This window comes from Tripterygium wilfordii, chromosome 13 (genome assembly GCF_013401445.1).
Source record: "Tripterygium wilfordii isolate XIE 37 chromosome 13, ASM1340144v1, whole genome shotgun sequence".
Classification (NCBI taxonomy): domain Eukaryota; kingdom Viridiplantae; phylum Streptophyta; class Magnoliopsida; order Celastrales; family Celastraceae; genus Tripterygium; species Tripterygium wilfordii.
Window position 1 is genome coordinate 10,577,047 of NC_052244.1, and position 134,132 is coordinate 10,711,178.

General features: G+C 37.0%; 12 protein-coding genes and 2 pseudogenes across 23 annotated transcripts; 7 read left to right on the forward strand and 7 right to left on the reverse strand.

Moving 5' to 3' along the window:
• Positions 1-1,882: 1,882 nt before the first annotated feature.
• Positions 1,883-8,128, forward strand: LOC120012562 (MLP-like protein 34). Its single transcript, XM_038864004.1, has 8 exons — positions 1,883-2,149; positions 2,471-2,750; positions 2,884-2,920; positions 3,666-3,735; positions 4,443-4,483; positions 5,147-5,375; positions 7,009-7,206; positions 7,538-8,128. Exons 1-8 carry the CDS (start codon positions 1,963-1,965, stop codon positions 7,816-7,818), a joined length of 1,323 nt encoding a protein of 440 aa, XP_038719932.1. The 5' UTR covers positions 1,883-1,962; the 3' UTR covers positions 7,819-8,128.
• Positions 8,129-12,160: 4,032 nt separating this feature from the next.
• On the reverse strand, positions 12,161-12,598 carry LOC120012563 (zinc finger A20 and AN1 domain-containing stress-associated protein 1-like). The gene has a single exon (XM_038864006.1). It carries the CDS (start codon positions 12,596-12,598, stop codon positions 12,161-12,163), a length of 438 nt encoding a protein of 145 aa, XP_038719934.1.
• Positions 12,599-14,441: 1,843 nt separating this feature from the next.
• Positions 14,442-17,668, forward strand: LOC120012741 (annotated as a pseudogene).
• On the reverse strand, positions 17,514-22,361 carry LOC120012743 (30S ribosomal protein 3, chloroplastic-like). 3 transcript variants are annotated; one of them, XR_005471277.1, is made up of 6 exons: positions 22,005-22,361; positions 21,132-21,409; positions 19,358-19,511; positions 18,496-19,264; positions 17,949-18,051; positions 17,514-17,851 (listed from the first exon to the last, which is right to left on the reverse strand). XR_005471277.1 is itself a non-coding variant. In XM_038864209.1 (5 exons), exons 1-3 carry the CDS (start codon positions 22,284-22,286, stop codon positions 19,448-19,450), a joined length of 624 nt encoding a protein of 207 aa, XP_038720137.1. In that variant the 5' UTR covers positions 22,287-22,352; the 3' UTR covers positions 17,514-18,051; positions 18,496-18,668; positions 19,358-19,447. The 3 variants fall into 3 exon arrangements, 2 of the variants coding, with proteins under 2 accessions (XP_038720137.1, XP_038720136.1); XM_038864209.1 differs by having other exon boundaries at positions 17,514-18,051; positions 18,496-18,668; positions 22,005-22,352; XM_038864208.1 differs by having other exon boundaries at positions 17,514-18,051; positions 22,005-22,352.
• Positions 22,362-22,611: 250 nt separating this feature from the next.
• LOC120012742 lies at positions 22,612-24,415 on the forward strand (annotated as a pseudogene).
• A 567-nt stretch (positions 24,416-24,982) lies between these two features.
• LOC120012740 (protein SWEETIE) lies at positions 24,983-54,784 on the reverse strand. Of its 4 annotated transcripts, XM_038864204.1 has the most exons (49): positions 54,536-54,784; positions 53,650-53,857; positions 51,854-51,960; positions 50,971-51,207; positions 50,774-50,863; positions 50,616-50,703; positions 50,101-50,165; positions 49,553-49,657; positions 47,646-47,735; positions 47,483-47,563; positions 46,167-46,235; positions 45,563-45,688; positions 44,834-44,937; positions 43,324-43,456; positions 43,141-43,247; positions 42,189-42,299; positions 41,861-42,028; positions 41,678-41,764; positions 41,344-41,437; positions 40,231-40,299; positions 40,021-40,143; positions 39,863-39,931; positions 39,675-39,779; positions 39,389-39,477; positions 38,938-39,094; positions 37,991-38,140; positions 37,823-37,872; positions 37,618-37,717; positions 37,441-37,497; positions 37,266-37,333; positions 36,839-36,932; positions 36,080-36,297; positions 34,712-34,856; positions 34,549-34,617; positions 32,668-32,724; positions 32,462-32,548; positions 32,252-32,380; positions 31,940-32,143; positions 31,318-31,767; positions 30,377-30,442; positions 29,536-29,633; positions 29,350-29,446; positions 29,104-29,248; positions 28,136-28,446; positions 27,913-28,047; positions 27,492-27,656; positions 27,255-27,380; positions 25,244-26,229; positions 24,983-25,138 (listed from the first exon to the last, which is right to left on the reverse strand). In XM_038864204.1, coding segments are annotated over exons 1-49 (6,855 nt in total). In that variant the 5' UTR covers positions 54,701-54,784; the 3' UTR covers positions 24,983-25,137. The 4 variants fall into 4 exon arrangements, with proteins under 4 accessions (XP_038720132.1, XP_038720133.1, XP_038720134.1 ...); XM_038864205.1 differs by having other exon boundaries at positions 24,983-26,229; positions 29,104-29,245; XM_038864206.1 differs by having other exon boundaries at positions 24,983-26,229; positions 53,650-53,892; positions 54,536-54,672.
• A 3,502-nt stretch (positions 54,785-58,286) lies between these two features.
• On the reverse strand, positions 58,287-59,699 carry LOC120013757 (probable carboxylesterase 17). The gene has a single exon (XM_038865690.1). The coding sequence runs from the start codon at positions 59,602-59,604 to the stop codon at positions 58,567-58,569; it is 1,038 nt and encodes a 345-aa protein (XP_038721618.1). The 5' UTR covers positions 59,605-59,699; the 3' UTR covers positions 58,287-58,566.
• Positions 59,700-62,191: 2,492 nt separating this feature from the next.
• On the forward strand, positions 62,192-70,167 carry LOC120013857 (T-complex protein 1 subunit zeta 1-like). Of its 4 annotated transcripts, none has more exons than XM_038865816.1 (16): positions 62,192-62,504; positions 62,595-62,658; positions 63,004-63,139; positions 63,945-64,096; positions 64,188-64,235; positions 64,353-64,445; positions 65,629-65,735; positions 66,912-67,026; positions 67,122-67,208; positions 67,832-68,036; positions 68,143-68,237; positions 68,932-69,000; positions 69,082-69,189; positions 69,289-69,407; positions 69,673-69,796; positions 69,833-70,167. In XM_038865816.1, the coding sequence occupies exons 1-15, from the start codon at positions 62,371-62,373 to the stop codon at positions 69,746-69,748; spliced, it is 1,608 nt and encodes a 535-aa protein (XP_038721744.1). In that variant the 5' UTR covers positions 62,192-62,370; the 3' UTR covers positions 69,749-69,796; positions 69,833-70,167. The 4 variants fall into 4 exon arrangements, with proteins under 4 accessions (XP_038721744.1, XP_038721743.1, XP_038721745.1 ...); XM_038865815.1 differs by having other exon boundaries at positions 69,839-70,167; XM_038865817.1 differs by having other exon boundaries at positions 69,673-69,774.
• Positions 70,168-72,901: 2,734 nt separating this feature from the next.
• Positions 72,902-76,924, forward strand: LOC120012969 (14-3-3-like protein A). 2 transcript variants are annotated; one of them, XM_038864549.1, is made up of 5 exons: positions 72,902-73,058; positions 74,154-74,641; positions 74,750-74,872; positions 76,238-76,354; positions 76,585-76,924. In XM_038864549.1, the coding sequence occupies exons 2-5, from the start codon at positions 74,159-74,161 to the stop codon at positions 76,645-76,647; spliced, it is 786 nt and encodes a 261-aa protein (XP_038720477.1). In that variant the 5' UTR covers positions 72,902-73,058; positions 74,154-74,158; the 3' UTR covers positions 76,648-76,924. The 2 variants fall into 2 exon arrangements, with proteins under 2 accessions (XP_038720477.1, XP_038720478.1); XM_038864550.1 differs by having other exon boundaries at positions 72,922-73,058; positions 74,147-74,641.
• A 22,154-nt stretch (positions 76,925-99,078) lies between these two features.
• Positions 99,079-100,550, reverse strand: LOC120012066 (membrane protein PM19L-like). The gene is made up of 4 exons (XM_038863311.1): positions 100,167-100,550; positions 99,883-100,060; positions 99,750-99,798; positions 99,079-99,457 (listed from the first exon to the last, which is right to left on the reverse strand). Exons 1-4 carry the CDS (start codon positions 100,297-100,299, stop codon positions 99,266-99,268), a joined length of 552 nt encoding a protein of 183 aa, XP_038719239.1. The 5' UTR covers positions 100,300-100,550; the 3' UTR covers positions 99,079-99,265.
• Positions 100,551-100,698: 148 nt separating this feature from the next.
• LOC120012065 (RHOMBOID-like protein 9, chloroplastic) lies at positions 100,699-105,691 on the reverse strand. The gene is made up of 8 exons (XM_038863310.1): positions 105,627-105,691; positions 105,491-105,549; positions 104,093-104,629; positions 103,440-103,656; positions 103,164-103,329; positions 102,561-102,731; positions 101,365-101,519; positions 100,699-101,103 (listed from the first exon to the last, which is right to left on the reverse strand). The coding sequence occupies exons 3-8, from the start codon at positions 104,607-104,609 to the stop codon at positions 100,866-100,868; spliced, it is 1,464 nt and encodes a 487-aa protein (XP_038719238.1). The 5' UTR covers positions 104,610-104,629; positions 105,491-105,549; positions 105,627-105,691; the 3' UTR covers positions 100,699-100,865.
• A 10,756-nt stretch (positions 105,692-116,447) lies between these two features.
• LOC120012188 (protein OPI10 homolog) lies at positions 116,448-119,666 on the forward strand. 3 transcript variants are annotated; one of them, XM_038863497.1, is made up of 2 exons: positions 116,448-117,031; positions 117,160-117,394. In XM_038863497.1, the coding sequence occupies exons 1-2, from the start codon at positions 116,561-116,563 to the stop codon at positions 117,175-117,177; spliced, it is 489 nt and encodes a 162-aa protein (XP_038719425.1). In that variant the 5' UTR covers positions 116,448-116,560; the 3' UTR covers positions 117,178-117,394. The 3 variants fall into 3 exon arrangements, with proteins under 3 accessions (XP_038719425.1, XP_038719424.1, XP_038719422.1); XM_038863496.1 differs by adding an exon at positions 118,448-118,835 and having other exon boundaries at positions 116,452-117,161; XM_038863494.1 differs by adding an exon at positions 118,878-119,666 and having other exon boundaries at positions 116,454-117,161.
• A 3,839-nt stretch (positions 119,667-123,505) lies between these two features.
• LOC120012050 lies at positions 123,506-126,880 on the forward strand. The gene is made up of 3 exons (XM_038863289.1): positions 123,506-123,941; positions 125,398-125,635; positions 126,393-126,880. Exons 1-3 carry the CDS (start codon positions 123,660-123,662, stop codon positions 126,542-126,544), a joined length of 672 nt encoding a protein of 223 aa, XP_038719217.1. The 5' UTR covers positions 123,506-123,659; the 3' UTR covers positions 126,545-126,880.
• A 701-nt stretch (positions 126,881-127,581) lies between these two features.
• Positions 127,582-131,115, reverse strand: LOC120012564 (transcription repressor KAN1-like). Its single transcript, XM_038864007.1, has 6 exons — positions 130,245-131,115; positions 130,070-130,146; positions 129,472-129,517; positions 128,948-129,122; positions 128,061-128,160; positions 127,582-127,701 (listed from the first exon to the last, which is right to left on the reverse strand). Exons 1-6 carry the CDS (start codon positions 130,897-130,899, stop codon positions 127,582-127,584), a joined length of 1,173 nt encoding a protein of 390 aa, XP_038719935.1. The 5' UTR covers positions 130,900-131,115.
• Positions 131,116-134,132: the final 3,017 nt, after the last annotated feature.

Below are 134,132 nucleotides of genomic sequence, written 5' to 3' on the forward strand. Positions count from 1 at the left end.
GTGTTGTATTTCGTCATTAATTTCTCAAGAACCGTGTAACAAAGAATTGATTTAGGGTTTCAAAAAGTGCCTTTTCACTTTAAAATCAGTTTTTTCGTGCCAATATCCTCTTTAGTTCACGTCATTATTCTGCAATGGAAATGGTACACATCATATTTCCATAGTGCCATGTCACGTATATATTAAACGCTTTCCGATCTGTCAACGGAGCACATCAACGCGTTGATTGATCAGGACTCTTTAAAACGTAACAGTTGATCTTTCAATGACTAAGGGTCCGTTTGGTAGAGTGGAAATATTAATTTTCAATGCTAGTGGAAAAACTGTGGGAAAAAAAAATTAGCTTAAAGCTGTGTAATATGTTGTAAGGTGTTTGGCGAACTAAAAATTGATGCTAGCAGAAATGCTGTTGAATTAAAGTATTATAAAATTAGATTTTATGATTTTTATACTAAATTTTGTTATTAAATTTAATCTAATAAAGATACTTTTTATTAAAATTAATTTTAAGTATTAAATTATTAAATATTTTTATATCAAATGCTAAAATGATTATTTTAAAATATTAATTAAATGATTTATTAATAAAATGTTAATTAGATTTTTTTAAAAAATATTAATGATTTATTAATAAAATGACTTTTTTTTATTAAATGACTTATTTTGTTGTTAAAAATGTTAAAGTAGAATACTAAATTAATAAACTGTATAATGATTAACTTCAGTGGGGCCCACTTATTTTTAAAAGAAAATTGATAAACTTTAATATCATGATGCGTGGGCCCATGTGATTTGTAATTAAAAAAACCACACAATTCAACCACCAATTCATAGCCATACAACCCAATAACCATATTTTTAACCACTCAACCCAACAACCACAAAATAACCACACAATTCAATCACCAATTCATAACCATACAATCCAACCACAAAATAGCCACACAATTCATCAATATTTTTTTAAAAAAATTCAAGAATCAGATATTATTAAAATAATTATTATAACTATTAAAATTAATGTCAATCAATTCTAATTTAATATAGTAATTTATTATGTTATAATAATTGTAAAAAGTATTAACTTTAAATTAATAAAAATTGATTGTAGAAATGAATATTTAAATGGTTTGAATTTAGAGTGTCTGCTGTGTGGTGGTACTGTAAAAGAAACTATAAATCTGTGAAAATTGTACTTTTACTGTAAATTTAGAATTTTTGTTAAGAGTTTCTGCTATGGATGGCCTAAGTTGTAACTTGTAAAAATGGGTTTTCTGTCATGAATGTAGAAATTCTGGGCCCCCATTGTCTTCCCCCTAAAAGGCCTATTAGAGGGAAGGAAGGCTTGCTATTATATACAAGATTTTTGCTGGGTTATTACCCGATGTGGGTTAAAAAACCCCCTCGCACTCGTGGACTGGGTATCTCTGTGCAAGGCCCAACGAGTGGACTTCTTATCGAGGACGAGTGCACACCTGCTCCGATACCTTGTAGAAATTCTGGGCCCCTATTGTCTTCCCCCTAAAAGGCCTATTAGAGAGAAGGAAGGCTTGCTATTATATACAAGATTTTTGTTGGGTTATTATGCGATGTGGGACTTTTGTCCAACAATGAAAAATGACATTTACCCGAAAAGTAATGGATGAAACAATTAATGTAAAAAAAAAAAAAGAAAAGAAGAAAGACGTCAAATTAAAAATACAAAAAAGTGAAAAAAAAAAATCGCAGCGAAGCAATGAATCAGGTGTGACAATAACAGCTTTTAGAAAAATAATAAAGAAGTAATTGATGTCAAAAAAACCTGCAAAATGGGTTGTATCAATAATTACAAGGTCATAGATCTTGTCCTATAAAAGGATCAAGAACAAGATGGTCTCTTGCATACCATCCTCCCTCAGAAAATTTAGCTTTTCAAGGTTATAAGTTAGAAGCTTAGCAATCACAAAATAAGATTTTCTGAAAATGTCAGTTCATGGTAAGATGGAGGCCGAACTAGAAGTCAAGGTTTCTGCAGCCCAGTTTCATGAAGTGTTCAGCTTCAGACCACACCATATCTCCAACATGACACCTGATCACATACAAGGTGTTGATCTTCATGAAGGCGAGTGGGGAAAGCAAGGCAAAGTCATCTCCTGGAACTACGTCCACGGTAATTATTCATATATATCTATATATCAAGACCACATAATATTATTATTCAACAAATATGAACAATAATCCTGCAGTCTGCAGATCAGATTCTGCATTATTTCATATCGTAATTGATTAACTACAACCAATAATCTCTAATTTCTGGGTTCAATCCCACGTTTTGCAGTCCATCTGGACAGTTTTTCTAATAATAAAGAACATATCATCACTAGATTACGTTTTTTTTTACAACCGAGAACGACATAATGTAAATTTGTCCTTGGTTAATTTTATACTAATTATGAGGTATATATGTATTAACGCTGTGGTGTTGTGGTAGATGGGGTTCCAAAGGTAGCGAAGGAGAGAGTGGAAGCGATAGATGATGTGAATAACTCAACATCATTTAGAGTGATTGAAGGAGATATATTGAACGAGTACAAGGACTTCTTGATAACAGTTCAAGCTACTCCAAAAGGCCAAGGAAGCTTGGTGAAGTGGACTTTTGAGTATGAGAAGCTGAAGCCGGATGTTCCAGATCCACAATCCTTGCTCAACTTTGTAGTTACTGTCTCCAAAGGTATTGATGATCACCATACCACCACCACCGCCGCTGCCTAGCTAAGCCAAATAAAAGCACCCACTACTACTTGTGTGAAAGAAATAAGAGGTTCATTGAGCCCTAGACTGCTTTTATGTGTATGTATTGGTTGTATTATGTGTGTAAATAATATGCATGTGCGCATCTTTCAGCATAAATGGGGCTTTATTGGCACCTCACTCTGTCAGAGTAATGATGTATCTATATATGTATTGTAAGAGTTTGTGTCAGGGTTGTATTATGTGTGTAATTAATATGCACGTGTGCATCTTTCAGCGGGCTTTATTGGCACCTTACTCTGTCAGAGTTATGATGTCTCTATACATGTATTGTAAGAGTTTGTGTCAGTCCATGTTAAGCAATTGCGACAACAAACATTTGTTGGCCCATGGAGCATATATTTTAACAATCTATTGGCTCATGGACAAATTTCACTATCCAACAATACAATTGTATTGGCTTCAATTTGGTGGGCCAAGCATGGGAGAAGGTAGTTTGGATTGCCCCATGCTGGCCTACTTTTATATAACGTGGTCCACACCAATCACTTTTCCTCCATCGTAAAGTTAATGCTAGAGAGAAGGTACTCGCGAAAGTGAAATCGCGTTCGACTCCGTCGTTCTCCGTGTACAACTGATCTACCATCTCCGATCGAACGACCGCCGTCCACCTTTACGGTCACTCAATACACGGACTCACTTATTTAGGGTTTGTATATCTTTTCTGGATATTTAACCACAATGCGCGGCTCTTCCTCGATTGGGTTTTGTTCTCTTCCTTCTTTCATCAGGTGCAATTCCTTCTCTTTTTATCTCTGCTTTTTGTACATCTGCTTCAATCTGGTCATCATGCTTCATTCACGGTGTTTGATTCGTGTGATTTTGATTCACCATCTGTGATTTGTTTTATTGAATTTCGAATTCATTGATGTTAGATCGTGAATCTAGCTACGATGATATTGGATTATCGTTCTACCAATGTCAATTGTGTTCTTGTGTGTGATTGTATGTAAAATTTGCGACTTATCTGCCATTGTTTCATTTATTGCTCTCAGATAAGTTTTTTTCTTGATTGAATGAAATAAACTTTAATGGGAAAGCAAAGTAGTGTTGCCTCGCTGAGTGATGTGGTAAACCAAATGGCTAGATACTCGATGTCGATATAATTTTGGTGCGAATTTATTGGTCGAGAATGTGGTACCTGAACTAGTTGTAGAGCACTTTATATAAAATACTCATATGCGCTTATTTTGACTGGAATGGCACATGAGCTGGCTCTTCTTGTCGAGTACGAAGCAACCCATGCTTTGATGAATTTACAAAGATTGACAGAAATCATAGCGATTGTTACAGAGTGGGTGTTATGTCAATTGATAATTGCTATATTGCACTAAGTGGATGATCTCATTCTGCAGCTCTAGAGAAAGCCAAATCAAGAGTCTTCTTGTACTGGGTTTGTCGAAAGCATGTGGATGTGGTTTCATGTTTATCTTCTATTCCTTTATGCATTTGTGGATGAATAAATAGACTGCAACGACTACTACAAGTCATCCTCTGTCACACCACACAATTAAGCAGACAATAACAGGTCCTGTAATCCATAGAAGATTGATATTTAGTATTATGGATTCTAAACTTGTATTGGCTAGGTTGGGAGCCAAACCCACACTAATTAAGTTCCTTAATATTTGTGTGTCACTATTGGTATGTAGGGAACACTCTATATTCAACACAAGTGGTTATGGACATTGAGGTTTGTTCACCAAAGTATGGCCAATATTATAGATTACGTTTTGTCTATGTATATGTTGGTTTCTGTGGATTGTGATGCGTGACCTTGGTTGAATTGATGCTGCAGCCACAAGTGTGGGAAGCATCTCGCTAATATATTGATGATCTCCAATCCTTCATCAATTTCATCGGCGTCATGATTCCTGCATCTTGATGGAATAGCCTCCATCGTCTCCTAGAGGAGTTGTCCACCATTTCTAGAATGAAGGTAAGTTCGGATATTTTGGTGTGAAATAAATTGGAAAGATGATGAACATATATATATATGCATGTAGTTAATCCCGTGAACCGTCCACTGGTTTGTCTGGAAATAAACATACATGCATGAGATTTATCAAGACTTTACTGTGCACATGTGATACACATGTAAACAAAATTAATGTCGGCAATGGTTTTTGGCAAGTAATGTTTTGGAGTGACTTGTGTCAAAAAAAAAAAAAAAAAAAAGCTTGACTACTTTTTTTTTGTCAACAACTATTTCAGTACATGTAATGTAATACACATGTAAAAACAAAAAAACAAAAAACTGTCGGCAAAGGTTATTGGATTGTATAATTTTGGAGTGACTTATGCAAAATAAAATAAAAGGCTTGAATATGGTTTTTTTTGTTAAAATATTTGGTAGTTAATGTTGCCGCCTAAAAATGAGCCCAAAATGAAGCCATTAGATATAACCCATTGTAGAGAAGACTTTTCCATTTGTGGCCACTTCACACATGCACAACTCTCGAGGAGGTTTGTTGTCCCCAACAATGCATGCCCATTGGAAGGGCAAAGGATTTACTGGAATTATTCCAGCAATTCTACCTCATCTCCACCATTGAATGCATTAAGTGTAGTATTGTTAAATCAATGTATTATTGCATTGGATGGTGGAGATGGGTGAAATTGCTGGAATAATTCCAGCCCCCTTATCATTGGAAGTGCTCTTAAATCGACATTCGTATTTTCTAAAACAATTGCAAGTGGCTTATACATATATATACATATATATAAAAGGTTCATATATAAATATTAGCCCATCATCTTAGTCCGCTCGTGGGTGTTAGGCAATGTCCTCGAGTTTGGGGTGTTTGGCTTGGACAACTAAGCCTGACACTCCTCGTTGGAAGGTTATGGATCTATTTTGCAGGATCTTATTACATATTGTCGGTCACAGGCCTTAAATGAGAAAAATATAATTAATGGGACCTAATAAAAACTTAGTGAGTGTATACTAAGGTGTTTGGAGAGGATACAAAACTTCAAACACCCAAAAGTTTATAATCAATATCATCCCAATTTTTATCTAAAAAATTTTGGGTCCGCTATATGAATATATGAGAAAATTAACGAGAATTCAATCCGTGTACTGTCATGATCAAGAAATCTGAGACAAAATCCTATCTTCTGTCATGATTGACCATGTAGTCATGACTTGGGGAAGCTAGAAAACCAAAAATATAATATTAAAAACACATTAAAAAATAAATAATATTATATATTGCACTGATATACATGATTTATATATTTTGAATTGTTATAGATCTTGTCAACTTTCATGACAGTTCAATGCTATATTAATCTATTGAAAAAATAAAATAAAATAAATCATACGTGATTCCTATATATGAAGCTCCATTATTGACATTATTAGATTAATGGCATGATTGATCATCTTAAAGATAAACTAAATTTCATAGTAGGAGTTGTTTCATTTTCTTGGGTTTCTATTTAAAGATAAACTAATTCTCAAATTTGGGTCCAATGACAATAAATTAGCTCTCAATGATTCTCTTTAAATTAATATGATGATTGATGACAAATATTAAATTATTAAATATTTTTATATCAAATGCTAAAATGATTATTTTAAAATATTAATTAAATGATTTATTAATAAAATGTTAATTAGATTTTTTTAAAAATATTAATGATTTATTAATAAAATGACTTTTTTATTAAATGACTTATTTTGTTGTTAAAAATGTTAAAGTAGAATACTAAATTAATAAAGATGCGTGGGCCCATGTGATTTGTAATTAAAAAAAAACCCATAGACGCCTCAAAGGAAGCTCCGATTTAGAGTTTCTTTTGAGATAACGGTTCCGCTGGAGTTTAGCATGCGTTTGGCAGGCGCTAAGTTGTAACTTGTAAAAATGAGTTTTCTGTCATGAAAAATGACATTTACCCGAAAAGTAATGGATGAAACAATTAATGTAAAAAAAAAGAGTTGAGAATGACATCAAATTAAAAATACAAAAAAGTAAAAAAAAAAATCGCAGCGAAGCAATGAATCAGGTGTGACAATAACAGCTTTTAGAAAAATAATAAAGAAGTAATTGATGTCAAAAAAAACTGCAAAATGGGTTGTATCAATAATTACAAGGTCGTAGATCTTGTCCTATAAAAGGATCAAGAACAAGATGGTCTCTTGCATACCATCCTCCCTCAGAAAATTTAGCTTTTCAAGGTTATAAGTTAGAAGCTTAGCAATCACAAAATAAGATTTTCTGAAAATGTCAGTTCATGGTAAGATGGAGGCTGAACTAGAAGTCAAGGTTTCTGCAGCCCAGTTTCATGAAGTGTTCAGCTTCAGACCACACCATATCTCCAACATGACACCTGATCACATACAAGGTGTTGATCTTCATGAAGGCGAGTGGGGAAAGCAAGGCAAAGTCATCTACTGGAACTACGTCCACGGTAATTATTCATATATATATATATATATATATATCAAGACCGCATAATATTATTATTCAACAAATATGAACAATAATCCTGCAGTCTGCAGATCAGATTCTGCATTATTTCATATCGTAATTGATTAACTACAACCAATAATCTCTAATTTCTGGGTTCAATCCCACGTTTTGCAGTCCATCTGGACAGTTTTTCTAATAATAAAGAACATATCATCACTAGATTATCTTTTTTTTTTTACAACCGATAACAACATCATGCAAATTTGTCATTGGTTAATTTTATACTAATTATGAGGTATATATGTATTAACGGCGTGGTGTTGTGGTAGATGGGGTTCCAAAGGTAGCAAAGGAGAGAGTGGAAGCGATAGATGATGTGAATAACTCAACATCATTTAGAGTGATTGAAGGAGATATATTGAACGAGTACAAGGACTTCTTGATAACAGTTCAAGCTACTCCAAAAGGCCAAGGAAGCTTGGTGAAGTGGACTTTTGAGTATGAGAAGCTGAAGCCGGATGTTCCAGATCCACAATCCTTGCTCAACTTTGTAGTTACTGTCTCCAAAGGTATTGATGATCACCATACCACCACCACCGCCGCTGCCTAGCTAAGCCAAATAAAAGCACCCACTACTACTTGTGTGAAAGAAATAAGAGGTTCATTGAACCCTAGACTGCTTTTTTGTGTATGTATTGGTTGTATTATGTGTGTAATTAATATGCATGTGCGCATCTTGCAGCATAAATGGGGCTTTATTGGCACCTTACTCTGTCAGAGTAATGATGTATCTATATCTGTATTGTAAGAGTTTGTGTCAGGGTTGTATTATGTGTGTAATTAATATACACGTGTGCATCTTTCAGCATAAATGGGGCTTTATTGGCACCTTACTCTGTCAGAGTAATGATGTATCTATACATGTATTCGGGTGCCAGGCCTATGCTGTAATAAAAATTACAGCAGACTCCACTGTAACTTTTTCGGAGCACAAAATTTTTTTTATTTAATTTTTAAAAATCATAAATGTGTAGCATTTGATCTAATGAATCCAACGACATATTTTTTATTCGAAAAAAAAATCAAATTCATCTCGATCGAAACATCGAATGTTTTGTGTTTATATTCGATGGTCTAAAATTGTCATGTATTTTTCATGTTTAATATGATTTTTGTTTCGAACATAAAATATACCGTTGGATTGTTAGGAAGAATACTACACATTTATTATTTTTAAAAATAAAAATAAAATTTTTTGCTAACTTAAAATCATATTACAACGGGACCTGTTATAATAAAAATACAGCAAATCCCCACCACCCATATGTATTGTAAGAGTTTGTGTCAGTCCATGTTAAATCGACATTCGTATTTTATAAAACAATTACAAGTGGCTTATATATATATATATAGATAAAAGGTTCATATATAAATATTAGCCCATCATCTTAGAGTCCGCTCGTGGGAGTTAGGCAATGTCCTCGAGTTTGGGGTGTTTGGCTGGGGCAACTAAGCCTGACACTCTTCGTTGGAAGGTTATGGATCTATTTTGCAGGACCTTATTATATATTGTCAGTCACAGGTCTTAAATTATAAAAATATAATTAATAGGACCTAATAAAAACTTAGTGAGTGTATACTATGGTGTTTGGAGAGGATACAAAACTTTAAACACCCAAGAGTTTATAATCAAATATCATCCCAACTTTAATCTAAAATATTTTGAGTCCGCCACATGAATATATGAGAAAATTAATGAGAATTCAATCTGTGGACTGTCATGATCAAGAAATCTGAGACAAAATCCTATCTTCTGTCATGATTGATCATGTAGTCATGACTTGGGGAAGCTAGAAAACCAAAAATATAATATTAAAAACACATTAAAAAATAAATAATATTATATATTGCACTGATATACATGATTTATATATTTTGAATTGTTATAGATCTTGTCAACTTTCATGACAGTTCATTGCTATATTAATCTATTGAAAAAATAAAATAAAATAAATCATACGTGATTCCTATATATGAAGCTCCATTGACATTATTAGATGTAATGGTATGATTGATCTTCTTAAAGATAAACTAAATTTCATAGTAGGAGTTGTTTCATTTTCTTGGGTTTCTATTTAAAGATAAACTAATTCTCAAATTTGGGTCCAATGACAATAAATTAGCTCTCAATAATTCTCTTTAAATTAATTTGATGATTGATAACAAATATATATTTATATATCTAATACCTTTTTCCAGGAATTATATGATCTCCTATTCATGATTTATCACTTTTTTATTTATTTTTGAATAAGATATATAATATAGAATGGCAGGTATTGGTGAGTGAGTTGACAATAGGAGTTGTTGTTTCGGTATTATACCTTATCTGCAGATTAATGGGGCTACATCAAACATCAACTGTACCATAAATTAAGCCATACATTGATCCTCCCCCCCAAAAATAGCGATAAATTTATTGTGTGACATTATTGACATGCTTACCACAATAAAAAAAATAATTGATTGACTCAAGAATTGATCTTTCTAGAATAAGTATCCAGGCCCAACATGATTTATTTCTTACTTTAATTTGTACAAGAAGTAGGTTTGTAAGTTAGAACACATTCTTAAAATGAGAAACAACAGTGCTAGACGTCTTAGCAATTAGGATTTCAATGATCTCAGTTACTGAGGTGTATGGATATTATTTAAAATGCATGTGAAACCCATCACATACACTTTAATTTTTGTCCATACACTTCAGCAATTAGGATCACTGAGATCTCAATTGTTGGAACGTTTATCTTTTTATATGCCCCCTTTGATTAAAGGTGTTGATTTACAAGAGGGAGAGTGGGGAAAACAAGGCAAAGTCGTCTCTTGGAACCACGTTCATGGTAAGTAATTTATTAAACCATGTCTAATTTAATTACTCACTAAAATTCACCATATACATATACATCACACCATGTTAGAATCACAGACGAGTAGTTCGAGCTACATTGAGAGAAGTTTGGTGCAGTGGACTATGGAGTATGAGAATGAAGCTTAGCTAACCCAGATGTTCCCAGACCCATATGAGATGCTTGAGTATGTAGTCCATCTTGTTAGCATCATTGATGAAAACCGTTGTTTCTTTATTTCTTCAAACGCTGTCGTTTTATTACTCTTGGAACGACTTCGTCGTTTTGTTTCATTTTTATCAACTTGTAATATTGTATTGTTTTCTTTTGAAAGTTGATGACATGCTTATGTATACTATGTTGTCTTCTTCCCTCTCTGCAAGAAGCTTATGAATAATATTCTTACCAAATACATTGATGATCACCCTACCAAGTACTCCTAGACCTTGAATTGAGGCATGTCATACTAATTACTAGTGTTAAAAATAAGCGGTCTAGCTAATTGGGCCGGAGATCTAACCAGTGGAGTGTTTCTTGTATGTCTTCTAATGTCTTGGATTATGTTGGGGCACAATCAAAGAACAACAGTTGACAATAAACCCAACCGGGACAAAGGCTGTGCTATCTAACAAGTAATAATCAAACAGAAGTAAAGCAAGTAGAGAAGAGAGGAGCACATAGAGATTTACGTGGTTCGACTAGAACAAGCCTACGTCCACGGGGTCCACGGGGTTGAAAGAGTATTCTACTAGATGAAGAACCAAGCCTCTTGAACACCTTCCAAGTTTGCTTAAACAAGCTTTGATTACACCTCTCAAGATTCACACAAGAAATCTCACTCTTGTTTACTCAAGAAATTAATCTCTCAAAACTCTCTTCATGTGTTGAGTGCTTCACGTGTCCGGACAGCAACTCCACCTAGATAGCCTGCTCTCTAACATGTTGAGTGCTCCACCTGTGACTTGTCCAGATAGTAACTCCACCTATCCGGACAGCTTGCTCTCTACATGTTGAGTGCTTCATCTGTGCGCCCAACAACACCACCTAACCGGACAACTTTCTCTCTAACAAGCTCTCTGATTACACAGGTATTTTGTTTAAAATTTTTTTGGGTAACAAAGTGAATTTTCAATCATGTTCTTATAGACTCATGTAGCTGACTTCAAAATTTTAGGATAAAGGCTCGGATGATAATGATGATTTTGGGTAACAAAGTTATCTATACGCTTTTGATTTCATGTAAACTTCAAGTTATTTGAAACATTGTTTTGACTTTTGAGTAGAACGCACTTGAGTCTTTTGGTTTAACATATTTATACCACTTAACTCCACGATACCTCATATTTATAGCATTGGGTGATCCATGCTGTTGTTCTTACTTGTCATCATTGATGATTGGATAATTGTATGTATAAAAAAGTAAACAAATCTCGTACACAAACTAGGTTCTTGCAATAGATGGGGTCAGGGATATTGTGTAATTATCTACTCAAATTGTTAGTAGCGGCAAGTTATGAGGATAAACAATTCTTGTAAAAACAACATAGATTGAAAATCTGTGATATGTTAGCCAAAATTTATGAACATATAAGTCGTCATTGAGTCACACAAGTATAAAGACAGCCTTAGAATGAGAAGAAACGATTTAGAATGAAAAAAATGGGCATTGCTCGTGCCACCTTTCTCTATCGTACCACTTTTCGAAAACAATACCTACATGCATTTTAATTTAATGCTTTGATTCAATCTCTAATTGAAAGGTCATGAAGATTGGAGGTGAATATATCATGAAGATTTATATTGGTTCTCACCAGTTGAGTTTCTTGCTATTTGAAGTAATTTTATATGCTAAATTGGAGGTAAATATATCATAAAGATTTTGGAATCAAACACATAAAGGTAGCACAAGAGAGGAGACTTGACTAAAATCTTGTGGCTCCACAATTGGTTTATAGCCTGATTAAGAAAGAAATCGTAATTAATACAATGCTCATTAAATAAAGTGCAATAATTTCTAAGTCTAGCTATAAAGAGTGATGTACTTCTTCAAACTCTGCCTTCCAATTTATCAGCTTTGACGACCGGATTTTGCGAAACCAGAACTTTACGAGCAGGTGTCATCCAATCGACGGTGCAACAGTGCTCTTCCGGGTACCGGTGGCTCCCGCAGAATACGTCCTTGCAGCGGCACTGAAACCCCAATAAACCCACCTTCTTGTTGCACTTCTTGCACCTCTGCTTCTTTGCTCCATCTGCAGCTTCTGTTACAGCACCACTTTCAAGAAGTGGTGACGATGATGATGATGATGAAGGATTTGGAAAAACAGTACTACTAGTTGGGATAGTTGGTGAAAGGGAATGGAGTGATTTAGTAAGACATTGTTTGAGAGAATCTGTATAACACTTGGAGCACATATTGTTGTTCTCTAGAGAGGCGTAGAAGCCACATCCTTCGACACAAAGTGGTGGAGACTGTGAATCCATCTCTTCTTCTTTTTCTTCTTTGTTTGAGGACTGACGATGATGTTTGAGTATGTCTTTGCGGGTGTGTGCTTGTTATGTATGAACTTTGGATGGTATGCATATATATAGAGGGGTTTTTGTTGGACGCGCGTCTTCATTACAAGTAGGATTCCGAATAATAGTAGGAGAAAGTGAAAGGGGAAATATCTTCGTGGCCCACATTCGGCCCCATCATCTTAAAAAACCAAATTCAATGCTTTTCCTATGACAGAACTAATTCACAAGTTTCACACTTCATTTTTTTTCCTCTGAACAGAGAAAAATTGGTTAACTGTTATGCATGTTCACATGAATTTGCAAGTCTAACAACTAACAGAACCAATATGCTTAATCTCAAAGCGCAGCAAATCTTGTTTTCTTCAGAACAATGTATCAAAATAATACTTGGTTCAGCAAAAGGAGTTTCTGATGAGATACTCCATGACAGACTTATTAACGCATAATACAGCGCATTGTGAGCCATAATCCAACGGCTTTTACCCTTAGGTATCCACACGCATTCAAGAAGATGATTCTTTGCCTAAACGACCGTGGTGGTAATGGATATCTTACACAGTTAACCTTTTGATCCCTAATAGTCTGGCCTTGGTATTGAAATTTGAAAAGATGCTATTTCCAGCAAAAAGACCAACACAACAAAGGTAAAAAATTTAAGAAAATCAACAATCTACACAAGATGTATAAAATAAAGAAATCCCAATATATAACCTTGAAAAAAGCACTGTTCCAAAGATTGATACATGTTAAATCTTGATTTTCAATCCCAAAAAGCACAACTCACTTGATTTTCTTCTTCTGAATAAACAAAGAGACCAACTACAGCAAAAGGAAAAAATTATTGTCCGAACAAACCCACACACATCTACATGTACATGACCAAAGACGCACATTAATTCACAGAAATATATGACATACAAAAATAAATGGACAAACGGAGTAAGCGAGATTAAATATAGATCACTTTGGGTGGTGCGATAGGGATAGTGGAATCATCAGCTGGCGACGTTCCTTCTTCTTCTTCGTCAATCGCAACTACTGAAGCTGACACCCTCAAATTGTTTTTCCTTTTTCGACTAGGTCTCAGTTCACGCAGAGCAAGGGACTGCGAATGTAAAGAAGACGGTTCTGGTCTGAGACAGATTGGGGTCTTCAAGGGTGTGTAGTGGAGGAAGTTTCGAGTAGGTACCATTAAGGGATTGATTGTGGCGCTAATGCCTGCTTGAACTACCATTGGAAGCATTTCTGTGTTCAAGAGACACAGAGACAGAGACAGAGTCTCGTATGGAGCGATCGAATTTCACAAACCTGCATGTTGGGTTTGTTACTGATAATCCCTTAATGGGCCTTAGAGTCAAGCACGGCCCGCCCAGCATTTCCTTTTCGACATCTCTCGAACAACATCATGTGTTTATGAAATATTTACATATTTGGATCCAAATTCGGATTGAATTTCTTACGTACTTAATTGACCAACCCTAAATTGGTTTAAATTCAAATAAGTAAATTGGACAATAACCTTATTCGGGTTACGGTCTGAACAAGTAAATTAGACAATATTTTTATGTTTCTATTCGGATTCAATTTTCAACCGGGCAAAATTTTTTGTATTTGAACTCGGATTTCGAACATATAACTTATATCGAATTTTGTTTAATTCGAGTCGGACAAATTTGATCATCCGAATCGGATAAAGATTTCTCACCCCAAGTTCTACATCTGTAGATGGGCTGGACTTAAATCCGCTCTTTAAAGATAGTGTGACCAGCCCACCATTGCAAGCCCAACTAGTAGTTCACACTTCACACAATCAAACTCGATGACCTAATTTAACTCACGGATCCATTACCGCATCAGCTTCTACTGAAAGTCTGAAAGAAAGCGAGAAGCTAGAAATGGAGAAAGTGAAGATGACGATGATGCGGACGAGTAGAAGTGTTTCTAATGCTTTTCGTCTTGGAAAAACAGGTAATTGTACGAAACGTCTCTCTTTGTCTTCTCAAGATTTAACCCCCAAGTTCGCCGTAGAGAATCGTTGCAGTGAATTGAATACTATAGATGACGCTGTTGCTTTGTATAATCAAATGGTTCATATGCATCCCCAACCTTCCATTGTCGAATTTAATCGATTATTGACCGCGATTGTGAGAATGGAGCATTATTCTACTGCGGTCTCTCTTTTCAAAGTATGGAACAGCTGGGAATACGACACAGTGTTCATAGTTTGAGTATATTGATTAATTGCTTCTGCCACCTAAATTGTGTGGATTATGGTTTCTCTGTTTTAGGTAAAATAATTAAACTAGGTTTGTCACCTAATATCATAACATTAGCGACCCTTATCAACGGATTGTCTGTGTAAGGTAAACTTGATCGTGCCTTTAGGCAGTTTGTTGACATTTTGGATAAGGGGTATCAACCTGATCCAATTACATACAACTTGCTTATAAATGGCTTGTGTAAAGTAGGCAGGACCAATGATGCTCTTCATTTGCTTGAGAAGATGAAACATAGAGGTCATATGCCTGATGTGGTAACATATAATACAATCATTGATAGCCTATGCAAGGATAATTTGCCTATAGAGGCTTTGGATTTGTATTCTAAAATGGTGTGTAAAGGCATTTCACCTACAATTTTCACTTTCGGCTCCTTAATTGTGGGTTTCCGCAACTCAGGCCATTGGAAGGAGGCTGTAAAATTGTGGAATAAAATGTTGGGAAGAGACATCAGCCCAGACGTATTGACTTTTAATATATTGGTTGATATGCTTTGTAAAGAAGGAAAGTCTTTGGAGGCTCATGGTGTTTCTGAAAAGATGATTCATTTTGGGTGAGAGCCTGATGTTGTCACATACAATTCCTTGATGGACGGATATATTTTGCAGGAAAAAATTGACGATGCAATGAAAGTGTTCAATTTAATGGTTCAGAGAGGTTGTCAACCTGACGTGTTTACTTATAATATTTTAATTAATGGATATTGTAAGAGTGAAAAGGTTGATGAGGCATTCAGGCTTTTTCATGAAATATCTCAAAGGGAATTGTGCGCTGACGTTGTTACATACAATACTTATAAGTGGATTATGCCAAGTAGGCAAACTTAGGTCTGCTCAAGATCTTGTCAAGGAGATGCTTGCTCAAGGCCAATGTCCTGACGTGGTTACTTACTTAACTTTGCTTGATTGCTTGTACAGAATGGGAAAGTTTAATGTTTTCAGGGTGTTATTTTCTAACTTCTTTATCAGAGGTTTACAGCCTGACGCACATGTGTTCACAGTAATGATTAAAGGACTTTGCAAGGAATGGTTTTGCAGGGAAGCATATACATTGTTCAGAAAAATGGAAGGGGATGGTTTCTTACTAGATAGTCACACTTGTAATACAATAATTCAAGGTTATCTTGAAAACAACGATATATCAATGGCAAAGCAACTTCATAGGGAAATGGTTGGTAAAGGATTCACAGCAAATGCCATCACTGCAGTCATGTTTGAAGGTATGAGATCCAGTGATCCAGTCAAATCATAGTAGTGAAAACATTGTTAGTTGATTTGCAATTTATCTACAATGTTGTTTATATATGTAGTGCTTACTTTCCTCCTACATTTGACATCTTTTTTTTGAGCTGGAAATCAAATGTATCATGCTTTTGTGGGTTACATTCTATCTATCAACTGTCGACATTAGTGAGGTTTATATACGTAATGCTAGCTGTAGTTTACTACCACATTTTACAGATTTTACGTCTATGAGCTTTTGCACTCTCTCTCTCTCTCTCTCTCTCTCTCTATTTTTAACTTGATTTGACATAATTCTCTGTAGCTTTATCATAGACTATCCATATCCATGCCCCAGGTCTGATAATTGGATTAATGACATGCCTTGGACAGTTGCGTTGGACTTGCTATTGCGTACAGGGTCGTTTAATTGAAACTTCTCCAGTATATTGCGCTGTTATTTGATATAATTATCTGGTTGACAAAGTTGCTATAGTTTTGATTAAGTGGTTTTGTGCATTAAAACTTAAAAGTAAGATAATCTCCAATGGTCGGAGTTTTAGTTTAGCAACTGATGTCTGTTACTCAATGGTATTTAAAAAAAAAAAAAAAACTGATGTCTATTCTTCTAGAACAAGCTATTTTAGCCATTACCATGCGGTTGATTTGGCAAAGACGGAATAAGTTTGTCCATGCGGGTGAATTTTTGCATCCAAGCCAAATTGCCAAGCAAGGAGTGTGTATGGCAGATGAGTTTCTCCTAGCTCAGGTTGAACAAGGTGATAGTGTGTCTGTGATGCCCAGTACTGAGATGGTTTCTCAAGGTTGGAGGAGGCCTCCGCAAGATTTCATTAAGGTTAATTGGGATGTTTCTGTTGATAGTAGAGGTAAGTGTACTGGTGTAGGAGTGATTTATAGGGATTGTATAGGAGATGTGATGGCATGTAGTACATTTGTGCGTCCGACGGATCTTGAACCAACACTTGCCGAGGCTTTGGGGGTGTTACATGCTACAAAGTTAGCGGCAGAGTTGGGTTTTTATAAGCTTGTTCTAGAAGGGGATTCTTTATCTGTGGTTGAAGCTATCAAAGGTGGTGAGTTGCCTCCGACGACATGGAGGGCTGTAATTTTGGAGATTCAAAAGACTTTTGTCTAACTTCGTTGCTTGGTCTATTTGTCATGTGAAACGAGATATTAATATGACAGCTCACTTGTTAGCAAAAGTTGCTGTTCAGAGCCAACAATTCAAAGTGTGGATTGAAGATGCACCAGGATTGAAGATGCACCATGTCAGATATTATCAGGAATTGAGGAGAAGTTATCGTGCAATGGAGAGTTTGCTTAGCCAAATTGAGCATATTTAAGTTAACTCATTTGTTGTTTTAATTAAAGTATTTGTGTTCCTTTGTTTGGTAGCTTTCCTATTGTAATCCACCTAGTGGTGGCGCGAGTGCCCTTTTTTGGCCTTCAGTTCAGATCCCAGATTGGCTGGATTATTGAATATATTCAGGTCTACAGACCTTTTCAAAAACAAACAAAAAAAAACCTTCCCCTTCGTAATGTTTGCACCCCCTTCCTTGTTGCCTCTTTAACAAGTTTCTTTCTTCCAATTCGTAAAAAGACGTGCAAAGAGCGGGCATATTCTGCAATTACTTGTTTGATTGAATTGTTGACCCAACTCCTTGTTGTTTGAAGAAACCCTCCACCTCAATTGGTATCTGTTTTGGGACTCCGAAAATCGGCTTTGGCTGTATATTTGTTAGCATATTCTCATCAGAAAAGCGTCAAAACTTCGTTCAGTGAGCTTGCCCTTACCCAAGAGTAATACATATCCAGAAATTTGTGCAAACCCGTATCTTACACTTCATATTTTCAACAATATAGAAATCTCTAAACATTACTCTTCTCGGTCTAAACTCTGCAAAAAAAAAAAAAAAAAAATCATTGCAATGAAAATGAATTCTTATGATCACTACATGGGGCGTTCATCATTCATAAAAAATTAAAAAAAAAAAAGAACAAGACAATTATCAGATTAAAACATATAGTTGTTACTTTCACTGTTATTGAAAATAAACTCCCTTTCCCTGAACCTTGGTAAATAACAAACAAAAGCACATACTCCAGTGTATTATTCCATGGACTTGGATTCTAGTTTAGTGCCATCACCCTGGTCTTTTGGTAAATCCATACCATCAAGGGTATCTGAGTGTTTGATAGTGCTTGTATTTTTCATTTTCTGTTCAGCATCTTTACCATCCTCAATATGTTGTTCTCTGCCAGTCTTATTCTCATGTTCCTGTTGAATTTCACGTTGAGGCAAAACTCTGTGTGTGTGTGTTTTTGTGCACAGAATACTTACCATATCAAACCTACGTGGGTCGTGCTCATGTTTATGTAGGGAATTCCCGGAGGAGCTGAAGGAGACGATGTCAAGCTTAATCTTTCCATCTTCAAGATGTGGCGAATTCCCGAAGCAGCAAGAAATTCCTGGCATTTTCTCATCACAGTTCAGCAAAGATTTTGCGTATCAACCTGAATAAGAAGCTACTGTATCTCAGAGGAGTTAAAAGCTCTCTAAATCAATTAGACCATAGAAGGACTACAGATATGTAGCTACAGCAGCAGAAGAGGCTTTCGAATCCGCAGCACGAGCTGCTGTTGAACTATCAGTCAAGATTCTCACGAAATGACTCAGATAATCATGGCAGTCCAAATCATCGCCAAGGAAACAAGAATGTTTTTGATGATAGGTTGCAGACACCTAAACACCAAATCAACGATTATAAAACTCTAGAAGTTATCAAGAACTTAAGAAACAAGTTAGGAATTGAAAATATTCATCCTATTGAGAAATGAGAACTTGAGCTCAGAATCAGAAGGTGAAGAAACAACTGAATTCTGCAGCCAACTCATCTGGAAGATGGCAACAGCATAGCAGGCATAGCAAGGACAATAATCGATTCAAGTTCAGATTCAGAAGGGGACATCATCTTCAAGAGAAGACAGTCGCCAGCGCCACAGCACTAGAATGAACCAAAGGTTTACTCAGTAGTTTCTGATGGAACTGACGACAGTGCTTGTAAGGGACATGAAATCATTCCATGGACAAAGCACCATCCATTTGATTCCTGCCTCAAATGCAAATAATCACCAAAATTTTCACCAACACAATGGAACAGCAGACAATGTTTCAGAGGGTGGAAATAACCTTGGCTACTTACCTCAAAAGTGGATTCCACTAAACACTCGTGCTGATGCCATGGCAAAAGAGTATGGAAGCACGTCATCCAGATTTTGTAGAGCACTTAAAATCACCGCATCAGACACAGACAAAAACCATTTGCCAGTGAGCACAAGGCGACCACCACGTTGGGACTAAGAGGTCAGGATAGTAAAGTTAGTTTCAAAAATGCAGTTACTGCATAGCCAGAGTATATGATTTGTTTTCATCCCCCATTTTTATATGACAGAACTAATTAACAAGTTTCACACTTCTTTTTTTCTCAGAACAAATAAAATTGATAGGCATCTATGCATGTTCACATGAATTTTAAGTCTAACTACTAACAGATCCACTATGCTTAATTCAAAGTGCAGCAAATCTTGTTTTGAACATGTACTTGAGACAATCAATTAAAGTTCAGGTGCCAGAGAGCCTAACTAAGATGTTTCTCAGGATAAAGTCATAAAACTGAATGGGGATTAATATTCATGTAGCCCCCTCCAGCAAGCATGGGATGAAAGACTAAATGAACCCTAATTTTGCAAGTGCAGTTTCCAAGGACATCAAACAACACTATATAACCAAAGATGGCATTTGGTCGCCCATCACCATAGGTAAGAAACTGTCAACCATCATCTCAAGAAATAAAAGGAATGAACATTTTGAAACAGAAAAATCAGATAAGATGATGACTGATATTCTGAACTAAACTTGTGATGAGATGTTAGAGTCAGGTCTCACAAAAAAATGTTCCAACAATAGTCAAGACTCAAATATAGCATTCAGTCAGCAGACATGCTCTAGATGTGAAGACCAGAAATTTGTGCATCTCAAAGCAACTAAAATAAAATATTTTAATCAAAACAGAACTCTATGGTCGCATAAGCAAGCAGAAGATAATGAGATTAACCCGTTAACATCTCATCTTAGTACCATGTTGGATTTGAGTCTTACTTAGGATTGGATTCAGTCTGACTACGTTTGTAAGATCGATTTATTAGGGACAATTTAGAGTTGTAAGAGAAAAAGAAAAACATGGATTTCCCATACTGCAATCAAATACATTAGGGAGTATACAACAATCCGCCGAAAACTAGTCTATACTCTTTTAAAGCAATTGAAATAAAAACAAAAAACCTATTTCCACTATCTCAAAATTCTTTTAAGTACATGATCCTAAAGAATTACGGAAGAATTGATCCCAGAAAAAATCTATAACAAAACTTGAGAGAAATAATACATGATTCAGCACAAGGATTTTCTTATGAGATACTCCACCATAGACTTATTAATGCATAATTGATAATACAGTGCATCGTCAGCCATAATCCTACAGCTTTTACCCTTGGGTATCCACATGCATTCAAGAAGATGATTCTTTGCCTAGATGACCGTGGAAATGGATATCTTACACCAGCAAAAAGACGAACATAACAAAGGTGAAAATTTTAAGACAATCAACAATCTACATAAGATGTACTGATGTAGTAGTATATAAAATAAAGAACTCCCATTATATAACCTTGAAAAAAGCACTGTTTCTAATGTTAAATCAAATCCTGATTTTCAACATAAATAATTTCTCACATCTAGCACCAATATGAACTCACATCAACAAAATGAGTAATACAACCCAGATTCCATTTTTACAAGACTGAAAGCTATTCGATGGGTCCAAAAAGGAACAGCTTACAAGGAGGCAATACTAACATTTGCAAGGGACATAACCGAACCGAATAAGTCTTAAATCCCTTATAATCAATAGAACTTACGACAAATTGCCACCACTCGCCTGCCACAAATTAATGATATCGGTAGCCTGATTCAGAAGGAGAATCATCTGCTTCTGGGATATCCAGGGCTTGCTTTCAAGCAACACCTTGAGCTCTTCCCAAGCATCTTTCCTCGGCCAAAAGTAGTAAGGGCTGAGTGGGATTGTTCCATGCCCAGGTATACTCTGGTCAAGGCCAATGCCAATGTTCTTCTCCATCCAAATAAATTTTGATACAAGCCGTGGTTTCTCCATTGGCTTTACAACCACTCCAAGCTTCTGCAGAACCAAGAGAGCATAAAAGTTTACAAAAATGTGGAATGGTTGTTCCAGTAACTGAGAAAGCATAAGAGAGGAAAGGAACCCAAACACACAGAGAAGTTATATTTTTGAAAAATGAAAAGCTCACACCCAAGAAATTTTATAAGCTATATGAGGCTCAATGAAGTGCAACTTCCTGCGGTTCTTCATCCCAAAAATCAAAGTTCATTTTATTTCAAATTACATTCCACTTAACAGGGAACCCCATAAAGTTAATTCAAAGTAAGTTTAGGGAAATAAAATCTAAAATCTTTCTTGACAAAACATTTGAAGCCTGAAGTAAAATGAATCAAATTCCCAGGCAGAATTGCATTCAATAAATACATACAAATACACAAACACAAATCGCTGAACAACCTATCAACCCCAAAAAGCACAACTCACTTGATTTTCTTCTTCTGAATGAACAAAGAGACCAACTATAGCAAAAGAGAAAATATTATCTTCCCAACTAACCCACACAAATCTACATGTACATGACCAAAGATGCACATTAATTCACAGACATATATGCATAAATGGACAAACGGAGGAAGCGAGATTAAATTTAGACCTCTTTGGATGGTGTGGTAGGGATAGTGGAATCATCAGCTGGCGACGTTCCTCCTTCTTCTTCGTCAATTGCAGCTACCGAAGCTGACACCCTCAAATTGTTTTCCCCTTTTCGACTAGGTATCAGTTCACGCAGAGCAAGGGAGTGCCAATATAAAGAAGACGGTTTTGGTCTGAGACAGATTGGGGTCTTCAAGGGTGTGTAGCGGAGGACGTTTCGTGTAGGTACCGGTAAGGGATTGATTGTAGCGCTCATGCCTGCTTGAATAGACATTGGAATCATTTCTGTGTTTATACTTTATAATAGAGAGACAGAAATGGAGCGAGGCTAAGGAGATGATGATTAATGGATCGGATTTCACAAACCTGCATGAAGTTGGGTTTGTAACTGATAATCCCTTAACGGGCCTTAGAATTGGGGTTCACCAAACGGCCGTGGATCGACTAGAGCACACTGGTCAAAATCAGACGCCAGCTCAAAAGGATGGCAGGTCTGGGCCTAGACTTAAATCCGTTCTTTAAAGATAGTGACCAGCCCACCATTGCAAGCCCAACTAGTAGTTCACACAACCAAACTCGATGACCTAATTTAACTCACGGATCCATTACTGCATCAGCATCTACTGAGAGTCTGAAAGAAAGCGAGAAGCTCGAAATAGAGAAAGTGAAGATGACGATGATGCGGACGAGGAGAAGTGTTTCTAATGCTTTTCGTCTTGGAAAAACAGGTAATTGTACGAAACGTCTCTCTTTTTCTTCTCAAGATTTAACCTCCAAGTTCGCCATAAAGAATCGATGCAGTGAATTGAATACTATAGATGATGCTGTTGCTTTGTATAATCAAATGGTTCATATGCATCCCCAACCTTCCATTATCGAATTTGGTCTATTATTGATTGAGATTGTGAGAATGGAGCATTATTCTACTGCGGTCTCTCTTTTCAAAGTATGGAACAGCTGGGAATACGACACAGTGTTCATAGTTTGAGTATATTGATTAATTGCTTCTGCCACCTAAATTGTGTGGATTATGGTTTCTCTGTTTTAGGTAAAATAATTAAACTAGGCTTGTCACCTAATATCATAACATTCACGACCCTTATCGACGGATTGTCTGTGGAAGGTAAACTTGATCGTGCCTTTAGGCTGTTTGTTGACATTGTGGATAAGGGGAATCAACCTGATCCAATTACATACAACACGCTTATAAATGGCTTGTGTAAAGTAGGCAGGACCAATGATGCTATTCATTTGCTTGAGAAGATGAAACGTGGAGGTCGTATGCCTGATGTGGTAACATATAATACAATCATTGATAGCCTATGCAAGGATAATTTGCCTATAGAGGCTTTGGATTTGTATTCTAAAATGGTGTGTAAAGGCATTTCACCTACAATTGTCACTTTCGGCTCCTTAATTGAGGGTTTCCGCAACTCAGGCCATTGGAAGCAGGCTGTGAGATTGTGGAATAAAATGTTGGGAAGGGACATCAACGCAGACGTATTGGCTTTTAATATATTGGTTGATATGCTTTGTAAAGAAGGAAAGACTTTGGAGGCTCATGGTGTTTTTGAAAAGATGATTCATTTTGGGTCAGAGCCTAATGTTGTCACATACAATTCCTTGATGGATGGATATATTTTGCAGGAAAAAATTGACGATGCAATGAAAGTGTTCAATTTAATGGTTCAGAGAGGTTGTCAACCTCGCGTGGTTACTTATAATATTTTAATTAACGGATATTGTAAGAGTGAAAAGGTTGATGAGGCATTCAGGCTTTTTCATGAAATATCTCAAAGAGAATTGTGTGCTAACGTTGTTACATACAATACTCTTATAAGTGGATTATGCCAAGTAGGGAGACTTAGGTCTGCTCAAGATCTTGTCAAGGAGATGCTTGCTCAAGGCCAATGTCCTAATGTGGTTACTTACTTAACTTTGCTTGATTGCTTGTGCAGAATGGGAAAGTTTAATGTTTTCAGGGAGTTATTTTCTAACCTCTTTATCAGAGGTTTACAGCCTGATGCACGTGTACAGAGTAATGATTAAAGGACTTTGCAAGGAAGGGTTTTGCAGGGAAGCCTATAAATTTTTCAGAAAAATGGAAGGGGATGGTTTCTTACTAGATAGTCGCACTTATAATACAATAATTCAAGGTTATCTTGAAAACAACCATATATCAACGGCAAAGCAACTTCTTAGGGAAATGGTTGGTAAAGGATTCACAGCGAATGCCGTAACTGCAGCCATATTTGTAGATATAGGAACCAGTGATCCAGTTGAATCATGGTAGTGAAAACATTGTAAGTTGATTTGCAATTTATCTACAATGTTGTTTATATATTTGTAATGCTTACTTTCCTCCTACATTTGACATCTTTTTCATCTATGGACTCAGCTTCTTATCTTTGAGCTGGACTTGTTATTGCGTACATTGCACTGTTATTTGATACAATTATCTGGTTGACAAAGTTGCTATAGTTTTGATTAAGTGGTTTTGTGCATTAAAACTTAAAAGTAAGACAATCTCCAATGGTCAGAGTTTTAGTTTAGCAACTGATGTCTGTTACTCAACGGTATTTAAAAAAAAAAAAAAAGAACTGATGTCTGTTACTTCTTTTAACTTCCCCTTTGTAAGGTTTGTACCCTCTTGCTGCCTCTCAACAAATATCTTTCTTCAAATTCGTAAAAAGATGTGCAAAGAGCGAGCATATTCTGCAATTACTTCTTGTTTGATTGAATTGTTGGTCCAACTCCATGTTTGAAGAAACCCTCCACTTCAATTGGTATCTGAAACTTGGTTTGGGACTCCGAACATCGGCATTGGCTGTATATTTGTTAGCATATTTTCATCACAAAAACTTCGTTCAGGAAGCTTACCCAAGGGCAATACATATCCAGAAATTTGTGCAAACCCCGTATCTTAACACTTCATATTTTCAACAATATACAAGCCTCTGAACATTACTTTTCTTAGTCTAAACTCGCAAAAAAAATTTCATTGCAAAGAAAATGAATTATTAAACACGAATCATTCTTATGATCGCTACATGGTGCTCTCATCATCATAAAAATATTAAAAAAATTAATAAGACGAATTATTCTAAGTAAATGGTCTATCTACATCAACCGCATTTATCAGATTAAAACATATAGTTGTTACTTTCACTGTTATTGAAAATAAACTCCCTTTCCCTGAACCTTGGTAAATAACAAACAAAAGCATATACTCCAGTGTATTATTCCATGGACTTGGATTCTAGTTTAGTGCCATCACCCTGGTCTTTTGGTAAATCCGTACTATCAATGGTATCTGAGTGTTGGATAGTGCTTGTATTTTCAACCATCATTTTCTGTTCAGCATCTTTACCATCCTCAATATGTTGTTCTCTGCCAGTCTTATTCTCATGTTCCTGTTGAATTTCATTATGAGAAAATTCTGGAAGAGCAGTTGCACTACCAAAGCTCTCCATTATCTTCATATCCTGTCCCCTCACACCTACTTCGATCAAATCTTCAACTTTGAGAGGATCATTTGATGATACTTGATTGGAATCTGCACTCTCCTCTCTCAGCTTTTGGTTTTCCACTAAATTTACTTCAATTGCTTTTCCTGTACCTTCAACAATATGAGGTTCAGAGGAGATGCCAATATTATCTTGCCTTGACACTTGTCCTTCAATTTCTTGCCTTGTCCCCACTTTCTCTTCTTTCTCTTTATCTGACTCGTTACCATCACCTGTTTGGAAAACACTAGGATCCTTATTTTCATTTTTGGCACCTGGGCTATCAGAAGTTGCTTCCTCTTCATCAGCCTCTTGACGCTCCCACTCTTCCATGTCTTTCATGTTCTCAAGAGATTCGGATTTGCGGTAGTCTTGAAATGTGGTATCCTGGGTGCTGATTTCGGAAGCAGGTGATTCAACAAGATCAGGTCTTTCTGCAGCTCCTTCCACTTTTGACTCGGTCCCTGCAGCATTCGCAGTGGCAGGAAAAGATTGGAAAGCATCCCAATCATCATCATCTTCATCCTCTTCCATGCTTTTACTATCATGTTGCATTACGGATGGTGTTGGAGATTCTTCTCTTGTAGTTACCTCTGTTGGTGCTAATGGATTGACTGATGGTAGAGGATCTTTCGGCATGGGTAACTTTATCTCAAATGGTGTCACAGGTTTTGTCTGTGTTGAGCTATGATCTTGTGTTACCGAAGCACGAATGACCTCCTGGAAGTAGAAAAGCAAAAAGTTAAATAGAGAGTTCATTGATAAGCATTGGCCAAGAACTATCTGAGGCATGCATAAGCAACCCAATAAGATAATATGCCAACTGTTTAACCAAATCTCTGCCCCAGTTATCAAACGATCTTAAAAATCAAACAAAGAATATCGACAGAATTTGATTCATGTAAAAGAAAATTCCAATTTGATACAACCCTCTCTGCAGCAAAGCAGAAGTTATTGGCCACACCATAATGCTTCAGAGAAGCACAGAATTTGCCAAATCAGGTAAACCCCAATGAAAAAGACAACTATTATGGTGTCATGTTATAAGCTGATGTAGGAAGTTTTCTTTTTGAGACCGTGGAACCTCTCCGATTTGGTATTGTTGGACCCAACCCCGTAGAGTAAATCCCAAACACTTAAAACACCTGCAAACCATTAGTGTCACTTTAAACTCAACATGTGCCAGTTGACTGCAAAACCAAGACCTCGTCTATGGCTGGTCCAGTGGTCCCAGATTCCTGTTCCCATTCCACTGGGCTACCCTGTTTGGGTTACTGTAGGGAGTCTTTAAGGGGCAGAATTGGACAAAATACGTAAACCAAAGGCACCAAAAAGACAATGTAAGGGAGTGCTTGTCATGAGCCACTGTACTGTATCTTCCATGTGATTATGCATGGTGATGATATATATATTTCCACGAGGATGAAAGAAAGTCTAATTACCAGATAAAAGACATAACGATTTATTAATCACAAAATATGTAGTCATCGATTTTAAGGTAGAACCAGGAGCTTTACGGTTATGGATAATAATCTGGACAATTATGATAATCAGGCTTCAGTTAAAGACATGGCAACTGCCCAACAAAATATGACAGTAAAATTAGCACCTCTCTTATGGTTTTTTCCTTTCACCTCAATGCAAAATGGATATTATATATCAGGAAGGAAAAAAGAAAAAGCACAGTGTGAGTGCGACCAGCATAATTTAACCACGCAAATGAAGAAATACAGCTAAAACAGCACCTGAAGTTGCTGCCTTTGAGTCACAGGCATTGATAACAGGGCATCTTTGAAGTGAAGTGCCGAGGATGGAATTTGAGCAAGCTGAGAAACGAGCCTTATGGCAGTACTCTTTATATCATTAACTTCCTGACATTGCCAAAATAACCATAGAAATATCAAAATAGTGAGCAAAAATAGATAAAAGAAGACAAGTTATGATTTCAGTTTCGACTTTTCAGGGCCTTCAGAAGATATTACCTGAGATAGATCATTTTCTGACACCGAGAAGACCATCAGAATGGCTTCCAGAAGTAGATTCATAAATCCTCTCTGACCTTCACTATCTTTTGGTTGTGTCTGCAGAAGTACTAAAAACCTCAAGCATTCACCAGCAACTGCTACAGATTCTTTACAAACAGGTTTCTGCCAACAGTACAACAAAGTAAGTCCTTCATAATCACTAAACATTGAGATTAACAGAAAGGGAATTTTGATAATTTCTAAGTGATGCAAATAATAAAATTACATAAACATTTATGCATTGCAGGCATAATAATGACATGTAATGATAACTTGATAACATGATTTCCTTCAAGTGAACAGCTGAGGAAAGGGACTAATTGAACTGAAAAGATAAAATTGGGAATAAGAATCTAAACGAACAAAATGATATAATCACCTTCAACATCATCTGCATTACTGTGAAAATATCCCCAACAAGTTCTCCATTAAAGAACATGAGGAAGCTATTGTCTTCAATATTTGTGCTTCTCTGCACCATGTTTTTAAGAACTTGTAACCCGATAGCTTGGACCTGTCAGAAAAAAATTTCATCAAATGTTTTCATGTGGTGATCAAAGGTAAATAAGCTTTCACAGGTCTTGCAGGATAGAATTCATTACCTGCATATTTGAATCAGTAATTACAGTTTGGATATATTTAGTGCAATTTCTAACAATACTAAGACAGATGGGGTTTCTGCCTTTGATGTCTCCTTGAAACTCAATTTCATGAGCTAGCTTGGCAAACGTTACGATATGTTCAAGACAGAATGCAAGCTTCATATGTAGTAATTTGCGTGACTCCAATCTTTTTTTCTCCAGCAGATGAATTCCCTTGATATTATCCTTGGTCAATCCATAAACTACTTTCAGACAAGTCCCAAAGAATGTTCTCAAATGGGGATCAGCATCTGAACCATGTTCAGGAGCACCTAGAATACAAAGTTCAATCAGCTCCCATCATGCGATTATTATGTAAACTTAAAATTACATGTCATGGGTTAAAAAGCAGCAAAAAACTCTTCTTTTATTTTTTACTATTTTTTTATCATAACTGATACTGTAATGTCTTCCAAAAACAATTGTATTTCTCGAGATGGAAATGGAACAACATTGCTGACTTGGGTTTGCCTGAAATATGTGCTAAATTTAAACTAATCACTGTTCACTATGATTCATTCTCTAGACTTACACGGATTGACATCACAAATATTGAAATATATGTGAGAAAGCGACAAAAAGTTGGCCTACTATTTCTTTATAAGATACATTTATTAATTATTATTCATTTCTGGTGTGGGACACTTTCAACTCCCGGCCATGCTTGGATTAAGCCTCAAATTAATTGACCATGGAGAATTATAAGTTGGCCCTTCCATATCGCTATCATTCAATATGTCCATTGCTGGGCTAAGTGTGCTAGGTTGAGAGGGCTGCGTGCCCTTATGTACTAACTAGGAAATTCGTTCATATTCTTATGAATTAAATAAATACTAGATGAGGAGAAAGATTCAGCTATTCTTATTAATAAAGCACTACCCAGGGAAATTAAAACTGAATAATGAACATAATCCATAATAGGTTCTCACCGTCAACAATTTCATTCAATAAGGGACTAGTAGACTTGACAAAATCAACAACTTTTGAAAAGCATAACTCAGTTGAAGCTTCTCTGATGCACTTGTAACCCATTAACATAAAAGCCAATGCCACCGACTTCAATTGCTTTGGCTTCTTAAGACATGCAATTCAATGAGAAGGAGAAAGTCATCACTTCATAAAGACCATGCTCAAGAGAAGATAACAGATTCATTATATTGATACTGAAAACCCACCTTCGATTCAAACCGCTTCACAAGTGTCTTTGCTGTAGTAAACAACGGAGATACCAACTCCTCCCAGTTTGGTTGTTCTTCTAAAATAAAATCAGTCCTGCACTCAGCCAAGGCAACACTAAGAACGCACTTCATAAAATAAATCTGTACTATAATAGCACCAATAGCATAGGTAAAGCATGTCACCTTCGAATAATTTTGAACATATAAGCCAAACAAAGATCCACAGCTAGATAAGAAAAATTTTCCATTTCAAAAAAATCTTCTGGGCAGTTCTGGAGAACCTGTAAAAGAAATTAAAGATTTAAAAGAATCCTCCACAAAAAAAGTTATTCGGTTCTGAATCATGCAAATACTCAAATACTTTCTAGACAGAACTAAAAGTCAGTACACAGCAGAATCTACATTGCAGTCCTCATAGAAAGTGTAACCAATCCAACAAGAACATGGAAATCGAAAATCTGTGACATTTATCTGTTTAACTGTGGATAAAATTTTCGCTGTTATATTGCAAAAGCAAATGGGTACAGTACATGGAATTGGTGGATACCGCACTTTCTGATACATCTCTAGAAATTTTCTTTAGCGGAAGCAGTTTCCCATTTACCAGTTCATGAAATTAGACACAGAGTATGATCTATTTATTGATAAATATTAAGTTAATTGGAATTTGAAGAATTACTTTCAACTAACACATTGCAATCACTAGATATTTCTTTTCTTTTCGCTCTTGTTATGTCTAATTTCATTGTGTCAAACAAGAGAGGACTATCCAAAGGACCAAAGCATTGCCCTCTCAAAATCTAATTTGACCATTTGTCTGCATCTTTAGTATCGTAGATTTGAAATAATTTGTCAAAGTCTAAATTTTTGTTGACATTAATATGGGAAAATTTTCCGCAAGAGGCCTTTAAAATTTCACTGAACCTATAGCTCCACAACTGTAAGCACTCTAAAACAAATTGGACTTGGTCATCAACTCAAAAAGGGAACTTCAAATATTTCAAAAGAGCTTCTAGATATTTACCTGAGATAAAATTGATAACACGAGACTATTCCATGAATGGTCCATGAAAATACAATACGAGAAAATCTGCGTTCATCAAGCAAGAGAAGACACCGTAAGATGAATAAAGATTCAAAACCATAGCCAAAGATATATAGCACATAGGAAAAGGCAGTCATCTTGGCATCAACAATCAATGTAACATCCCTCCTATTCAGTCTTAACTAAAGACATGGTAGAAGGAAAATATATCTAATGAGACCAAAAGCACAGAGGCTATCATATTTGCAGTTATTTGAAAAGCCATGCTAGAATTGACATGAACAGTGATCTATTATTATGCAAGAATAAGCATGGACCTCTATCATGCTCTCTGAAAGCAGAAGTCTGAGCAGCAAGCCAACAATATTTTTATTTAAAACTAAAAAATACATAGCAAGAAGGTTTAAAAACAAAACCACGACACAGTTTGACCAACAAATTTCATAAATAGTTACTTTAATATTGAGCAGTAAGCCGTGGAAAGACATAAATTATAAAGGGCAGAACTCTTCAGCTAGAAGAATTTATTAAAGATGAATGCCAAGGAGAAGAGATGGGAAGAGAAATAAAGGAAGACCAATGTGTCTCAAAACTAAAAATAACAGGGATTTGCACAGGTGGTCAACCCTGAATAAGGTTTAGATATCTCCAATGGTGGTCAAAATATTTTGAAGCAATTTCTATTGCATAGTTTATCATATTCAATCGGACAAGAGTCGCAAGGAAATGAAGCGAATTTAAGTTTCTTTAAAACTACCACAAGCAATATTCTCAATACATAACAATTGCTAAGCTGTTGAATTATACTCTTTTTTATGTTCTCTAAACTCTAAAAATCAAATAACAGAGATAATTTACACACCGAAAGAATCATCATTCATACGGGCTCCAAGAACAAAAAAATATAGATAGATTACTACCTCCAGCAATTCTCGGCAATTATCTACAGTGAGAAACCCGTGAGCGAAAAATTGTTTGCTTGAAAAAAACTGGAACACTGGTAACACTATTTCAAATAACTTCAAGCCTGGAGGATTTGTTTCTTCAATTGGGGAGTCACCACCAAATATAGCTTTAGCAGAGCCAAGTGGTATAATTTGCCTATTAAGGACAGGATGTTTGGCCTGGAACAGAACATGTAGAGAAAAGCCCCATAGAAACCGATAATCTTCAAACTCCAGTTCAACCATGCTGTATCCAGATATTAAACTAGTTTCTGATGTAACTTCAACACATGTTTTGGAGCATCCAATTACTGGAACTGCATCCAAAGCAAGTGCTTGCAAGATCACTGGCCATGCTGCATCTAAACTGGGGCACAACTTCGATGAAACTACAGGTGACTGGATTCCATCAAGGAATGGATTCCACTTCAAGAGAAAATAAAAAAAAATAAAAACTAATAAGAAAAGGCTCATGAACAACAGAAAGTTTACTTCTGTCAAATTAACAGATGCAGCATTAAAGAAAACAAGGGAGAGAGGTGGGGGAGTGGGGTGGGGAGGGAGAGGGAGACAACGAATGACATTTCATAAAGCTTACATTTTTCTTAGTATTCAAGCGCAAGCAAATATAACTGTAGTCCTTCAAAACAGAGATCCAGTACTTCCCCAGAATACTTGAACTTCTTGAAAATAGTGGTAATAGTGCAAGATACTCATCAGGAACCCCACTATGATGTCTCCTCAAGAAAGCATATGTGTAACATTTGAGAGACGCATGTGCAGCCAAAAGTCTTATCTTGATCTGTTACACAAGAAATCAACAATAAAGTTTTTAGACCAAAAAACACCAATTCAAACAGAAGAAGCTAACAAGATATTTTGCTACCTCCATAGTGAAAAAAGAAATTACCTTGCTTGTGACCCACTCGGCAAATGAAGGGTAATATAGATCCTTGAATTCATTTAGTGGACGAGAAATTAATGAAAATATACGTTTCACTGCAACTTGATCACCGCCAAGTATTCCACTTGTCATTATCTGAAAATGTAGCAGGTTATCCCTCTGCATCAATAAACAACAACCAATGCATACAGAATACATTCATATCAAACTCAGAACCTTTGTTGCCAAGTGCAGGCCCGCCTCCAGCAGAATAGGACCAGAGGACACATCTAATGCGGTACGAACAGCAGATATGAGTTGAGCCTACATATTATACAACATCGATTAATTAAAAAATATCCACTCTTGAAGATAACAATTGTTTAGCAGTGTATAACTTATATAGGAATCAGAAAAAACTTGCACTAAATCCATCAATTTACCTGGTATTGTTCAAGCAGAAGGTGCCCAGGAAGCTCAGGGTCAGCTACCGTTTCAAACTGTATTCCAATTTACACGGTAAACAGTTTTACAGTGAACATGGCCCAGGAAATCAAGTACAGAAGTGGATGAGAGCTATACCGCAACGAAAGTAACAGATACTTTCCACACAATAAATGCCACAAAACATAGAAAATCAATTGAACATAAAAAACACCATAGGAGAGCAATACTTGATTTAACAAGCAGCTTGCTAGTCTGAAACATAGTGGAAGCTTCAAGCCTAAATGCTCAAAATGTCCAGTTTGAGCAACGAATGGTTTTTCCCATTCAGTTATGAGTTAGAACTTTCACCCACTGATTAATTACAATTTAAGTTGCAGCACACACCGTAGCACAGATTTTAGGAGAATCTCATCCAGGAAGAAGTACGGAATTCAACTTGGGTGATTAACCAATGGAATATGATGAAGATTTAAGCTCAGAAGCACATCATGCTAGAACATTTCCATTGCTAGGGCTAGAAAGATATAGTACAACATGACTAAAATTTCCCGGCCCAGGTGAAAAATAGTAAAAAGTCAATACATTCGTACATGACCCTGAATTGGTGTAACTAAAAATTTCTTCCAGACGCTAGTTTTGGCCCCAGCTGCCTGTTCAAAGGCACAATTGAACATGGTGGTCCCTTTTTCAAGCCTTCAAAGTTCAAACTCAACTTACTAATCAGATTCAAGTGAGATGGAAAATTTAAAGCCACACACCTTTATTTTTCCAAACAGCAATGGAATTAGAAAACAAATATATGAGATCAAGCAAGGATCAGGGGGCGGCCAAGTTCAAGGGAGACCCATCCTTCTTCTAGTATAAGGAAATGTCTTATTTTTTGCGATCAGCAATAAAAATTTTTACAAAAAAGGAGCTTATGACCGAGCAGTAGCCAATTCCTTACACTTGCACAAGGTGTAAGTTTCAGTTCCTCTTTCTGTCAAAAAAAATTAAGAATATAACCCCATAAATAAGAGCAAGCATATTCTTACAAATAATTACAGTATTACTCCCTGGTGCTAACTAAGTTGTTCTTCCTGTTGCTTGCAGGCTTACTAACTACAACCTCCTCTACCTTTAAGACAAAGAAAACAAAAAAACTAAACTAAACTAGCACCAAAAAGGGTCATGTCCAGATAATTATCTACGGTTCTGAATGCTTAGTCTATTAATCTAGTCGATATCTGAAGTTCAGCACGTAGTGCTACTAACTACTAAGAAGGGCCGCAGCAGCAGTATGAGTGCTGCTAGGCTGCTAGCTATCAAATAGTCGCAAAAAGGATATGTTTGGGGTAGAATCCTAACAATGGATAATTTGCAAAGGAAAGGCATTTCTCTGGTGAATAGATGTTGCCTCTGTAAAGCAGACTTCGAATCTATTAGCCATCTTTTCTTGCACTGCCTGTGGTCTTCTAAAATTTGGGCAAATGTTCTGATGATGCTGGCCATTTCTTGGGTCTCTAGCTCTTCAGTGGATAAGGAATTACTGGCCTGGAAGGCTACAGGCAGGGACAAACAGCAAAGGAGCTTCATTCAATTGATTCCAATGTCTGTGATGTGGATGCTTTGGCTGGAAAGGCATAACAGAGCGTTCAACAAGAAGGAATCTTCCATAGACACTTTCTTAGTTAGTTGGTTTGGTTGCCCTAGGTTTTGGGGCTCTAATATTTCCCCCTTTTAATCTGTTTGGGCTGCACCCACTTGGTGCTTGAATAAAAAAATTTCCATTCAAAAAAAAAAAGGATAAGACATTTCCTCAAATTAGATCCCCGTACACAACAAAAAGAAATACACATGATAAATTATCTCTGCTAGCAATTCTCACACATGGTTACCTTGTCAACAATGGTACTTAGAAGTTCCACACCAATCGGCCTCATGTTTTCAAACTGGATGGTGCTTATCTACAAGAGATTCCATAAGAAATGATGTCAGTTTATGTTTCATAACTATGATATTATTTGGACTGGTACAGCTGTATAACTTCATATTCAGAACCTGATAGGCAACCGATATCAATTCTTGTAGATGGAGCACTAGCCAATCTCCAGATGGCTGGCCGTTAGAGGTTCTTTTCCTTGCTAGAGAGAGATCAAAGTGACCGGCATTGTTCCCCACGGCTGTAGGTAGATTACTCAAACACCTGAACAACAAATGACTAGGCTAAAACAATCTGATAACCATAAAATCAATCAACTTATCAAAAAAAAAAAAAAACAATAAGCTCAATCCTGATTATTTATGTTAAGATTAGTTACTTTGTCATTCAACCCAATAAGTTAACTTGTTGGGTTAGGACATTTCACGTCATTTATACATATTGACATATTCAAACACTCCTCGTCACGTGTGGGCTGGCAAGGCACATGTGCACAACAAATGAGGCCCAACACTAGGCTACTCTCACAAAGGCCTACACTTGGGGCAACAACAAATGGGGGTTTAAATTGTAGAAGCTACGATACCATACTAAGATTAGTTACTCTGGCATTCAACCGAATAAGTTAACTTGTTGGGTTGGCGCATTTCACATCATTTATACATATTCTAACAATTTGTAATGTGACTTCTGAATACTGAATACTACATGTCAAAAAGGGCTTAATCAATGTTGCTTAAGTTAATCTAGAGGAGTTGCAGAGCATCAAGCATAAAAAGCAGGCCTTCGAATTTGACATATAGCCGTTTCATCAGCTTCTTTTGTCACATTCTTGTGTATAATTCCAATGCTCCCCTCTGAATAACTTTGCATGGGACAACCATATCAGTGCTTGTGTAGATACTTCATACAGTAAAATATGATAAATTTGTCTATCACAATTCTCCTTACAGAAATGGATAATGCAGCTTCTACATTGATCCTACAGGTTATGTGTTATCACCTTGGAAGCCTTATGTCTTTCTAAATTCCAGCCCTAGGACATTATGGACTGGTAACATACTGATAGCCAAACTGTCAACGCTATGCTGTCAAATGACATCATATCATCATGATTTAGTGCAGTAAATTAGGGATTTCATATCACCCTAATTTAGGCTGTAAGTAGGGGATTGATATCTATGTCCTTTCCATGCATAGAAGATACTGTCATTATTTTGTGCATAAATTAGGGAGCCTTAGTAGCTATAGGTTGACTGATTGTAATCTATTTGAAGGGGAAGCCCCAATGAGGAGAATATTGACACAATCAACTCCCATGCACAAAGCTCCAGCATTGGAGATGGTCTCAGGCAAGAGCCATTGTGCTACGCAACAGGCCTTTGGTAGGTAAGTTGGTTTAGAGACTCTTGAGAATAGGTAATATGAAGGGAAAGAAAAGTGTATCCAAACTAGAAAAGTGCAGCGACACGGGTGCTGCCACGTACTCAGCAGCAAAAACTCTTGTTCGATATCTGAGATGCTTCTCTCTATTAGGTTTTACAATGGAGGATTGAAGTGCATAACCCTGGACTGGCATGCCCATAGAGGTAGAGACCATATTTTCATCATCTTCTCCAAAACTAGTGCTGCCGACTGGACCATTCGAAGGATCATTTTCTGAGTTACTAATTTCAGCATTTCTTCTTGATGACACAGCAAGCACCTGGAGGAAAAATTTTAAATAATTTATTCAAACATCAATTGCACTTCCATGGGAAATAAAAAACAATTTTCTTAATTAATGGCAACTTCTATATTTACATTGGCCAAAAGTGAACACCACCATAGAGCCTACTAGAATTGGCAGAATGTATCAGTTATCCAGAGATTCTTGGTGCTCTAAGTCAGGTTTCCACTATAGACCCATCCTCACTACTGGGGTGCAAAAGGGTTAAAATTCCTATTGCAAGGGAAAAGAAAGCTTTAAACCTCAGCCAAAAGGCATAAATACTCAAAACCCAGTCCAGACAAGCAAGCAAATCAAACCAGATCCTGAATAATAACAGAGAAAATGAACCATAATGTTGATATCAATACCCTTGACGCTGGAAATTGACAGTTATATTGTGAACTTTCTTTTCCAGGGTGTCAATTGTCAAACCTCTCGAAGGTTGGGCCTCAATGGACCCACCTAGCAGAGAATACTCCAAAAATTCTAACCATCAATATTAAAAGGTTGAAAGAAAGAGGGGCAAGGTTCTCACCATGTTACGACATATCAATATCCAATGTGAAGGACATAAAGGGCATGCTGCATAGAGCAATCGCATGATTGTGGTGCGTATGAGATTTCCAATCCTACAACAACAGCAGTTCAAAGCCTAATCATTCCAATAGAAAAGTAGCATACAATAAGTAATTTCTCTTAACACAAAAATATAAACAAACAAGCTGTTCAAAACACAAGTCAAAATCAATGCTGCAAGCTAGCTACCTAAAATTGTCCAATAGCATATCTAGACATCATTTAGAGTGAAACAAAAGAAAAGTTCTAACTGGAAAATGAGATGAACAAGAAAAGAACAGTTGAAAGTGAGAGAGGGAGAGAAGGGTATAGCAGTGTTGTAATGGCAGTTTTCTACCAAAACACAAGGTCTGCCTAAATTCATAATAAAACAAAAATTGGCATACTCTGAATCAGTTTCCTCATCCAGCATGTGGAATAAGTTATCTTCAATTTGTTCATCAACAATGGAAACCTGCAAATCATACTAACATAAGCACAAGGATATGACGCAATATGATGAGGCTTCGCTGGTTGTAAGATGTCGTAAGAGAGAAGAAAACACAAATTCCAGTTACTCACTGGGTCTTTTTCAATGAGATGCCGCATTGTGGAGACTGCAAGATGCCTTAACGTTGGCTGTTTTACGAAGAAGAAAAATTAATTTGGATTAGGAGAAGCAAGTGAAATGTATATTTGCTCAAAAAAACGGTGAAATGCATACTACTTCAACAATATCATAATGTATACAAAGAATACCTGTCTTGAGGACAGAGTAGAGAGAAGAGTTTGCACGTGGGAGTGCACAGAAACAGCTTGCGGGGCAAAAAGAACAAGTTGCTGTGCGAAACGGACACTCCTAACCAATTGGTATTCAAGGAGCAAAAACAATCAAAAACCAGTATTGTTGAAGAGAGCCCAAAAATCAAACAAATCAAAGCGACAAATGAACTGGTCATCATACTCGAGCATTGTTGCAGTTTCCTGTGATGAGCTTATCTCTGCAACAACTGCCTGCAACATAACAAGATGAGATTACGATATTTTTTCTCGTTTTCTTTGGTCATGCCCTACAATGTCTATGAGTCTAATCAAAACTTGACAAACAGTACGAGAAACTGCAAAAAAACACCTTGCAGCGTGAGAAGAAAATGCTGCCAGGGGCAAGCTCAGGACCAAGAACAGCTACAATTGCATTTACAAGGCGTCCTACTCCCTGCTGAAGGTCAACGAATCCATGCTCCTCGGACAAGAGAATGTCCATAACGAGGCCAAGTGTCGCCTGTTAATTGGCAAAGATTTAGTTGAGTACAAAACTACAATAGCAATTCCTGTGCATAAGGCTGCCATAGGGGACAAGGGGTTAGGGAGGTCAATATGTACGCAAAAATGCCTAATAAACAGGAACCTCCAATAACTTAATATCACGCGATACCTCATCAAAAACAGTTATGTTACTTCCAGTAACTGGTCTGTGTAAACATAATGAAGAGGAAACATAAATATGTCAATCAAAGTTTGAGATTGGTAATGAAAATCCATGCAGATTCAAAGAAATTTGGACATCAAGTAACAACTTCATGTTAAGCATGCATGTGGATCATGCCTAAATCAAAGCTCTGCTACAATTACAAAGCACCTCTTTTGCTTTGTGACAATTATCACATGTATGACTTCAAAAGGGGACGTTTTCTGCCAGTCCTGGTACACATTCAGAGATTCAATTTCCTAGAAAATGTGTCAACACACTGAAATGCCAGCATACAAGCGGTATAGTAATTGGTAAGGAAACACATGTACTCTCAGTATATATCGGCACCCATCTCGACCTCATGTAACAAAGTTTCCAAGCCACTGAAATACTTGGCATATTGAAAAGATCAAATTCTCACAAATAAAACAAGGAGTAAGCTGAGTAAAAGAACTGGGGTCAATAACGATCTGGCTTGACCAATAACATTAGGGGGAAAAAGACAGTAAAACAGAAACACAAAAAACAATTCTGAAGGCACTACAATGACCAAAATAGAGACATGGAAACAATTTTGAAGGCACTGCAATTGCCATAAACTGGAATACCTGAACATGAGACACATAAGAGAAGCCAGCAGATTCAATGGTCAAAAGCAGCCCATGCAGAGACCAAATCTGTAAACCAGTGATCGAGCTTTTAGCCAATGAAGATATTGAAGTCACAGTTGCAGGCACCAAACTTGACAATGCCATTCCTCCTGCACTGCAGGTAAAAGATAAAGATCAAATAGGATATAGTACTACAATATCACCAAATTCAAGGTCATGCATAATCACAGGTTTCATTTTGCAAATTATCTGTTACCTGTGTAAAAAGTAAGGAAACAACTAGACCATTATGCTGCAATTGGGACTCTAAACAAAGGAAGAGGCACTATACATACATATATTACCCTACATATCACTTTTCCATGAAATTAGTAAGACTTTATCATCACAACTGATCAAAGAAAACAAACAGAAACAATAATTATAAAACATAAGTTTGATGATTCACCTGCGATGAATACAGCCAAGTGCAAGGGCAAGAGACCCCGCATAACATGAATCTGTAGATCCAGTGAGGTCACCAAGCAGCAATCGAGTCTGTATAACATTGTAACCAAGAGAGAGATACAGAGGCATCATAGCCAATTAAAAAGTCAATATGAGAGTAATCTTAACAGACGTCAGAATGAAGTAAACTACACAATTTCAGCATTCTCAACGAGATACAAGCCATCGAATATCCATAATCACAATCATATACATTTTCTATATACACATCAAATTACATGACTAACCATTCTGGCAGTAAATACATCATTTCCAAGGCGAGCTAGAAGACCAAGACCTTCTGATGATGCTCTACGATGTGATGCACAGATATCTCCCTCTGCAAGTATGCTCTGTCAAAATAAAAAGAATTAGTCCTTATCATATATTGTGACCAACCACGTATTCAATGCAAGGAATACTATAGATTTAACACCAGAAAAATAGCCTGAGCTGAATTTAGTATCTCCATTCCCAATGGTTGGCGATGTAAAGCAAGCAAAGCCTGAGAAAGTTCATGTAATCACATATAAGAGGCTTAAGTGCTTAACCCATAACAGAACTTTCAACAGGGCAAAGAAAGGTGGCAAGAACCTTCAAGCCAGCAAGTAATCCCACACAAATATTGGAGATACTAGCTGTTCTCCATGGTTGCTTCTTCCCAGACTTCAGGCAATTCTCAACAATTCCAAGAAGTGACAACATTCCCCTCGCATCCTGTTTATACAATTACGAGACAAGGTGGTAATAATGAGAAACTCCCAATTTTGAAGGAATCCCAAGGCATATAGGGCATTATTCTACCTGGGAAGCAAACATGACCCCGAAACAAAGGAGCATCTGGTTCACCACTGTCTTGTTTATTGTCTCCGGCTTCAAGATCAAAGTCAACATTACTCCCTAGAAAACTAACTCTATCGAAACAAGCATGGGGTAAAGAGAAAGAGAAAAGGAATATTAAAAGAACAAACAGAAAAGACCACAGAAAGGGAACACATAGTTTTGCTTCTAAAATTCAAGTTTGAATTTTTCTTCATTTAGAAAGAGACAATGTTCTGAAGAAAGAACTCTATTTTGAGTCTAATACAAAAGGTCATAAGACGGCCAATAAACCCATTACAATTCAAAATTCAGTAGTTCATTAACAAAAAAAATTCAGAATCCTATATTACATTTAGGTTTTCAAGGCTTCCGAAATAGTAAAGGCAAAGAAAACTATGTTTGAGGAAGGCTCTAACATAACATTTTTTGTAAGTTCAAAGTGATTGAGTGGTGTCTGATTTACACACTAAGCAGTCCATGCACTTCTCAGTGAGGTAGCTAGAATTGCAAATTACAAAAGAAATCATGACGGGAAAAAAAAGGAACTAAAAGAGCTATGGTGAGCATAAAATGGTGAATGTTAAAATGATATTGCCTGATTGCAGCTTTCACAGTCCAGAAATTTCATAAAAAACCTGCATTTGATGTGATCACAGCTACACAGCTAAAGATAATATCTTTAACCGTTTCTAGACTGTTATCCAAGTCTTTAACCAATAATCATGTTCTCTCTCCTCTCTCTCTCAAAACACACACACACACACAGAGTGACATAGACAACCCTAATACTGTTGTTTATTGTTGAAAATTTCCATTCCACTATTTTCAAAATAATCCTTTCTAGAAAAAATTCTTCAAACATCTTCTGTCTGTAGCTGAATCCACTGTTATTCCTAACCTTCATAAAATGTCGATGATAATTTGATCCGCCTTACATTTATTTTTAGTAGAGAAAAATACCATTAAAGCACCACACAGGGCGCAGATTAGACATTAGGAGGCAAATATCCACTTTACATTAATGGACATACAAAGCAACATGGTATCTAAGGATGAAACTAAGAGGCAAATGGAAAGGAAAACAGCAATCACTACCTGAGGGAAACTAGAAAGCTCATTGGTCCATACACAGGGCATAAGCCCATCTTTTCCACCTTGAAAAGCACGGAGCTCATCCTCTAACCAGTCCCTATAAAAGACATTAAGAAGAGATAGTTAATCACTAATTTATGTATTTTGTAAGAAAATTACTATGATGTAAAAAACACTTCTTAAGACACATCATAAAGGTGAAAGTCATAAGGCAAATGCACTAAGCAAAACTGTCAAACAGCTTTAGAAGAAAACCCATTAACTTAGGCATACAGCAAAATATAACAATTTTCAGGGAAAAAAAATAGGAATTTTACGAAATGGAAAGATTTGACACCTTCCAGGGATCCAAGGACCCAGCCATGAATCTCGTTTGTCTAACAGGAACCTCAAGCATGAACTTTCTTCACATCCCGAAGCATCCCTTGAGAAAAATTGAAAATCAAAAAGGTTTACATTAACCATAGAAGGATGTACACGATAAACACAAAATAATATAACATTAATATGCAAAGTCTACCTGTATGGAGTGGTGCAAAGCTGAATGATCTGGGGATGGTCACTTTTATATGCCACTGGATCAGGAAGGGACTGATAAGCAATTAACGTTCTGATGATGAGTATGTCAATTGCAGGCTTCGTATTTGGAAGTGCTTTGGCTTGTATCATTGATATATACGACAATGCCCTGCTTACCATTGATAAAATACTAGTAAAGTAAACTATAGTCTGGAGTCTAACAAACTGTAAGCCAAGATAAAGATTTAATACAAACACCACAAGAGGGAAAAAAAAATAAATACAACTTTCCAGTGGAATTAATAGGGAAAATCATGTTGGTACCATACCTACTCAAGTATACCATCACTGGTTGAAGTAAAATGCCATAGTTTAGAGCATCACCAGAAACAAAGCATCTTATGAATGTTGTGAGTGCATCAACTGCAGCAGACCACACACTACAAAGGGCAAATAGAATAGATCAAAAGGAAATTAATGACAACTCTTTGAATCAGATTCAAGGCACCCACTCCTTACGACAACAAATGAAGTGCCTTTGCACTGTTCATAGAACCCTAACAGTATAACTCGACTCAAGTAGACCAAAAGATACAAAATGAATCATATTACATTAGAGAAACAGTACATGAGTTAGAGAACTTAATCATAAAATATCGCTAGCAACATACTTTCAAACCACTTTTCAGTCAATCCCATTGAAATTCGGAGAATTCTCTTCCCCCACTTGTCGAATTGAAGAAATTAACAGGACTGATGTTGGTAATCACAAAGAATGAAGTATAAGATGTGCATTTACCAATCCATAAGCACCATCAATGGCCAAAAACAATTATCTCCAAGAGATACAGAAAAAGTTCCAAACTGACATGATTGAAAGCTTTTACATGTCCATCGCGAATTCTTTTTTGAGGAGGTCATTGTCATTACTTCAGGATCAAAGAGGCAGATGTTTGCAATTAATTACAAATTAATAACCCATTTACTTTTGATTAAGTAATTCAGGCACAAAGTGCATACTCAAGGCTAAGCATATAAGGGCAGCACAGAGGACTAAAAAATACATGAAACTCTAATTATCTCAGGATTACAACATTCATGGTTCTTAAATATGTGAAATTCGTTCAAATTACCTTTAGGTTTTATAATATCACAATTATTTTGTATAAGCATCGAGTCCCATCATCTGATTCATCTCTCCGTGCGAGATTGAGATGCAATAAGGTTCAATTGATTAAAAAGATACATCAAATCAATTAATCCTTTTATATGTAGGCTTACCATATCCTAGATGTCAAATCTCCTATTTGCTTAATTTCATGTTCTGGATTTCCACTAAACAGGGCAGCCCACAAAGAAAGAATATCAAAGACCCCGTCTTCAAGCTCCTGCGGGAACCAATAATAGTAACGTGACAAACATTTATTAGCCATACTTATTGGAAAAATACAGATCCTTGAATACCTCCTTGGCCATGGAAGCTAACAGAGAAGATAAAAGTAACCATCCAGCTTCTTCTTCAATTGTTGCAATAGCAGGATTCCGACTAGATTCAGTCAGCAATTTTTTTAAAATATCAAGCACTGATCTAGGCAACCTGTTAAAGACAACAAAAATGATGTTATGAGTAGGAATTGGAAAAATCATCGTATAGCAAATATTAAATCACAGATCATGCGACATCATTCACAAAAGAAATCAAAGCAAACAATTTGAGTTATTGAACTAGGAAATGCATAAAAGAGAAAATGCGAAGAAAGCCAAGGTTTTTGGCATATGCATAAAGGGCATATATGTATGCAACATGGGCATCCGCAGTGTCTATAGTGTAATGTTCTTTTATCGAATGGTTACCATGCTAAAGCTGGGAGACCTGGTTTGAGACTCCATAGCAACAATGAGCGGAACCTTACTTATGCTTGGAGCAGGGCCATTTCAAGTGTTTGGAGTGATGCACATAAAAGGGAGGAAGAAATTCAAAATATCCATATGATTTTGAGTTAATAATCATTGGGTCAGTTATAATTAAATTTCAGAAGTGGGGTATTGTTAGAATTTCAAGGTTTGCAAGAAATTAGAGAGTGGAAGTTTCATGTTTCAAGAAGCAAAAACGCAAAATCCAAGCAGAAAATATCAACTAATAAAACCTGCTTTGAGCTCTCACAAATGAAGTGAACTTAGTTCGGTTTAAGGCAGAGAGGTAGCAATCAAGTTCAGCATTGATTTGTTTCAAGCCTAAACTTGTAAGCTACCACTAAGGTCGCACAAGGTAAGCATAAAGCTCTAACCCAAAAGGAACAGGAGAGAAGAAAAAAAAAACAAATTCAGTACCTTCTTAGCCCGAGCAAACTCTAACTCCTACCCACCACCCCCAACCAAAAAAAACGGACAAACAAACAGAAGGGGGGGGGGATGATTTTCAACTAAAACATTTCCTAACCCATACTAGACAGTTATAATTCCAGCAAACATTTCTAAATTAGCATTCGGCAGGCATGACATAAAAGCACACGAGGTTGTCTCAAAAAGGAGACAATATACACATACATGACAAGGGCCTTCTCAAACCTATACTAAGCCCACTTGCAATGCAAAAGTTCGAGTTCCATCCAAGGCATACTGCACCTTGGAATCAAGAAATTTCAACTTGTGCTCAATTTCTATAGAGGGAAGGAGATGCACATCCACCACTATGAAATCCCTGCTTCTTAATGAGCTGCTTCTCAATATCTATGAATTTTGAGTTATACTTATTTTGTTCAAAGTCTCGGCCCAAAGAGCCAAGATAGGAGCTTGGATTCAATCTTATCTGTAGCTCGCGAAAAGCTTGGCCCATTTGAACCCCTCATGCGAGAGAAAATACAAAAATATCTATATGCATACCAAAAAAATGCAAAAATCATGCATTTATATACCTTAAAAATGAACGCAAAAATAAAACGGATCTGAAGTAGAAAATAGATACAATGATTACCTAGTTGGATAGCCAAGAGGTAATTTTGGTGAAATGGACACCAATGCGGCCAAAACTATAGCTTGCCCACGCAAGGAATCAAGATCAACATTCAAGTTGCTTCCCTATAAATAATACCATATAATTAAAAGCTATACTTCAAAAACTGGATGCTAAAAGCAAACTAATGATCCACTAGAATTGGATATACAATTTCTATTGCCTTTTGCTAGGACAATAATTGTGGCTATGATACTCCATGAGAAAAAACCAGGAAGACAATAGTTAAGACAAAAAAAAAATGATTGCCAACATTTATAAAAAATGTACTATTCAAGTAATACTCTTCGTATTTCTATAGTGCTTCCTCTAAAAGCTCTAATATTCAATTAATATAATCGTAACTGCAACAGTGATTAAAAGGCTACAAGTGATAGAAACATAAAAAACACATCATCCAAGGCATAACCGTAAACAAATGGTTGAGGCTTCTGAAAATAGATTCCTTAAAAAATATAGCATGTGATTGCAAAAGGGGCATACAAAATAAATTTTGGAATGGTTAAATACAAAAGATTTGCTTGACCCTTACTACACATACGGTCAAAATCTTTGTCCCCCAACGACCAGCAGCATTTATATAAAGGAAATGGCATATTCTACAGTCTACACTACTAATGAAACCTACAATCTGAGACAAATGGAACTCAAACTGAAACTTCCGAAAAAATGAAGGAAGTTTACACTTACCTTTCCAAATGAAACACTCTCCCTCAAAGCATTTAGAGTGGTTAAACCATAAGAAATCAAGCCACCAATACACGTGGGATCAACCTCAGCTAACACTCGTAATGTCAGAGCTGCCTCAATACGTACCTAACCATGATAAAAGTCAACAACTTCAGAGAACCACGCCAATGCAGGAAGCATAATACTTATGAAACTACAACCGTATGATTTATAACATACAAATTAGTGTCATGTAAAATATGAAATATCGAGTCGAAATCACCATCAATTGAGTAATTAGGTGTCCGTGTCAGTAGCAGGAGGCTAACTTGGCTTAACCATCATTCTTCTTTTCAAGTTATCCATCAATTTATTTGGCCTCCAATTTTCCTTGTTTCCAAGGATGTGACAATACATAATATACGGGGATGAATGTGAACCCACTGGTTATTCCAGAGCCTCAATCCCCTTCAAAGAACAAAACTAGCATGTATTTATTCACATATTTTGTAACCCTACCCAACTCTCAACCACCAAAAGATTTTCCACATCTTATACCAATAAATTTCATAACTAGTTTGTAGGGATATCTTTAATTACAGTCAAAGATGTTTAAGCTTCTTACAAGTTGTGAAGGGTGAGATATCGAAGCAACAACAGTGTTATCAAACTCTTCCTTGAACTCAAGCGGAACCTGCATATAGACAGATCCAGTGTCTTAATTACGATAAGAATTGACAAAAATAGATGTAGTTGTATGTATGCATTTACATAGTATTTATAATTGCAATGATGTTCAAACATCAAATTATCAAACAAGCTCATCACGAAAAGAAACTATACAAACTAATGGTATAGAGAATGTGTACAACAAAAACTGATGATGACTTGTGGCCAAAAAAAGGAAAACAAAAACAAAAGGAATGATGACCACAACGCCAAAAAAAAAAAAAACAAACAAACAAACGAAAACGCCCAAGAAAATACATTGGTATTACTCATATAGAATGGATAACTTTATTCTTTCCTCTGAATGGACCAGAACAAAATCAAATCATTTCCACCAAAGCCTTAGGAAGGACAATGACCCCATGATCTACTCAAACAAGGGATTTCCACCATGGCCATAATTTCAGTTCGCGTCGGAATTTTGGCCTACTTGCTAAGATGCATAACATGAGAACCAGTGTTTCAGAGTTCTCTCTTAAATTCCTCGTGAAGAAAATTTTCATGTCAATTAAACACAGTAATAAAGTTAACAATGCTGCAAAGCCACAAGAATTAAGTTACCTGTTTTCTGAAATCTTTTTAAGTTTTTGACCTTTTAAACAAACAGAAATCTACTTCCTAAGAAAGGCACCAACCAGCCGAAAAGGGTACGAGGAAAACAAAGCAAGGACATTTCAACAAATGTTAAAGTGCCATAAAAATCCACAACGAAACTTTTTCATGATCTAATATCACTCACATCCTGCTCTAAGAAGAAAGTAAAACACAAGACGCACAAGGCTCCTGCTGTGAGGGCGAGTCTGGGTAAGGGCAGTAGTATGTAGCCTTGCCTGTGCCTTGCAGAGTCACTATTTCCATCATTTTAACTGACGTTTTGCTTGAAATGAAGCAACTTTGACACTATATCAAGGTTAGAACCTTGATGTATTCTGTTTAAAATGCAAGGAAGGAAGCCAAATTGCATTCTCAAGATGTGGCCAACATAATAATAAGAAGTTTTTTTTTTTTGGGGGGGGGGGGAGGGGGGGGGAACAAATTTCTGTACAAATCATGTTGACACAGAAAGGGAAAAAGCAAACAATGTGCATATATTACAACAGCTGTAGTTTTACAAAGATACACAAATATATGGATATATATATATATATTCTTTCAAGATTACATTATTATTGCAGCCAAGAAATATATCAGAAGCTTGTATAATTGTCTCACCTCCCCAAGTGTTTTCAAAGTATATGACAAGGTACGCAAAGCGGCGATTTTCATGGAAGGACTGGCATCAAAAGATTGAAGCTGCAATTTATAAGGATATCAAGGTCAAGATAACAACAACTTTCACTAATACTAGAAATCCATCCTAATAACTATAACAAACCTGCTTTCCCAAAAAAACTAAAAAGCTCCTTTGAGTAGGTTCTGTCATCTGATCAGTAATGCCAACCCGTAGAATATAGAGAACACATGCCTTCAAAAAAAATGATGCAATAATAAGAACCTCAACGTTTTCAGCACCACAATCAGTGCATTCAATATGCCTTCATTCATCTCCAAAAGATAAAATCAACTATAAATACTTCACTATTTGAGGAACTTAATATTGTGGTGCCAATTTTAAAAAAAAATACCAATGCACCAGTGTTATAAAAGCCTGATGCTTAAACGCTATCAGACCAGAAAGCAGTATTTGTAAAAAGGGTGTGGAAGCTATATCAAAGCCTCCTAGCATCTCAAAAACACATGAATCTCGTACATGCAGAATAATTGGAAACCATTGCCTTAACAAGCCCAAATTCTGAAACTGGTGGGACCTACAATGATACAAGCCAAAATTATTCTCTAGCCTGAATACTAAACTTTCCAAAGCCAAAGGATACTCTGGCTCATACGGAATAAGTAAGAGACAGTTTTCAAACAAATGAGTTTTAAGGCACATCGCATCAACTGACAGAAGTGGAAGTGGATAAATATATTTCATTGAGTAATATCCATAATTGCACCGCCTAATGGCTAGGAAGACAAGGGCAAAAGAAGAAGCAAACTTTCCTCAACCCTAGCAATCAGTCTGTCTGCTTAAAAGAAAAGAAATGCTGGAGTCTATGAGAAGGAAAACACCGTGATACTTATAAAGGTCAGTTTTTTTTTTTTAAAGGAAAAGAATTTTTTTCAAAGGCACCAAGAAAGTGCACCGAATTACAAGGAGGAAATACAAATAGCCTCAAGAAGGCTGTTGCAGGAAAACCAAAGCTTTATAAAGGTCAGATTGTTGCACACAATAGGCTTTTAGATACAAGTGTTTATGACCCTCTTGAGGTAACAGAGCTTCTTTCATGTCTATTTGTACTTTCAGCCAGCACCCCCTTGATGCCTTTGTTCTGAGTGGGCAACAACAAACGCCCACAGTTGGGGAAACAACAAATGGTGGTTTAAATTGCATAAGCTAAGGTTTGAATCCAAGATCTCCCATTGTGATACGATGTGAAAATTAGTTACTTTCCAATCATCCCAATAAGCTAACTACTTGGTTGGGACATGTCACATCATTCATACATATTCCAACAAACTTTTTGTTATATTTTTGTAATTGTATTTCTCAATTATCCACTTTTTTGCGTGGATTTTGCTTTAGCCCTCCATTTGAATTCATCAAATAAATGGAGATTGCACCTTCTTTCAAATAATGTTAAGTCATCATTCGAAATAAAACAAGAAAAGGGGTGATATTAAAGCCAATTTAAGCAGATATCAATACATGACGAGAGGCTCGGCAACATAAATATCCAGACGAAATTATTAGAGGAGGCTACAGATTTGATGGTGCTTATTACCTCTCCTCATAATCATGCGATGATATCAAGTTGGAAGGCATAAATCTCAAAGAAACATAACAAAAGTATAATGGTTAATGCTCTTTAAAAAGAAACAACTTTGCTATGTTCATTTATTTAAAACCGAAAACATGACACTGACCGAACAAATCATGACAAAAACACTCAGAAATCTAGCAAATTCAAAATGCTTTCAAGCACATGAGACTGCAAACTGGTGTAGGAGTATATGAACGGAATTAGCCACAGGTATACACCAACCCTTAGTTCAGCTTTCTTGTTTGATATATTTACTGGTTCATTTACTCTAATACCTCACAGATATATATAAGAATGCAAAAGGATACATTAACTCCTTAAGTCATCCCATTCTCAAATATCTCATCCCAGAAAATAATTAAGCTAAGTTAAAAAGAAAACTAAAGTTAAACAGCCATGGATTTGTTAAATAAAATACCAGTGCATGGGCATCAACGGAATTATCGGCATGAAGCATTTCCATAACCAGCAATGCATAGTTTTGAAGCTCATTGTCTGGATGCAGATACTTTAGACGGACAGCCTGCCAAAAAAGAAGAAAGAGCAAATCATGGAATAACTAAAACATAGCCTCAACTTTGAAAAAATTAATACATCTATCTAAAAAATTGACAGAAGCTGTCCCTTCAAATCATTATAGCAGCAAGTTGTAAGAGAGATGTGAGACAACAGAATTTTTTTGAGGAACTAGTACGCAGCTAAACTAGTTAATCACAAATTAGAACTTAATCAATTCGGCCAATCTCTTGAATATAACCATATGCTTTAATTCCCATGCATTTCTATGATAGAAGAATCTAGCTAACTAAATCCAACCCCCTTGCAGCGTCGGCATAAGAGATGCTTTTAAAGCCAAGTGCTTTCCAGCTACAATAACAATAGCAAAGCAAAGGGTCTCAAATAGGGATTTCTATGGGAGCTGAGAAAGCAGAGAGGGTGACAAATCAGAAACTGTAAGCAGTTTACCTGCAAAAGGAATACCCATGATAGTGTTAGGCCCATCCGTATATCCTTTGACCGAGCACCACTAGCTGCGATTGAGAGATTTTTCATTAACAGTTATGATGGAAAAAAGCAACCACAACTCGCTGTACAAGAACCATCAAAGAAAACTTGTGCCAGTGAATAGGCCACATTTGCCAGCATAATTGCATAAAGAAGCTAAAATGAAATAAAATTATATAGTAGATAATTCATGATATGCACATAAATCAACGTGACATCCACAACTCAGAATTCAAAATGGAAAGTGGTGTAAAGTAACCAACACATAAGGGACGTTGTATGCAGTTCCCAATGAAGTTCAGATTAGATGTGTAGGAGAGGACACATGAGCACTGCTCATGGAAAGTGGTGTAAAGTAACCAACACATAAGGCAAGCACTAAGATAAAGAACAGTATGCTAATAATTCAAACTCAATAACATGAAAATTGAATGACCAACAAATTTAGTCATCCAAACATGAATATACCATTTTACCTTTTGTAAAAGGCGAAGCTAAGTGCCTTTGCAAGCCACCTTCCAGTTTTCTTGCTGGTGGAAAAGGACCTTTTCCCCTTGGTTGAACCTTATAGGAGCAATAACCAATGAGACTGCATATTCTTTGTAACTTTCAACAAAAAAAGACATGTCGATACCTGTGCCTCTGGATTCAACGCAAGAGCAAGCAATGAACCTAATGCTTCCGCAAATGCATCCCTAACAGATGCTAGAGGATCCTCGAGGGCCTAGATCGGCATTAGTAATATGGATAAATAAACCATGATCATCTCAAAAAAAAGAGAAGAATAATGAGCAAAGAAACAAGCAAAACTTGGCATAAAAGAAAACTTGCCTTAACACAGTAAGAGGCTGAATTGTCAAGTTCTCCCATCCCTAAACCTGGCCCTCCAATAATTGCAAATGCCTTCAAGCACCGTGCAGCAGCTATTCTAACAACAGATGATTTATCACCAATTGAAACCTTTGTGATGAGACGAAATGCCTCAGTATATGCAGAAGCAGCTGCATTTCCACTAGACCCTTCCAAAGCATTCTGAAGCATAAGAAGAGCCTCTCGTCTCACAAAATCCTGAAATAGATAATAAGTTAGAGGTCATGGGTGGGAAGAAATAATAAACAAGTAACTGTCTTTTTAACATGTTGCAACTCGTCCTTCAGTTAAGACAGGAATGCCCCAAAGTTCACTCATCATAAACGACAAGTATCCAGTTACAAATGAACTCAAGAAATAGAAACCAACGTCTTAACTTCAAACTTGAAAACCTAATAAACCCTGCGATTTTGAACCAAACATGGCGAGTAGAAAGCTTATTGAAACTTGTTGCATCACAAAAAACCTAAACTGCTGGAGGAAAATAACTTCCCAAGTTGCTGAGACAGTTGCGCAACCTCGATAGGCAATGCAAAGGATAATTTAAACTTTGAGGCAAGCATACCTTCCCTGGCCTTTTTTTTTTTGCAAATGCATTACACAATATCATCAAGGGATTGCACATGTCCCAGCAGATGACATAATAATCTAAACATTCACTTTAAACTTTAAAGATATTTAGATAATTACACATCCTTAATCCTCTTGCCTTTCAGAGGCCAAATGACGTCAACAAAAGATGATGCGAGGATTTTTATGACTCTGCTTGCTAATGGTATATCTTATAAATGAGAAAAGAGACAGAAACAAACATGCAGAACATAACATGATAGGATTGGATTACCTCTAGAAACTTCATAAGTTTTGTTGCAATGATTGTTGTTTCAAGCAAACCCGAAGTGATCCGTCTCCCAAAATGCCGATACAATTCTCCTAAGCATTGTGCAGCACCTATAGATTCAAATTCCAGACGGTGAATAGAGGAATAGAATAGCCAAGACAATGCTTAATGTATAAAGAAAATTGAAGTATGCAAGGCAATACAGTGATAGTCAACATAAACAAATCTGCCTGCCACACCACTCATACTTCATGCCAAATAAAAATGTGGTGCCACATGCAAGCAAAGGGCCAAATGAGAAAAACTGCTTCTAATATTATAATTGCAGCAATTTAAGTTTGAGCTCTAGCACTATCTTTAGTAAAACTAATTTGACAAGGCTGGGAAAAGAAACATGGAGATAAGGTTTTTGATTGGTAAGGAAATATGATTTAAGTTTTCCTTTTTTCATGGTAAAGAGTTTGTTGATATTTCATTATTCCATTGGTTTTCGAGTGAATTGGTTCACATGAGATGATTCTGTGAAGTACCACAATTCTAGAAAGCTCTGTAATTTATTTTTTTGTTCAGTAAAAACTTAATTTTCTGTTCTGGGATACTTGTATAATACTCAAATGCTAAGGTTGCACCGCCTTCTTGCAGTTATTTCTTTTAGTACAATTATCACCTATCCAGAAACTGAGAGGTTGAGAGAGTTTACTTGACAGCCATGCCTCTAGAGTAAGCTAAACACTTGATAGTTCATTCTCATAAGAAATATGAAGTATTAGAAGTACATAAATAAATAAATACAGTTAAATATTCCTAAAACTGATAGCAAGTGCTTCCTAATAAGAGAGTAATAGATTAGGATTACTTGGTTTGCAGTAACTAATTAAAGCCTCGCTAATCAAACAAGACCCAAACTCAAACCCAATGAACTAAGGTCCGTTCCTACAAAAGGTTTACAGAAAACCCCTTGATGAGTCATTCATAAAAATAGAGTGAAACTGCATACGTTAAGACTTAAATAACAATGGCATTGAATCACAGGCATAAAGTAATTATTTTATTCAACCCATTTATGAACTTGGCATAGATAGAAAAGAATTTTTATAAAAAAAAAAAAAAAACCTTCATTTTTATACTACAATTTCCCATTCGAATCTTGAGCTCAAAAATTAGTCATCCCTAAATGAATATATGCAACAACTAGCCCGTCCCCACATGTGAAAATAAGGGGGGTTTTTTCAAGTAGATGATTTGCAACAAAACAAGTAAGGTATACTCACAGAACCACTTGAGAGGAGAATACTTGGAATGGTTAAACTTTAAAGAAGGTACACTAGCTTGAAGAACTATAAGCCTGGAACCCATAATAATTCTTGTTAACCAGACCCTCATGACAGTCTGACAAGTATCAAATTCATTCAGAACACTCTGAGCATGCATAAAGAGTAGGACATTGATTCCCCATACTTTACACTATTAATTCCTAACAGACACTACTACACAAGTTAATTTTGTATATTGGGAGGAACAGAAAAGTTGACTGACTGAAGAAAACACGTTCACTTAGAAAACAACTAGTAGTTTCTGTTCATCTCAACTCGAAAGTTAATTTCATATATTGAGAGGAATTGAAAGTTGACCGACTGAAGAAAATACATTCACATAGAAAATGACTAGTTTTTAAATTTTGTATTTTTTAAAATTTTGTATGATAATGATACAAAGTGAAAAATCTATAGCAAAGCACATATGTCATAAACAGTGGATAAAAATGAAAGTTTCAATAAGTTCTGATGCTTTTGACCAACCAGCAACTTTCTGAGGCTCGCTCTTCTTCCCATCAGAGAGAAAACCTTGGAGACTGCTTGCTCTGGAGTATATCGAAATGCTATCTCCCTTAGATATAGTTTTTGCCATTGCCACTGAGGCCAAATGGCGTACAGGCCGCCTAGCACCATGAGTGAGCAAAGAATAAAGAGCATCCTCACATTTTCTTTGCCACAACAAAATTGATTCCTGAATTCACCAATGTGCACACACAATGTGAATATCTACACTTCAGGAAGAAAAAAAAAATGACAAATAAATTAGTAAATCCACCTCAAGAACAACGAAAAAGAAAAATGAAATTATAACACACTGCAGAGCCCATTCGCACGGGTAGTAGGTACTGAAAATTTCACTTATGTCCAAATGCAATGTTAGATAAAACATCACAGAAACCAAACTCTGTACCTTGTAGCCACAATTCAGTCACTCCCATATCAAAATATAACCACAAACTACCCATTTAAAAATAAGGAGTAAACCAAAAATATAATTACAAGGAAGGAAATCATGTACACTTATAAAAATAACAAACTCACGTTGCAAAATAGAAAAAGAATTGTAACAAAGACATAACCATTTTTAAGATCAGACAAATAACCACAAACCATGCCCTTCATCTACCCAAAAAAAAAAAAAACATATGGGAAAACCAAAAAACTTTGAAAGAAATGGAATGTAATCATTCAATAGGTTTCCAATGAAAAATAACAAATCAAAGGAAGGATAATTAGAGCAAACTAACAAATTCACTAATCGCAAAATATAAATAATTGCAACACAACCATGCAAATCAAGTCAAGAACCGTCATAAAAATTGGCACCGTCAACAACCATGCAAATTCACTAATCGCAAATATTGCTCACCTTTGGCTCCTCGTCTATGGCAGAAATGAGATCGGAGAGCAAATCAAAGCATAGGAGAGGATCAGGGGACTGCTGCGAGGCGGACGCGACTATGGACTCCAGCTGCGCCACCAAGACCCCGAAACGCGATAGCGGTATGTTCTGTCTCGCTACGTTCCTCGCCATCAGAGAAGAACGACTCCAGATTGGAAAGACTCGCGATTTGTGCTTTTGCTTTAGTATTCTGGACACACTGTTCTTGTATCTTCCCTCCTCAGGGGTCTAATTGTATAATATTAATATCTAATTTAATTTTTTTTAAATCTATTAGATACACCATTCCTTTTCCGCAAACATAAGCATTGGATATCTTTTTGTATATTTTTTATTTGATAACCCACGACAACACCATACCAACTTCCGCATCATTTTTATTTTTTATTTTTTTGTTTTAGTTTTCAAAAAATAGAAAATAAAAATAAAAATATTGTTTGGTTGTATTTTCTGTTTTGGTTTTTATGAAAACCAAAAACAGGTTTTCAAAATTTTTGAAAACAAGAAAAAAAGTTTTTAAAAGTTTTGGAAAGAGAACTAGTTACATTTATTATAGATTGCACTTTTTTTAAAATTTCAGATCGTAAATTACATAGAGATATAAAGACAATGATCAAATATACTTTGACTTATTATTTTATTTCTTATCTTTTTTTCTTTCTGCTAATGTTTTCAATGGTGAAACACGCTAATGTTTTCAATGGTGAAACACGATAAAAGCTGTCATTTTAAAAAATATAGTGGTGTGGATATATTTCATTACTATGAAAATAAAAACATAAACACATTTTTTTTTTCATTTTTATGCTTTCAACTTTTGTTTTCAATTTTTGTTTTCAGTTTTAAATGTTCAACCAAACAAGTTTCAATTTTATGTTTTGATTTTATGTTTTATGTTTTGTGTTTTTGTTTTTTATTTTTGTTTTCAAATTTTTGGAAGTGATACCAAACACAATCTTCTTTTTTTTCTTTTTGAGAAGTGACCATTCACGTACACAAAGTTTCTCGCACGCCAAATTTATGATATGATGTTGCATGTGTTTGACAGTGTGTTTGCATAGCGTTCAGGTGCACCACACCTCTCAGCATCACAATTTTTTATAACACGCCAAACGTTTTTACAGCAAAACTCACCTCACAGCATCACAGCCTTTTACCTCACAACACCTCACCTCACCTCACCACACTCTCAAACACTTACAATATATGTTGAATTGTCTCACGTAATAAAATTAGGTCAATTATTTTATTTTAAATTAATATACAATGTTAAGTAATTTTATATTAATATTATTAGTCATCCAATATAACTGTATTTTAGATAAACCTAACGCACCTCACAACACCACAGTTTTAAAAGTGATGTGCCAAACAACTTTTGCGTTCCAACTCACCTCACAGCACCATAGTTTTATAACTCATAGCACTTCACAACAGTTGACAGGACTCCCAAACATGCTTATAATAGTTGAACCAAAGCACTGCAAGTGGCAAAAAAATACTACTTATAGCACTCTGGTGAAGGCCAAACTTTGCCACAGCGTGCGACTTGAACCTTAGCCACATGTTTGGCATTCCGGTGCGATGGGATACACCCCACTAATGAGTGGTAGGTGAAAAACGAGTTTCACAAAACTCTGTTTCAAAAATAAAACATGGGAATTTTTAGGCGTATAACCTCAATTGTTCCAATTATTTATAATGGTATCTTGGACAAAATTAAACCTAAATCGCAAACACCTCTCTCATCTACTCATCTACACCACTTCCATTAGAGAAAGGCATCTCAGGTTTGCCCTCTTCTTCACCAAATCTCGTTTGTTCTGTCAAATCGAACCAAATCTTTGTCCATATTGAGGATGGAAAAACGTGTCTTCATGAATATAATCTTTGCTAGATTGCTAGGCATCTCATATTTGTTCTCTTGCGTCTTCGTATATACAAATTGGTGGGGTCTTTGTCCATCCTCGTATCTCAAGTGAAGATTGTAGTTGCCCTTGCACAACTTCAGACAAACATAGGAAATTGAAGATGAAGATTTTATGACATATTGGTGACAAATCTATGGTCATTGCAAATGATGACAACATTGCTAATGAGATCGACATTGAGGAGCCTTCTTCCGTGTATAGGTCAAAACAAGAACTTCAGATCATGACACATTTGATTTTCAAACATTCAATTTTACCGGCGACTCGCTAGCTCTTTCTCTCCCAGATCTTCGCAATGGGGTTGACCCACATCTTCACTACGATGGAAGCAAAAGAGACAAAACCAGATCTTTGCAATGGTAACCTGGAAGCAAAAGGGTAATCTTTGCAGTGGTAACATTGGCACTTGCTTTTCAACCTTGGTCCTCGGCAACATGTTCTAGGTCTTCTGTACTCCATATCTGTATCATCTTACAATCAATTCATCCAAACACTCTCAATACCTCTACCAACACATCGCATACGACTTTGAGTGAAGCAGTCGCACAGGACATGCCACAAACTCAAGCAATACAACAGAACAACCATGCATACAGGAGCTAAGGTATTACTGTTTATTAATCGCCACATTAGAAGCTATTCATATGCCCAACTAGACCATGAATCAGAGTAATTGAGAAAAAATATAAAATACGTGTGTCTATATATATATATATATGTATATGTATATATAGTCTCCTGGACTTCTATTTTACAGAAAATTCTCACATAAAGGTGTAAAATAAGGGTTTATGTTTGCACCATTGATTTGAAACATGTGAAACCCAACACAGTAGACCCCACTTATCATCTCACTCATCCACACCATTAAACATAAACTCTTATTTTACACCCTTATTTTATATTCTTATGTCTAGTGCTTTACAAGTGCTTAGTTTTTGTTCTTTTAAGTTGCTGTAGTTTCCTTTTCTAACATAATTCTGCACTAATTACACTTGGACTCCATTTGGTACATGAGAAGCACATTCCATTTTTGGGAAAACTCATGTAAAAGGATTGGATTGTTTTGGTTGAAGATCCTTGGACAGATATGGAACTTTCCGTTGTTTCTCATCCAGCTTTTGAACAAGAAAGTAAGGCTACTAGTAGTAGTGTAGTATCTTTGCTTTGCTTTGCTTTTGTTTTTTGAGTGTGGTATCTTTTAACATTTAAAGTCATGAATACCAATAGGCTTTAAACCATGCAAGTTGAGCATATCAGAACATCTTTTTATCGGATCCGGGTAGCACAAGTGCAAGCTCCTTCAATCGGTGCACCAAAAAATTTTAAATTTTTTTTTGTAAAAATCATAAATGTATGGTATTTAGCATGATGAATGTAATGGTATATTATTTGTTTGAAATAAAAATCAAATTCAAAATGAAAAAGGCATGACAATTCTAGATTGTCGGATATAAACTCTAACATTCGATCTTCCATCGCGATGAATTTGATTTTTAGTTTGAAATATATATATATATATCGTTAAATAATAAATACTACACATTATGATGTTTCCCAAAAAAAAATTAAATTTTTTCTCTCTTCTCACCAAGACACACACATAACCAAACTAGCTATTACAAGAGTAAGATGTACAATACAACACATAAAACAAATTTCTTGAACCTAAAACATCAAAACAATAACAAATTTCATTAATGGTAGTTTTTTTTTTTTGGGTAAAGATTATATATATTGAACGAAGGAAAGTAAACAAGAGGGCATCAAAACGGATGGTCCGAAAGGGGAACACAAATTACAGAGAGGCTAAAAAGAAGGAAAAAAAAAAACAGAAAGCAAAATCAGAACTATATGATTTACATAAAAGCTAAAGTTTTTCCTGTATCCAAACAATAGGTTGTGATCAATGGACTTGATGATGCAGAAGGAAGTTGAGAGGAAGAGGGAGGACTTAGAGCTGCAGATTGAACTTTATAGGTTCTCCCTGCAATTTTGAATGTGAGGAGAAGATGCTCTTGACTACAATCCATTGCCTTGACTGCTGAATGCCCTAACGGTAATACTTCATTGGTTCTTGTTAATGAAGGACTTCAGATGAGACACCATCTCTTGGGTTCGAGCTTGTGAGGGTGGAGAGTTATGCAGAATTTGAAATGCATGACCAACTCCTTTGTGCATCACAACTTCAACCCTCTTACCAGCACTAGCCAAAGCATTGCTAAACCCCATATTCCTATCCTTCAGTATATCCATCTCTGATATACACATTAGCATTGCAGACGGAAGCACCAAACCGTGCAATTTCGAAGCACCATTAGCTAGAGGGTTGCACCATGGATGATCCCGGTTAGCCCCTATGGGCAGTGACAAGCGCCAGTATGTATCAGAAGCTGGTAGAGTTAGTGCTGAATTTGGTGGTTGTTTCAAGTTTTTCTCAGATCTTGTTCGCGCCTCTCCTCCGAAGAAAGGCTGAATCAAAATGGTTCCCTTAAGACGCAATGGATTCGTATTGGATGGTTCCAATGTGCCATTGGTTCCTAGCCTTGTGGTCACATGATAAGCTATATTTGCACCTGCACTATCACCAGCTAAAAGCAAGCTAGAAAAATTGCACCTACTCAACCACCACTTGTGCTCACCTGAGCCATTCAGAGCTTGCTGTTTCAGCCAAACAATAGCTGTGGTACCATCCTCATAAGCAGCGGGAAGACGGTTTTCCGGGGCGAGACGGTAATTGATGGACAAGATCACACAGCTTGCTTTAATAGCAAGATTGGCTAAGAAATCATGGTAACAGCTCCAAGCAGCAGAACCAACACAAAATCCACCTCCGTGAAAGTAAACAAGCACAGGCACCCTCCCGTGGCAGCTCGGAACATAGATACGTGCCCATAAGTTTGTGAAACTGTCAATAACTACATCTCTTGTTGTCACACCAGCACCTAATGCTGAAGTACAAGAGACATTAGAGATAATTGGAGGCCTCTCGACGTTTCCGTCCTTGTAAACTCTAATTAGCCCTTCAATTTCTTCAAGAACCACTCCATGATTGTTCTTCCCTACTTGATGGTTAAGCCTTGGATCAAAGGAAATGGTGGCCATTCTCTTGCAACTCAATCGTATATATACTTTATGTGATTGGATTGTACTCGTTTACTTAAAATGTCTGGACAATGGAGACTCTTTATAGGGGAAAAAAAAAGAGTTGACAAGTGAGGAACCTCCCTTTTAGCTCACAATTATGCAAGGAAGTAACCACATGCGGTCATACAGATTCTCATATATGCTAAAACTGATTCTTATACTTTTCAAACCCTATAACTATCATATATACCTTCTTGGCATTAAAATCAATTCCTAACAGAAATCTCGTCCGGATCCAAATATATATATGGTGTCATGGTCGAACATCTTAGCTAGATATGCCACTTGAAGATATGAGATTGTCTTGCAAATTAAGTTGCTTGATATATAGCTTTCTGGGCTGATAGATAATGTAGGTATGAACAGCGTGGATTCGTCGATGTGAAGGGATGACAGAAGAAACAGATTTTTCTGCAAATATGGTTTGGATCAGATAGGAATTGTTCTTGCAAAGGAATTAGTACAAGAAATAAAAGCAATAAACATGCACAGGTGTGTGGGGGAGTTTGGGGTGTATTCACGTGAGATGGGAATTCTGATGAAGATATTTGATTCTTTGTACGTACTTGCCTGATCAGAATCCTTATCTTCCGTCCACCTTGCAATAGTTCAATAATATTATTCGTCAACCCTCAATGGCTGAGGTGAAGCTGACATTTTATTCACTTGTTACCAATTGTGGCAAATAAAGGGAAAAGCTTGTTTCTTTTTTGAGAATGGACTTCATAGGTATCTGTTATCTTCAAGAATAATTGAGTGAGCTGCTAAACATGCATGGCTATGCAATGCATTTTCATTGATTAATCTCTTATTAGTCTCCACAATAGTTATCAATTTCAATAACAAAAATATACATTATTATTTAGTGACAGAAAACATTTTGATACAAATGAATTATAAGAGAACATCATTATCAAGTTTGATTGTTATTTTATCTCTTAACATTTTTAATCGGTCCCATTTGAAAGATTTTATAAGAAAATCTGTGTAACAAAATGAACGAACTGCCATCTCTTATGAAGGTCTGAAATTTGTAAGATTCTTTTGTCATCCTCAAATTCCACAAGAAACAAATTAAGTCTTGCAAAACCCCACGGTTCGTATCATCTTTGTTCTTTGAAATGGTATTCCCTCGCTCCTTTTCTACTTCTTCTTTTTGACCACTACTTCAGCATCCATACATTTGAAATTCTTTATCGTGAGCTCATCAGAACAAATTATTTTCAAAAGAAATTTTACTTCAAAGCTCAATAACCATTAATACTTCAGCTTCATTAAGCTTTTCAGGGAAATATGGATGAGGAACTACAACTAAATATTTCAAATTCAGTCTGTTAAAAAAAAAAACTAAGTTGGATTGATCATGACAAGGCTTTCTAGGTATGGTTGGGGCTTATGCATTACGACCATCCGATAGTCAAAAATAATTTATGCCAATGACCATGAGCTCTGTTTGATAAAGCGGAAAGATTGATTTTCAATACTAGCGGAAATATTGTAAAAAAAAGCTGAGTTTGAAGCTATGGAATATTCTGTAAGGTGTTTGGTGAACTAAAAATTGATGTTATATTTTAATACTGTTGAATTAAAGTATTATAATATTATATTTTATAATATTTATATGAAATTTTGTTATTAAATTTAATCTAATAAATATAATTTTTATTAAAATTTAGTTTAAGCATAATTATTTTTATTAATAAAACTAATAAAATAATTATTTTATTAAATATTAAATATAATGATTTCATAATAATTTTTTATTTTTATTAATCTTATATTTAATTTAATAAATAAAATTTACTAATAAAATTAATGTTAAGTATGAAATGTAAATATTTTAAATAATAAAATATCTTACAAACAGTGGGGCCAATGTGGACCCCACGTTTATCTTTTGAAACAAAAAATAATTGAGAGCGAAAACCGATTTATAAGCTTTATAAGTTAAAGCGTCAACGGATCCGCTGTGCTGTTTGGCATAGCGGAGAACGGAAGCGGCTTCGCTTCCACTTCTGTTGTGCCAAACAGGCAGCTTAATATATGTAAATGGGACTGTCCTTAAGGAGAATAATGCCATTGATGTTAGCGTTATTCTTCGCGACAACGAGGGACATGTTTTTTTGTTTTTAACAGAGTAACGAGTATATCCAGATGCAGACTATGAAGGAAAACTTTAGTCACACCCCACTTTTTACTAAAGACACCCCGTCAATTGAGTTTTACAAGGGATGGTCAACTCAAATTGGGGTGTCTTTAGTAAAAGGTGGGGTTTTCCGACTATGAATTCATCATTGCAGAAGATTTTTAGGCCTTTGTTTTATGGGTTAAAGGCCCATACTTGACAAGGATGTGTTTGGAAATGACAGATAAAACGAGGACGTTTTGGGCATTTTATATTATGGAGGGATGCCAGATTTATTTTATGGGCATTTTAGGTTATAGGCATTTTTCAGGCCTTTGTTTTATGGGTAAGGCCCATACTTGACAAGGATTTGTGTTTGCGAATGACAGATAAAACGAGGACGTTTTGGGCATTTTAGGTTGTGGAGGGATACCAGATTTAGCAGGTGACATTCAAACCCCCATTAAACACAAAACAAGCAGTTCGAGAAAGCCCTAAAACCCTCGAGTTCCACTCTCTAGTCTCAACTCAAGTAACACCGATTCTCTCTCTAGAAATCGGAACGAAGTTTCTGTGTCTGTTGAAGCGTCCGGAAGAAGATGTCGTTGAGAGTGCTAAACCCTAATGCGGAAGTTCTGAACAAATCGGCGGCTCTGCACATGAACATCAATGCCGCCAAGGGCTTGCAGGACGTGCTTAAGACAAACCTCGGTCCGAAAGGAACTATTAAGATGTACATCCACATTTTACGTTGTTCTGATTTTTGATTTTCTCTTGTTCTTACTCGCTTTCGGTCTCAATTTCACCTTTTACTGCTTTTCAGGCTTGTTGGTGGCGCGGGCGATATCAAGCTGACCAAAGATGGCAACACTCTCTTGAAAGAAATGGTCAGTCTCTCTCACTTTGTAGCAAAAATCATCGATTTCAAGTCCACAACTGATTGATTGGCGACGTGTTTAGCTGATGCGTGCTTAACATTGCATATAGCTACGAGGGTTATTTTTTGAAAGTTATTCTCTTTTCTTCTTTGGATGATGAGCCAGAGAAGTAATCGAATGAAACTGCAACTGAATCTAAATTATTGCAAGTCTTTTTTTTTTCTCAGTACCGCCGAAGATTTGATGTTTGTGGCATTCTTGTATTAGTTACAGCATCTGCTGATGTTTATGCTACAAGCCTTCTTCTTTTGTTGATTGAGATGCATTTTTTTGGGGTTTTGATCTCTTTTGCAGCAAATCCAAAACCCAACAGCAATCATGATTGCGAGGACTGCTGTTGCACAAGATGAAACGAGTGGAGATGGGACAACTTCTACGGTGCTCTTCATTGGTGAGCTTATGAAGCAATCAGAACGTTACATCAATGAAGGTTGGCACTTTGTGAAGCTTCTATTTACATACTTCTTAGCTTTTTGTTTGAACCTTGTATATTTTTATATTCTCATATTTATTCATTATTTATGTGTTTTAGTAGTTTTTCATCATTACGTTTTCTTTACTAATTATTTTGTTGATTTCACCAAAAATTGTGGATTGGCAACATTGTAGTGCTTGTGGATGTAGATTAGTAAATATTCATCTTTGTTCAAACTTCATTTTCATAATTTATACTCACTTCTGTGTTGTCATTTCCTCACCTTTTATGATTTCCATTGAACAGTCTGCCACTTATGAATGCCACCGAGCCATTAGTTTTTCAGAAGTATGTTAAAACAATGGTTTGTCAAATTATGTCTTTTGAACTGAAACCACCTAATACTCACTAGTTCAAAACATGGAAACAGCCATTTGGCAATGTAGAAGTAAGGCTGCTTATATCTTCTTACGAGCCTTGCCAGTTGCCACCACTGTGAGATATAAGTTTGCAGGGTATGACTTTTTGCAAAAGCAGTCTCTCAACTATGCAGAGATTAGGATGTGTACATCTGCTCTTCTTGGACCTAGCCACCGTTGGGTATCTCTTTCTAACTAAAATGTGATTGGGTGATGTGTTGGCTGTATTTTATGAGTTTTTCTTCCTCTCTTTTTTTCGCGTGTCTCGAGTATAAAATATATACCAGTCCTATTGACATGTCATTGTACATTCTGGGTACGAAAATGTGCCATCCTTGGTTCTCACTTCAAAGAAATTTTCTACTTGCTATTAGTTTTACTTGTACATTTGCTTATTACAGGGATGCACCCACGTGTTTTGGTTGATGGCTTTGAGATTGCTAAAAGAGCAACTCTCCAATTTTTAGAAAAATTTAAGACTCCAGTGGTGATGGGTAATGAGCCTGACAAGGAGATCTTAAAAATGGTAGCAAGAACAACCTTAAGAACAAAGGTACGAATGAGATGTGCCTTTTCTTTTATTGCTCGTATTTCATGACATTCCGGTGTTTTTATTCAATTCTGATATTGTCCCCTCATTACAGCTGTATGAAGCTCTGGCAGATCAATTGACTGACATAGTTGTTAATGCAGTGAGTCTTGTTCACATCTTTCCTGGACTGCTTTGAAGTATGCTATATCTAGATCTTTTACACTTTTATTTTTCTACTTGTTTACTGGAATTTGCTATTTGCCTATCCGAATGACAGGTCCTCTGCATCCGAAAGCCTGAGGAAGCGATTGATCTATTTATGGTAGAGATAATGCACATGCGCCATAAATTTGATGTGGATACACGCCTGGTATGTTCTTGTTTTCATGATTATCGAACTCTTTGTAAGGTTTATAATATGCGTAAACATAGTGCTGCCAAAAATTAGGTGCATGGGGTTAAGCTTAGACTCTGGGTTAGTTGGAGGTTGCAGCCGTTGCCTTTGACATAAAACTTATAAAAAATGGAAAGTGGATTATCAGCAACACTGTAAAAAAAAAATTATTAGCAGAAGTAACTGCAAGTATGTTATTGATTATGATTTATGAACCATTTAAGGAAAAAGAGAAAAAATATTTTAAAATCTAGGGCTCGTTGTTGCTATGTATTGGATGGGAATGTATAAGCTATATGTTGTATAAGACATACAATTCGTAACTCAGGGATAAATTTTAATACCATACCGTGGAGGATAATTCTGTATAAGAAAAGGTGAGGGTAGTTGTTGTTTCAAGAAAATTTTCTTAACACTATTTTTTATTGGATAAAATTATACCTTCTCATAGGCCATGGAATAGTTTTATATGAGATTTGCTGTATAAAACTAAGCTTTGCGTATTTTTATCCTATCATATATGCACACCAAATAACAGCGAAACTTCTCACCTTAGATATATATTATGCAGCCACTTATCATATATGCCAAACAGCCAATAGGCACTGTTTAGAATTTTCTAAAACAGCAGAAACCCTGTACAAATGGGCCCCCATTGTGGTACTGTGCTAATGCATATGTAAGACTCCGATACTTGCGGTGACTCCTCTCCACCCAACCTTTGTGAGATTTTTTGCCACGAATGCATTAGGGCCTTGGGCCTCCTGGCCTGAACTTTGTAGCCCTGGCTAACTTAACAGCAGCCCAGATGTTCTATTTGTACTTGTATTGACATGAGATTTTTCAGCACAAGGGAATGAATTTCCGAGTATTCTTTTTTTAAAGTTCAGTTTCTCTTAAAACTGTCAAGTTTAAGATAGAAAATTTAAAATTGCTCAACAACACTTCATGGATGCTCGTTTGTGCTCATTATTTCATGTGGTTTATGTTTCGCCACAGTTTCATTAAACTTACAATTTCCTTTTCTTTTTTCATTCAATTATTGAAAGTTTTTCTTTTGAATTGTGTTATTGTTTCATTTATCTATTTCCAATTAGTGTGTCTTATTTATAGCTTCGCTGTGATCATGTTATAGTTTGTAAATTTGTTCCCTCTATAGGTTGAAGGTCTTGTCCTTGACCATGGTTCTCGACATCCTGATATGAAGAGAAGAGCCGAGAATTGTTACATCTTGACTTGCAATGTATCGTTGGAATATGATAAAAGGTACATATTAGGACCTGTTTACTTCCTGCTTGGAAAGGGGAGGAAGTCTATGCCATTTGTAAATGATTTATTTTGTAACTCAGTTGATTACAAATGGTTTGTAATGCTTGGAAGGAATTTAAATTTAGAATGGGTTTGTAGAAATGGGAGAGTTCAGTTTTGAAATGTCATGTTTGAAACAAAACTTTGGATTCGCTTTCTTTATCTATTTCTTTTGGATAAAACAAAACAATAAACTATGTAGCTTTGGGTGTGGAGAAGTTCGTTATTTGTTAGGGGATTCCACTGTGTCCTATCTGAATTTGAGGAGTTTTAATTGAATTCCATTAACTAGCGTTGAATTACCATCCCCCTCGCTTAGATGGTGGGTCCATGCAGGCCCACTTCAGTGGGTCCTACACAATGTGAGAGGGGGGATGGTAACTGCATATTTGCTAACAGGACGGCCCTAGCCATGCCCTAATTTGAGGACTTTATTATTTAAATCCATACCATTGTCGAGGATCTAGTTATATGAAAACTCACGTTCTTTGAGCGTTACCATTGAATTCTATTAATGGTAATTAGCACAAAAGTATAAGGAGTACTGTTGGACTCTTTATATTTGAATAATTCATATGTTCAGGAACTATCTATGACAGTAATATGGTGAATTGTGTTGTTGTTGTTTTGGTTTCTTTATGATTAATTCCCCACCCCCACCCCCACCCCCCCTCTCCCACCAATCTCCCTCTCTCTCTGAACTGTATGCCTGTGTCTGCGTGTTTCTATTGGGAGGCACTATGTGTTTCTTTCCCTTCATATATATATGTAAGCAGCAGGATACTATCTCGTGATCCTTTTTGACAATTATGAAGAGCAAATTACTAATAATTTCTTAGGGTTTTTCTTTCCTATTTGCTTTGGATTGATATTGACGTCGAACTTGAGGGGCTCTGCTTAGGTTATTTCATCTTGACTTCATATTCATGCTATGTTTATTTTCCTTTATGTAATTGGCAGAGGGATACAATATCATGATTCTTTAAATTTTACATAGAGGCAACATTTTTAATTAGTTCTTATGAATTTTTTTCCAATTTGCATGGGATTTACATTAATGTCAAATTTTAGTGGCCAATTAAAATTCATCCATTATATTACTTGGACCAATTAAACTTAATTTGTGGTTCTCAGTGAAATAAATGCAGGATTTTTCTACTCAAATGCTGAGCAGAGAGAGGCTATGGTTGCTGCTGAAAGGCGTCAAGTGGATGAAAGAGTTAAAAAGATCATTGAACTGAAAAATAAGGTGGAGAAACTTTGAGTCACACATCTATTTAGTGCATCTTTATTCATCGTTGCTTCTGTTGTGCGTTTCTAAAACATTATCTATACTTGTGTTAGGTTTGTTCGGGCAATGAAAATAATTTTGTTGTCATCAATCAAAAGGGTATCGATCCCCCATCACTTGACCTTCTGGCAAGGGCCGGGGTAAGTTCTGGATCATTAGTTCTGTTTGGTACTCTGAGATGATATTATTTTATGCCAATGGTGCCTGCGAATCAGTAAATGTCCGAATTGAATATCTGTGCTGGTTTTAGGTGCGAACCTATTTTTTTAAAAATTCATGAACCTATTTTTTTAAAAATTCATTTCCTCCATGCAAAAGTACATTGGAAGCTAAAACAAGATGAGACTGATCTGGCATCTTGTTGCAAACTTTGTCCAATGTACTAAATTTGCAATTTCATAAGTATGTTGTTGTAGTTGTATTGAAGGTCTCTCTTGTGAGCGCTGCAAAGTACTCTATGGTCTTTATTTTGCGCTAGATTGCCTACGCTCTTAACTGTTTGTTCTTCTGCAACTTGGTGTTTTTTTGTTTCATTATACATATATCTTAATTTTTCCGATGGAAAAAATAAGGAAATGATTTTAGTGACCAGTCCACATCCTTCAACTTTTTTATTTGGATCATTGTGTAAATTTGTATAAGCAGACAACTTGGTCATCACGCTGCAAAATGAAAAACTCTCCAACCTATTTTCTCTTATTAATTTTTGCTACTGCTCTTGTTTTTCTCTTTTGCAATGTGACAATTTTGTCATTCCACGTAGATAATTGCTCTCAGAAGAGCAAAGAGGAGGAATATGGAACGACTTGTTTTGGCTTGTGGAGGAGAAGCTGTTAATTCTGTTGATGATTTAACCCCTGAGAGCCTTGGTTGGGCTGGACTGGTTTATGAACACATCCTTGGTGAAGAGAAGTATACATTTGTTGAACAAGTGAAGAATCCTTATTCTTGCACAATCTTGATAAAAGGTATACGAAAGAAAATTGGGAGGTTTTCTATTGTATATGATTTGCATCACCCAGTAAATTGCAGTTCTCTCAACTGCTCATTATAAATTTCATTTTCTTGCTCCAGGACCGAATGACCATACAATTGCCCAAATAAAGGATGCTGTCCGTGATGGACTGAGGGCAGTGAAAAATACAATTGAAGATGAGGCCATTGTCCTGGTAAGTTCTGATTAGTTGATGCTTCTCGAAAAGGGGTAAAACCCCTGATTAATGAGGACTTGGTGAACTTTTTTTTTGTTACCTCCCTTGAACACTGTGCTTCTCTTTCCCAGTGTCATGCAGTGTTTCTCATGGCTAAGTGAATTCCTTACATAATATACCATGTTTTCAAACATTGATAGGCAGATAAAGAGCCTTTGAAAATATAGACTTCCGGTCAAGAAATGTACTAGCGCATTGAATTTTTTTGTCAATTAGATTATATCTTTTGTTCCTCTGGGAGGAACAAAGGGTATTCTTGCATCATATGGTTTATTTATCGTTTTGCTATTTGCTTTGCGTTGTAGAGGGACAATCGTCTTTTCACAAAGCTGATAATATCTTATTCAATGTTTGGAAAATAACTGGCCCCATGAGGAATGAAACTAACTCAACTTTTGTGGCTTAAAGGAGTATAATGCAATGATGAGTTCTATTCTTTTAGTTTATATACGACAAATAAGTGTCCCTTTGTTGTATCTAAAGGACTGAAAAGTAAGAATTATTTCCCAGTTTTCATTTTGGTTGTTCTGGTGGTTGTCGGTGGTGCAAATATTTCCTCCCAATTATTGCTTATCATCCCTGTATAAACTGCTACTTGAATGCTCCTAAAGTACTTCTTTAAGAGGCAATTCGTTTTCTTGTGCTGTGTTAGGGAGCGGGAGCTTTTGAAGTTGCAGCTCGGCAGTATCTGGTTAATGAAGTCAAGAAAACAGTTCAAGGGGTAATTAATTTATCTGTTTACATGTTTTCTTGCATGGGAGGAGTATATATTAACATGTCAGTGTGTTGCAAAATCTGACAGCGTGCCCAGCTAGGTGTTGAAGCTTTTGGCGATGCTCTTCTTGTGGTGCCCAAGACACTTGCTGAGAATTCTGGGCTCGACACTCAAGATGTGATTATTGCTCTAACGGTAATTATTTTTGGAAGTTCCATTGCATTTTCATGTTCTCCCCAATTTTACGCAAGTAAAGAATTAAGTGATGCATTTGTTTTTTGAATGATCATTCAGGGAGAGCATGACAAGGGTAACATCGTGGGTTTAAACCAGCATACGGGGGAACCTATTGACCCTCAAATGGAGGGTATATTTGACAATTACTCTGTCAAACGTCAAATTATAAACTCAGGGTATGTGGAACTTGCCAGCAATCTCTTTATTTTGTTCACCCATTTGTTTTATCCTCCACATTAATTCTTTTTTTTCCTGGTTCCTTGGCATTTTAGAGATATATCATACATGCTCCCTTTCCTGTTTGTATGATATGTGTTGCCTGGATGCTTATCTCTACTCCTTTACTTTCTGGAATTTCCAACAAAAGTATTAATGTTCTATCTCCTTTCATATATTATATGGGAGGAATATAACTCACAAAATTTTAACTATGTTTTGCAGACCTGTAATTGCATCGCAGTTGCTACTTGTGGATGAAGTGATTCGGGCTGGGCGTAATATGAGGAAACCAAATTAGTTTGTGTTTGTTCTGGAGATTTCTTTGTGGGTTTGATTATCTATTGGTGTGCCAGTGCCAGTGCCAGTGCCAGTGCCAGTGCCAGTGCCAGTGCCAGTGCCAGTGCCAGTGCCAGCCGTAATTTAATCAATGGTTGTGGGTTAGATTGTTCCTGTTTTGCTCTGAATTGAGAATGAACCAAGGCATTACGTGTGTTACCTTTTTCTTTTGTCAACAGCAGTTTTTCACTTTTTTTTGTAGCATTGCTCTAGTTTTGAAAAATCCAAACATCTTAAGTTAGGGAGGTTGGAATTCATCGGATAAACGGACACTCCTTTGTTCCCGACTCGCCCTCCGGGGGAAGTTTATGCAGAGACATTATTTTACATATACAAACATGTTGCTTAATGATAAAGTTGTGGGAAATTTTATTTACATCACATAAAGTATTAAGTTTACATTTTTTTTTTTACCTTATAAGTTTACATCCATATTAGATAAGTTTAATTAAATATTTAATGGATATCTTAAACTACCCTTAATTTATAAAATTATGATTAACAAAGTGTTAAGTTTACACATCTCATCAATTGAACTAAAATTATATTATGTATTTCAGTTAAGTATTTGGCAATGATTGTTTTGTCAAAATTGACCTGTTATGCAACAAGATGAATCAGGAAAATTCAAAATGTTGGATTTAGTTAAGTCAAATAACTGCACAAAGCTCCCATCCACATGATTGCTGTTTAGAATTTTTTACTATAAAACTTACAGGAACAAGTTGCTACTATACCCAAATCTAATCTGACATTATTTCAAGAAAGATATCAATAATTAATCATAAAATTTTATTGAGAAGTCATTATACAAATTAAAAAGTAGAATGAATGTAAACTTACAGATTATTTAAACATATACAATAAGCTAAAAATGAATGAAGCCTTACAAATTCATTCACCATTTAATCCATTTTAGGTTGCCAAATAGAAATTGGAAACTGTATCCCATAATTCTAGTACATCATCAACAAAAAATAAATGTAAGAAAACCTCAGTGCTAGTCACTATCTATATGGAATGTCTCCTGGTGGCAACATCTGAACCAGTTAATTCTGAAAAATAAACAATACTATTTTGATATACTGCATTCCATCCTTTTGCATCTAACGTATGATAAGTTCGGATTTTGCTTATGTTTTTAGGTTGAATTGACGTTTTGTTTATCGAAATAAGATCGGATTTTGCATAAATTATATTTTTTGTGCTTTTTCAGCTACTTACACTCAACAACTGCTCAACCCATGCTCGAGCATAGATGTCACAATATTGACCAGTAGCTAGCGCTCAACAGATGCTCGACAGAATAAATCAGAGAATTAGAAGTTCGACTTGTGTGCAAACAATAAACACATTCTCTAGACACAAGTGAATTAAATTCAGCATGTATGCTAGGTTCTAGGCAACCACGTTAAAATTTTTTTTATCACTAACACGTAACCCTACTGTTGCCAAGGATGAAAACAAGCAGTAAGAAACCTAATTAACAAGGAAACTACAACACACACAGAATTGACGAACAAAAAATCACAATAACCCAAACTCAAACTCAACTCAAAACCTTTTTCTCAAATATATCGGTACCTTGTATCGATTTAGATTCATAAAATTGGATTAGACAAATAATCAGAGGGTATTTGTTGATCATTTCGTATATGAGACAAATCCTAAAAAACTTACCTCTACGCCATCGCCATTTTTTGTATAGTCGACAATGTTCTTTTTAAGTTGTTGAAGCTGATAGTCATTCGTATAACCCTTCTGTGAATCGTTATCTTCCATCTTCAACACTTCTTCAATAAATCATGCGTTGAAAAGTTTTTGGCCTATAGAATTATATCTCTTTTTTGAGAGAATTTGTGTGTAAACTTATAAGTTTCTAGTATAATATGTAAATACATATTTAATATTTATTTTTAATAAAGGGTATAATTGTAATTCCAAATAAAGATATATATGTAAATAAAAAAAATAAAAAGTTGTGTAAACTTAGTAGTTTATGTGGTGTAAATAAAATTTCCCTAAAGTTGTTGTGTGCAATCACCATGGTCAGAATTGATGGTGACACTTACAACAATTGATTAGCTAGGGTTTCAGGAGCTTAAATTGATTTTGACTTCGGCCTCGTTTGGCACAACGGAAAATTTGATTTTCAATTCTAACGGAAATGCTGTGAAAAATTAAAGCTGTGAAATATGTTGTGAGGTGTTTGGTGAACTAAAAATTGACGTTAGCGGAAAAACTGTTGAAATAAAGTATTATAATATTAATTTTTATTTTTATATTAAAATTAATCTAATAAATATAATTCTTATTAAAATTAATTTTAAGTATTTTTTAATTAATCAAATTAATTAAACTTACATTTACTGTATTTTTTAATTTATATTAAATTAATCAAATAAATTTTCTTACATTTATTTTATTTTTTAATTTATCATTATGTATTAAAATTAAATTTACTGTTATAATAATTATAAATGCATAAATATAATTGATTTATATTTTTTATTAAATATAATTATATTTAAATTATTAAATAATAATATTTTATATAAAAGTGTGGGACCCACACTTTTAGAAATTAAAAATAAAAGCGATGCTTTTTGACGTGGGACCCACCCCAAAAGGCTGCAATGGAAACTTCTGCTACAAAAAAAACTCCCTTTGTACCAACAAATCCACTGGCTCCGCTGTGCTGTTTGGCACAGCATAGCAGGAAGAGGATCCGCTTCCACTTCTGCTGTGCCAAACAGACAGTTCTTCTACTTTCTTCTTCATGTGCTTTCACGTGCTTCCTCTATGTAAATGTACCCTATTTAGAGCATCCACAGGATAAAACTTGTAGTGATAATAGCAGAGAGTGATGGTCTCTTTACCTTGTATCCATATTGGGTGGCCCAATGAATAACCCAAATGTCCCTTTAAGCCCATTGACTGGGACAATGGGCTGCAATGCCCTAGTGGGGCTCTAGTGTGATATCCAGTCCATGTCAATTTGAGGCCCAGTCAATGTTGGAAGGGAAAGGCCCACAGGCATGGAGAGAAGTTCAATGTTCGGTTTGATTCGCGTGTTTTGCACCGTTGACGGTCAAAGGATCAAATTCCAGGGATCTCCGTCACCAAACACTTGTCGGCTTGTCATTGGACCTCTCCTACCCTCTTCTCCTTTGTACTTCTGTCTCATTTTTTTAAATAGTCCTCTCCGCTCTGGCTTTTTCTCGTCACCAACATCTCACACTTCTAATCTCTCCACGGATCTTGATTGATAGGTGCGTGATTTCTATTCTTACACTCTGTTTCTTTTAGGTCATGAGATCTTCTCGATTTGATGTTATTTTGTTTTTTCCTATCATTTTGTTGATTAGATCTGGAATTATTGTGTTTTCTGGCCGGTTTTGTTTATGTGATTCCTGCTATAAACAGCTTGATTTGTTGTGTTTGATTTGGATCCATTGATCTCTAGGGTTTGTTATTTTGATCTGACCTTCTGGACTTTGGGATGATGACTTGATTTGTTTGGTTACTGGAAAAATGCTAAAAGTGGAAGAGGTGGATTACTTGAAACGGACAAGATAATATTGTTTTTATAATCTCTCTGTGGCATCGGGAGTTTCTGATGAGCGTTTGATAAATTTGAGTTGACTACTTGACTTATCATTGTTAGTGCTAAAGGTATCTATGTAGTTGCGGAAAAAAATGACACAAAGATATGGCAGTGATGATGACTCTAATAATTTGTTTTGCTTTGATTTACTTTTAATTCAAACAACCTTGAAGGGGCTCTTATGACCTTTTCTCAAGTGAAGAGATCAGATCGAGAAATAGAGGTGAGATTTAAGATCCCCTTATAATTCATTAGTGGGAGAATGCTGGGACTTATTAGGTAACGTAGGTTCAAGTTTTTCAGGAAAATTCACTCAAGTCTTTAAGGATGGTTTGGTTAGCAATTTTTTAGATTTTAAGTAATTCAAAGAAGAAATAATAGAGCCGCATGTGTTTTCCACTTTTCGTCCATGTTCATGGCTAATGGAAACTTAATTATCATCTATCTTGGCAGCCGAGAGAACTTGTCAAGTTGTTTTGTTTGAGATATTGTAGTTTTGGCTCTTCGGACAAAAGATTTAAAGTTTGACAATTTATTTTGAAATTTTCCTACTCTTAGATGTTCTTTTAGAGAATTTAAACAATGCAAACTTTTGTACTTTAACATTTTAATTCCTACTATGATGCGAAATGAAGTTTTAATACTCACTTACTGTAGCTGTTGGATTGGATCTTTAATTATATTTATCAAGAGAAAAGTGGTGTGATCATACCTATTCTATTAATGCCTGCAATTACTCTGCTGACTTGCAAGACTGCAGCAAAAATGTCGCCCGACTCATCACGAGAGGAAAATGTCTACATGGCCAAGTTGGCTGAACAGGCTGAACGTTATGAGGAAATGGTGGAGTTCATGGAGAAAGTTGCAAAGACAGTGGATGTTGAGGAGCTGACTGTTGAGGAACGAAACCTCCTTTCTGTAGCTTACAAAAATGTGATAGGGGCAAGGAGGGCCTCATGGAGGATTATTTCTTCCATTGAGCAGAAGGAAGAGAGTAGGGGAAATGAGGACCATGTCACTATCATCAAGGAGTACAGGGGCAAAATTGAGTCGGAGCTAAGCAAGATATGTGATGGGATTTTAAACCTTCTAGAGTCACATCTCATCCCCTCAGCCAGTGCTGCTGAATCCAAGGTGTTTTACCTTAAGATGAAGGGTGATTATCACAGGTACCTTGCTGAGTTTAAGGCTGGTGCTGAGAGGAAGGAAGCTGCAGAGAGCACTTTACTGGCTTACAAGTCTGCCCAGGTGTGTGATCAAATCATGATGACATACATTTGTATTCTTTGCATTTTCACGACTCCTACCCAATTTTCGTTCATGTTTATTGCTTTGCTGCTTTTACTTTGGGTGCAGGACATTGCTCTGGCTGAACTAGCCCCTACTCACCCCATAAGGCTGGGACTTGCGTTGAACTTCTCTGTTTTCTATTATGAAATCCTTAATTCACCAGATCGTGCTTGCAATCTTGCGAAGCAGGTATTTTTAATTGACTAGTAATGTTGCATTTTTTTCCTTGGTCTTTGTTTTAATTTGTAAGGTAGCAAGTGCAGGTTTGTGATCATCTGAAAAATTTTGGAGCTGGTGCATTGTCTGCCATTCACTCTTGAATTATCATTTGACTGTTATATGTTGAATCCTTTTTCATAACTGAACGTATGCATATCATGGGGTTGCCAAACCTTTTTTCCTTTAGAAAAAAGAAAAAAAAAATGTTGCCAAACTTTCATTTGGAATTTAATTTCAGTACAGTTTTGTGCTGTTTTCTCCTACTCTGGAAGGGAACACTAGATATTTTTCCCCTATGAATATGGCTGTTGCCCTTACTTGGTGTTTGGGTGCTCTTAATGAGAGATGGTTCCAGAATAACTTATGACCCCATAGTCTTACAACTTCAGCTTGATGTGCGAATATCTTGATCCATGTCACGAACCATTTATTTCTGGTAGATAAAAGGCCATATATATAATGAATTTTGTTTCGTCTTCCTCTACTATTTCATTCTTGTTTATACCAGGACTCTTCAGATTTTGAGATTTTTCTTATGTATAGTAGACATCAGCCTTTTGTATTCTTCAGAGTTTTTCGGTTGGTGCAGCCCATCTTTGACTCATTTATATTCTCTCCACTTTATTAGATAATTTTTTTATTGTAATTTAATTGGTCAAATGACATGAATTTAATAGATAGAGGAAATGTTGAGCAACACCTTGATCAACTGACTCTACTTTGGATTGTTGATTTGTCAAAGTATGATTTCATTTATCGAAGTCCAACTGGACAGGTTTCACGTCAATGTCCACAATTGGTGATTTGTTGAAAGAATGGACCTTTGGTTTATTTATCGCACCGCCATGAACATTTTCTCTCAGCATCCACCTGTCAGGTGGTTCATACCTTTATTGTTAAATTAGTTTGGGTTTGCTTTACATTTTAATTCACATTTATTTTTTGTGAACTGTTTTGACACTAAGTTGCACTTTCTGAAATGAATTCCAGGAGTTGGTTTTAACCTTCATCTGCAAGCATTTCTTCTTTTTTCTTTTTCCTTGTCCCCCTTTATTTGTGAAAAAAGAGGAATGTGTTGATGTGGTTGGTAAAGGATATTGTAGTACATCATATAGTTTTTTTCGGATTTAGGGTTTACCATGGGATAATTGTTTCAGTGTTTTGCCTATACGAATTTTTTAAGATGCGAGGTAAGAATAGCTCTTCATTTAGAGTAGGATTATTTTCTTTCGGCTAGAAGTACTTTTGAAGTTTGAACTCTAAGATCTTGATCCTTGGAGTAGGGGGGATTCAGATTACATGCAAGTTTCATGATTACCAAACCTGTCTTGGCAGGCTTTTGATGAGGCTATCGCTGAGCTGGATACCTTGGGTGAGGAATCATACAAGGACAGTACATTGATCATGCAACTTCTCCGAGACAATCTGACACTTTGGACTTCTGATATCACGGTTTGTGCCACTTCCTTATTCCTTATGTATAATATGTTTTCTGTTCCTCTCTTCAATTTGTTGGGTGGTTAGATGGCATATATTTGGTTATCCTTCAACTTCCTGGCTATTAATATTGTTTTATGATATTGATTATATATGTTGTCTTGTTATCATTCTAGCTTGATTTGTTATTCTCCTCATCAATACTCATCTATAGTGTTTACTGTATTCATTGTTTTGGTTTTCAGGATGATGCTGGGGATGAAATAAAGGAGGCATCATCAAAACGTGAATCTGGCGAGGGGCAGTAGTCGTGATTTTAGAACTCGTAGAATATCCTATTCTGTACCCTTCTTCTTCTTCTTCTTCTTCTTTTTTAATATTGTGACATTTACTTAGTTTTAGATGCCTTGTGGGTTGTTTGTTGTAGCAGGATTTCTTAATGTGTTTGGTGATCTTGATTGCGGACAGCTCCTAGGTTTTAAATGTTCCAGTAGTAGATCATAAATGTGCTTTTTATTATTTGTGATGAAGATTTGTTTGGTTTGGCCTTCTTGTTTATCCAATTCATTACATAAGATGCCTATATGTGCTATGAAGCGTAATTTGATAACACACTCGTATCCTCCGCGTAATTTGTTATTTGATCTTGATTTTTCTATGTAATAGCGGGGTTTGTGTTGATACTGTGTATTGTTGGTGCTATCTGGAGGAAAACTAGGAGTTTGTTTTCTTTCTTTTATCTATCTATGTTTAATCTTGCCTAAAGGGAGGAAGTATTATTGATTTTTAAATTGCTTTCTTCTCATCTGGGATTTTTAGACTGTATCAACTTCCTTATTTTGGAGGTGGTCGTGTCTTTGGTCCGAAGGGTTTTTTAAGAGAAGGAAGAAGACAAGTTTCAAAATAGGAAAAAATAAATAAATTTATATATTATTCCCTTCTTGTATGACCAAAATTTAACAGTCGTGGTGGCGGGTCCCTACGCTGCCCTTTTTCCTTCCGAGGAACAGAAATTCTCGAAGGATGGATACTTGTTTAGAACGTTGAGGTACGCTCGTCTCTGCATGGGAGATTAAATTCTTTGAGAATGTTACCCAGCATCTCTCTTCATGGACTGAGGTTCGGCCCTTATTCCGGGCCTGATATGTATATATAAAAAAAACAGTAATTAACACCTTGAAATTAATCAACTAATCCATACAAATCATGTGGTTTGGCCCATGATATGGATGTAATTTTTCACTTTAGGGGACTCGGAATTTGCACTAAATTAGTGTGTCTGAACTTGGCAAACGCATCGTTTTTAGTTTAAACATACATGTTCTAACAAAAAAATGTTTAGTTAAACGGTACATGATGGTATTATTGCATGAATAATGTTTGAGTCCCTCAAAATATGACATCTATTTTACTCCCATTCAATGTAAATTGTTTTTTTTTAAGAAAGACCAATCGACATTTTTTTTAATAATAACAAAATACACTTGTCCCTGCAAGTGAGGCAAGACACAAAAAAACCAACCACTTAAAAGTTGAAAATGAAATCACAATGCAAAAAAAAAAAATAACCGATACATCTTATTTGCATCCCTCATTTTACTAAGTACACCCGATTAATCCTCCAAAAATCCTGATCTATCAACACCCCATTTGACCCTAAAATCATTCTCATGTTCTTCTTCCCCTACCTTCATCGGAGACAGCCCACAAAGACCTCAATTTCTTCGTCAGTGAAGTAGTTGGAACCATCGATCTAGTTGTAGATATCCATGTGTTGTTGTTGATCGTAGCTTTCCGAGTAGGGCTCGCCGGCCCGACTTTTTCAGGCGAAGGCCCGGTATTGATCATCGGGCTTCCAGCCGGGCATGATTGGGAAAATGCAGCCCAAGCCCGGGCCTTGACTATTTTTTTTAAAAAAATTTTGGTTGTTTTTTTGGAGTTTTTAAAAAGATGCATATGTGTGCTATGTAGATATATAAATATGTATATATATGTAGATATATGTGTGATGTAAATACATGCAGAACATACACACACATATCTACACATGCAGAAGTCGGCAGAACATATACACACATATATATACACACATATAACATATATATACACAAACACACAGACATATATATACATATACATGCAGAACATTGATCGGGCCTCCGAACAGGCTTCGAGCTTGGGCTGGGCCAAAATTGGCCCGAGGTATTGGGCTTCGGGTCGGACTTGGCCCCAGAAATGGAACCCAAACCCGATAAATTTTCTGGCCAGGCTAGGCTTTGGCCCCAGGCCAAATGGTGACCCCTATTTCCGAGTCCCAACATCTTCTTCTTCTTCCCAAGTTCCAACATCTCATACCTGCCACAAAGAGTCAAAAAGAAACTCAACAACAATAAAGAATCATACTTTAGTAGTAGAGTTCACGTCGATTTGGGGCAATTGGTCCGATTTACCTGCTTTCTTCAGATATGACTTCGAAAGTGTCGACAGTGAAGAACTCACTGCTTACACACTCAAAGACGAAAATTGGTAGAGTTCACGCCGATTTGGTGTAACTGGTCCTCGCTGAACCTCAACTCGGACTGCTTTATCATCCTCACCAACTTTCAGTCCCTCGCAGTCATCATGGGGAAGTTAGATATGTGTGGATCCAGGAAAGGCGAATCATTATCGGTGAAATTGACCTAGAAGAGAGAATAGACGCGACATAGTAAATAGGGAAAGCAGAAAACGTAGGGTTGTCAAAAAAACCTGAGAAAACCAAACTGACCGCCCGAACCAACCATTTGGTCGGTTTAATTATTTTTCTTTTTCGAAAACCGATCGATTGGTTTTTTTCAAATAAAAAACAGAAATAATTGGTCAGTTTTGAATATTTTATAAAACCGATCGGATAAAACCAACCGACCGTCATAATAAATATTATAATATATATTTATATATATTATTTACTTTACTAGTTATGACTTAATAGACCCAAACTTTGAAATTTATATTAATATATTTAGATAATAAGTATATATTAATATTATATATATATATAATTACATATATATAACTATGCAATTTGGACCATTAATTATTTGATATTAATACGAGAATGAGATATTGAATAGAATGCTTTGCGATTTCAATAGTTTGGTTCAGGTATTGATTTCGATTTTTTTTGGATCTATTTATTCTAAATTTCTTTCTAAATTGAGGTACATGTATGGACTTCGGGTCAACCCTTTTGGCTGAATTCCCCAAACTCTCATCTCACGCATCTCTAGTGTCTCTCCTTGTTACTATCCTCATGAATCATGAGAGTACTTTATAGATTTCATTTGTTTCTCTTTTCCTTTTTTGGTTTCTACAGAAAACAAATTTCGATTCCTGTGAGAGTGCAAGGCATCGAAAGGGTGAAGCTTATTGCAGTGGGGCATTTCTTAATTTGGCTCTTCAAGAGGATGGAACTTTATGGGCTTGGGGTAATAACGAGTATGGACAACTTGGTACCGGGGACACCCAACCAAGATCACATCCTATTCTTGTTCAAGGGCTTGCTGGTCTTAACTTGGTTTGAATCATATTCCTCTTATTGTTTATCAGCTCTTGCCTTTTCTTCTGACAGGCGATTGAAACACACGTCACACAATAGTAAAACTTATTTTCTGTAAAAGGAAAAGTTGTAGGGACTAACTTTGCAATTTTTGATGACTTTGATGTCCATGATGATCTTACTCATTTGGATGTCTCCGATTTCTTTGAGGATCCGGATGGTAAGATTGATCATCTAATAGGAGATGGTAATGTCATCAGAATTATTTAAATATTGTTGGAAATCACTTCCTATAATAGTATATAAAGATGAGAGCATTAAGAGAGATTAAGAGGGAATGCTTTTGTTCTTTTCTTTTGGTGTATATTTATTCATTCCATTACACTCCTATTTATAGTTGTAAACCTCACCTAAATCCACTATATTAAGTTATGGTTTAATACATTTTTGTAGATCTACAAAATTTTTTTTTTTATGAAAATAGATATATGAATCCATAACTGTATTCATAAAAATGTTGTAGATCTATAAACATGTATTAAACCATAACTTAATATAGTGGATTTAGGTGAGATTTACAACTATAGATAGGAGTGTAATGGAATAAAAAATTATACACCAAAAGAGCAGAAGGTAAACATTCTCTCTTAATTCTTTCTTTTCTTTCTATATTTCATTAGTTGAAATTTCTTAGTTCTCTCTAAAGAGACTAATCAAAGTCTGAAGCCCATTTCAACAAAGCCCAAGCCTGGCAAATGTACCTAAGCCCAATAGTATAACATGTACACTCAAATTTCTATCCGTTACTCTCAACGGATCTCTCTGTAACCTACAGTCTACGTACTGTCCTTCTCTGTTCTCTGTACAGCAGTGTCTGTAGCTATATATGTTGTATCAAGTGTTCATACTAAATCAATGAAAATAGTTTCTCACAAACTCTTTATGGTATCGGAGCCTTTGAACTCAAACGAGTTAGGCTTAGTTCACTCACCCAATATGGCTTCTGCTTCCTCTGCTCCCACTACTGTCATTGTTCCTGTATCAGGGTCCTCTTCTTCTTCTACACCATCTTCTGTCTCTGTTTATGCTATAAATCCTATCCAGCTCAAGCTACTCACCACCAACTTCACATCATGGAGATTACATTTTCTTTCTCTATTAAGGGCCTATGGTTTGGTAGGTTATGTTGATGGCACTTTTCCCCGCCCTGAAATACCCACTGCCTCCACAGATGAGGCTACCACCAAACTCTATCACACATGGGTCAGTCAAGACCAATTCATACTTCATGCCCTTGTGGCATCTATTGACGGCACTGTTATGCCGCTTATTGGTGATGTTTCCACCAGCTCTGCAGCATGGGCAAAAGCTCATAAGTTATTTGCAAACTCGTCTCGATCTCGGGTACTACAGCTCAAATCGCAGTTGTCACGATGCCAGAAGGGTGTCAAAAGCATGACTGAATATTTACAGGATGTGAAGTGCTTGGCTGATGAGCTAGCACTCACTTATCACCCCATTCCTCAAGATGATTTGACTCTCTATGTCCTAGATGGTTTGGGTGAAGACTACACTGGGATTGTTGGTTCGATTCGAACTCGTGAAACTCCTTTCACCTTTGAGGAGCTTAAAGACATTCTTGTGGCTCAGGAGGGTTTTATTTCTCGACTTCCCTCCAATGCCACTCCATCTCTTCCTACAACAAATTATCATCACAAAGGACCTAACTCTCACAACCACTCTCAAGGTCGTGGTTCTCACGGTGGTCGTTCTCACTGGAACTCCAACAAATCATCCCAAAACTGGCAGGGAAACAGATCTCCTTCACATTACGGAGGTCGTGGTCGTGGCAAATCTAATCTCATCTGCCAATTATGTGACAGGCCAGGTCATCCAGCCAACAAATGCAGAAAGTTTAAAGTGTTTGCAAACTCCCCATCCCCTTCAGCACACTATGCTACCTCTACTGCTCCACCGCCCTCCGTGTCTCATCATACTCCATCTTGGTTGCTTGACTCCGGTGCCAGCAACAACATGACTAACAACTTATCCAATCTCTCCATTCATTCTGAGTATGACGGTACCGAGGAAGTTCATATTGGCGACGGCTCAGGTTTGCCTATCACACACATTGGCACTACCCACATTCCCACACAATCTCGCACACTTACTGTGAATAACACACTTTGTGTACCTTTAATTCATAAAAACTTGTTATCTGTTCATGAACTTACTAAAAACAATAATATTTATATTGAGTTTCATCCTTCTCATTGTGTCCTCAAGGAGCAGGGTACGGGTCGAATTCTTGCGCTGGGCCGTTGCATTAATGGTCTCTACCATCTTGACAACAAGACTGTCAACTGTTTCACAGCCTCTACCTCTTCTTCAAGTAGCTCCACTACCGTCACCGGATGGCACTATAGGCTGGGTCATCCTTCTCACAAACTATTGTCTACTATTTTAAGTACTCTTAACTTACCATGTACTCGCTTTGGTCCTTCTTCCAATATCCATTGTACCTCATGCCAACTAAATAAAAGTCATAGACAACCTTTTGACAAGTCGACTGTTGTTAGTACATCTCCTCTTCATGTTATTTACAGCGATGTATGGGGCCCTGCTCCCACATCCTCAATTGATGTGTACAAGTACTATGTCATATTTGTGGATCATTTCACAATATACACCTGGCTATTTCCACTCTATCAAAAATCCGATGTTTACTCAGTCTTTCTTCAGTTTCAAAAATTAGTGGAAAAACAATTTCAATCACCCATTCGTACCTTATACACTGACAATGGTGGTGAATTTGTTAAACTAAAATCCTACCTTATTACTGCTGGTATTAGTTGGTTTCAATCCCCTCCCCACACCCCTCAACACGTAGCCGTTGCCGAAAGAAAACATCGACATTTAACTGAAATTGCCCGAACCTTACTCCATTTTGCTCATCTTCCCTACTCACTTTGGTCTTTTGCTTTTCAAGTTGCCACCTACCTCATCAACCGCATGCCTATCTCTCCTACCTCTTCTACCACACCATTTCAAATGTTGTTTAAACAATTACCAAATTATCACAAGTTGCGTGTCTTTGGGTGTAGCTGCTACCCTTGGTTACGGCTGATAGGTGTGATAATACCTATTGTTTTTGGTAGGAATCTCCCCCTCTTAAGCTTCATTTAAATAAATAATGAGTGTATTTATGTTTTGATTTGTATTTTTTTGATAGGTTGATTGCGGTTTGGATGAAAAGTGATGAAAAAAGGGCTGAACTGAAGAAAATGTCCACCGACCATCGTGTGTTCAAATACTTATAACTTTTTGTCACGTTATCGGAATCAAGCGAAATAAAAGGCATTGGAAACTAGACATCTCAAGCTTTCCGTAGACGCTAAAATCGTGCAAATCGGACGTCGTATGGAGATTTTGGAATCATTCCACGCCTAGGCGCAATATTTGTGCACGCCCAGTATCACTTGTGCACGCCCAGTCCAGCGAGTTGGGGCGTGAATTTGAAGTTGTGCACGCCTAGGATTGCGCCTAGGCGTGCGCCTAGGAGTGCGCCTAGGCGTGGTGAGCCTAGGCGTGAATACAACGCGCCTAGGCGCATAAGACAGTTTTTTGGGATGTTTTAATTCGCGAACTTGCCGAGCCGCACGAGACTTTTGAACCTAGAACTGATTTTCTGGGGAGCGAAACCAGAGGGGGAAGGCGATTCTTGGAGCTAGGAGGAGAGATTCTTCAACTCAACTTGGATCTACTCAACTAATTGGGTTTATTCATGATTTTCTCATCTCTCCTTTTGTGTTTTTCTCTCATTATGTGTAACTAAATCTCTTGTGCCAAGGCTAGGTTGAAGCCTTGGGTTTGATGACTTTGTTTATGACTTGATTTACATATATATGAGTTGATTTGGGTATAAATCTTGTGTTTCTATGTTTGATTGCAATTTCTTCATGCTTGTGGTGTTTGGCCAACACCTAGGTTTTTTGGATGAAATTGTTTGGAGAATTTGCTTAGACAATAATATGTCAAGTAGATTATGCTTCTTGAAACACTTGATTATGAATGTGTCTCCCTTTAATTAGGTGACAATTTGTATGAATCCTAATCTCCATAGAACTTCATGAATTCCTATGCATGTTTAGACCAATAGGATGGCTAGAATGTATTTAGGAATATCCGACCTAGACCAATAAGATGGCTAGTAATCGATTTTAGGGAGATTCGACTTAAGTGCGCTAAAACCGACTTAGGTACGGATTCGTTATGCCCGAATTAGCAAATATGTGTGTGAATTTATGTCATTCCAAGTCATTTCCCAAGGGGGATTCCGAAGCCTTGGTGTTCATCTCATATTTGTTAAATCATCTCATTTGCATTAGTTGCATCCTAATTCTAAGAAAATACCAAAAACACTTTGCTCTTTGCTTGTTTTAGTTTAATTACCAAACCAAACAATCTTGAGTTGAATTTTACTTTTGATTGCATTGTCCATATATACATACAAATAGACATTTGGATTAAACATAACACCGTCCCTGTGGATTCGACCCTTGCTTATCATTGTGCTGTAGTCGCCGACTAGTACACTTGCTAGTAAGGTTAATTTAGACCCAACAAGTTTATGGCGCCGTTGCCGGGGACGGTTGCTTATATTTGATCCATTCTTGTTTATATACATAGATACTTACATACTTAGTTTAGCTCTTTCTTACTTGATAATTAGTGATCCTTATACTTTTCTTTCTTGTTTGTAGTTCATGCAAGGAAGGCGTTCTCAAGATACAGAAATTCTTCCTGTCGATCTAGACTTGGAACGTGCACGAAGGAACAAGAGAGACAAGGATTTTCTTGAGGAGAAATCTTCCACTCGTTCTATCTCTCCTCCTATATCCAGCTCTAGTTCATCTAGTGACAACATTTTGGGAGAACATTCTGAACAGGAGAGCATGGCTGAGAATCGTGAGGAAGTTGGCAATAATGCCAACAATGCAAATGCTCCGGTCACAATCATGGACTACTCTATGCCACAATTCTCTACTAGACAATCTTGCATCATATTACCAACCATTCCGCCAAATCTATCTTATGAGCTTAAATGTCATGTGATTAACATGCTCCCATCATTCTCAGGAGCGGAAAATCAAGATGCTAGTGATCACATTGATAATTTTCTGGAAATTTGTGGCACTCAAAAAATTCAAGGCATATCTGAAGAATTCATACGGTTGAAGCTTTTTCCTTTTTCTCTTAAGGAAAGTGCTAAGATCTGGTTCAAGACTTTGCCACCAAATTCTATCACTTCTTGGGATCAACTTTCTGCTAAGTTTATTCAGAAGTTCTATACTCAGTCAAGGACACAGAGGCTTCGGGATCAGATTTTCCATTTCAGATAGAACAAGGGAGAACCACTTTTTAAGGCTTGGGAGCGATATAAAACTTTATTGATTGGTTGCCCACATCATCAATTCTTGCCATGGCAGATTATATCATACTTTTACCAACATCTGGCTGATGAATGCCGCCATAGGTTAGATGCAGCTGCTGGAGGAAATATTATGGCTAAGGAACCGACTGAAGCCAATGAAATTATTGAGACTGTGGTAGCAAATTCCTCACAATGGGATAATCGTGATCTTGATGCTCCTAGACACATGGTTTATGAGGCTAATGCTTCAAATTCAGAGATGGCGTCTGTGGCTAGGAAATTGGATGCGGTAGTAACTTTGCTGAGCAGAAATTTGGAGCCTTGTGGCATTTGTGGAGGCACCGATCATCCTACTCATGTATGTTCTAGAAGTGGGACATTTCCTGAAGCTGAAGTTAATGCAGTTCAACCTTTTCATAGGCAGCAGAATGATCCATTTTCTCACACATATAACCCAGGATGGAAGAATCACCCAAATTTCTCCTATGCTTCATCCCAGAATTTCAATCAAGGGCCCAGACCTTGGCAAGCTCCACGACAAGGACCACCTTCTCAAGATGCAAAGAAGTCTGCTATGGAGGACCTTATCACCCAACTTGCTCAATCACAAGTCACAATGCAGCATTCCCAAGCAGAGATGAGCAATTCAATGACTCAGTTGCAACAAACTGTTTCCAGCAATACTCAGTCCATCGCAAAGCTTGAAATGCAAGTAGGACAACTTGCTCAGGCTTTGAGTGAAAGACAACCGGGAAAGCTTCCAAGTCAACCTGAGGTAAATCCTAAACAGCATGAAGATGCTAATGCTATTACTGTCTTGCGAAGTGGGAAAAAGGTGGACAACAAGATTGAATATAAAGGGCTTGATGGTGAGAGTCATGATGAACCTACAGTGGTGGTACCGAGTGCTCCCACCACACCTCATGTTGAGAAGGAAAAGCCGGAAGAAGAGGTTATTCCAACAGTGCCTTTTCCATCTCGTCTTGCACCGGCTAAAAAACACAAGTATAATCGGGACATTTTTGAAGTTTTGAAGAAAGTAGAGATTAATATTCCACTTATTGAGGCAATTAAGTCTATTCCCGCATATGCAAAATTTTTGAAGGAGTTGTGCACTAACAAAAGAAAGATTGGTGATCATGAAGAAGTATTTCTCTCCGAAGAGACAAGTGCTATTTTACAAAAGAAGCTCCCACCCAAATTAAAAGATCCGGGTAGCTTTACCATTCCTTGTATTATTGGAGAGAAAGAAATTGAAAAAGCCTTGATGGATCTTGGTGCGAGTGTGAATATCATGCCTTATTCTGTTTACACTACATTGAAGATCGGTGAGTTGAAACCAACATCAGTCACTCTCCAATTAGCGGATCGCTCTTTAGTGCATCCTTTTGGGCTAGTTGAAGATGTTCTAGTGAAGGTGGGAGAGTTTGTTATTCCGGTGGATTTTCTAGTGCTTGATATGGAGGGTGAACCTAATCCGGGAAAAGATGTACCAATCATTCTAGGCCGCGGTTTTATGGCAACCACCAACACCATCATTGATGTCAAGATGGGAGTTCTCACTATGACAGTTTTTGATAAAACTATTCAGTTTCGGCTCTTTGAGGCCATGAGACATTCTAATGATTCAAAGACTTGTTTTTCGGTGGATGTGGTGGATAGAAGAGTCGACATGGAGCTGCATAGAAATGATAAAACCATTGCTTTGGAAGCTTTTCTAGTGGGAGATATTGAGAGGACTCTGGACAATGATACTCAAGAAGTTGTAAACATGTTTGAGGCTTCTCCTAGTTATCAACACAAGTGGCGTCCGACCTTTGAAAATTTGAGGGACTCTCCAAATCTTGAGAAGCTAGTACCATCTATAGTGAGTCCGCCAGAGCTAGAGTTGAAGCCTTTGCCCGCACATTTGCGATATGCATTCTTAGGTAACTCTAAAACTCTTCCTGTTATTATTTCTTCTAATCTTTCTCTCTTGGAAGAAGAGAAATTGCTCCGTGTTCTCAGGGAATACAAGAGTGCAATTGGGTGGACCATTGCGGATATTCGTGGCATTAGCCCCTCTGTGTGCATGCATCGCATTTTGATGGAGGACGGAACTAAAGCCACTAGAGAGGGACAAAGAAGATTAAATCCAAACATGAAAGAAGTTGTCCGGAGTGAGATTTTGAAGCTCTTGGATGTTGGCGTTATTTATCCTATTTCTGATTCCAAATGGGTGAGTCCAGTCCATCTTGTGCCGAAGAAATCTGGGATTACTATCGAAGCTAATGAGAACAATGTGCTTATTCCTACTCGGAAGGTCACGGGATGGCGAGTTTGTATTGATTATCGGAAACTGAATTTAGCTACCCGAAAAGATCACTTCCCATTACCTTTTATTGATCTGATGCTTGAGAGACTGGCAGGGCATGAGTATTATTGCTTCCTGGATGGTTATTCTGGTTATAACCAAATTGCCATTGCTCCCGAAGATCAAGACAAGACTACTTTCACTTGTCCATTTGGAACATTTGCTTACCGTCGGATGCCTTTTGGCTTATGCAATGCTCCTGCAACATTTCAGCGTTGCATGATAAGCATCTTCTCTGACATGGTGGAGCGTTTTATTGAGATATTTATGGATGATTTTTCTGTCTTTGGGTCAAGTTTTGACAATTGCCTTCAAAATCTATCTATTGTGTTGAGGAGATGTGAAGAAACCAATTTGGTGCTAAATTGGGAAAAATGCCACTTTATGGTGCAACGAGGAAATGTGTTGGGGCATATTATCTCCAAAAATGGGATTGAAGTTGATCCGGCAAAGATTGAGCTTATATCGAAGCTTCCTCCTCCGATTAATGTGAAAGGAATTCGTTCTTTTCTGGGACATGCAGGGTTCTATAGGAGGTTCATTCAAGATTTTTCTAAAATTGCTAGGCCTTTATGCAACCTTTTGGCCAAAGATGCAGTTTTTCTATTCGATGAAGCTTGTATGAGGGCATTCAATTTGTTGAAAGAGAAACTTACTACCGCTCCAATTATGATGCCTCCGGATTTTTCTTTGCCATTTGAAATTATGTGCGATGCTTCTGACTTTGCCATTGGAGCAGTGCTTTGTCAACGAGTTGACAAGAAGTCTCATGTTATATATTATTCAAGCCAAACACTCAATGATGCTCAAGTCAATTATACCACCACCGAGAAAGAGTTGTTGGCCATTGTTTTTGCCTTGGACAAGTTTCGTCAATATTTAGCATGCTCTAAAGTGATTGTCTACTCTGACCATGCAGCATTGCGGTATTTATTGTCAAAGAAAGACTCCAAGCCACGGCTCATTCGTTGGGTACTGCTTCTCCAAGAGTTTGATTTGGAGATTCGGGATAAAAAGGGGTGTGAGAATGTAGTTGCTGATCATCTCTCTCGGCTCGCTATCAAGGAAAACGGTGAAAGAGATATGGATTTCAATGAGACCTTTCCAGATGAGCATTTATTTGAGGTCGAGGAGGTTCCTTGGTATGCAGATATCGTTAATTATCTGGTAAGCCGGAAGTTACCTCCGGGCATGACCACACATGAGAAAAATAAGTTTCTCTCCTCCATCAAATATTACTATTGGGATGATCCTTATTTATTCAGATGTTGTCCTGATCAGATTATCAGACGATGTATTCCGGTTAATGAGCAAGAAAGTGTTCTTCACTTTTGCCACTCTCATGTGTGTGGAGGGCATTTTGGGGGGAAGAAAACTTCTGCCAAGGTACTTCAATGTGGATTTTATTGGCCCTCTCTGTTCAAAGATGCTCATTCTTTCTGTTTGACGTGTGATCGATGCCAACGAACCGGGAATATTTCAGCAAGAGATCAAATGCCATTGAACAACATATTGACTATTGAGCTATTTGATGTGTGGGGGATTGACTTCATGGGTCCATTCCCCAATTCCCATGGAAATCTATATATTTTGGTGGCGGTTGATTATGTGAGTAAATGGGTTGAAGCTCTACCGTGCAAAACCAATGATCATGGTGTGGTTTTGCATTTCTTGAAAAATATGATCTTTGCAAGGTTTGGAACTCCAAGAGCTATTATTAGTGATGGTGGATCGCATTTTTGCAACAAGTACTTTGAGAAGTTGATGAAAAAATGTGGGGTAACTCACAAGGTTGCTACACCTTACCACCCGCAAACGAGTGGCCAGGTGGAGATATCGAACCGGGAGATCAAACATATTCTTGAGAAGACGGTTTCTTCTAGTAGAAAGGACTGGAGTATTAAGCTTAATGATGCTCTTTGGGCTTATCGGACTGCTTTTAAGACTCCTATTGGCATGTCTCCTTACCGGTTAGTCTTTGGGAAGCCTTGTCATTTACCGGTAGAGCTGCAACATCGAGCATACTGGGCAATCAAGGTTTTGAACTTTGATCTCCAGGAAGCTGGCAATATGAGGAAGCTCCAACTTAATGAGCTTGATGAGCTGCGGAATGACTCCTATGAGAATGCTAAAATCTACAAGGAAAAGACCAAACTCTTTCATGATAAACATATCTCAAGGAAGGTATTTGAACCAGGTCAAAAAGTCTTGCTGTATAATGCTCGCCTTCGATTTTTTCCGGGAAAGCTTCGATCAAGGTGGAGTGGTCCGTATGAGGTGATTAAAGTTCTTCCTTATGGCTCTGTATTTATCAAGGACCCTCGCACAAGTTTTGAGCAGCAAGTAAATGGTCACCGCCTCAAGCCCTATTTTGAGACCTCTTTTGATATGGAAAAGTACAAGTTACGCTTGGAAGATCCTCCATCCCTTTGAAGATCTTAGCACCGCCACGTCTGGCTGAAGACATTAAACTTAGCGCTATTTGGGAGGCAACCCAATGCAGTATATCCTTTTGTGTATCCTTTTCTTCTTTATCATTCTATTTTTATTGGCAAAAATTTTGTGTGGATGTTAGTTTGCATGTGCTGAAATCTGGCTGCAGGAAAATTGAAATTTCTGGGCAATATGTTACAGCCAGACCACGCCTAGGCGCAACTTATCACAACGCCTAGGCGTGGCCAATCCACGCCTGGGCGTGTCTATTTTAAAAAAAAAAAAAAAAAAAAATTTATCACCACGCCTAGGCGTGGACAATCCACGCCTGGGCGTGTCTATATTAAAAAAAAAAAAAAAAAAAAAAAAAAAAACTCTTCATTATATACCACACAATCTGTACACAGTCACATACCCACGCCGAGCTTTCTCTCTACCGCGTGCCTAGGCGCACCTCTCCAATCCTCGCCTAAGCGACAATCTAAGCGCATCAGGTATGTAATAGTTTCTTCCACTTCTTTTTTTTTTTGTGATCTTTGCGTTCTATGCTTGCTCTATTCCAAGCAAGATTTGAAGTGAGAGAATTGCAAAGTTTGGCAATGGCATCTCCTAATTTTTGGGAGTTTAGGGCTAAAGTATGGGATATCTTGGTTGATTCTCTCATTCTGAGTCATGTAGGACATATTGGTTGCCTGATCTGCTGTTTTTGTGTACAAAGTGTGGGATTTGGTGCTTGAAGCTCGGGTTGCCATGGCAAACCGTGCGTGTTGGGGAAGAAGGGACCACGCCTAGGCGTGGTTCCCTCACGCCTAGGCGTGACTTCGCCTAGTGCGAGTTCGCCTAGGCGTGGTTCACTCACGCCTAGGCATCACTCACGCCTAGGCGTGAGTTCGCCTTATCTCATACCATCTTTTTCATCTTTCTGTGCAGTATTGCGTTAATGATTATCCCTGCTATTCTTAATTGTTTTACATTGCTTTTGCAGTAATTATGCCGCGTCAAAAGCTAGTGGCATCCATGCGCAAGAAGCGCACTTCTCAGTTCACAACACCTCAGCCACCTCCTGCAACAGAGGGGTCTACTTCCGGAGCTGCCACTGATTACTTTGACATTGCTACTCTTGTGCCGGAGGTATATTTATCTGCTGATCTGTTGAACAAGGTTGGGGTAAGAAGTGAGCCTTTCGGCCGGCTCCGCCACTTTTGTTCTTTCATTGCTACCCCGGATGTTTCTTCTGCTGCTGATGTTCCGGTCTATCCAAGCCTGGTGCGTGCATTCTATCGCACCGTGGAAGCAACAGGGCCTGGCCTCTACCAAGCTATATTGCCTTCCGGGATGATTACTTTTTCTGCTGCTGATGTTAGTGCCAGTATTGGACATCCTACTTCCCAGCCTCCTGATAGTGGTTTCCAGCCACCTATTCCTTCTGCCCAGCTGGAGGATCATGAGTGGATGGTCCAACATTTTACTGGTCGGCGGGGAAAATTTGTTCGGAAATCTGCTCTTCCGCAGGTTATGTATCTTGTGGACCGGCTAGTGCATGGTAACTTATGGCCAACTGGGCACCAGAGTGAGAGGAGGGATGAGGCATTGGAGATTCTTTATTGTATCTGGACTGGTACTTGGTTTGATCTTGGCCACTATTATATTCAGTCCTTTTTGGCTATCCGTAGGAGCGTGGAGGACTCCAAAGTCAAGGTGAAGAGGCTCTTTCTGCCGCGGATCATCACTCGCTTGCTGACATATCTCCAGGTGCTACCTCTGACTCTGCAGTCTGTCTCTCTTCCCATGGAGGCGTATGATTTGAGCAACTGGCGTATTAGTATAGCTCGTATTCGCTCTGCCCCTGCTGGGAGAGCTCGATATGCTCCGGGTGTGCAGCAGTTTGCGGAGGAGGACGAGGATGACGAGGAGGAGGATACCGCTCCGAGTGATGCCGATGCTGCTGATCATGATACTCGGATCAAGGAGATGAGCGACCAGCTGACTCGTCTTGAGCACACTTTCCAGTCTCATGCTGAGTATGTCCAGCAGCAGTTCCAGACTCAGGGTCAGCAGATTACTGATGTCCTATCCATGCTCCAGGAGATGCGGCGCGACAAAAATCTCACTTATGTTCGCTGCAAGACCTCTGGTGGACCCACTCAGTAGTTTCCCCTGCAGGTTGTATTGTTCTACGCTTGTCATCCATTTTATTTTGTCCCGATTATTCCTCTCTTATGCTTTGAGGACAAAGCTTGTTCTAACAGTGGGGTGGTTGGGTAGTCTTATTTTATGCTGCTGTTATTAAGGTCAAGTACTATGGATGATGCCCTCTTATTTTCTGTTAATCTGTGCGTGGATGGACTCCCTTATGTTTCATATTTAAGTTGCGAACCCATCTTGTCCCCTTATATGCTTGAGGAATCATTGATGCCTACTTGATTATTTACGAAATTGATTCACTTGCATTGAAATGTAGTGGGGTATGACTTGGTTGGATATATGTGTTGAATGTGGATTTTCTCTTAGTTGAGCTAGAACATCATTTCAGTAATATCATTGGCACTAGTTATTTGTATACAAGTAAAAAAAAAAAAAAAAAAAAAAAAAAAAAAAAGCTTGAAAATGATGAAAATCATGTTCCGCTCATGTGTTTTTGCTGAGTAACCGGGGCTCTTGTCTAACCAACTTGAGTTTCGCGTAAAAAGGTGAGGCAGTCATGATGAACATACTAGGCCTGCTTAACTTCGAAACCTTGTCAACTCGAGAAATTGATCCGAGGGGTGCTTTGTCACCTAATGCCCTAAACCTACTGGTTGGGAGTCATTGGTTGAGAACTCGCTACATGGGTTGACTAGAAAGTTTAATGGAGTGAGCATTGCACGGTTCTAGATAAAAAAAAAAGAGAAAACCTTTAGACAGAGTAGTATGTATATAAATAAATGTGCCTTGGTATCATTGTTTGGTTGTTCTTGGGATTCTTGGAATGTGACTATGTTTAGCATGTATAAACTCTTGGAAGCCACATTTTTATGCATTTCCTCTTAGCACTGCATGCCATCTAAAAAAAAAAAAAAAAAAATATTTAATTGAGTAGGCTGAAAATTTTCCATGAGTATATCATGCGGATGAAGTGTGGGGTGTTTGATATCTTGAGACTGAAACGTTTGTGGGTGTCGTTCTTGTAAGCCCTCAGGAGACACAACTCCTCCACTAGGGACACCTAGGGGTTTAAAGGCTTGTTGCATATGCTAAATGCAACCGCGATTCCTGCGTTAGTGAGTTAAGATGTTAGTGGTACATGTACTTAATCTAGTTTTACTTGAGGACAAGTAAGGTTTAAGTGTGGGGTGTTTGATAGGTGTGATAATACCTATTGTTTTTGGTAGGAATCTCCCCCTCTTAAGCTTCATTTAAATAAATAATGAGTGTATTTATGTTTTGATTTGTATTTTTTGATAGGTTGATTGCGGTTTGGATGAAAAGTGATGAAAAAAGGGCTGAACTGAAGAAAATGTCCACCGACCTTCGTGTGTTCAAATACTTATAACTTTTTGTCACGTTATCGGAATCAAGCGAAATAAAAGGCATTGGAAACTAGACATCTCAAGCTTTCCGTAGACGCTAAAATAGTGCAAATCGGACGTCGTATGGAGATTTTGGAATCATTCCACGCCTAGGCGCAATATTTGTGCACGCCCAGTATCACTTGTGCACGCCCAGTCCAGCGAGTTGGGGCGTGAATTTGAAGTTGTGCACGCCTAGGATTGCGCCTAGGCAGCGCCTAGGCGTGCGCCTAGGCGTGGTGCGCCTAGGCGTGAATACAACGCGCCTAGGCGCACAAGACAGTTTTTTGGGATGTTTTAATTCGCGAACTTGCCGAGCCGCACGAGACTTTTGAACCTAGAACTGATTTTCTGGGGAGCGAAACCAGAGGGGGAAGGCGATTCTTGGAGCTAGGAGGAGAGATTCTTCAGCTCAACTTGGATCTACTCAACTAATTGGGTTTATTCATGATTTTCTCATCTCTCCTTTTGTGTTTTTCTCTCATTATGTGTAACTAAATCTCTTGTGCCAAGGCTAGGTTGAAGCCTTGGGTTTGATGACTTTGTTTATGACTTGATTTACATATATATGAGTTGATTTGGGTATAAATCTTGTGTTTCTATGTTTGATTGCAATTTCTTCATGCTTGTGGTGTTTGGCCAACACCTAGGTTTTTTGGATGAAATTGTTTGGAGAATTTGCTTAGACAATAATATGTCAAGTAGATTATGCTTCTTGAAACACTTGATTATGAATGTTTCTCCCTTTAATTAGGTGACAATTTGTATGAATCCTAATCTCCATAGAACTTCATGAATTCCTATGCATGTTTAGACCAATAGGATGGCTAGAATGTATTTAGGAATATCCGACCTAGACCAATAAGATGGCTAGTAATCGATTTTAGGGAGATTTGACTTAAGTGCGCTAAAACCGACTTAGGTACGGATTCGTTATGCCCGAATTAGCAAATATGTGTGTGAATTTATGTCATTCCAAGTCATTTTCCAAGGGGGATTCCGAAGCCTTGGTGTTCATCTCATATTTGTTAAATCATCTCATTTGCATTAGTTGCATCCTAATTCTAAGAAAATACCAAAAACACTTTGCTCTTTGCTTGTTTTAGTTTAATTACCAAACCAAACAATCTTGAGTTGAATTTTACTTTTGATTGCATTGTCCATATATACATACAAATAGACATTTGGATTAAACATAACACCGTCCCTGTGGATTCGACCCTTGCTTATCATTGTGCTGTAGTCGCCGACTAGTACACTTGCTAGTAAGGTTAATTTAGACCCAACAACGGCCGTATACCAAGCACAAGCTAGAACCTAGATCCAAGCAATGCTTATTTCTTGGTTACTCCAACTCACAGAGTGCTTACAAGTGCTTTGACCCTCTCACCAAAAGGCTCTATATGTCCCGACATGTTGTTTTCAATGAGTCACATCTTCCTGGCTTTTCTGAGTCTCCACCTTCTACTTTTCATCCTATTCCTAGTGTCCCAGCTCCTACTTCAATTAATGCTCCCCTAGTTACACTTCAACCCCACCACTCCACTCTCTCTTCAGTCCCGTGTCCTCCAAGTCCTCAATTTCCTCTCTAACTCTCCAGATGTGTGTCCCTCACCTCTTCCCACTCCATCACTCTCGTCCCCACCAATTACAGCTGAACCTCCTCCATCACCTAACCCACCTCCTCGATCCCACTCTATGCGAACCCGTTCCATGAACAATATATACAAACCTAAATCTCTTAATCTTGCAACCACCCACTCCTTACCTGTGTCTCTTGAACCACGTTCTGTAGCCATAGCTTTACAACAGCCTTGTTGGAAGGCAGCTATGCAAGCAGAATATGATGCTCTCATGCAACACAAAACCTGGACTCTTGTACCTGCAAAACCACATATCAAGCCTATTGGGTCTAAATGGATATTTCGTACTAAATATAACCCAAATGGGACGATTGCTAGACACAAAGCTCGTTTAGTAGCCCAAGGCTACACACAAAGGCCTGGCATTGATTATAGCAATACATTTAGTCCAGTAATTAAGCCTACTACTGTTCGTACTGTGCTCTCTCTTGCAGTTTCTCAACGGTGGCCTCTCCAGCATTTGGATGTCAACAATGCATTCCTCCATGGAACTCTCACTGAAACTGTCTTTATGCGTCAACCAAAAGGGTTCGAAGATCCTCAACACCCAACCCACATGTGCAAACTGCACAAATCCATTTATGGCCTTAAGCAAGCCCCCCGGGCTTGGTATACAGCTCTTCGCAACAGCTTGCTCGGATTGGGGTTGAAAAACTCTTTGGCAGACACCTCCCTTTTTGTTCTCAAAGAGCACACTCATCTTATGTACATTTTAGTGTATGTTGATGATCTTATTCTAACCAGCTCTAGTACTCTTCTTCTCCATAGGATCACTGCTGCCTTGGCGTTGACTTTTTCCATCAAGGATCTCGGTGATCTCTCTTATTTCCTTGGTGTCGAAGTCATTCGTACCTCTAGTGGACTGTTTCTCTCTCAGCGAAAGTATATTCGTGATCTTCTTGAACGAACTGATATGGAAGGGGCCAAACCAGTCAAAACTCCACTACCTGCCCATTTTACTACCACCGCTACTGACGGCATCCCTCTCTCTAACCCTACTTTGTATCGTCAAGCCGTTGGACGCCTTCAATATCTAAGCCTTACAAGACCTGACGTATGTTTTGCCGTTAACCGATTAGCTCAATTCATGAACAGGCCAACAGATGTCCATTTCACGCTTCTCAAAAGGGTTCTCCGCTATTTGAAAGGAACCTTCACCTATGGCATTACTATCAAAGCTTCTTCGCCTATCCTTCATGCCTACACCGACTCCGATTGGGCTGGCAATCCAGATAATCGATCATCAACCTCTGCTTACATTGTCTTCCTTGGTTCAACTCCAATTTCTTGGCGTTCCCAAAAGCAGCGTGCCATCGCCCGATCCTCTACCGAAGCTGAATATCGTGCTCTTGCCTCTACTGCCTCAGAAGTTGTATGGATCCAACATCTGCTTAGGGACCTCCACTGGCCTGTTACTTACTCTCCCACCATCAGATGTGACAATCAGGGAGCAGCAAACTGAAGTCTAAATCCTGTCTTGCATTCCCGCATGAAACACATTGCTGTAGATCTCCACTTTGTCCGTGCTCTGGTCAACAATGGAACCATTGCCGTTCATAAAATTCACACCTCTGATCAGCTCGCAGATTTGCTAACAAAATCCATGTTGAAGCCCTCCTTTCTCCGTCTTCGCACCAAAATAGGTGTCCTTGATGGGCCACCAATTTTGCGGGAAGGTAAAGAGACTAATCAAAGTCTGAAGCCCATTTCAACAAAGCCCAAGCCTGGCAAATGTACCTAAGCCCAATAGTATAACATGTACACTCAAATTTCTATCCGTTACTCTCAACGGATCTCTCTGTAACCTACCGTCTACGTACTGTCCTTCTCTGTTCTCTGTACAGCAGAGTCTGTAGCTATATATGTTGTATCAAGTGTTCATACTAAATCAATGAAAATAGTTTCTCACAAACTCTTTACTCTCTTTTCTTTCTGTATTGATTAGTTGGAATTGCTTTCTATGCTATTATAGTAAGTGATTTACAATACAATTTTATGTATATAATTTTTTTGGGTTGGTGGGGGGTGACTCCTTGTTTGGTTAGCTTCTGTGTTTCAAGAACAAGTTAAGGTAATCTGTTCTCAGAAAGTCAAAACAATATGATCTAAAGTAAAACTGGACAAGTGCGACCAAATTTTGTCTGCTGAATCTGGAACTGAATGCGGTTGGTTCATTTATTGTACCTTGCCTTGACTACTGCACTCTTTTTTTTCAATGTGACAAACCATATAGGGATTTAAGCTGCATTTGGTAAATTTCTTTGAAGACTTGAGACCATATTGCCTTTCGGGTGCACCTGAAATAATTGAAGAATGGTTTTAGGCAGGTCAGGAAAGGGGATGAGAAGGTTTTTGTCACTTATCTGTGCGTTAGGATGTCATAACTGTTATTTTGATCCGATCCATGGGGTTTTTGCTCACTTTGCTGTGGATCAAACTTTTTTGGTTCTATATATATGTCCTCCTGTTTTATTGGTCTGGAATTTATGGCATGAACTCCTTTTGGGCTCTATTTCAAATTTTGCTGATCTTTAATTTTGGTTACTGAAGTATGGTTAGATTGGTGATGCTCTGGTGGTTGCTTTGTGTTTTGATGGCTATAGCATAAGAAATATACTTCTACTACTAGTTCATGTCCCTGAGGCATTTTTTTGTTTTATGGACTTCTATGTCGATATTGCTGCTGGAGGATGGCATTCAACTGCGTTGACTGATGATGGAGAGCTATGCATACTTTTAATGTGGGCACTAACTGCTTACAGCCCATTATTTTAGCCAGCAAGTGTTATTTGACACACCACTTATGGAAACTATTGTCCCCTTGTCAGATAAACTCTAAGGCCTGTGGGAAGCAAAAAGCGCTCGCCTAGGTGCACCCTCTGCGCCTGGACCAAGAGCAAGGCAATGATCTTGCAAAGGCAACGCCTAGGCGTGCGTCTGTCATCAGGCGCTAGGTGCACAAGCGCAGCACCTGATGACTTTAGGGGCATATATGTAAAGAAGAGAGGAGCTGCTGCAATCTGTCTTTTTTACTTAGGCTAAGTCCAAGTGTTCTTTTAGCCAGTCAACTTAATTCAAACTTTTATTATTATTTTCAATCATCTCAACTAACAGTTGAGAAACAGTAACTTCAAATACATGTCTATTTGTTTGGCTCGGTACTCAGTAGCCGTTGTCACCTGATGAATTACAATTAATAAAAATACTACTATCTTTTTTCCTTCTTCTTCTTGAATTTCTCATTGAAGTTGAGTCCACCTTGTATAAAAACATACAGGAATGCTTTGATTTGTGAACTGATTATGTAATTGTGGTCTCCTGTAAATAGTGGTGTTGCCAAGTAGTTTTTGGCTTGTATCTTAGTTTACTCCTGCAACTAAAATAGATGGAAACCTGGTTAAACATCTTGCATTGGCTCGCTTCTAACCCTTTTAACATATGATTGATTTTATTTCAAATCCAGGTGTCTCGAGATGGGACTCATTTGGTCGCTTTGACACTAGATGGACGAATGTTTTCTGTACGTATATTTAACATGTATTATATACTATTTGTATGGGAGTCGAATGGAATTGAATTCCAGACATAAATGGAATAGTGAGCCACCAGACATTAATGTCTTTAATTCTGCTTCCCTTGTTCTGTGCTTGGTGTTTTCAACTGGAAAGTTTCAATTAGCATCATAATGGGATGAGCTATTCTTGCAATTTGAAATAAGTTTTTTTCTGGCTAGCCAAAGTATCATGTACCCAATGAGGTTGGCCAGCAGCGCTGGTTTTGACTCAAAATGTAGACTAATTTATTTATTAAGGTTTTATTTATGTGATATATGAACAGATGCATATAGTGTGTTTCTTCACCTACATGAAATCCATACAAAAGTGTGCTTGAAAACAAATTACACAAACCATTATCTGGCTCCATCAGCAGATTCTGCAACCACAAACCAAAGCATAAATGTACAGGACGACTCTCTTTTAGGCTATGGTCTGAGTATCAGTCGTTTGAGGTTCATGGGTTGTGTCTGTGCCACCACCGCGGCCACGGTAGTTGCTGCTGTAACTCCGGTAATACGGCCTGTATCTGCTGTAGAACATTCCAGCATGAAGCACCCCTATGTATAGCAGTTGACTCACCATTGCTATTACGATCAATGCTTCTAATACTTGCTGCAAATCAAGTCACAATGTCCTGTTTAATCAACTACCATACTTGGTTGTTAAGCCAGAAATTGAACGAATAAGAATCTCAAATAGATACAAAGATTTTGAGAACATCTAATTAGCTACTTTATAATAGGGATCCCATCCCAACAGTTGGTATCCTAGTTATCTTAGTTATCCCAGCTCCTGAGTCGTACGACTCAGCAGGTAGTTAGGATAACTGAGATATCAATTGCTGAGATTTTCATCATTTTCGGAAGGTAATTCAAGGCTTCCATGAGATTCAAAAAATTATTACCAGTGGCTTTCCTCTATGCCCTCCTAATATGATCTCCTTGCACCCAAGTCTGCATCAACAGTTAATCATGTCCCAAGTAAGAAATTCTCATATAATACTGCTGTGTATATGAAGTTAGGATTGGATGTAATACCCAAAAGCTAGAGCAATAAGAGCCCAAGAAATGTTTCCCAAAGAAGATGCTTCAGCCAAACTCCCACTTCCCCAAGCATAAAAATGCATGATCCCAGTTATCACTGAGCAAGCCCCAATCACTCCAGCTATTAACCCAAACATCAATACAAAGGTTGTTGTTGGATTAACACCCAGATCTGTGCACAAAACAGGCTTTCAATCTTTACACATTTTGAAAGCCAAAGAAGAAGTAATATTAACAAAAGCCAGAACAAGGAATTGAACCAGAGAAGAGAGACATACGTGGGTTATTCTGTTCAACGTCGATGTATATGTCAAGAGAACATCCAGCTAGTACAACAATGATGAGATAAACCACCAAGTTCACTGCTAAAAGAAGACCCATAAAGTCCCTACCATCTCTTCCAACCGCCATTACTAGAATTCACTCAATAATCACTTCAATCTACACTGAGAGAAGCAAAAGACAAGGGGGTGTGTGTTTGTTGAAGGGTACAGTGCCTTCTGGATAATTTCCTCAATTTGGACCCATTCGATTCAAGAAAGCACATTGACATTTCTGGCTGTCTCTGAGGTCAGTTTTATCTTCTATTGTTGCACCTCTTTACATTTTCTCTACAAATTTGCAGTTGCTGACTAAACTAATGGACAAAGACAATAAATGGGGTTGTTTTTTTTGTCTTTTGTTGGGGTGAATGGAGGTCATCTATCTATATTTGGGGCTCTCACAAAGTCACAGTCAATGCTTGGATCCTACCCACTCTGGGAGAAGGAAGAACAAAGTGTGTGCCAGATACTGAGTCACAGGAACAAGTTCACACTAAAGTTCTCTTTATTGTATCAAGACTGCACTCAAGCTTGTGTACAACATGAAATCCAGTATTTACACAGATTTAAGTACGTTTCAAACTCAGGTCATCTGCAGGCATGCCGGCTGAGTTTGAACACTGAAACCTAGTATCTTACATCCTATATGCATATCTATTCTAAGCTCTCAAGCACTATTTTGTAGATAGGAGCTTCAATGACAAAAGGTAAAGAGCTTAAAACAAGAACAAATATAGCAAATAAAAATAGAGATTTGCATGGATCAGCGTATCGTCTGACCACAGTAATTCCTTCCTCTTGACCTGTTCTTGAAGATGTATCATCGAGTTGTAGGGTTGGGCATGTGAAGAAGGCATAAACTATACCTGTAATTACAGCTCCAAGATGTGTCCTGCAACATTACCCAGTAAAAGTGATAAGTATCCACCATTGATGAGAAATTCATATACGATGAATGTATATGTACTTGGTTCATCCCACTGGAAAAAAAGGTCTAGTCTGCATCAGTTTAAATTTCTTTTGTAAATTTAGGTACTTGGTGACTGCTCCAACTGGGAAAAGAAGTTTTTGTGTTCAAACTCCATATCATAAAAAATAGATGACCGCAGGACTGTTTCCTCTACTTTGTTGTTACACAAAGCATAAAACTTACCAGTCATCGATTGGACCAAAGTGGCTTAATATGAAGCTAAGACCTGTTGTAATTATTGCCTTCTGAAACATACTATCTGCAACATCCTTGGCAGTTACAAATTTGTTTTGCATTTGGAAAACGAGCCAAGCTCCAATTATCCCAAATACTGGTCCCTACAAGCATGGTGTTGGTTTAAATTAAGAAAGCTCATACAGCATAATTTACAATAAAAACTACAAGAGAATAACCTCAACTTATTACCTCGAGAATAAATGAGCTATGCAGTTTTTGTAACACTTCATGCAGAACATGCTATACTAAATCAGTCAGAGATACAATAGAGAGGGGAGTATAGAGTCTCAAGCAATACTTTCTATGTCTATAAGGCAAATGACACCAAGTTTTAGCACATCAAAGATAAAATTCGGAATTTTCCCCTTGCTTGTTCCCATGATAGATTCAAAATAGGTTCTGAGTTGGCTGTTCCACTCTCATAAGCCATGGTAGATAAAATCTCATGATGAAGCCTTATGTTTTCATCCCTGAGGCGAATCTTTAAATTTGACTTTCTTTTAATTAATATATGATATTAAAGGAAGGGATAAATGTTAATTTTTAGAATGCAGTGCAGTTTTTGTTAATCCGTGCTCATAAAAGTCACTCGAAGAGAACAAAAAAGTATTGCCGCATCTCAAGCAATATTGCAGATTTGTATTTTGATATGCATGTGAAAATTAGTTACACCCCGGAGTGGCACTCATTAATGGCACACATTGATTAGGGTGAAACATGATACTCAGCTCCTGTCCATATGAAAATCGAGAAGCTATGGGCCAAGAAAAAGTTGAAAAACCAGCCAGGTAATATAGAGCCACAAAACGGCAGATTGGGTGCAATCGCTGTGTATAAAATTTCTCAATTGTGAAATTCTGAATTTTCTATAAATTTTTACCTAGCTTCCACTTATCATTCTTCAAGAAAAATAAAATGATTTTATGGATACGAAGAAATGAAGTTTCATCTGTATGTGGTACCATAGTTCAAACTTGAAGTAAGCATGAATGCTGTTGATTAGAAAATCAATCTTGGTGAAGAAAAAAAAAGCCCTTACATGATTTCTATATGAGGGAAACTGGGAGAATAATCGAAATCTAAAAAAGTTGCAAAACTATGAAATCGGAAAAGTATTGAAGCAGAGATGGAATGATACTCACTGTTCCTCCAACTGTTGGTTCTGGTGTATGTAGAAAGCTTGTCAAGTTTCCAGAAATTCCTCCAAGAATGTATATCAGTAAAAATGTAAATGAACCATAATTTCGGCAAATTTGAGGCCCAAATGTAACCAGAGACCAGCAACCAAGAGCCACGTGAAAAAACCCCGAGTGCTGCACAAACCATACATGTAAAAGAGTTAGTGCTTTCCAAACTTCATAGCTGAATTAGTGTCAGCCAAGGGAGTAGATGCTTCAAATTATTTGGGATGTAATAAATCAGCCATATCATGTATGAGAAAATTGAATCAGTAAATCAAATTCTTAGACATTGTTAACGAACTTCTCGATTACAGCACATCTTACTTTTGTCATACGTGATCTGCAACTTCATCAAAACAATTTCATGATTCATATTAAGCCACAAATTCAATAGCATGTTTGCAGAATTACGCATTAGAAGATGATTAACATTCTGAAAGAATATCAGATGTAACTAGTTCATAGTTCATACTCTTTTTTTTAGACTAAAACCAAAGCATCATCAATAGAGAAATATGATGAAACAACAGAATGGGAAGACAGACCCATTTATCAATCTTGTACCAGAAACATTGGTGTTACTAGCCTCCACCATTCTCCAACCAATATCAAATCATTTATCTTTGCTCCATATAATAAAGGGAGAGAGTAGAGCTCAAATTCAGCATTGCCAATCGGGCTGGCTAATTCAAACAGAAAAACTGCAATGTTTATGGAAGCCAATATGCTTCTGCGTCCAAAACAAAAGGAAAATATGCATTAGAGATTGTATTATCACCAAGCACCCACTATGACAAGATAATTCAAACAATTTGCAATTCAGAATGGCAAGTGAGTTACATCAAGTATAGATCAGAGGTTTCATCATAATGCTGCAAAGCTTTAGACTTCCTAAAACCCTTCTCACCATCCCCACTTCTCAGCTCCTTCAAAAACTTCAGCTCCCCCTTGTCACCTCTTTTAAGGTTGTTGCTTGCCAGGAGTGTTTTTTCTGCTAGACTCTGTTCAGAAGTTTGGTCAATATGAGCTGATGGTACATCATTTTCCGATCTGGCAGCTGAAAATACAAAGAAGTTCCATCAAATGTTTTGGTCAGAACAAGTAGTTGCAGTGTACGAAGGGGAAAAAGAAAGAATGTCCCAATATCAAAACTACATTGGCATGTTAGTCAAAGGGTAATGACAAAAATGCATCCCCTTTATAAATATCATTTTCAACTAGAACCGTAGGTTCTTATTTGTTTTTCTCCTTCGGCAAAGCAATTTGGCCATCACTAATTAACCTTTTTCTCCTGGCTCCAGATTGGTATCCAAATGTGCTTATTTCGATAACCAAAATGGATTGAACAAACAAAGAGGGCATCAAATCCTCGAAAAAATGAGAAGAAATGAGTTGACAGTTACAAAACAAAGTGGAAAATTTATGCTTTTCTTGATAACCACCTTGCACATCAAGAAGGTAACAATATGATTCTCTTAAAAACATTATTTTACCTTCAGCACTGTTGAGTTTGCCAAGGTAAGCATTTAAAGATTCTAGCCTATTCTTTGAATTGGTCTGACCGGCTTGTCCATGTAACTCTGTCACATTGTTATTGGAACCTGAAGAAGTCTGATTTGCATCATCTAGGAGTTTTCCAAAATAAGAATTTAAAGTTCTTAGTTCCTTCTTATCACATCCCGAATCTGATGCACACCAAACAGTAGGAAAATTTTCTGTTTCTGAAGCATGTTCTGAAAAGTACTGTTGATGGCTTTCCACATGAAACAACCGCAATCGAGAAAATGCTTTTTTCGTAATCAAAAAATGTGAAGAACCTCTCTTGTGAGTCACGACTTTAAAATCGTTTGACTTTCTTATCTTTGATCTTGTCAGATGATTGGCCTTAGGGTATAAGACATTCCATTTGCGTACTGGCTTGCTGGAAGGGAAGAAACGAGGCCCCTCAGACAAAGTTATTACATTCTGAGTTGGAAGAATATAATCTTTGTGAGGCATCCTGTTGCACATTGGACTACAGTCAATAAGGCCTGAAAAACCAGTGTAACAGAAAGTTGAGATCATTATGATCTTCAGTAATGGAAGCAAATGGCATACTAAAAGTAACCACGCAAAAAAAATACGAATGGACTCACAATAATTTTGAAAGAAAAACTCATGTGATCGAGAAATCTGTCCAATCATAATTCTATTTCAACCATATCAAATGCAGACCAAAGCCAACGCGATGTCAATCAATGACTGAAGCAATTGGCTAATCCATATCTAAGAACAACATATCATCCTGGACAACAAATTGGATTCAAAAAAGAAAAACAATAAGAGGGCAGAAGTGCAGCAAAACTACATATCACTTTGGCACTATTTTGAAAATCTCCGATTGGGTAAAGATGCGGAGTAGTCACTATTCACACCCGGCTTGATATTTGGAAAGATACAAAGAATTAAAGATAGGAGAGAAAGAATCAATGAAGGAATCAGGATAGCTCTGTATGTTATTGATATACAAACACTGAGGCGTTGACAACAAATATCTCAATCAGCATGCTATTTTCAGATCCATTGCTTTAACCTAAACTTGAACGATTAATCTCTATTATAAATTTATAAGAGAGCAAACTTCAATGAGAAAGAGACCCAAATCAACAAAAGCATTAGGAAAGCTTTCAAATCCGCTATTTCTTTTGCGAAAAGAGGGTGACCCGGGGGTTGTTTTCTGCAAGTAAAATCTCTACTCCACCATGTATCTGATAACTATTGAGTTTATTTGACGTTCATATATCCTTTTATTAGCTCTTCCCAATGCAGAAATCAACCGAAAAAGACAAAACCCAGAAACAGAAAGGGAAAGCTAAACTATATACGCCATGAATGGTGGGTATTAAACGCACCTGGGAGATCAAGTTCCAGATATGGCAGAGGTTCCTAGTACATTTCCATAACTGAAAGCCTGCGTATGACAGATATATTTGTGTTAGGAGGAATCTTACAAACGAAATTGGAATATCAAGTGTCATAAAATCCTACCTTATCTCTGCTGGCCATTAACATGTTGCCAAGGCTGCAGCTGATTGACTCCAACACACTACCATGGCATATGATTTGTCACCATAGAGATTTTGGTGGGCCCACTAGACTAGACTGGATAAAATAATACTTCTGGTTATACTATGTATATAAAAAGATCTTTTAGATTTCCATTTATATATGTGTATGGTATTTATAGGAAATCTCACAAATTACAAAGTAATTGACCAATTTCTAGATATGGAAAGAAATTCTTTAATTGAGCAACTTGTGGCCATAAATATGGAAAGGCATGCCATCCAGACGATTTATTGATTGAGATGGGGCTCAAGGAGATGTTATGAATAATGCTTGATACTTCCGAAATATGACGCTCATTCTATCTCCGAATGTTGAATATTAAATGTGTGCTACTTTGTGTTTATAATCAAGCACTATCTCTCATGCTACATAGATTTGGAGTAAAATGAGTCATATTTTGGGGTCTATAACATGGATATGAGGGATGACCGGTGTATCTTTTTTTTTTTTAGAAATGCCATAGAGAATTATGTTTGTAATTGAAATCGAACCTTGAACACATATATGTCTAACACAACCAATTGCCAACGAAATCAACTCTCGTTGGTTAGGACTAGTGTATCTTGCAATAGTCCTCCAACCGGTGTACCATTTGATGCACCTTAAATTTTTGGAAAATTTTGCAAAAAATATAAATGTGTGGTATTTAGCATTAGTAATTCAATTGTATATGTTTTGTTCAAAAACAAAAATTCAAATTCAAAATGAAAAATGCATGACAATTTTAGACTGTCGGATATAAACTCAAAACAATCAATTTTCGATTGTGATGAATTTGACTTTTGTTTCAAGTAAAAAAAATATATTGTTGGATTTATCATGATAAATACTACAAATTTATGATTTTTTTCAAAATTTTTAGAATTTTTATGGTCCAGTAAAATGGTCCAACAGCTGTAGGACACTAGTCCTAACCCCAATCCCTATAACAATTACTTTCTTTTTTATTTCATTTTCCCAAATTTGATTGAAGGTTCCCATGGTTGTAATCGAATATGTGCACATCAAAACCATACCGAAGACCAACTAAGCCACCTCTTTTAGTGGTAAATGCAATCGCTAGTCCATCAATTTATTGTTGGTAATGATTATTCTCTTGCTTTTTATGTCACTGGGTGTTAAATTTGAAGAAATGAGAAACTGAAAATGTAATTAGGGAAAGCAAACTAGGGCATCAATCCCAAATCAATGTTATCAGCCAGGCACACCGAATCAACCGATTTAACGATGTAAATGATAAGTCAATAACATGATCCCACTACAAGTGTAGTCAATAACGTGATCCCACTACAAGTGTGATGCCATCATTCTCTCCTTGATTTGTGGTTGTCACTATCTCTCATTAACTGTGCAATTAGAGTGTAATATTGACCATTCAAGTGTGTGTATATCTAGAACAATCTCTAGGATTAGTTTCCTGAGTTAGCTTAGTCAATTCACGTACATATATACTTGTACTTTTGAGAATCAATCACAACGCAATTGTCTCTGTCATTTTATGGTATCGGAGCCCTAGACTCCATTCTCATCTACACTTATTCTTCAACCATGACTGAATCAGGTGAAGTCACGGTTCTGCCCAACACACCAAACTCCTCCTCAACAGCCTCTTCTCCTCATGTGATCTCACTCAATACAAACTCTCTCATTTCTCAAAAACTATCCAAAGGTGGAAACTATTCGATGTGGAGCTCGCAGATGACGAATCTTCTCCTCGGATATGATCTCATGCGATTCAATGATGGATCATATCCATGTCCTTCACCTGATGACCCAGAGTACAAAAATTGGACTCGGCAAGATCGGTTGCTTGTTCTTGCCATTCAAACAGCGGTATCTGGACAAGCAGAGCCGCTAGTATCTCGGTGCAAAAGTGCTAAGGAGGCTTGGAACAAACTCAAAACTACCTACGCCAACAAATCCAACACTCGGGTGGTTGGTCTCATTGATTCTCTCACCAAGGTTAGTCAAGAAGGAAAATGCATATCTGAGTATATGCAATCAGTCAAAAGTATTATTGATGATCTTGCTATGATTGACCATGATTTGAGTGACGGGGAAATGGTGGTCCATACACTCAATGGCCTTACTGTTGAATACAAAGAGATTAAAGCTGCCTTACGTGCAAGAGAATCACCCATATCCTTTGAAGAATTAGTGGAAAAGCTTGTGGACTATGAAACTAGTCTCAAGTCCTCAGACTCGGCAAAAGAAGGATCCTTCATCACAGCTCAATTCTCCCAAAAACAACACCACAAAAAGGGCCGAAACAACAACTATTCCCACAAAGCATCAAACCATGGAAGAAACAATGGTAATCAATTCCAACCAAATTTTCTTGGAAATCGTGGAGGCCAGAATTATTCTAATATCCCATACACCCATGGATTCTCATCCAACCAATCCAATCAGAATTGGCGACCTCACTTTCATGGGAATCAAACTCGAACTGTTTGTCAACTGTGCAACAAACCCGGACATGTTGCTAAAGTTTGTCGTTCATCTCCCCGACCTTCCAACTGGCCACAAGCCAATTTCACAACTCATGGCTCTCCAGGCAATCAGTCGGGATGGATAGTTGACTCGGGAGCCTCTCATCATATCACCTCGGACTTGCAGAACCTTTCTATTCATTCTGAGTATGGTGGTAATGAAGATATCATGGTTGGAGATGGTAATAACGTGCCTATTACTCATATTGGATCTGGTAGTCTTAAATTCTATGATTCTACTTTCAAACTTAATAACGTTTTGTGTGCTCCTAACATCAAGAAAAATCTTCTATCTGTTTCCCAATTTTGCTCTCGCAATAATACCTCTGTTGAATTTTTTCCTGATTTCTTTCTTGTGAAGGATCTAGCTACGGGGGCATCCTTGGTGCGAGGCCGGAGTAGAGGAAACGTGTACGAATGGCCAACTTCAGTGACCAAACCACTCTCCTCACCACAATACACCGCTCACGTGGCAACCACACCAAGTTCTTCCTCTCCAACCATCAACTGCTGGCACAATCGTCTTGGTCATCCATCCCCCAAAATCCTAAGTCAAGGTATTGCCTCTCATAAACTCCCAGCGTCTAAGTCTAGTTCTTCTTTTAATTCTTGCAATGCATGCTTGTGTAATAAAAGCCACAAACTTCCTTTTGGAACTTCTTCGTTAAATTGTTCCAGACCTTTGGAAATTCTATTTATGGATGTTTGGGGCCCTGCTCCTCTTATTTCCTTTGACAATTTTTGTTACTATGTTATTTTTATGGACTATTTTACGAAATACACATGGCTTTATCCAATCAAGCATAAATCGGATGTCACTTCAGTATTTGAACGATTTAAATCTCTTGTTGAACGTTATTTTTCCACAGTGATTAAAACAGTCTATACAGATGGAAGTGGTGAAGCTACTACTCTCGGTCATTTCCTCTCTCGAGTTGGCATTCAACATCTCAAATCTCCTCCTCATACTCCTGAACATGTGGGCACCGCTGAGCGTAAACATCGACATGTAGTTGAAATTGCCCTCACAATTCTTCACCATGCTTCCGTTCCACTCAAATATTGGTCTCTCGCATTTCAAGCTGCAATCTATCTCATCAATCGAATGCCATCTCCAGTCACATGTAATAAATCTCCATTCTCTCAACTATTTAAACAATTCCCAAATTATCTATCATTTAAAATATTTGGTTGTCTTTGTTACCCATGGTTAAGACCTTACACCTCTCACAAACTTGAACCACGCTCCCGTCCATGTGTGTTCGTTGGCTACTCAACTCCACATCATGCATATCTATGTCTTGATCTTTCCACAAATAAAATCTTCTCGTCCAGACATGTGGTCTTTGTGGAAAACTTCACACCAAAAATTCATATACAGAGTCCTCACCCAAGCTATCATTATTAGACACGTGGGTACCCAAAAACACACATGAGAATGTCACATTGCCACCCACATTCACTTCTGCCACTTCCCACTCAATCCCACAAATTCCAAGTACAATCACTCCACCTGTAGCTCCCACTCTCCAACTTGAGAACACACCATCTGTCTCTCCTAATAATCATCATTCTAACACCAGCACAAAGTCTCATTCTAACAGGTCTGACTCACTGAACGAGGATAACTCTTGCTTCTTCACAGGTACGTATTGCTTCTCCTATATCATCTCCTTCATCTCCTATCACAACTAAACCTCACCCTTATAACACCAGGCTACGTAATAATATTACCAAGCCCAAACGACCACTAAATCTTCACACTACCACAACCTCTCCAAACACCGAACCTTCCACTTTCAAACAAGCTCAACAACATCATGCATGGCGTCAAGCCATGGGTGATGAATATGCTGCCCTCCTCTGCCATGGGTGATGAATATGCTGCCCTCCTCTCTAACCACACGTGGTCCCTTGTTCCTCGTACCCCCACACAAAATGTTATTGGGTGCAAGTGGGTCTATAGAATTAAGAAAAATCCAGATGGGTCAATAGCTCGTTACAAAGCTCGTCTAGTGGCAAAAGGGTTTCACCAACGCTCTGGGATTGACTTCTTTGAAACTTATAGTCCTGTCGTCAAGCCTGCCACTGTTCGATTATTACTTTCTCTTACCGTGACTAACAGTTGGCCTCTTCACCAACTTGATGTGAATAATGCATTCTTGCAGGGATCTTTATCTGATGTTGTATTCATGGACCAGCCCCCTGGTTTTGCAACTAAAGAATATCCCAATCATGTATGCAAATTACAAAAAGCCATCTATGGACTTCGACAAGCCCCACGTGCTTGGTACCATGAACTTCGCAACTTTCTTCTATCCGGAGGGTTTACCAATTCTCATTCCGATACCTCACTGTTTATGCTTCACACTGTAACTTCAGTTCTCTATTTATTGGTCTACGTTGACGACATCATTATCACTGGATCCTCCGCTGCTCATGTGACAACATTTATCTCTACTCTTGCCCGAAGATTCTCTCAAGGATCTTGGTACTCTTTCATATTTTCTTGGAGTTGAAGCTCATTTTACCTCTAATGGTTTGTTTTTATCTCAGAAAAAATATATTAGAGATCTCCTACATCGGGCTCACATGGCTGACGCTAAGCCCGTCTGTACACCTCTTGCTACAACTGAAGTTCTGCGATTGTTTGATGGCTCTCCACCAGCTGATGCTACCTTGTATCGTCAGACTCTTGGGTCCTTACAATATCTCTCTCTAACCCGGCCTGATGTGTCCTTTGCCATCAATAAGTTATCTCAATTTATGCATTGTCCCTCCACATTTCATTGGTTAGCCGTCAAACGCTTACTTCGTTATCTAGTTGGGACAATTGATCATGGTCTAATGCTTCGCAAGAACTCTCCTCGAATTCTTCATGCGTTTGCTGATGCCGATTGGGCAGGTAATCCTAATGATCGAACTTCAACCTCTGCATATGTCATTTTTCTTGGCGCCAATCCAATCTCTTGGAGTTCTAAAAAGCAAAAGACTGTGGCATGCTCTTCGACTGAGGCAGAATATCGGGCCATTGCATCCACTGCAGCTGAAGTTAACTGGATAGTGAACCTCCTTACAGAACTATGTGTACCTATCTCCTCTGTCCCGGTAGTCTACTGCGACAATGTCAGTGCTACATATGTTTGCACCAACCCAGTCTTTCACTCTCGTATGAAGCACATTGCTATTGACTTTCACTTTGTTCGGGAACAAGTTACCTCAGCTCGTCTACGTGTCTCTCATGTTCATACTTCTGATCAACTTGCTGACTCGTTAACCAAGCTGCTGCCTCGCCTTCACTTCATCTCTCATCAATCCAAGATTGGTGTCCTGAACGGACAGTCAATCTTGCGGGGGCATGATAAGTCAATAACGTGATCCCACTACAAGTGTAGTCAATAACGTGATCCCACTACAAGTGTGATGCCATCATTCTCTCCTGATCCCACTACAAGTGTGATGTCACCATTCTCTCCTTGATTTGTGGCTGTCACTATCTCTCATTAACTGTGCAATTAGAGTGTAATATTGACCATTCAAGTGTGTGTATATCTAGAACAATCTTTAGGATTAGTTTCCTGAGTTAGCTTAGTCAGTTCACATACATATATACTTGTACTTTTGAGAATCAATCACAACGCAATTTTCATTCATTGTCTCTGTCATTCTAGTAAATATTATAATATCGAGTTGGGCCAGATGTGGCTCGTCTAGAACGTTGGTTCGCGTAACATGGCGCAAAAGTTTCTAGGAATAATGAAGAGTTGACACTGTAATTTGAAATGATAAGAGTATTTGTGTCCATCTCTTTTCTAGTACAACTTTCTAGTCATAAAATAATAACAAAAGCATTCAAAAAAAAGTCCTTGGCAATAATCGTTTTCTGTTCAAGCTTTCTAAGTAATGCTACTGTCATTTGGCTTATTACACAAGTATATGTATAAGTATTCGAATTTACAATTAAAGAATATTCAAAGTGGGATGCAAGTCAATCTAGTTGTTCGAGAAAAAAAGTGTTATAGCAGGTTTGTGTCAAGAACATGTCCGACACTACGAATCGGTGATGGGGTCAGGATGGGTATTAATTTTGTGTGTAAGATCAAATAATGTTTGAAAAGGCTGATTTATAGGATATATGCATAAGGTTGCAACTTACTATCAAAGACATGATATGTGGCTGAAGGCCGACGTGTGGCCAATTTCGTATGGGTTGAGGCTGATGTCGAAGTCATTAAGTCCAGATGACATGAGACATAGGTTGAGGACAGGATGACATGATGTTGAGGTCAAGATGATATACATTTAGTCATTTGGGGGGAAGGCCTAGTCCAACAACAACTTGCAAGGCACGTGGAAAATAACAATCGGAAAGCTCTTGACATCGGTGAGGTGTCAACCGAATAAACTCTGACAATCAAATCAGCAAGATCGTGGACTTGAAAGAGACGAACATTAATGCAGGACAAGGAAGTGTGAAATGTGGTCTTGATCGTGATGAAAGGCACGGTGGATCAAGGTTTATGAATTAAGCGCTTTTGCAAGAGAATCAAAAGGTTAGTATGTTTGGTGTTCAAAGAATGAAAAGAAGAGAGAAAGAGAATATTCAACTAGAGAGAGAGAGAGAAAGATCAACAGTGGATGACTTTGTTTATATAGCATTATTGAGAAGACACGTGTCGCTTGGACCAGGATGCAAGTTAAAATAGTTGTTCGAGAAAAAAATGTTATAGTAGGTTTGTATCACGAACATGTCCGACACCACGATTTGGTGATAGGGTCAGGGCGGATATTAATTTCATGTGTAGGAAGTAACGTCTAAAAAGGCTGATTTATAGGAGATATGCCTAAGATTGCAACTTACTATCTGCTGAAGGCTGGCGTGTGGCCAGTTTGGTATGGGTTGTGGCCGATGTCGAAGTCAGGATGACATGAGGTAGAGGTCGAGGACAGGACGAGCTCAAGATGATATATATTTAGTCATTTGGGGAGAAGGCCTAGTTCAACATGCATGATGTGATACAACAAAGATATAGTATAAGCCAAATAGTCATATCCGCTAATGGGCCGTGGGCTGTTAAGGACTAAGGAGTAGTATTTCGGTCGTTTTAACAATAAGACCATAGACCCATAAGCCGAAATGTAATGTTAGCATATAGTTTATCTGTCGAAGTGGGCTGAGACGATTTTTGACCATTATAACACCATTTTCTATTTGAGAAATTTTATTTAAACACCATAAAAACATTATCTTTATATTATTTTTTAATTTTTTATAATTTACATAAATATCATTATATAGAATGACATATTTACCCCTTAATCTTTTAAATCACTCATTAAAAAAAGCAATATTAAATGTGAAGACTTAACACACTTAATTTTTTCTAATACACATTGAATTTTCGAAATGACCCCTTCCCACCCATTATCTCTATTATCTACCCAGTAACCCCCACCCACACTCTGTGTTCGGTTAAGCCAAATTAGAGCCTTTTTTTTTTTGAAAATTTTTTTGTGAAGGAAAGTTTCCATCTTCTGATATGACCATGAATATCTAATTCATTAAATACAATCAATATTTCCTCTTATTGTTGATGTTGCCTCATCTTGTGTTTCATACATGTCATCATTCTTTGATTTCTGGCGAGCTTCTGCCGGAATTATTGACACAATCAGAGTCTGAAAGCCTAAGGTCCAATAATCGAAGGCGGAGATCCCAACAAATAGCAGCAAGGCCACAGAAACCCAGAGCCACCGAAGGGGGTTCCAGACAACAATCATTTGAGCAATGGTTAAATGGGTAAGTGAGTGTGAGGATGAGGATGAATTGAATTTAGGGTTAAAAGATAATGTGCGTAAACTTAATAATAAAATTTTTAATATTTTACCCATTAAGGGTAAATTGGTCCTTTTATTATAATTTTGTGAGTAGATTTATAATTTTTTTGTGTAAACTAATCATGTTCAAAAATAATGTAAAGATAATATTTTTGTAATGTGTAGATAAAACTTTCCTTTCTATTTTTTTTAACAACAGACAATTGACATTAAGAGTACTTTGGACAAATTAATTGTAAATAGGTCATGAGTCTTTTTTTTTTTTTTTTTTTTTTTTGAGTACAAGTACAAACACAATATACGACACACCACCATATCTTTTTTTTAACAACAGACAATTGACATTAAGAGTACTTTGGACAACTTAATTGTAAATAGGTCATGAGTCTACACACCACCAGATCTTTTTTTTAACAACAGACAATTGACATTAAGAGTACTTTGGACAACTTAATTGTAAATAGGTCATGAGTCTTTTTTTTTTTTTTTTTTTTTTGAGTACAAGTACAAACACAATATACGACACACCACCAGATCAAGACAACTTAATTGTAAATAGGTCATGAGTCTTGATTGTAAATAGGTCATGAGTCTTTTTTTTTTTTTTTTTTTTTTTTGAGTACAAGTACAAACACAATATACGACACACCACCAGATCAAGCCTATGAAAGTACATTGTAAATAGGTCATGAGTCTTTTTTTTTTTTTTTTTTTTGAGTACAAGTACAAACACAATATACGACACACCACCAGATCAAGCCTATGAAAGTACAGGTGTCAACAGGCCCCACGCAGGAGGCACAAATCAAGCCCACCAGGGGCAAACTATCAAGCCCACGTAGGGGCAGACGAAGCCCACACACCTCCTTGTAAATATTCGGAGGAGGTGAGACTAGAACCCATGACCTCAGTCAGGGACATGCAAAGTCATTGCCACTCAACCAATGGCTCATTTGCGGTCATGAGTCTTTTTAAAATTATAAAAAAGTGCAATTTAAGGGTAATTTGGTCATATGGCTTAAGACATTTTTTGGTTTATACCTATAATACCCTTTTTCTTCTCTCCTCTCAAATTCCATTTGGCTTTTTATGAAGCTTTGTCATTGATACTGTCACAGGAACCATCTTATCCATCACAATTCCTGCTTTGTACAGCAAGTATGAGGAGCACGTCGATAAATATTGCGGTATGATTCATCGAAAGTTTTCTCAGCACTATAAAATACAGAGAGTGAGAACTGATGAGGTGATCCTCATCAAATTGATCGGAATGACTCTTGTTTGGTCTTGTTTTCTATTTTTTGTCTTTTTTTCTTTTCGTATAATAAGCAGAAGAAAATTTAGGGGAATTGATATTGTATAGCTGTAGAGATGTATCACTATAGTATCACTAACACCAAAAATCCACTAAAATGATACAATTGAACAAGAAAGACATGTAATGCAATCAAATTTACATTCCAACATTTGTATCATCATTTTATGAGGAAAATATATAAATTGAACACTAAATTGAACCTTCTGTTTAAAAGTATCACTATTGTATCGCAATTCGTGGAGAGAGAAAATCAAATTTGAGGTTATTAAAAATCCACTAAAATGATAGAATTGATCCAGAAAGACATGTAATGCAATCAAATTTACATTCCAACATTTGTATCATCATTTTATGAGGAAAAGATATAAATTGAACACTAAATTGGACATTCTGTTTAAAAGTATCACTATTGTATCGTAGTTCGTGGAGAGAAAATCAAATTTAAGGTTATTAAAAATCCACTAAAATGATACAATTGAACCAGAAAAACATGTAATGCAATCAAATTTACATTCCAACATTTGTATCATTATTTTATGAGGAAAATATATAAATTGAATACTATATTAGACATTCTGTTTAAAAGTATCACTATCGTATCGCAGTTCGTGGAGAGAGAAAATCAAATTTATTTGATAAAAACTGGTCTCAATGTACTTTTTTAAAATGATGTTTTAATAATTATACCTTTTTACAATTAAATACAATATAATGTACTGGCTTACAAAAATCCCTCTTAACAAACCAGTAAACCTCGAAATGAACAGACCGGGTCAAACAAACTTTGGGCCATGTAGGCCTTATCGACCGCCTATTTGGGCCTAAAAAGTAAACACACTTTGGGATCAATTTGTTCTTGTAGCTTCTGGACGTTACTGGACGACTCTCACTCTCACCGGCACGGGATGGGAGGGGCTGGAATGATTCCAACCAATTCCACCCATCCCAACCATTGCATCATCATTGATTGCACTCAATTACCTTATCAATCAAGTGCTCTCAATGACTGGGATGGATGGAATTGGCTAGAATCATTCCAGCCACACCCATCTCACCGGCACCGCTTTCCTACTCTTCTTCACCACCTTCTTACATTCCAGGGATTGCAATTTGCAAGTCTATAATATATATAAAAAAATTTCAGAAAAAGAACTAAAAATTCAAGCACAAGCAGTGTCACATACTCATCAGAAGCACAAGAAAACATGTTCGGAGTAGTGTTCCCTAATCGGAGCTTCCCGATGGACATCTCTACTTTTGCTCAAATCGACACCTTCCACTGGATCCTCGACATGAACACTTTCGTTGGTGAGGCCTACGATCATATTCGCGAAATCTGCATTTTCTTATTGAACAACTTCACTCTACCCGCAGACAAGGCCCTCGCTGTCTACGTTCAGTCTCCAGGGTCACCATTCGTGTTCTGCGGTGCTGTCACTCTTGCCCGGCCCTCTGCAGTCCTATCTCTCAATTGGCCTGAGCCAGGCGGTCAGATGCAGTTAATGGCGCCGGACGCTGCACCTGTGTCCGCTAAGATAGGGGTTTCCGTGGAGGATTTGGCATCGCTGCCTTCTTTGGATGTGGCGGCGGAGAAGAGAATCGAACGGCTGGCCATGAAAGTCGGGGAGAATCTATTTAATTTCATGCAATCGTTTTGTGGTGTTGATGGGAGTAAGTTGATTGTGCCTATGGATATTTTGGACCGGTGGTTCAAGAAATTCCAAGAGAGGGCTAAGCGAGACCCTGAGTACTTGAAAGGCTTCGAATTGTAATCTCTTACTCGTCCTCCTCTGAAGAGCAGAAGAGGTATATCTGTCAATGATTTTGTTATCTAGTAATCGCTTGTTGTTTGTTCCTCGCTACTTGATTCAGTTTTAAGTTATTACATTATTTGTCTATCTTCTATGTACTTTTTTTTTTATGTTCTGCAATATGCTAGTGTGATGCAATCTTGTGTTTGCTGATGAGAGAATTATATAGGTGACACATTACATATACACGAAAAAAATAAAAGGAAGAGAGCGGTCTGTTGTTGTTTCCGGCTTTCAGCTTGAAATTAACTATTATTGGTTGGCTAATGGGTTTCAAAATCACGTTACTGTAAATTGGCTACTCTAGGGGAATGGGGGAATAGTACCTTACTTTTTCATACTTCACATAAAATTTTCATTCTGAGCTTGTTTGTTGGATGTAATTACCTATGGAAGAGAGTAGGTTTTTTTTTTTTGAAAGGAAAAAAATTTATTAAAAGCACCAAGGGGGTGCAACCCAAAGCAAGCCGAAACGGCTGGGATTACATGGCTTGAATACAATTGAACAAATTAGAGCAAGTTTCAGTCAACCATGGCATTAAGAACAAAAAGCCATCTATCCAAAAACACCCCAATCGAGCTCTCGTTATCATGGAAGTAGTGGTTTTTTAATGTAAAGGTAAGACTTTGTCGCATGACTGGCTCTATTTGCTGTTTCAATGTCCCCCACTGGGAATCAAGACCAGAGAGTTCAGTACAGTTGATAGACTGGGAAAACTGTTGTGAACAAAAAAAATTCTGTGCTGATATATGTTAAAAATATACATTGTTACCAATCATGAGAATATTATAAAGTTTAGATTCCATTATTTACTGGAGTGTAAGGCATCTTGAGGATAAAGAAAAAGCCTAATACTGCAAGTACTGGAAGAGGGTAAAGGCATTGTGGCTTTATTTTCTAGTGTTGTTTACGTAGCCACTGGGTGAAAACATTTATTTTCTAGTCTTGTTTACGTAGCTGCTCTCTTTTTATGATACTTATACCAGTATCAATTAAACCAATGAATGTGAATGAATGATTCAGAATCAATTTAGCAATTACTCTATCAATTTGTAGACTGTGCTTATGTATATGTTTAGACCATGGTTCTAATCATGCTGTAATTCCATTTTAAATGTATTCCTATTGTTTCAGAGTATTGATTCCGTACAGGTATTGCCTTTTCGCATGGCATGGCTTGACATAATAATACGTGCAGGTCTAGATCTAGGATTTGCATGTATAGCATTGTCATTGTCAAGAGTGCTATCTTAATCTCTAGGTACTTGTTTTTCTAGCAGATTTTAAATAATTTTGATGATATGCCTTATTTTGGTTCAAGAAAAGAAGAAGGGGCTAGAAAGTTGAAAAACTAGGATGGAGTTGTGTTCCTATGGGGTTGAATATTGCTATGTTGGATAGAATACATCTCAAATTTGTGTTTAGGGTCGAAAGCATAGCTGTAGTTTCTCAAGCTCCTTGGATTGTGTGTTGCAGTTTCTTCACTTCTGTTGGACGATCCTGCTTTATGTCATATGTGAGCATTATGTTTCGACAAACTGGTTTTAATTTGTGTTGAGAACTGTCAATGAAACTTTGTTGATTTTTGGACTCTCCTATGGAAGGGTTGATATATTTATACCCAGATGTGCAATTGTGTGTAATGGATGAATTTCTAGTTTCAGTCTCATTATCCGCCACTTCTTTCTTTTCTTGCTGAATGGCATGCAGATTTTTCTGATGCCCCAAGATCTCTGCAACTACTGATTCGACAATTACTAGTCACATCTATATATGGGAATCGAGTTTATTGGCAAACTATGATATATGGGCACCTTGTGCTGCAGTTTCTTCTTCTTCCTTTTCCTGGTATGATAATGATGTGATATGTGAGTATTTGTTTTTTGAAGCCGCCGGCTGCCTAGCACGTGTGGAACTTCCCAGATGAGTTCTAATTGGTTTATTATGGAAAGTAATGCGTTCACTGAACAGTTTTGCATACCCATTACAGGATGTGTCTGGATTAATGTTAAAAAGTAGTAATTGTTTCCATATAATAGCATATCCTTGTTCTGCGTTTCTTTCCTTCTCTGGTGAACTGGCAAGATCTAGATGATGTATCATTTTCCATTGCACCGTTCTAAATATACAAATGACAGAGGTCTATGCCGAAGATGTACAACAAAGTTCCTTTGTCTTGTGGCTGTTCTCGCTATCTAAACCTAATCCTGACTTCATCCTTCAATTTCTCTAATCGATCAGTGAATTCACGCAACTCGCCTAACCCCACACTTCCAATATCTCTGAACCACCATTGATCCTGATCTCCATCATTTCCTTAGTCTTTCTTTTCTCTGTCTTTCCGTTTCAAATTCATTCACCTCTTCCCACAAAAGGCATTGCTCGATCATCATCTTTCATGGCACTTTGGCTGCCGCAAGCAAGATAGGGATTCAGAACATAATCAACTGATGGATTTCCAAACGAGCAAAATTTGCGCTGCTCTGCCGATGAAACCAGTAGTGCGATTGGAATTTGACATTGTAAGCCCGTCTCTGCCGCCTTCGCAAACAGAGTCTTATGCCGGTTTGAGTGGGTCACACTGATGGACTTTTTGTCGCGCTCGTGCAATGGAATTGTTATCTTTCTTCCTATAATTGAATTCTATAAATTCACTGAATTGTAATGTTGATTGCAAAATCAAAAGCCAACTCAAACCCTTAAAAGAGGATGTGCTGCTATCATTTATTCTTTTTTAAAATTATAGACATTAAAAAATAGGTTAAATGTCATAAACACCCTTTGTGATTGGCGTCATTTCTACTTGCATCCCTTGGTTTTGAATTCATTAGAATTGGATCTCTTGTGTTTTCAGTTTGGCTTATGACTGGTCCCTCTGTCCGGTTGATTGTCATTGAATAATGGGAGTCAAAAACACCATTTTTTTGACTAAATGTCATTGAATAACCCAAGAGAGAGAAAAATGTTGTCGTTTTCAATGTATAACAAAACCCCTTACTCCACCCATTTCACGACGCTCACCCTAAACCTAGACTTAATTCTCTCTCAAATTCTTCACGGTGCTTCACCAAATTGTTTCAAATTTCTTTGCAATCTGTGTTTCAGGTCAAACTAATAGGTATGTTTCTCTGTGCTTTGATTGTATGTCAATTTATGATTCGTTTGTAGAGCATGATTTTTGTATGAATCTGTTGTTTTACGCATACATTCTGTGACTGATGTATTGGCTATACTCTGCATATATTATGTGAATGATGTAGTGGATATTCTAGGCAGAACTAAAAGTATAGTAATGCATTGTTATATGATGAAAAATGTAGATAGAGAATGATCCAATTGATGGGAGTGTAGAGGAAGAAGATGATGAGACAACCGAATTTGAGGGAAGTTTAGAGGATAATGAGCCTGATTTGTTTATGGATGATAGTACTAAGGTTGATAGAAATAAGTAGAAGGATAATGATGAATGGGTAATGGATTTCATGTGGGTGCTGGTGATGGGAATGAGTCTTGGGTATGCAAACTCAGATTATCTAGTAACTCCAGAGAACTCAGATGAAGAAGCTCCAAAAAGGACTAAGTTTCCTCAATTCAATGCCAATGTGGATCTTCGGGGAGACATCACACTGGTGGTGGGTCAAATATTTGCTGATCATGTCTTGTTCAGAAAAGCACTGAGAGAATATTCAATCCAACATGGATTTGATTATATATTTTTTAAGAATGATAAATGGAGGGTAACGGCCTTGTGGGGGGAGGATTCATGCATCACCAACCCAAGATAATGCTGCCTTTCAAGTCAAGAGTTTCAAATCAGTTCACAACTGTGGTAAGCATGGCTTCAGTAGTAGAGTGGATGCTAGGTGGTTGGCAAACAAATATTTGGATCATTCGAGGGATGCACCTAATTGGGATGTGGTTGCATTTAAGAAGCAAGTACACAGAGACCACAATGTTGATGTTTCAAAGGGACAATGTTATAGGGCAAAGAGAATTACCTATGACATTCTACAAGGTACAAATGTACAACGATATAGATAACTATGGGACTATTGTGCTGTTGTGCTAAAATGTAATCCCGGGTCCACATGGGCACTCTCATGCCCTAACTCTGTCTTTGAGAATTTGTTTGTGTGCCTGAAAGCTTGTAAGAAGGGAGCAGGATGCAGGCCTGTGATATGTTTAGATAGCCGCCTTGCATAATGGATAGCCCTTCTAGGTACCAGATTTTGTATTATAGTGGATGATGTTGGCTTGCAAGTTGACAGCCTCTTTCGTGTCTACATGCTCTGTTTTGGTACGTATTTTGAGACTATGCTTTGTGACTTATGTTTTTCTACTTTAATTTGGGACCACTTTGTATTGAAATTTCGTTTTTTCACTTGGGTTATTCATTGTATTCAATGACATTTAGTCAAAACAGTGTCGTTTTGTCAATGAATTGGCAAAAAAAATACAAAATGATGCGTTTTGACACCCGTTAGTCAATGACAGTCAATCATACAAAGGGACCAACCATGAGCCAAACAGAAATTACAGGGATTCAATTCTTATGAATTCAAAATGAGGGGGTGCAAATAAAAATGATCCTAACCATAGGGGTATCTATGACATTTGGCTTAAAAAATAAATGAGAGGATGTGCTGCTATTTTTTATAATAACCATCTATCCCAAATTATGATTTCATGGATGGATACGAAGTAAGTAGACTATGTGAACCCAAGTCGTTTTGGATTTGACACATTTGCAACACCTTTAAAAATACGAAAACTCTTTATATTCATAATTTTAATGTACATAATTGTCCATAATCTAGATGACATGTCATCTAAATTAAATTAAAAAATTGAAAAATGAAGAATCATCTTTCCCTCTTCTCTCTTCATGAAAACTCTTTCCTGCTTCTCTCTCCTCATGTTTTCTTACTTTTTAATATCTCTTTTTTTCTCTCTCCTCTCTCTCTTTCTTCCCTCTCTCTTTCTTCTCTCTATTACTTCTCTCAATTGGCGGTGGAAGAAACTATGGCAAACTCTCCAGGTTGGTCGATCCTGCATAGAGGATTATTGCCTCCGGTGCTCACCACCTCTTTGCCTCTGTCTTCCGCAAACGCCTCATTCTTTATCCCGCCGAAGACCCCTTGCCTATGGAGCCAAGTTAGGGTTGGCGATTTTTTTTTGTTGTTTTCTTCTCGACTCTTTGGTGGTCTTTTTTGTTGTTTAATGAAAAACATTATTCTTTGATTTGGAAAGAATTTGGTTCATTGTTATTGCATTTGGACTCGTCGACGACCTTGGTGAAGAATATTTGTTTTTTTGGTGCTATACAGTATGGTATTCTTGATCTTCTTATAAATTTGGGTGGAATTTATACAGGTTTGACAATGAATGCAAAGTTTACTCACCAATGACTTATTACATTAACAGTGTAATTAATTGCATTCAAAGTGTAATAAACCCTTGTCGAGCTTACTAAGCCACCAAAGCAAAGTTTAATCACAAGTGTCTTATTACATTATAGCGTATCATTTACATATAAAATGTAATAAGCCCATTCCAAACTAAATAAGCCAACACTACCAAGTTACGCAGCTGTGACTTATTACACTGACAGTGTAATTAATTGTATTCAAAGTGTAATAAGCCCCTACTAAGCTTACTAAGCCACCAAAATGAGAAAAAACAAATAAAATAAAACGTTGCAAGCTTCCATTACATCTGTTCTCAGTTTCTCCCATCTTTGATTTACTTTCACTTTTGAAGCCTCCTCTCTCCTTCACACTGCCTCAATCTCCCATAAAATCTCACTGGAGAACTGCATTGCATCATATGGGAGGAGAGAGAATGTGGCGTGAATCTCCTTTGGTTCCTAGCTAGGACTTTGCACACGAATCACCTACAATGGAATACTTCCGACATTGGCCGTGAGAGAGGGAGAGAGAATGTGGCATGAGAAAGATGAGAGGAAGAGAGATGAGAGAGATAATGTGGCATGAGAGAGATGAGATGAAGAGAGAGGAGAGAGAGAATGTGGCGTGAGAGAGAAGTAGAGAAGAGAGAGGAAGAGGGAGATAGTAGAGAGAGTCTAGAAATCATAAAAAGAGACGAGAATGATATTAAGGTGTTATTTTTTAAAATTTTAAATTTGCCCAATTGGACTAGTCTAGGTGGAATATTACCTAGTTATGAACCAATATAGATGTATATATTATACATGTGTCACTTCCGATAAATATATACACAGAAATTATCGTAAGAATTAGGCCCACTGTTTTCAAATTTGTCCTTTTTGACGTTTTAAAAATGTGACCATGACGTGTACAGATCCTAGTGAATCAGTAAACACCGCTGTCACCATCGCGCGAGCTCCTCTCTTTCACAGGCACGTTGACCCAAGAAGCATTCAAAGCAAAATCCCAATCCAATCGAAGGCAACTACCTAATTGAACTGCGAAGAACCAAGTCACACTGAATGAGACTCTGAAGAACAAGAAAATGGAGGAACCTCGCGGAACGGAGTCGACCAACGGCGTGCACGAGAAGAACTGGCGGCGCCCGGAGGATTACACTCTTGACGGAGTCCTTCACCGTCTGTTTACGATGATCTTTCACCCCGATACCGATAGCAGCGACGCAGCTGCTACTTTTCGTCAGCGGATCAAGAATTCTCTCTCCGAGAACGGTCCTCTACTTCGTGAGGCGACGACAAACACTGGTCGCACTGTTCTTCTCTGGACCCGTGGAGGAAGCCCTCTCCGTGCACTCTTAGTCATCTCTGTAAGCTCTATTTCACCTTTCTCGACTAGCCATTGAAACTCAATTATAAATTTTTGCGGTGCTTATAGATTGCAAGATATAATTTATGCAATTTTGAGTCCAAATTTGTTGATGACGATGTATGAACCAATGCTTGATGCCATGGAAATAGATCTAGTGGACTACTATATTGAGTGAAAAGAGTTTAGCTCAACCTCATCAGTAGATAATTATATTTGGTGATAAATTGAAGGAATTTCTTTCCTTGGAGTTGTGACGTTGTATCTGCCTACTTATCATACATAGCATGTCAGTTAATGAATGAATATGAAAAGATAATAATGGATCAGTTGAGATTGAAGGGAAAAAAGTGAACTTATATAGCCATCTAGCTTTCTCTTTATAGACAGGCTAGAAGAATTATGTCTGTAATGCATCAATTATGTGCAAGGAGGAAGACATTGACAGGTGTTGGTTCTGTTTCTGTTTCTGTTGGAAGCCAAGTAGCATCAGCAAAAGTAATTGCAGAGATTAAGAAGAACATGATAGTTCTGGCACTCTATTCAAAATGATACTTGCTGCATTGATATAAGAGTGCTTTCTAATTGAACTGTATTAAGGCGGTTCCTTGATTAAGAAGAACACTATAGCTCTGGCACTATATCCAAAATGATACTTGCTGCATTGATATTAGAGTGCTTTCTAACTGAACTGTATTAAGGCGGGTCCTTGATTAAGAAGAACATGATAGCTCTGGCACTATATTCAAAATGATACTTGCTGCATTGATATTAGAGTGCTTTCTAACTGAACTGTATTACGGCGGTTCCTTGATTAGGAAGAACATGATAGCTCTGGCACTATATTCAAAATGATACTTGCTGCATTGATATTAGAGTGCTTTCTAACTAAACTGTAGTAAAGCGATTCCTTTTTTGGGAAGATTGTGACTGATGAGAATTTTTATGGCATGAATATCTAATTTTGGAAGGATTGACATGTGTTTATTTTTTCATATAAAAGTTCAACGGAAATCTCTTTTTTGTCGTTTCGAAAAAATATGACAAATTAGTCCTTTTCAATAACTAATCGCAACGTGTGTGTATCCATTAGTGTGCATGTATCCAGCTTTGTTTGTACATCTCTTCAGTTAAAAACTGAGATCGATAAAGCAATACTGCTTGTCCAATGAACAGTTTCAATATGAGATGTACCTGAACCATTTGCATCTCAAGTCTCAACAATGATCATCTTGCCACCTGAGTGTGCGTTTTCCTGTCAAAACTTCTAGGAACTAGGTTTTATTGCCTTTTATTTCGTCATTGTTTCATGTATCATTATGTGGCAGTCTGTGAATCATGCTCTCTAGGCAAACTATTAGCGTATCATTATGGTTTTCATATCATCTTTTAATGATATTGCATGCGTTTTGTTAAAAATTACAGCATCTCATTATTAACTTTCTAAATTGCTGCAGGTTGGAACTATTGCTCTACTTGCCTTGACAGGATTGCTTGTCTTTATGCTCTTCTTTCTGGCAGTCACTGTAAATGCTGTTGTTATCTCCCTTCTTGTTTCGTTGGCGGCTGTTGGAGGCTTCTTAGCTATTTTCTTCACATGTGTAACAGCTATATATATTGGGGCATTGTCAGTTGCTGCATTTGTTATCTCTGTCGCAACAATTTCAGCAATTGTGGCTTTTTCAATCGCTGCAGGTAATGTGGATTAAGCTCTTCAGACCTTTTCCTTTACTTTATGAAACAATCTTCTTTTATTCTATTTTTAGCAGTATGGAAACTGGAAAGTAATAACTTCACAAACAACATGAAGTCAGCGCCCCATATGAAGATATATTAACTTGACTCTTTAACGATCATTGCCTTAAATTTATACCAAGGGAACTCAAGACCGAAAGGGTACTTTAAAACATCGATAGGTTCCTGGTTGACTGCGTTGAAACATGCTGATTCAGATGCATAAGTTCTATAAGCAGATGTCCAACTGACACATACGAAACATTTGGCATACAAGTTTTATTTTTAAAAATGTTCAAGAGTACTACTTGAAGTAATGTGTTAGTGCTACGAGCCTACAATATGACATTTTTGAAGATAAATGGAATAGGAAATGGAAGAATATACATCTTCTAGTTAATAGTTTTCCCATCCTGGACCACTGTTGGGAATGGCTTGGTGCCATAAGTTCCACTTTAATTGACAGTTTATTCGATGGGTTCACTGACTATACTCATTATAGCATAGCTGCATTGTGTTGGTAAAATTGTGGCATAGAGGTGTTTAATTGGAGAACAATGCTGGCTTTTTTGCCATCCAAAAAAAAAAAATAGCGGGTTGGTCTTGAATATCCCTTACCCGTGCTCCTGTGTTAGTGCATTTGAAGCTTGATCTCAGACATTTTGTGATGATAAGATGCATTTGAAGTGCTGATACTTATTTAATTGTTTATATTCAGGCTGGATCGGGTTCTTCTGCATGTTGTGGTTGGCAACTAAGAAGAGTGTGGGCCTTGCAAAGCAGTCATTGAACATGACTAGTTCGGCAATTTCAACATCCTCTTCTGCTAGGAATGCTCGCTATCATCCTGAACCCGCCAAGGTAGATTGAAAGGTAACTGTGAGTTGAAGCCGTACATGATATCTATCCAATAGATGTACATATATGTTTCTGTTTTTCCAGAGCCTTTGTGGATTCTTGTGGCCTTGTTTGGTTGTTGTTTCTCTATAGTTTTGAGGGGCATGTTTGAGTTAGATGCTGTAGGATCTGAAACATGGAAAATCCATAATATATCTTGTTATTCTGGTTTTCTGGGATATTGATTCTGCTATGCATCAATTAAATTGCACAATAAGTTTGCTTGTTATTGGTCATGAGTAAAACATGTTCCAGATCTTGTATATAAATAAGATATTTGCTCTGTGGAATAAATAACTTTTGGATGGATGGACTTGAGTTGGGCAATTTTGTTTTACTAGTTAGGATCGAATCCTAGAATTGAGAAGACTAGATAAGAACAGATCAGCTATTATTTGCACATTCATGTCGTCATAGCTTTTTTAGCTAAACCAATTTGGATGTAACAAGCACCACAAGAATTGTTTCTATGCTGACTAAGAGCATATTTAAACCAAATTCATTCTCTCTAAAATCAGAAAAGGTTTCCATGGCACTTTCATTAATATATAGGATGTTCAGGTTTACAAGTAATGAAAGTTCACCTGTTCAATTCACTTGGCGATAACCTAACTAGTTATCTCTTCAAAATTAGGGCGTAAAGAATCTCATTCGAGGTTGGGAGTTTGATTCTAAGGAGTCATTATTTTCAAGTGGTTGTCCAAAAAAGACATGTTGCTGAGTTATTATGGATTATCAAAAAAAAAATCCTGTTCAACTTTCTCATTTGTTTGTATTGACAGCTGATTAATATATATCTTCTTTTCATAAATATGTATGCAGATTCTGTAGTTGGTGTATCTAACATGAACTGATGCTTTCATCATGTCATATTATATGCACTCCAACCTAAATACAGACAAGAGTCATTTCTCATTCCCTCTTATATTCCTTGTTTCACAATTGTAACTCATCAATCACAACAACCTCCCACAATATATATATTCATCAAAAATGAAGAAAGAAGAATGTTATCGCAAGAAATGAATATCCTTCCCAATATCTGGTCTGCCTAATGTGAACTCCAAACGGGGGTTCTTGCAGTACAAATTTGACTCTAGATATCCTTTCACCTGAATTGAATCACAGTCCTGCAGCAATGTTTGTAGATGAACTTAATTAAAAAGAAGAAGAGGTAACATAATATTATCGCAAGAAATTAATTAATATTATTTAATTTTCTTTCTTCAAGTTGTTTTAAGTGATTTTATGTTTTATGCGTTTTTTTTATTTTCAGGATTGTTTTATGTTTTCAGTAAAACGAAAATAGAAAATAGCATGGTTTAGGGTTGAGAATTTTTCCCATATTAAATTCGCTGAGGCCAAGCTCAAAGCAAACAATACCTCAATATATGCGGGTATGAATGTGGCAGAGAGTCCCCAGAATGGTCTGATAATAACATGGAAAAATCTATTCAAATTCGCCAATATTTTACGTTTTGATGAATACCTGATCAGTTTGTTGTCCAAATCTTCGTTGTTGCTGGAATGATCCTTTTGTGTGCCCATCCATGTCAATATTAATGGAGTTTCTTTGTTGCCAGGCCTCTCTATTACATGCATGAAATGGTATATACATACATATATAGACATTAGCTTCCTGTATCAATCCGTATATATACATACACACACACGTGTGATTGTGGAGGGAATAAGAATATGATCATTACAGTTTTTAAAATTAGTAATATATAATAATCAACAGAAGTTTCTAAAGAGAAAGATAAAGATGAAAGTGTAACTGCTGAAGTTGTTACTTTCTCTAGCTCATATATGATCCTATAATTAGCATTTGATTGCTTAACGACCGTTTCCTTTAGCAACCAATATCACAACTAAAGTTACAAAATCTCTCATTTCATCAGAAAATCCATAGAAAAGAAAGAAAACCCAAACACAAGTAAAAGCAAAAGCTGCCATAACAAGTAGTTATTGTTCAAAAATGGTGGAACTAGTTGGGTTTAATTGCATTTCTAAGGTATATATCCATGCATGTATGTGATGCAAAATAAGCAGCTAGAATTAAGGAAATTAAAGTTGTTGATTTACTAGTCCATATCAATTTCAACATTCAAGATGTAGGTCTAAACTCGGGCCATCAAACTCGTGCACAAAAAAAATTCCCACATGACGACAGGATAAGTTGAGTCAAAACCCAACGCGTGGTCATAATTAAAGGTATAATTACTCTCAGTGAAAATCAAATTCAGGAATTTCTGAGTCTATACAGTTTGGACCCAAACAGATTCGTCACTAGGGTATCACCCAAATGATTCGAGATGTGTATATGCTATGCTACCATATATAAAACATGTGCTAATATAAATATATACATACCTTGAGGAGTTACTCCAGAGTGAAGTGGTAGTAGTTGAAGAATAGTCCATTTGTTGTTGCAATGATACATCTAATGATGTTCCTCTTTCATCTGCGAATATTATTCTTTGTCTTGCATTAATATTATTGCCTATTGAGTTTATATCTTCCTCTCCTGATCCATCTGATTGTCCACCTACAAAAAAATCAACCGTGAAGACACAATGTGTAAGTTTATTTATGTATATATGTATGTGGCACATCCATACATGTTAGGGTTTTGTACAAGTGAAACTGTGAAAGTTGTTGAGACAATATATACTTACGGTTCTAATTGGGCACAGTTAAAAGGTTGAAAGAACAATGTACGGCTAAGGTAAGAGCCAAAATATTACAGATACATACATACATACATACATACATACATATATATATATATATGTATATATATGTTTATACACTATATATATTGGTTTCTTTGAAAAAAAAGTTGAAGAGAGAAACAAAAGAATTGTAGGATATGCAAACAATACGAATTACAATACCTGAGGAAACACTAGGTCTGTCAGTGGTTTTAACAGTTCGATACATCTGCCATAAGTCATACGGAAGGGAATTAGGATCAAACTCAAACATTTATGACTTAACCCACATCAAATTCAATCATACCAAAAGAAATAAAACAGCATTTAACTAAGCAAACAAATTTTTTTTAAAAAAAAAAACAACCCAATTCAGATATATATTCTCTCTCTTTTGTGATTTGGGTAGAAGGCTTCTGGGTTTGTCTTGGATTAATCGTCATTAATCACGAGGTTCATGTTTGATAAGGAGGTACTAGTTGTATTATTGAGACATGATGACTGTTCTTTTTGTCACTATTCTTCTTCTTCTTCATCTTCTCTCTTTTACAGCACAACCTTGTCTGCTTCAGATTCAGTGCTCTCTCTCTCTCTCTCTATCACACTCTTGTTTATTTCACTCATTCATTCAATCTCGGCAGTACTCTTTGAACTAATTATATGTCACCAAGAAAACCCTCATCACCTCTTCATCCCACAGATGATCACACATAGAAATAATAATTAATTAGAAATCAACAAATTAAAACTAATTAGTGATGTGGGAGCTAGATAGGTGTACCTGTAAATGACTCTTGACATGAGATAATGTGAGATCTTTGACATCCATCAGCTCCATAACTGCCTTTGGAGTTGCCCCTAATTATTAAATTAATCCCACAAACAAATTCATATAAATTATAGTACTAAAAAGAATGAGAGTACTAAAAGGAATATGACTTAAATTATTTACTTACTTTCATGGCCTCCAAGAAGCTCAACAGCATGAACAAATCTAGCATGAAGGGTGCTAGTCCACCGCATCCTCGGTGCCCTCATGCTCCTCTTCGTTGGTAACTTTGGAAGAAATCTTGATCTAATCATACCATCATCACAACATGCATACTGCAAGTTGTTGTGTGTCTTCAAAGCATCTGATGAAAACCCATTCAGCCTTGTTGTTGTCTGCGATAATCGGCTATGAATAACAGGAGGAGGGATTTGGTAGTAACCCATCATCTTCTTGTTGTCTAAAGGAGAAGAAGAGAAGGGGAATGGACGGTTATGATACACTGGAATCCCTTTTATCGGCCTCGAACCGCCGTCGACGTCGGATGAGGATGATGATACATCAAGTAGTGGAACTCCACGGTTTATGTGCTGATATCCACTCCTTGCACTGAAATTGCTCTTTCTAATTCGGCTTATTTCAGTACTCTCCATGGCTTTAGATGGGTGTGCTAGAGAGAGCTCAGTATTCAAAGAGCTTGAAAGATTGAAGCTTGTATCTCTAATTTCATTGATTGAAGAAGAAGTAGTAATAGTAGTAGTGTTAGGAGGACTAATGTGAAGAGAAAGATCAGGAATTGGGTTTGAAGAATGTTGAATGAAAACTCCTCCTTCTATAGGCATTTTCTCAAAACCAAAATTATTCTCTTATTTCCTTGAGAAAAGCTGATAGGGTTTGGAAAAACAAGCAAGTTGATTTGGGATTTTTGTGCTTTATTAAAAGAGACCAAATTAAAGGAATTGGCGAAGAAAAGCTAGAACAAGAATATAGTAATACTCAAATCTTGTTCAAGAAACAAACACACTCAAAGAAAGGTGGATAGAGAAGAAAGAAGAGAGAGAGAGGTATAATTGTTGTCAACAAAGCAAAGGATGAGAATAAGAAACAAGAAAAACCCAGAAAGGATCAAAGGAATGGAAAGGTAGAGCTAGAGTGAGAGAGAGAGAGAGGATTTGGGCGACTGGTGCACCTCGAGAGTATATCTTGGAAAATGACACTAGAGGAAGCACAACCTCTCATCTCTCTCGCTCTCTCTATTGTCAAGTCATTATAATAAATAATAAGAAGAAGAATTAAATAAATGGGTTTTATTTTTATTGTTTGTTTTATTTTTTCCTTCCCCAGGGAGAGTGGCCGGGCCGCTGTAGTAGGATTTTGATATTAAAATAAACCAGTTGCATGCTCGCGCGACACATATTTAATTTGGAAAATAAAGATCTTTGATAATTTTTCGATACTTTATTACCATGATGAACAATAGAGTTTGAATTATAGAAAATGGAGATAATTGTGAGATAAATAAATAATTACAATACCTTTTTCTCAATATGCTAAGAAATAATTTTCTAAGAGGGAGCGAAAAATTTGATGCATAAGGAAAAAATATGCTAAGAGTTTAGCAATTCTTGTTTGCGTTGCTTTTTCTCCAAAGTGGCAAAGGTCACCAAGAACATGTGTATGGACAACATTCTATGCATGGTAGTAAATGGACAAATCATGAATCCCATTCTAAACCTGAGTACTCAATACCTTCAACAAAGCGAAAATATATGTCCCCATTTATTCACGCAACTAAAAGGTAAAACTTAAAGGTTTTTAAAAGTGACCAAGTTTGAAGTGTAACACACTTCACAAAGATTTTAATTATAATGCAAGTACATTCAGTAGTAAGATAATAGCACTACTATATATAACATGACATTATTGAATTGTAACATATGGTTGATCACATATATGAGGCGGAAAAGTCGTGATGATTGAAAGTGTTTCTTAATACAACTTCAATTTAATTTTATTTAATTTTATTTTATTACATGTGGCAAGAGTTTGAGCCATACAGAAGCAAATGTGGCAGCTTCTAAAGCACTTCGGTATTTTGTAATACACTTATCTTAATTATATGATTATGATTATGATTGTTCAATTGCTTAGCCGTTACTTTTCATTATTTTACCTTTTTTAATCACTTTTTGTTGTTCCCAATAGTATTTATGCACATTGAATTGGTTATCATTGAAATAGCATTGATTTTCCCTTAATTAACATCTTTAATATTATGTTTATTTAATTTTTGATGGGTCTTTATTATTAGCATTAATGATTTTCTCATATTTAAGGGGAAGCTTTTTACCCCTCTCTTTGCTATTCTCCACAATTCAGGGGGAAACATCCTTGAAACCTCCATTTTAGCCTCCATTATATATATATAAATTGATGATTTATTTTCTTTAAAAATCATAAATATGTAATATCGGGCCTAACCAATCCAACTATTTATTTTCTATTAAAAAATCAAATTTAATATGAAAAAACATAACAACTCTAGACCATGAGATATGAATTTAAAATATTCGATGTTTTGATCGTGATGAATTTAATTTTTGTTTCAAATAAAAATATATCATTTGATACTTTGATTCGTTATATCGATCAGTTTTTTCTACCATATCGCTTCTTTGACTAATATGTTACATGTGCCATTGCATTATATAGCATTCAACTAATAATAAAAAACTGTAGATAATTAAAGAAAGTCATACATGTTTTATTACTATAGACAGTAGACATTGTGAGTAGCTATAGGGACTACTAAAATGGTAACTACTTGGGTGATAGCTAGTTGACGAATTTTTCTAAAGCCAAACTGTATAAATTAAAGAGATCATGAGTTCGATTCTTACTACTCTTGTGGCTACGCGTTTAGTTTTGACTCAATTTATAGTATTGTCAGGTGAGAGACTTCTGTGCAGGCGGTCTGATCGTCCAAGTTAGGTTCATATCAAATATTCAAAAGACAAATTTGTATGATGTGTTTTCTATTACCAAACACTTGACAAATTGTGCATGCATGTACACTTTGAAGTTGACATATATCATCTGAGTACCAATGAATATATATATATATGAATCCAAATAACTGAATAAGTGATGCATAGATATATTAGGGCCAGGGGTGGTGGATGTGGTAAATAATCCTAGCTAGATGGGTTTCATTCCTCGAAAAGAGGGAGTAAATAAATGCAAAGTGAGCTAGGCAGAGGAAACAGAAAAGATGGTGTACTATTCTGTGTTGATGGTGAGAGCTCACAAATCATTTTGTAATTGATTGCTTTATGATTGACCCCAGAAAAAAAAAGAAGAAAGAAAGATATCTAACAAAAAGTAAGAACAAAGGGAGAAAAAAAGAAAGAAACTTTTTCTCTTTATTCAAAAAGCCTTCTTTTTCGCTGTAGGTAATGGAGAAGCCTATAATAATAAATGAGTCAATGATTCAATACAGCCATGCATGCATGGCATGCCATTGCTTGCAGTGTTAGATTTATTTAATTTACCGTACGTTGGTGAGGTTTCACATCATGCATGTCTTGTAGCTTTGATAAGGGAGGAGCGGAGGAATCCTAATCAATTATTTTTTCACTTTTTTTCCCTTGTCTTTTCTCTTACTTTTATCCTTATCTTCCTGTCAAGGGAAACAAAGCCTTCTCTTACTTTCATCCTTCTACGAAATGAATTTAAAAGTGACAAGAGGGTTCTATTGACTTGTTTGCTATGGTTCTTTTTCTTAGATTTTGCTCATGGCGACTAATTAATCTCGAATAAACAATAATTAATTAACCGGATAGAAATATTATAGTTGAGAGGCGGTGGTGTGAAATCTAGCGTTCTCTTGCTCTCGTTACTTCAATTCACCGAATGGGTTTGGAAGAGGTTTTGGATTTGGATCTAGATCTAGATCTGGTAATGGCTCAGGATATGGTTAGAAGAGAGAGAACTGGGTTTGGATTTGGAACTCGAAATACTTCATAAGTTGAAAGCCGGAAAAAAAAAAGTGTAAAGGGTGCATGAATTCAACCAT

What these genes read in the sequence shown, in the direction of transcription:
- LOC120012562 (XM_038864004.1), top strand. Translation starts at nt 1,963, where the DNA reads ATGTCAGTTCATGGTAAGATGGAGGCCGAACTAGAAGTCAAGGTTTCT. An exon ending in AAGTGGTTATGGACATTGAG is followed by an intron (nt 4,484 to 5,146) that starts GTTTGTTCACCA and finishes AATATTTGGTAG; the next exon opens with TTAATGTTGCCGCCTAAAAA. An exon ending in TGTAGTATTGTTAAATCAAT is followed by an intron (nt 5,376 to 7,008) that starts GTATTATTGCAT and finishes TCACAAAATAAG; the next exon opens with ATTTTCTGAAAATGTCAGTT.
- LOC120012563 (XM_038864006.1), bottom strand. Translation starts at nt 12,598, where the DNA reads ATGGATTCACAGTCTCCACCACTTTGTGTCGAAGGATGTGGCTTCTAC.
- LOC120012743 (XM_038864209.1), bottom strand. Translation starts at nt 22,286, where the DNA reads ATGATTCCAATGTCTATTCAAGCAGGCATGAGCGCTACAATCAATCCC. An exon ending in CTACCACACCATCCAAAGAG is followed by an intron (nt 21,410 to 22,004) that starts GTCTAAATTTAA and finishes TTGGTTCTGCAG; the next exon opens with AAGCTTGGAGTGGTTGTAAA. An exon ending in GCGAGTGGTGGCAATTTGTC is followed by an intron (nt 19,512 to 21,131) that starts GTAAGTTCTATT and finishes CTGACCTCTTAG; the next exon opens with TCCCAACGTGGTGGTCGCCT.
- LOC120012740 (XM_038864204.1), bottom strand. Translation starts at nt 54,700, where the DNA reads ATGGCGAGGAACGTAGCGAGACAGAACATACCGCTATCGCGTTTCGGG. An exon ending in AGCTTTCTAGTTTCCCTCAG is followed by an intron (nt 40,300 to 41,343) that starts GTAGTGATTGCT and finishes TTGATCTTGAAG; the next exon opens with CCGGAGACAATAAACAAGAC. An exon ending in ATTGCCGAGAATTGCTGGAG is followed by an intron (nt 30,443 to 31,317) that starts GTAGTAATCTAT and finishes TGATGAACGCAG; the next exon opens with ATTTTCTCGTATTGTATTTT.
- LOC120013757 (XM_038865690.1), bottom strand. Translation starts at nt 59,604, where the DNA reads ATGGCCACCATTTCCTTTGATCCAAGGCTTAACCATCAAGTAGGGAAG.
- LOC120013857 (XM_038865814.1), top strand. Translation starts at nt 62,371, where the DNA reads ATGTCGTTGAGAGTGCTAAACCCTAATGCGGAAGTTCTGAACAAATCG. An exon ending in ATGTGATTATTGCTCTAACG is followed by an intron (nt 69,190 to 69,288) that starts GTAATTATTTTT and finishes ATGATCATTCAG; the next exon opens with GGAGAGCATGACAAGGGTAA. An exon ending in CGTCAAATTATAAACTCAGG is followed by an intron (nt 69,408 to 69,672) that starts GTATGTGGAACT and finishes TATGTTTTGCAG; the next exon opens with ACCTGTAATTGCATCGCAGT.
- LOC120012969 (XM_038864549.1), top strand. Translation starts at nt 74,159, where the DNA reads ATGTCGCCCGACTCATCACGAGAGGAAAATGTCTACATGGCCAAGTTG. An exon ending in TGGCTTACAAGTCTGCCCAG is followed by an intron (nt 74,642 to 74,749) that starts GTGTGTGATCAA and finishes CTTTGGGTGCAG; the next exon opens with GACATTGCTCTGGCTGAACT. An exon ending in TTTGGACTTCTGATATCACG is followed by an intron (nt 76,355 to 76,584) that starts GTTTGTGCCACT and finishes TTTGGTTTTCAG; the next exon opens with GATGATGCTGGGGATGAAAT.
- LOC120012066 (XM_038863311.1), bottom strand. Translation starts at nt 100,299, where the DNA reads ATGGCGGTTGGAAGAGATGGTAGGGACTTTATGGGTCTTCTTTTAGCA. An exon ending in CGTTGAACAGAATAACCCAC is followed by an intron (nt 100,061 to 100,166) that starts GTATGTCTCTCT and finishes TTTTGTGCACAG; the next exon opens with ATCTGGGTGTTAATCCAACA. An exon ending in GGCATAGAGGAAAGCCACTG is followed by an intron (nt 99,458 to 99,749) that starts GTAATAATTTTT and finishes CTTGATTTGCAG; the next exon opens with CAAGTATTAGAAGCATTGAT.
- LOC120012065 (XM_038863310.1), bottom strand. Translation starts at nt 104,609, where the DNA reads ATGTGCAACAGGATGCCTCACAAAGATTATATTCTTCCAACTCAGAAT. An exon ending in ACCTCTGATCTATACTTGAT is followed by an intron (nt 103,330 to 103,439) that starts GTAACTCACTTG and finishes TTTTGGACGCAG; the next exon opens with AAGCATATTGGCTTCCATAA. An exon ending in TAGTAACACCAATGTTTCTG is followed by an intron (nt 102,732 to 103,163) that starts GTACAAGATTGA and finishes TGGTTTGTGCAG; the next exon opens with CACTCGGGGTTTTTTCACGT.
- LOC120012188 (XM_038863496.1), top strand. Translation starts at nt 116,561, where the DNA reads ATGTTCGGAGTAGTGTTCCCTAATCGGAGCTTCCCGATGGACATCTCT.
- LOC120012050 (XM_038863289.1), top strand. Translation starts at nt 123,660, where the DNA reads ATGGAGGAACCTCGCGGAACGGAGTCGACCAACGGCGTGCACGAGAAG. An exon ending in GTGCACTCTTAGTCATCTCT is followed by an intron (nt 123,942 to 125,397) that starts GTAAGCTCTATT and finishes AAATTGCTGCAG; the next exon opens with GTTGGAACTATTGCTCTACT. An exon ending in GGCTTTTTCAATCGCTGCAG is followed by an intron (nt 125,636 to 126,392) that starts GTAATGTGGATT and finishes GTTTATATTCAG; the next exon opens with GCTGGATCGGGTTCTTCTGC.
- LOC120012564 (XM_038864007.1), bottom strand. Translation starts at nt 130,899, where the DNA reads ATGCCTATAGAAGGAGGAGTTTTCATTCAACATTCTTCAAACCCAATT. An exon ending in ATGTCAAGAGTCATTTACAG is followed by an intron (nt 129,518 to 130,069) that starts GTACACCTATCT and finishes GACTTATGGCAG; the next exon opens with ATGTATCGAACTGTTAAAAC. An exon ending in TTGGACAACAAACTGATCAG is followed by an intron (nt 127,702 to 128,060) that starts GTATTCATCAAA and finishes ACATTGCTGCAG; the next exon opens with GACTGTGATTCAATTCAGGT.